The 144,179-nt window shown below is 42.3% G+C and overlaps 8 protein-coding genes across 14 annotated transcripts in view; 4 read left to right on the top strand and 4 right to left on the bottom strand.

Moving 5' to 3' along the window:
- Positions 1-38,249, top strand: part of cdh4 (cadherin 4, type 1, R-cadherin (retinal)) — a 107,868-nt gene extending 69,619 nt beyond the window's left edge. Inside the window, exons 6-14 of the mRNA XM_080422260.1 lie at positions 14,698-14,835; positions 20,375-20,560; positions 21,518-21,771; positions 26,296-26,438; positions 28,895-29,131; positions 31,939-32,172; positions 34,898-35,037; positions 35,720-35,884; positions 36,460-38,249. Of these exons, the coding sequence (XP_080278386.1) occupies positions 14,698-14,835; positions 20,375-20,560; positions 21,518-21,771; positions 26,296-26,438; positions 28,895-29,131; positions 31,939-32,172; positions 34,898-35,037; positions 35,720-35,884; positions 36,460-36,666 (1,704 nt within the window). The 3' untranslated portion in view covers positions 36,667-38,249. The remainder of the gene's footprint in view (positions 1-14,697; positions 14,836-20,374; positions 20,561-21,517; positions 21,772-26,295; positions 26,439-28,894; positions 29,132-31,938; positions 32,173-34,897; positions 35,038-35,719; positions 35,885-36,459) is intronic.
- An 8,129-nt stretch (positions 38,250-46,378) lies between these two features.
- On the bottom strand, positions 46,379-67,342 carry LOC308080390 (transcription initiation factor TFIID subunit 4-like). The gene is made up of 15 exons (XM_080422232.1): positions 65,972-67,342; positions 63,680-63,822; positions 63,311-63,430; positions 60,685-60,774; positions 60,364-60,486; positions 60,035-60,124; positions 57,682-57,936; positions 57,002-57,131; positions 56,572-56,677; positions 55,241-55,410; positions 55,007-55,137; positions 54,735-54,860; positions 50,165-50,221; positions 49,956-50,075; positions 46,379-47,411 (listed from the first exon to the last, which is right to left on the bottom strand). Exons 1-15 carry the CDS (start codon positions 66,882-66,884, stop codon positions 47,247-47,249), a joined length of 2,739 nt encoding a protein of 912 aa, XP_080278358.1. The 5' UTR covers positions 66,885-67,342; the 3' UTR covers positions 46,379-47,246.
- Positions 67,343-70,230: 2,888 nt separating this feature from the next.
- LOC308080456 (protein LSM14 homolog B-like) lies at positions 70,231-72,903 on the top strand. The gene is made up of 8 exons (XM_080422349.1): positions 70,231-70,507; positions 71,085-71,248; positions 71,349-71,478; positions 71,635-71,829; positions 72,030-72,113; positions 72,201-72,338; positions 72,470-72,608; positions 72,722-72,903. The coding sequence occupies exons 1-8, from the start codon at positions 70,381-70,383 to the stop codon at positions 72,879-72,881; spliced, it is 1,137 nt and encodes a 378-aa protein (XP_080278475.1). The 5' UTR covers positions 70,231-70,380; the 3' UTR covers positions 72,882-72,903.
- Positions 72,904-72,925: 22 nt separating this feature from the next.
- cdh27 (cadherin 27) lies at positions 72,926-84,593 on the bottom strand. 2 transcript variants are annotated; one of them, XM_080422243.1, is made up of 17 exons: positions 84,469-84,593; positions 83,589-83,705; positions 83,298-83,447; positions 82,835-82,976; positions 82,317-82,483; positions 81,392-81,523; positions 80,548-80,730; positions 78,035-78,360; positions 77,769-77,911; positions 77,440-77,664; positions 76,742-76,963; positions 76,159-76,283; positions 75,708-75,809; positions 75,542-75,622; positions 75,071-75,112; positions 74,894-74,983; positions 72,926-73,716 (listed from the first exon to the last, which is right to left on the bottom strand). In XM_080422243.1, exons 1-17 carry the CDS (start codon positions 84,487-84,489, stop codon positions 73,513-73,515), a joined length of 2,472 nt encoding a protein of 823 aa, XP_080278369.1. In that variant the 5' UTR covers positions 84,490-84,593; the 3' UTR covers positions 72,926-73,512. The 2 variants fall into 2 exon arrangements, with proteins under 2 accessions (XP_080278369.1, XP_080278370.1); XM_080422244.1 differs by lacking the exon at positions 75,071-75,112.
- Positions 84,594-86,701: 2,108 nt separating this feature from the next.
- LOC308080474 (dysbindin) lies at positions 86,702-106,234 on the bottom strand. 2 transcript variants are annotated; one of them, XM_080422371.1, is made up of 4 exons: positions 106,063-106,234; positions 90,599-90,754; positions 90,103-90,243; positions 86,702-87,948 (listed from the first exon to the last, which is right to left on the bottom strand). In XM_080422371.1, exons 1-4 carry the CDS (start codon positions 106,097-106,099, stop codon positions 87,683-87,685), a joined length of 600 nt encoding a protein of 199 aa, XP_080278497.1. In that variant the 5' UTR covers positions 106,100-106,234; the 3' UTR covers positions 86,702-87,682. The 2 variants fall into 2 exon arrangements, with proteins under 2 accessions (XP_080278497.1, XP_080278498.1); XM_080422372.1 differs by having other exon boundaries at positions 90,599-90,751.
- Positions 106,235-111,556: 5,322 nt separating this feature from the next.
- On the top strand, positions 111,557-116,825 carry LOC308080425 (uncharacterized protein). The gene is made up of 3 exons (XM_080422289.1): positions 111,557-111,678; positions 113,980-115,188; positions 116,032-116,825. The coding sequence occupies exons 2-3, from the start codon at positions 114,106-114,108 to the stop codon at positions 116,197-116,199; spliced, it is 1,251 nt and encodes a 416-aa protein (XP_080278415.1). The 5' UTR covers positions 111,557-111,678; positions 113,980-114,105; the 3' UTR covers positions 116,200-116,825.
- Positions 116,826-118,042: 1,217 nt separating this feature from the next.
- On the bottom strand, positions 118,043-132,585 carry LOC308080418 (bone morphogenetic protein 7-like). Its single transcript, XM_080422279.1, has 7 exons — positions 131,951-132,585; positions 123,635-123,824; positions 121,138-121,286; positions 120,272-120,478; positions 120,079-120,152; positions 119,867-119,977; positions 118,043-119,106 (listed from the first exon to the last, which is right to left on the bottom strand). The coding sequence occupies exons 1-7, from the start codon at positions 132,375-132,377 to the stop codon at positions 118,957-118,959; spliced, it is 1,308 nt and encodes a 435-aa protein (XP_080278405.1). The 5' UTR covers positions 132,378-132,585; the 3' UTR covers positions 118,043-118,956.
- An 8,091-nt stretch (positions 132,586-140,676) lies between these two features.
- Positions 140,677-144,179, top strand: part of rae1 (ribonucleic acid export 1) — a gene marked incomplete at its 3' end in the record, with an annotated part of 7,610 nt that continues 4,107 nt past the window's right edge. For 2 of the 5 annotated variants that reach the window (XM_080422307.1, XM_080422305.1), the window contains exons 1-7: positions 140,677-140,726; positions 141,632-141,694; positions 141,977-142,090; positions 142,258-142,362; positions 142,517-142,609; positions 142,717-142,803; positions 143,418-143,504. In XM_080422307.1, the coding sequence (XP_080278433.1) occupies positions 141,683-141,694; positions 141,977-142,090; positions 142,258-142,362; positions 142,517-142,609; positions 142,717-142,803; positions 143,418-143,504 (498 nt within the window). In that variant the 5' untranslated portion in view covers positions 140,677-140,726; positions 141,632-141,682. The other 3 variants (XM_080422306.1, XM_080422308.1, XM_080422309.1) reach the window with 3 other exon arrangements.

Genomic DNA, 144,179 nt, shown 5'->3' with positions numbered 1-144,179 from the left:
CTAGGGCTGCAGGCGATATGACAATATTATTTCAAATCAATACGATTATTCCAAACTTTTGTCTCGATAGCGACTTAAAAAACTTTTAAAAGTGAAAATATTTTTGTACCATTGTACAACAAAGTATAGAATCATGTAGATTCTTTGATATATAAGACATTTTAAAAACATTTTACCAAAAAAAACCTGCTTCTCGATTATTCGATTAACCGGTTATTGGTTCTAAATATGGCTTTAGAATATCTTAATGGTTGCCGAGCCCTATAATACAGACCTAACATTACCATTCTTAATATATACTATAGTTAAGACTTTGTTACTAGAGTCATTATGTCTCTCTTGTAACTGTCTATCCATCTATATTACTACTGCAGCTGTGAGTTTATGATTTAAAGAAAATGGTGGAATGGATGGTAAATCGAGCTAGATAAAATTATATGACACAAGATAATACTTTATTGTTATTCTTGGGAGTTGCTGTCATCCCTTGAGGGCTCTTTTTAAAACCTAGATTTCCCTTTCGGCAAGTACCCGTGTCCGGAACATCACCGTTTTCGTAATGCCTATTGCATGATTTTAATGTTTTTAATTAGTTTTGCATCACATGCTGCAACAACTATTAAAGAGACAAAGTGAGAGATAGTAACAGCTAACTCAACTAATTAATTTGCTGTTATTTATAACACAAGTAGCTCACCAAATAATTTCCTTCTATTGTGCGCTTTTTCATATGCTTTTTTTTAATATCGTTCATTGTTTGGTGCAGCGATGCCAATAACGAATCTAATTGAATTGAGTTGAACTGAAAAGTCACATGGAGAGACACACAGCGGCCTGTCCTCATGAGACCTTCGTATGTCACAGCTGGCATGGCCAATCTCCCTGTATGCCCGCTGTCCTTGGAACGGGATAGATTGGCATGCAGAGCTGTTGTCTTTGCTCTCCCCCAGGCCATCTCAACCCCCCCCCTCCCCTTCAACCCCACCCCCTGGGCACTGAATAGGCACGGTGTTGTGCAGTGCCTTGCTGTCTGCCAGCCTGATGCTTGTTTCCAGGCTGGAACATCTCAGCATGATTAGGACATTGCCATTGACAGCTCCGGGGACATGAGCGCCCACAGGCTGGGCCCTATTAGGAGACTGTAGGGCCTGGCTGGGGATTCAGGCACAGAGCTGGGCGCCTAAATGGCCCTGGGCCACTTTACGGCTTTCGGAGATGCTGAGTCAGTGTAACTCATAGCATAGAGGCGCCTATTACCTGCCTCTGTGAGGATTTAGCCCTCCTCATGCCAGACAGCGAAGCCCCGTGGAGGATTGTGTTTGTCATCCAATGGAGAGAGTTGGCAATTGTGGGTGGATGTTGACTGCTTGTTTTTTTTTTATGTCTGAGAGAAATCTTGGATGTACAGTACCATATCTGAATGCACAATAGATTTCCTGGAAAAGGCTTCGGAGAGCAGTGTGCCGTCTTTTCACAATCCACAGCGGGCTTGTGTTCTGAATGAACCGATTGTATTTTGCGTTGTTCTTTGTAGGCCTGCTTCGTGCTATAGTAATTCAAGGGAGATTGGAAGAGAGAATCAAACACAAGAGAGAAGCACAACAAAACGTGCTGTTAAGGAAGGCTAAAAAACAAAGTTCAGTCAGACAACTCTTAGATTGGATTAGAATATATATTTATTAGCAAGCTTGAGCATGGAATAGAAAGCATGAGGAAGCATGGTTTGGCGTCAGGCCTCTGAATCCATTCATTCCCTGTAAGGATAACATTTTAATGAATGTTACATGCCAAATAGCATTTACAGGGAATGAATTAAACCCCCATGGGGATCTAGAAACAGAGCCTACAGGTGGATGCCGGGGAGGCGGGTGGGATGACTTTCATGGGCAGCAGCAGGTAAGCAGCGAGCAGCGGTAGCAGATCTCAGCAAGCAGCAGTAGCAGCAGTAACGACGCACGTCGGCTCAGCAAGACAGGGCAGCCAGAGTGAGCAGGTAACAGCACAGTACCTATAACCACCCGATCAGGAGGAAAGAGCATGTGACCTAGTCACCTGATCGGTTGCCCCAATCCCTTGAGTTGCCTGGCCTGAACTAGCTCCATAAACTGCGCCTCATTTCAGTCAGACAACTCTTAGATTGGATTAGAATATATATTTATTAGCAAGCTTGAGCATGGAATAGAAAGCATGAGGAAGCATGGTTTGGCGTCAGGCCTCTGAATCCATTCATTCCCTGTAAGGATAACATTTTAATGAATGTTACATGCCAAATAGCATTTACAGGGAATGAATTAAACCCCCAAAACAGCAAGAACCCCCAAAACCGCCTGGGAGCACAGAGCCTGACGCCGGACCAACCATCTGTGAGAATGGTGGAGCTCCATAAATTAACATGATATAATGACTGAGTTCCTCATCATTTAATTTTTAAATTTAACTAAACAAATGCAGCATGCATCCATGTGTTCAACAAGCCTGATGAATCCAGGTACCTGCTGATCCCTGAATTCAGGAGTCCTAGACGATATCCTAATATGGAGTCCACAGCTGTGCCGCACCAAATCGGATTCGAAGAGGACATTCTATATTTATTTCTTTTTCAAAGAAATCTGCTATATATATACACATATATATATATAAATGAGTCATCCTATGATGAATGATAACTATTGTTTATCATCCATAATAAATAAAGTGTACTGACTATGTGTGTAAAGACGTGCTATCTTTACTTAACATCTGAATCAGTACTATATATATAATATATTAGCCTGACTGTATAGTCATAAATAGCCCAACATTTTTAAAACCCAACATATTAAATAGCCCAACATTTTAACGCCATGAAGTCACCAATAACTAAATCCCCAGCAATCCACCCGAGTTGTAATTAAAGCGAGCAGCATTTATTGAATTAGCGATAGAACAGCGAGAGCGCTCATACTCATGAGCTTTTAGCCTGCAGAATGTCATCCTTATTAACCAATATCTACGTAAGCTCCTGAGGACCATTGCCCCATAGATTTAAGAGAAGCGGAAGGACAAGCAGCGCTGCAGGTGTTGCTACACCAATACGGAGGATGGAGAAAGCCCACAGCTTGAGCAGATCTCTCGCAGCTTTGCAGTGAACCAGTTCAAGTTTAGGCCTACAGATGGAGAGACAAACACAATGTTATTGCAATTCTGGATTAGCCCGGCCATCCTATGACCAATTTAACCCATTTTGGGTTCATGTTGCCATTTACCGTATAGCAACATGCATTTTATATATTTTTTAACTATTTGAAGTTTCCAGAACTTAGTCAGATTTAGAAGGAGATTTTAGAATCGGCCTCGGTCTAAATTGGTTAAGCGCCATGTGGCGCATATTAGCAACATAGCAGTTGATGCAGAAAGAATACGGTATACAAGCTTAAATTATAGCTTGCAGAGCTTGACGCAGATTATTAGACATGTGAATAATATTAACTAACGCCGATATCCCTCTCCATCCATAGCCTAATATATTTAGCACGAAAACCATCTGTTGCAAGTCTGGATCGGCCCAACAGAGCCAGACGCCAGAGGGTTGGCAGAATTGATTTAGCAGAGTTTTAATAGCAAGCTAGGCAGCTCAGTAGATGATGCAGCATAGGTGCCGAGAAGACATTGAGAAGCCCACATCTCAAGCGCTCTCTCACGCTGCCTTGAGAGCCTTGTGCTAGCCCGCACAGTTGATGATGCAGCATAGTGCTGAGAACATTGAGAAGCCCACATCTCAAGCAGCTCTCTCACGCTGCCTTGAGAGCTCACAGTGCCGCCAAGAGCGTAGGTAGCTCAACCTGGAATCTAGAACCAGAAGCAGAATTATCCTTGCAATTACCATGGTAAGCCACCCTGGACGAGATGACGCCGTTATAAACCGCTGGGACAGGAATTTACTTCCTGAAGCCACTCACACATCCCCGGTGAAGCGTGCGTGCTTCACTTGTGGATGTGTGGGGACGCATGCTGTACGTCAATGTGTGAGAGTGGCCTCAAATCCTGACACAGTCAGTCGCACACCGCAAGCTGCTGGTTGCGCTGCAACACTCGACACCAGTGATGAACACACCGTGATGTGGTGCTAAATATGCCGTGAGCATCCCACTCTGGCGGATACAGCAGCGCCTTTTATACGGGGACAAATACTCCCAGTCACCCAGCTTTTGATAAGCATGAGACAAGCAAAGAGCCCATCAACATAGTGTAACTATTGATAACAGGAGCAGCCAGCATCGGAGTCCCTCTTTTATCCGTCCTGCGAGATATGTCGCGGCAAAATATTATATATTTTTTTTAATTTTATTTAATTGGTGCGCACCAGCCAACATGGACAAATGACTGATATCTTGACTCTACTGAAGCCCCACTATCTATCCTGTTGCAACTTTACTTCTGAAATCTTGATGCTCCTAACATGACAACATCACTTGGCAACCAACTTTTCTATATACCATGTACCTCCCATATGGAAGCAAGCATGCCGTGTTTAGCTTGTGCTACGACAATCCAGAGCTATCTACATAAGGCATGCTGAGTTAGCTTGTGCTACAACCAATTTGATAGCTTTACGCATGGGAAGCAAAACATGCTGTGTTTAGCTTGTGCTACCAACAATCCAAGCTTCCACATGAGAAGCAAACATGCTGAATTAGCTTGTGCTAAGACAATTCAAGCTTCCACGTGGGAAGCAAACCATGCTATGCTAGCCTGTGCTACAAACAATCCGGAGCTATCCATGTAGCAAGGCATGCTGAGATAGCTTTTGCTAACAATTCGGCCTCCACGTAGGCAAACATGCTGTGCTAGCCTGTGCTATAACAATCTAAAGCTTCCACATAAGAAGCAAACATGCTGACTAGCCTGTGCTACAACAATCTAAAGCTTCCACAAGAAGCAAACGTACTGTGTTAGCCTGTGCTACAACAACTCTACCATGCCATTTTTCCTACTCTGCAATTAGATACCAGTTATAGCTATACAAGAGGTAAATAACTATAGCCACCATCGGCACATGGAGATAAATCATCCCTACCCCTATTATCTGTCCATAAATAAATAACACGATATAATGCCAGTCTGCACAACTACAGACTACTTTAAGCATAGAATGATCTATGCACATCCTTACAACATACTCGCAGCCTTCTGATTAAAATACTGCTAAATGATGATTGAATCCGAACGGACCCGTAACCTATAATATTTTAACACCAACTAGACTTGCACATTTATTAATCCTACACTGTGATACTTGCATGCATTATTGCTGCTTTACTCACATTTGCAAATCGCAAGTAAGTTCATAACATTAATAATTTGATAAATATAATACTTTAATTGCTGTGGCTTACTATAATTACTTAACATCTTATGCCATTCAGCCTGATTGAAATGTATTTTACCACGCAGACTACATAAAATGATAAATATAGAGACTACAATTCCCAGTTTACACCAGAAAATCAACCAATCATAGAGTAGACAGCTGAATACGGAACAAAGCTTACCCTTTTATCCCATAACGTAATAGTTCATTCATTCCAGCCCAGCGCCGAAACAGAACATCCTATAGATTCATGGTAAATCATTTTCAATGAGTTCTAGCAGCTGAACATTAACATTTAAGCTGCAGTGCAAAAACCTACTCTTGAACACTATCTCACAAGTTAGTTTCTCATCTCTCATCCGCCTGGGCAGAGATGTGTTCGGTCATCAACTATAAGCCTCAAATACAACATCTGGTGGACAAGCTCTTCAGAATAAGAGTACCGTCTAAAGAAGCCACTGAACTATCCATAAATATATTAAACTATAAATTAAGCAAGATGCAGCCAACTGAGCACATCCGTGTTTTAACCAGTACATAAGATATTAATCTGAACATTAGAGCCAGAACGAGCAAAGCAACTCACAAAAGTGACGCCATGCCTTTTCTATCTCTCTCCCTCTCTCTCTCTCTCTCCCTCCCTGCACCGCGAACGCCATCCATTTCTCTGTGATCGACAGATTGGTGTTGCCATCTCTTGAGAGAGAAGCAAGCAGCCAGGTCTAGAAACCCAAATCTTGAGATAAAGTGAACTACATTGAACAAATACACGCTAAACTGGGGACCATAACAGAACCCCGAGCCCATCGTTACTTACGATAAGAAACATAGCAATTTAAGCAACACTGTTGGTGAACTACCGTTAACCCAGTGCCATAAAGAGAGTTCTGACACTAGCGTCGACTCCCATTGTAAGAATGGAATGCGGAAGTGCTCCGTCTAACTCAATGAGGCAGTCCCATTGTTTGGAACTATAACCGGAATGCGGAAGTGCTCCGTCTAACTCAATGTTTGGAACTATAGCCCAAGGAGCCCGTTTTGCGGCGGAATCAAGCGTGTCGTTACTCTATTTCTACACTCTAGTTGACCATACTGATATCGATCAATGACGAACGCTACTGCTTTTGAGCTGAGCGTTTAGCAAGAAATTTAGCCATAATTTAATTTAGTTTTTTTACTTAAGTAAAGAAAGTAATACCACGATTAGAACCAGTAGCACGCAGCTGAGTAGCTATGATTACAACCATCAACCAAGGAACAACGACGCCGTATGACCACCTACATGAACAATATGAGACTATTCATGGTCAGCAGCATACATATGTACCCAGCTGTTTTTGGACTACCAGCCGGGAACTAGGCGCCGCTGATCGGACGCAGAGTCGATCTCTTTGGCCGGGGGACCCGGGATGCCCCCAGGGGGAAGGGTCGCGATCCCGGTGTCCGGAATTTCCTCCGCACCCCGTTCGCTCCCCGTGTCCGTGGAGGAGGAGGACATGGCGAGGAGTACGAACGACCAGGAGATGATGAGTATATGACTTTCATGGGCAGCAGCAGGTAAGCAGCGAGCAGCGGTAGCAGATCTCAGCAAGCAGCAGTAGCAGCAGTAACGACGCACGTCGGCTCAGCAAGACAGGGCAGCCAGAGTGAGCAGGTAACAGCACAGTACCTATAACCACCCGATCAGGAGGAAAGAGCATGTGACCTAGTCACCTGATCGGTTGCCCCAATCCCTTGAGTTGCCTGGCCTGAACTAGCTCCATAAACTGCGCCTCATTACTACTAGATTGAGCAGTGCATTTTGTTATTGCTCATGTTTAACAAGCATGTAGGGGTGCATTCAGTTGTTTTTATTTCGGTGTGTCCTTCGCGTTCTCGAGAATCGTTAGACCGATCTACTTCCAAATCGGGGAGGACCGAGGGAGTGCAGTGCCCGGTGTTAAGTCCTGTGTCAAGTGAGAGACTTGACACAGGTTTAGCTGTCAGTGAATGGCCATGTGAGGTAGATTGTAAGCGACAGGCCAATGACTATGGTCAGTTGGAGACTGACAGACCAGAGCACAATTCCCTTCTTTCTATGCAATGCTGACGAAAGCAATTTGTATTTACTAATAATGTAATAATGAACACATTTCACAATATTCCGTGAAAAATATTTCTACCTGTTAATGTTAATTGTTTAAATTATATATGACTATGATCAAATTCAACAAATGTTCCATCTAATGAATCAATCGCACACACGTGATATACACTGAGAGCTGAGGATGGTTGGCAAGGCGAGCTATCAGTGGGGCACGTTAGCGCTGTGGCTATGCCATCAGCACAATAGCTGCTAGAGGTTACTGGCAGAAGTGGAAGAAGTACTCACATTTTGTACTGTGTAATAAGTAGAAATACCACGATGTAGAAATAGTTTGTTTCGAGTAAAAGTACCAGTATTCAAAATTAAAAGTACAAAAGTATTGTCATCAAAATATATTTAAGTACTAAAAGTAAAAGTACTCATTATGCACAATGTCCCATTTAACAAGTTTCCAAATGTATCAAATCCTTTGAAAATAGCAGATCTACAAGCTTACAACGCCTCTGAGATGTAATGGAGTAGAAGTTTAAGTATTGAAAGCTGGAAATACTCCAGTAAAGTAAAAAATACCTCAAAAGTGTACTTAAGTACAGTACTTGAGTAAATGTACTTTAAATGTACAGCAGGTGTGGAGGAATGCGGGATTGTTGTATCGCATACTAATTATTTGTAGGTTTATTTACTTGTTTGTTTCAGAACGCAGGATCGGGCAGGTCTGGGGGCACAGTCACTCATGCCACCCATGCCTCTTTTTTTTTTTTCAAAAGAAAAAAAGGCTGGGCGAACCATGCAGGAACGCTGGTCTTAGGACCTTGTTATCTCCTAACCAATCAGAGTGCAGAGGGGCGTCGCTCTAAATTTGGTGACGTCAGCGTGCTCCGTGCACAGGCCGGGGGGGGGGGGGGGGGGAGGCGGGGACATAGATTGGTGAAGCAATAGGAAGCGCCGCAGGAATCCCTGCGGCGCTTCCTATTCCCGGTTGGGTTTGGATCCGCCCTTCAAGACCATCGATTGGGCTCGTTCTTTCAGTCTACTCATGCGCTCCCTCAGAGGCCGCATCCCGTTCACTTCCATTCTCTGGGAACAAAGGGGTGGAGCGTTCCAATCCGGCGCATTGACAGCGTGGAGTCAACATTGGTGAACCGGGGGCCAACCAATATGGAAGACGCGCTGTTGTTGGCCCCACTTGGCAGCAGTGTAGTTTCCTCTCAGTGAGCCAACCACTCCCAACGTACTGTACTGTAAGTCAAACGAACTAAACTGGCAATCATGCCACGTACTGCCCACAATCCGCAAGACAACATGGGAAACGGACGCATCTGAAGCCTCAGCTTGCGTTGGCTACAACCCGTACTGTGTGAAGCGCATGTGTGGCCATGTCCTTTTATTTTGAGGCAAAGACGCTTGATACAGAAGATACATAGTACATAGTGCCTTTCCAAGCTGCACCATTGGTATGAAATCGTATATACTTCTGGTCTCCTAAGTGCGCGTGGTCAACCCACACGAACTTTGTTTGTTGTCAGATCTCACAAACGTCCTGTGATCTGTGTCTGTGTGATCTCGTGAGAGTGTTGCTGACACAGAGAGCAAGGTCTTGAACAAAGTACATTTTCTCCTGATTTGTCGATCTGAAAAATGCCGTTTTAGTGTCAGAATGTTTGGAAGATATGTGGTTTGTGAAGAATGGTTCCAGTATCTACTTAAATGATCATGGCCCGAAATAATCAGTCATAATCTGTGCTCACATCGCTTCTCCTTGGAATTACGGCAGTACGCTCAGGTTAGCCGCTGGTCTCCTAAAGGGTCAGTACACCCACGTAACACCGTCTCGGTTTCATCTACTGTCTCTGGTTGAGGAGAATGAAGTGAGGTGACAACGAATGTAGGGATTAATTTGATGGGGAACAGAGGGAAAGTCCGAGGGCATCTGTTAGATGAGTAAAGAATAGTGTGGAGTTGCGTGAAAAGTGGTTGCATTAGAAGAAACAGAGAGACATAGATAGTATAGAAAGAGATTGAAACAGAAACAGAGATAGAATAAATAGAAAGAAAATACCGAGATAGAAACAAACAGGGACAGAGATAGAAACAGACCGACAGACACAGAAGAGACAGATTGTGACAACATTCAAATTGTTTTGCATGACGGTTACTTCTGTGCAAGTAGTAATTCATTATTTAGTTATTTATAGATTGATTTTTTTTCAGTCCTGCTCAGGTTTAATTAGTTTTTAAACTGAAACATTTTGCCTGAAAAATCGGTTTAAAAAAAATCTGTCAGATGCCGCTTTAATCTGTTTATATTTTCACAGCTGTGCTCCTGCTAACAAAGAGACAATCTAACTGACACACACACACACACACACACACACACACACACACACACACACACACACACACACACACACACACACACACACACACACACACAGCCTATTTGCTTGCGCACCATGCTTAACTTATACTTGCATAGTGACGTGATGTGAGCTTTTAGATCTGCTATCTTTGGTGCGGGACACGGTTGTACGGCTAAGTATGAATCAGGCTGGAGTTAACTCCATGCTACACAGATATTTCCATCCTGTTCTGGCCCTTCTTGGCTCGAGTTGTTGATTAGCGGCCAACAAGTTGCTGATAGCCTGAAGCCCTTCTTCCTTTCGCCCTTTCTTCTGTCACCCGGGTGGTAAACTACCTAATTTAGTGCCAGTGAAAAGGCACGGTTTAGTGTCGGTAGAGCCCTGTGCAGAGGTGTTCTTATGGCCCCAGATGGCTTCCAACCCCCTGCAGTTTAACCCATTAAAACCGGAAAAGCATCTGTGTCATCATTTTAGATTTGAGCTAAAAAGCATTATTTTATACTTTGGCTATTCAAAAATATCAGATCGTAGTGTGGCACAAGCTTGTATATCTGCTTTTTAAGAAAAATCGTAAAAATTTGTGCAAATCTTTGAATATAAATGGTAAATTTATATAGCGCTATTATCCAAAGCGCTTTACATAGATTGTGCATTACATTCACCCGATGATGGAGGAAACCATGCAAGGCACCAACCTGCTCATCGGGAGCATTTAGGGGTTCAGCGTCTTGCTCAAGGACACTTCGACACTAACTCTTCTGGGGGAGCCCGGGATCGAACTGGAAACCTCACGGTTACCATCCGGCTGCTCTACCGGCCACTCTACCTCTGAGCCACCTGCCGCAAACATAGCGATTATTTCTTTACTCAGATCTTTGCTTCTGGGGGTCCCTGGAACATTTTCTTTTATTATAGGGGTCCACGGCCAAATATGTATAATTCTGGGGGTCCTTGACGTGAAAGAGTTTGAGAACCACTGATATAGCAACATACGTTTTTCAGAAAACTGTTAGGATTTAGACTGTATTTTTAGAATGGGGTCCTCAGGTCTTAACGGGTTAAAGTCTATGGGACGGACGTCTTGTGGGAGAGGCTGAGCTGTTGTTGTGGGTTGTGAGAGAAGAAGAAGGAGCTGTTGTTGTGGGTTGTGAGAGAAGAAGAAGAGCCTATTACCTCTCTCACCGCTGGACTCTAATCTAACAGAGAGAGCTTCTGTTCAGCACTTCTATAGGACTCATTAGAGACCCTTTATTGGCTTGTTAGGGCAGCCACTTTCTGACAGCAGAGATCCTGCTTGAGGGTGTGTGTGTGTGTGTGTGTGTGTGTGTGTGTGTGTGTGTGTGTGTGTGTGTGTGTGTGTGTGTGTGTGTGTGTGTGTGTGTGTGTGTGTGTGTGTGTGTGTGCGTGCGTGCGTGTGTGTGTGTGTGTTGTGTGTGTGTGTGTGTGTGTGTGTGTGTGTGTGTGTATTCCAACCAGTTCCCATTCAGTGGAGCATGAGCCGATCTGTACATGCACTCACAGGCCCATAAACACACAACTGCTCTCAGGTGAGCCATATAACCCCCCCCCCCCCCCACCACCACTACCAGTATGAGCTGTGTGTGTGTGTGTGTGTGTGTGTGTGTGTGTGTGTGTGTGTGTGTGTGTGTGTGTGTGTGTGTGTGTGTGTGTGTGTGTGTGTGTGTGTGTGTGTGTGTGTGTGTGTGTGTGTGTGTGTGTGTGTGGGTGGGTGGGCGGGCGGGCGGGCATGTGAGAGAGAGAGAGAGAGAGAGCTCTACTGGCTTGGCTTTGCTCACATGGTTACAGAAGCATTGTCACTGTAGGAAGAATAGCTCAATTTGTATGTACTGTACGTGCCTGGATCTCTCAGTGTGTGTCCAGACAGAGACGGATGCATCAAAGGTTCTATTTACTGGATTGCTCTGTAAGGGGAACCGCTATTGATATTTCATTATGAGTCTAATAAAGGTCAGCCTGTATAGAGTTTTCATTAATAAGGATGGTCTGGAGCAGATTAACATGTGTTTGAAGCGTCTCCAATGAATCAGGCTCTAAATGACTGTGGCAAGATTAAAGATGTATTTGCATGTTATGCTTAATTCCAGATAGGTCAGTACAGAGAGACAGGAAACCGGGGGTAGAGAGAGGAGCGACATGCCAGACAAGATGGGGTGGGATTTGAACCGGGGTCCTAGTGCTCACAAGGTGCATAATATGGTCTGTCTGTACACTAACTGGCTGAACCACCAGGGTACAAGTCTTTTAACTATCAGGTCTTTGTGATCTGACTGATATGACTGTCAAATGTAATGTCGTTTGACTGCGCCGCTCCCCAAAAGTAACTCATTGTCAGCAAGTGATGCGTATGAAAAAGTCTAATGTAGGCTTCAGACAGACAGACAGGCAGAGGGACAGACAGGCAGAGAAAGAGAGAGAATGAGACAAAGAAAGGACCAGGAAGACAGGGAGAGTAGCGGAGAAAGTAAGATAAAGGACTCGGACGGACGGACGGACGGACGGACGGACGGACAGACGAACAGACAGACAGACAGAGAAAGGATTGAGAGAGGAAGTGGTGGACGGAAAGAAAAACTTCTGAACAGGGGTAACGCCTAACAACGGAGGTGCAGTGAGAAAGATAACAAGATATGCAAGATATCAAAAGAGAGCGAACCCAGGGTACAGAATGTGAGCTATAACAGGAGAGAAGGCATACCAGAGAGGGGAAAAATGAAAGGAAACCAAGATACAAAGTAAGAAAGTCAAAGAAGCAAAGAATCAATAACTCGTCTGCACCCACAGCTGCACAACCTCTACTGAGCCTTATTTCCACTCCTCCAGGCACTCTCCGACATCAATGCTCCTCAGGTCATTAGATGTTATGACCCTAAGGTCAGCACGGCATTTCTAACCAGGTGATAGCCCCACATTAGCCCACTGATACAAGATGTAGCTGAGGCCAAACACAGTAGTAGCCTGAGTAGCTCACAGCATTGGCCTGTCATTGGCGCTTAGGTTCTCTGTCTCTGTGTCTCTCTGTGTGTCTCTCTCTCTCTCTCTCTCTCTCTCTCTCTCTCTCTCTCTCTCTCTCTCTCTCTCTCTCTCTCTCTCTCTCTCTCTCTCTCTCTCTCTCTCACACACACACACACACCCTCCCTCTGTGAGACTGGCGCAATGGAAGCTCGAGCCAAATGGATTAATTGGCGCAGAGAAAGGCCACATAGCAGACAAGCTTATACCGGGAGAAGAGGTTGAGAGAGAGAGAGAGAGAGAGAGAGAGAGAGAGAGAGACTTTTCTCCACCAAGCTGTGGCAGGGGACATAATGAACTTTCAGCACCATGGACAGGGCCACGGTTCAGCACTGTGGATGGATACAGCCTCTCTTCCCCTTTTTTTGTGTGTGCGTGCGTGCGTGCTTGGTACAGTATGTGATGTGCTTGTAACACTGTGCCTGGGGCTGGTCCCTCTCAATCTAAATGAGCTAAATACTGTCCAGTGCCACTGTATTATCTGCTGCATCGTGGTGCTTCTGAGAGTGGCGGCACCGCCATTAAAATGAGTGATGATCTGGGCCTGCTCCCACAGCTGAAAGAGGAGACTTTTAGGCTGTAATGGATAAGCCTTTCACCAATGCTCAATGCTCCCTCACTGCACTGCACTGCCTTGACTTCAACAGTGTGGGATAGAGATTTCAATTATTTTAAGCCTAGAATCAAGCCATCCAGGCTCCTGGCTAATCATGACCATAAAACGTTTGATTCTGTGAATACAAAATGTTTAAACCGCAAAACAAAGAGTATTTATTATATGGTATATCATATATTTAAATATAAAAAAGATTGTTCTTCACAAAATCTAATGTTTTATGGTCATGATTCACCAGGACGGATGGCTTGATTCTAGGCATAAAATTAATGGAGTGAATTTGAGTGGTACCACAAAATGACCGCCAATGCTATGCCCTATGGAACAGAGCATCACACAAAATAAATTATAAAACTGTGAAATTAGAAGAAGTTTGATTTTCTAAATGTCTTTATTGATATTTACTTTGAATATTGAATATTGTATTAGATAGATATGTAAAACAGCACGAGTACAGTCAAACACTTGGTCTAAAAGGATAACACTAAAAAAGTCCTTGCGGTCTTGTTTCCATTTGGGTCCTATATATTCAATTCATCAACAACATGAAAAAAAAAAGGGAGAAGTGAAAATTACCCCTTTTGGCCTCCTGAAAGGTGCATTTTCAGTTTTAAAGGAAGACAGTGAACCACATGTTTTAAAGGATGGGGTCAGGGCATTGTGCTGTAGAATGAGGATTTACCCATGTTTGTACTATAGGTGGGTGCTACCAGATCGTTGTTTACGCTCCCCCAAGTATTGTGGCTGTGGGTGTCGCTGACCTTTTGGAGGTACTTGCTCACAGGGGCGTAAACCAAGCAGCTATATTGCATCTCATTTGAAAAAACAAAACAAAAAGCCTGCCAAATGTTTTTACTTCATGAGTCACTTGTTTGTATTCTGACTGTATCACCATATCATTGGTATCCCAGAATGCATTTCTACTCATTCTCAGATTCAGATACCTGACATGAGTCATTGTGTGTCACAGCTCTCTCTCTCTCTCCCCCCCCTCTCTCTCTGAGTCTCTCATCTCGTTTACGCACTCTCTCTCTCCCTCTCTCCCTCTCTCCCTCTCTCCCTCTCTCCCTCTCTCCCTCTCTCCCCATGTCTGTCTGTCTGTCTGTCTGTCTGTCTGTCTGTCTGTCTGTCTGTCTGTCTGTCTGTCTGTCTGTCTGTCTGTCTGTCTGTCTGTCTGTCTGTCTGTCTGTCTGTCTGTCTGTCTGTCTGTCTATCTGTCTGTCTCTCTCTCACACACATTTTTTTCTACTTGCAGAAAGTGTCCCAGTACACTATCATCGTCCAGGCCACCGACATGGAGGGCAACTTGAACTTTGGCCTGTCCAACACAGCCACTGCCCTCATCTCCATCACTGATATCAACGACAACCCCCCAGAGCTCACTGTCAGGACGGTGAGTCCAACACACACACATGCACACCCACACACCCACACACACACACACACACACACACACACACACACACACACACACACACACACACACACACACACACACACACACACACACACACACACACACACACACACACACTTTCTCTTCCTATTGTATGATTTTTCATCTGCTGGTGAGTTTTGAAATAGTATCACCCATGACCCTCTTATATACAGAAAACCATTATCTTCTGTTTATGTAAAACAACACAAACAAGACATGATGACAGCTGTTGACATAGACAGAAATAGATGGAGATGAAAAACATGGCCCAGAGAGAATGACACCATGGCGGAAATAGAGGGGGCAAGGGCTGGAATGCCATATGGAAGGATATACAGAGACAGAGACAGAGAGACAGGGAGACAGAGAGAGCATAGGTGTACCTTTTTGGTGGGATAAGCCTCCCCCACTCTATGTATTTGTCTCTCTCCCTGCCAAAAGGGGGGCACTGGTGGCCAAGGTTTGTGCGCAGGCATCTGGCCCAGATCCCTGACACCTTCTTGCTGTGTTGACAGGCAGTCACACTACAGCTGGTCCACTTTACCGCGGCCAGGTGTAGGAGAAGTGTGTGGTGAGTGGTAGAGTTGTTGTTCGTCAGTTGAGAGTGGGGGCTGGTTATGATGGGCAAGGTTTCTGACAAACAACAGCATCTGTAGTAAATAATCAGAGACACATTTATGAGTGTGTTTATTTATTCTCTTCTTCTGTATGAGTGTTTTTCTCTTTATATCAGGTCATAACAATAATAGTGGAGTCAAATTACAATGATAGCTCCAGATTGACAACTTAATAAATGTTATATAGATGCATTCATTGTTTATAAGTAGTTCCTAAGTTCTTAAACATTGTAATAAATATGATGTAACAAGTTACAGTATGCGAAGATGAGCGAGCTATAATCAGATGTTTGACCAGGTTAGTTTAAATGTACAAGATGTGATTGCTAATTGATGGCACAGGGTGTTGTATGCTGATAGCATTTCATCTGTGGTCCTTAAGTTGTTTGCTTGAGACACGCCCACCGGCGAAGGCAGCAGAGACGAAACGTTGGACTGTTTTTGTTCTGTTTACTCATCTTGAATATATAAAATAAACATTGAGAGATTGAACTGAAGGGTCCTGAATGCAGTGCATGTTTATAGAGACAACTTGACAGCTTCCACAGACCAGCCCAGACCCACAAACACAGTACGTATACTGGACTGTTAGCGTTGACGCGAACGTCTCGAGTTTCCAGAGAGAGAGCGAGAGAGACAGACGGCGTCTTCTGCAGCAGCAGCAGCAGCAGCAGCAGAGCTCGGAGTGTGTCGGCGTCACACAACTCTGATCCCTGCCTCAACAGAGGGAGCGTAGTCAGCGTGTGTGCCAGTGCAGTTCTCGCCGTGCGTTCAGATAAGAGCTCCCTGCAGCTGTCAGGGGCTTGTGCTAGCCGAACACACGATTTGCCATTCTGCACAGCACAGCACAGTCCCTGTCTCTGGTTCTGTCACTCCTCTCCCACTGGGGAGCAGTTCTGGGCTATAGCTTCCATCGCAGCCAAGCGCTGGCCGTGCCCCTCCCCTCCGCACACGCAAGCATGCACGCACACACGCGCACACACACACGCGCACACACACGCACACGCACACGCACACGCACACGCACACACACACACAAGAGCACATGCACTTGACTTCCTTCACACAGATTCGCGCAAACATGATTGCACGCATGCATGGATACACACACAGTGACATGCAGCCTATCTGAAGTTTTACTATTGTTATAGTAGACAGACTCTCGCCTCTCCTGCATGCAGTATCAGTCGTGCCAATCGGAAATTCACTGCACGTTCCCAAAAGACTGTGTAATGCCTAATGTTTTGCAGTGGCTTCTGGGTAAAAAAAAAAGAAAAGAAAAAAAGAGAAACATGGACTGTTTTATGTTACATGAATCACTGAAAGTGTCTGAAGTTAGAAAAGATTATATTAGTTATAATGAGAAAAAAAACCTGTTTTTTTTCCCCCCTTCCCCTTATTGTCGTTTGTGTCGATTGTCTTTCACACTAACATGAATGCACGCACATCCTTGGCTAAGAAAGCCGCTCTGCAGCAGATGCTCTTGCCTCATCTTTGTCAATCTCTCTCAGTTTTTCTTCTTCTTCCCACACAAATAAACTAGACTTGGAGCGTTTCAGTAATTATTTGTGTATGACAGACAGAGAAAGAATTCATGGCTCTCCATGGGAGACAGCAAGAAAACATAAGCACGCTAATTAAGTGAAATTGCTCACGGGGGCGTAAACCAAGCAGCTATATTGCGTCTAATTTGAAAAAACAAAACAAAAAGCCTGCCAAATGTTTTATTCATTTCACCACACAGGCTTGAACGCAAGGGTGCAATGTTCGTCATTATGTGGTATGTGGTAAACAAAAAGGCAATGATACTTGCCACAATTCATTAAACTGTATCCAACAGATAACCAGCAGAATTATCTCTCACAGCTTTGTACTTTTTGCTATCTAATCAAGTGTATCACAACCTAGTTAAAGTGTACCCAGAGGTCTATCATTCACAAATTCAATGATGGGGAACAAGGGGTTTTGGTTGGGGGGTTATATTGCACAGCTCCCAGACAGACGAACTTCACCCCCTTCAATAAAGGGTCTGGTTGACCTGTGGAGCTCTGTCGCCCAACTGACTGAAAAGGTTGGAGTGTCTGAGCTCATCAGCCTTGAACACAAGATCACCACGTGATAATTGGATTCGTGCTAGAATCTACAATTCACTTCAAAAGAAAACATCAAAGCATCACAACAGCTGCTTGATAGGGCTTTAACATGACAAATGAGGACAATAGGCACACGTCTGTTGCTCATGATAGCTACTGTATATCTCCCACCACGCCATAATTAAGGCCCTAACAGCTCTCTTAAGCAGACCGAGCTTAGCGTTATGTCAGTCGGATTCTGTTTCGGGACATTTATTCCTACTTAGTGCTGTCATTACTGTGTACCTATGTTGCTTTCAACAACCCACATAGGAATGTAAGAGCTCATTTTGTCATGTTGAGTCGTGAGTGCACCATTGAAATGTAGTACTTTTCATTTGTAGACATGATTTTCAATAAACAAGTGAGATGCGTGTTGCCAGGGACCCAAGTGGGAAAACATATGTCATTCATTATCATTACTATAAAGTTGGTAGATCAACAAGCTCATTTATAGATAATGCTGCTAGCCTGACACGGCTTGCATTTTACTCACCTCGACATGCCTTTTACTAAAGCAATAAGCCACAAGAGGTCTCAGTCTCATTGTATTTTATAATGGCTGAGCGCGGAGTGCCTCTTCCATTATGAAATGAAAGTTAAATATAATGTATAATAACATGTATGAAAAAAGTGTGCACAAGAAATTTGGCATTGAACTGTCCAGCGGTTTGCAAGATTAGCTCCGGACACACAGACACACAAGACAGACCCTCTTCCTGACAGTGTACTGTGTAATAGTACATCATGCTGATAATTTAGACTTTTGAGAACTTGCTTGACCTAGCTGCAAAAAGTGCAAAGTTGTGTAACATGTTGAATGTTTTAACAGGCAGACCATGCTAAACCAACACAAATAAAAGTCGTATTACTTGTATTTCACCTCATATTGAATTTGTCTGTTGCCAAATATTGAATTGGTCCCTTCTGATGAATATTCCCTATGGCTGAAGCGTATTTACCCCATGTATCTTTTTCCATGTTTGGGAATGACAGAATCTCTTGCAAACCCTGAGACTCTGGTTGCTTATCAGTGGGGTCCACATTGTGTTTCAAGAGTGTGGCCATCTTGGAAGAGCTCTCTCCGACTGTCGGCGCCATTATGTATTCCTCTGAGAGCGCATATTTCATTTGGACTCTCTCAGCGTGGCCAAAGAAACTTGGAAGGGTTTCAGTATAAAGCCCACACAACACAGACAGAGAGAGAGAGCATATAAAAATTTCTCATTGCTTATTGGCGTGGGTTGTGTTGCAGGGGTGGGGAGGAGGTTGGAATGGAGGAGAGGAACGAGGTAGGGGGAGAGGGATGTAGGGACGAAGCAGCGGCATATTTTGAAAGTAGCTTCAATGATATGATGATGATGATGATGGTGATGATGATGAAGTTGTTGCAGTGAACAGCAGCTGGCAGACACGCTATAAACAACAAGTCACCACATCACAAGAGGAAACAGGGATTGTTTCCTGTGTGGACGTGGTGGTGTGTACATCATGTGTGAGCACACACTTGTCCATACTCAAATTGGGCACATTTATCTCCATTGATGCATTTAAGGGCAACATTAAGTTGCCCTGTTTTGAAAGAGGCATGCTTTCGTTTTTCTTGAGAGGCCAAATGAATTGCTTTCTTAATGTTTGTGTTGTGGATTTATATACATGTATTATGTTGTATTTCAGTGTGTTGTGATTATTGTTGTTTTTATATGGCTGCTATCTTGGCCAGGTCTCTCTTGTTAAAGAGATTTAAGAGATAGGGATTAAATGATTAAAACCAGGAAAATACATTATGCCATATCGTGATATCACAATATCCAAAATCCCCTACAATATCTAGTCTCATATTACAGTATCTCATACTGTAATGTGAAAATGTATATTGCCCAGCCCCAAGTAGATGTGCCTTTACATGTATTTATGTCTTTCCACAGCTACATATAGCTGGCCAGTGTATTACTGGCCATTACTACTATTAATAGTTGTTATAATAATAACAGTAATAGTAATACTATTACAATGTATTTCTGGCCAGTGAACTCAGTGTACTATTCACAGTACACTAAGTTCTTACACTACCACTGTAGCTGTCACAAGCTGTCCTCCAGGTAGTTTATAAGCTTTTTTTCCGATTGGAACATACTGTAATGAAGATCATTTGCTAAAGATTATTCTTACCGCCGCCTTAATTACAGTACAGTAGTGCTTATCTAATTGCTTATTAAGATTTAGATTTGGTGAACACAGAGTCTAAATTAAATGGGTAAACACTTAATTGAACAAATCCATTACTTAAAATATAGAGCAGACATACAGTATGAGTAGACACGGTGCAGAATAAGGGGCTGCATTAATGTGATGGAAACAATGATTCTCTATTTAAACCAATCCATTTCCAGCTTCTCCTATCTCCGTCATACTATCTTCCCCTTTTCTTCTTTCCTCTTTTAACTGAGCTTGCAATTCACTGGGTGCTTTTAGCATTGATATATGGATAAGACTCCCTTGAAAACAAGATGGTACATCTAAAGGGGCTTATCCTCAAAAACATTTTTTAAATAAAATATATGTTTCGCAAAAGAAAAATACTCAGGTCAACTAAAGATAGAAACTAACTGTAACCTAATCTGAAGCGTTATGAGTTTGTAGATTGGATTTTTTAGCTATTTTGAAAATGACATGCTCAAATTAGGGACGCCAGCTTGAAAGTGTTGAAAGCAACTCTGATGCCAATTCTCTCTCCTCTCCTAGTTCTCGGGGGAGGTGCCGGAGAACAAGGTGAACGTGGTGGTGACAAACCTGACAGTGGTGGACAGGGACCAGCCTCACAGCCCCAACTGGAACGCTGTCTACCGCATTGTGAGCGGAGATCCCACGGGTCACTTCACCATCCGTACCAACCCCATCACCAACGAGGGCATGGTCACCGTGGTCAAGGTACAGTAGACAGTCACAGGGAGCTTGATTGGCCGAAGTTTGCAGTGAGAAAGTAATATGCATGTCTTGAGGGATGAAAACTTGTGAATGAAAGATTTGTGAATGTTGCTTTGACAGTCGTCGTCATATTCTGGTTATTATTGCGTGGGTGAGTATGTTTTGTCTACTTTGAAGTGCAAGGTTGTTATCAACTGAGCACTCTCACGTTGTTTTTTTAAGTTGTTGTTTTTTATAATTTATTTTTTTCATGTGGACACCACAGTGATGCAGTCATGTCAACTACAGAGACACAACACAAAATTCAACATCGGGACAAAAACAAAATAGAGACAAAAACTAAAGACAAAATGAGACAAAAAGAATGGGCAAAAAACATTGACAGAACATTTTGTCATTAAAAAGGGGGAAAAAAGAAAAAACAGGAAAAGAGAGATACAGAGGCACAACAACTAACCCATGTTCAAGTTCATATTCTTTACCACTCTTTTTCTCCAACTAGAACGTCAGAGTAACAGATCATTAATAAGGTCAGTCCTTCGTCAAGTGCCTGATAATAAAACAGTACAGAGTTAAAAAATAAAAGTGCTCCCCCTATTTGGTGGTTGACTCTTCTTTATTCATTTCCAATAGTTGCTTCTGGTTAAGCTGAGGTGCTAAGTCGTTATAGCTTATATTATGGCCGTCGTCCCCATCCACACTTTCCATGTAGCTCTCCCATTTACACCACAGAGTACTACTCTTACAAAGATTTCCTCAGATTTTATATTGCTCCATTAGCTCCCTCCATTTCTCTACACTAGGTCACTACACTTAGTCTCACGTTGTTTTCACTGAGTGATATTTAAAAATGTCAAAGTAGAAAACGAGCAGAGAAATAATGCGGGTTATCAGTTGGGACTATTATTCTCACCACCGAACCCCCCCCCCCCCCCCCCCTTTTTGACACTGTGTTTCCAGCCGGTGGACTTCGAGATGAACCGAGCATTCATGCTGACAGTGGTGGTGTCCAATCAGGCCCACCTCGCCAGTGGCATCCAGTCCTCGCTCCAGTCCACGGCGGGCGTGACCATCTCCGTCCAGGACGTGAATGAGCCGCCCGTCTTCCCCGTCAACCCCAAGCTGATCCGATTCGAGGAAGGCGTGCCGGCAGGAACCACCCTCACCGTGTTCTCCGCCCAGGACCCGGACCACTTCATCCACCAGACTGTCAGGTACTGACCGGATCTTTAGCCTCGTGTCAAAACGTCATTCACTTGAATAGAGTGTTAATGCTTCTGCAGCCAGCAGGAGGGGAAAAGGTGACATCTGCTGGGCCATTAATGGGAACTGCAGGCTTAAAGGAGAAGTTCACCCCAAGAAATTACTTATTTTTGATCAGTTACACAACCCATGAATTCATGGATTAAAAAAAATATATATATCGCATTCCTGAGCCAATAATTTGATTACCGGCGGAAAGATGCTAATGTATCCGGTAGGAGACACAAAGTAGACTCTTTGTGTCTCCTACCCGAAATACACCCGGACATCAAATTATTGGTTTAGGAATGCAACAAAAACAATCCATGAATTCAAGGCTTCATGGGGTGTGTAATTGATAGAAAATAAGTCTTTTTTTGTGTGAACTACTCCTTTAAGAAATCACTTCCTGGGCTTCAAATCCAGCGTAGCTTCCTTGCCGCCTGGGAACACACCCCATACTGTGGGAAGTGGCTAAGTGGCACTGTTGAGTTCACAAACCATAGCAGGGACGTTCAAAGTTCAAAGGTGCACCATTTATTCCACGGTTCAGGATATAACTGGTTGGGCAGCGCTGTCTGGAACAGCTGTAGCTAAACAGAAAACAGATGCAGAACCAGGCCTACTCTTGACAACTTAAACATGAACATTAAACGTCAAGTAACCCATGGGGAGTGTGGCGCAAACTTCAACATTAAATAAAAAGTAACCCATGGGGAGTGTGGTGCTTAACGCTCAAATGCTTGGTATCCCACAGAGAACACCTTCTGTGGAGAGACACAGTTTATAAAGCTTGCAGGTGGTGCCACTTAACTATCTAGCACAGGTGTACCACATTTCCCAATTATGAAAAATGCTGACTGGACAGTATACTGACTCTCTATGAGCTTACCCATCCATAGGCTCATCCCCTATACCCATCCATTGGCGCCCACCCCCTCCCCCTGGTGTCCACTCGTTGGGACAGTACCAATAGAACAATACTCAAACATACACACACTGTGCACAGACACACATAAATAACATAGCAGAAATTCTATTACAGCAATGTAATAGCTTACTTAAAGATAAAGAATGCAACTTTGAAAGTTGCATTTGTCATCCATTTTCTATTGAAACCGACCTGCCAGCCCTCTTCTCTTTAAAGAGAAGAGGGTTCTCCACTTACCACTCTGTTGTCATGCGACCAGCATAGAGAGGTCATCCAGTAACGAGCTAGCCTTTGGTCTGTCTTTTCCCTGTCTTCCATCACATCGATCCCCCTCTCTGTCCACCCCTACTAGGGTGGCGCACGGCGGGCACGGTGCCATCTGGGCAATCGACCCAGTGTGACAGAAAGTCCCACGTGCGTGCTAAAACTGAGGGTACTGTCGCACTCCATCCCCGCTTCCAGCAGCACATTGATTTTTCTTAATGTCAGTGAGACTTACATCTACTGAGGAACCTCACTGGAAATGTTACTGAAGAGAGACAGACAGACAGACAGACAGACACACACACACACACACACACACACACACACACACACACACACACACACACACACACACACACACACACACACACACACACACACACACACACACACACACACACACACACACACACACACACACACACAGAGACAGAGAGAGACCCAGAGAGAGAGAGAGAGAGAGAAAGAAACCCTAGACACTCCTTCCTGAAAAGGAGTTTATCATGCTAGCTAAGAGTATGTTTGTGCCTTTTGAGAGTAAGTACAGTAACACTTCTTTTGTTAGTTCTCTCCGCACCTCACAGCCCTCCCTGACTGCAGGCTGTGTGTGTGTGTGTGTGTGTGTGTGTGTGTGTGTGTGTGTGTGTGTGTGTGTGTGTGTGTGTGTGTGTGTGTGTGTGTGTGTGTGTGTGTGTGTGTGTGTGTGTGTTATTGATGGGAGCTCAGGGCAGAGTGTCTTGGCAGCAGACAGACAGCTCATGTTCAGACAGCCTCAGCACCGTTGGCTTCTTTTAACTTTTTTTTGGGGTGACCTCACTTGAATACTTACATTGATGCACATACACATGCACACGCGCACACACACATCACACATCACATGCACACGCACACACACGCGCACACACACACACATTATAGTGCATGTACACACCCAATTTCAAAAGACAAGTGAAGTAGAAGAGCCAAGAGCCAGCTCTCTCTCTCTCTCTCTCTCTCTCTCTCTCTCTCTCTCTCTCTCTCTCTCTCTCTCTCTCTCTCTCTCTCTCTCTCTCTCTCTCTCTCTCTCTCTCTCACTTGCTCTTAGCGTTTCATTTTCTCTCAATAAACCTAGGCCTGTTTTCCAGCTGATTTTACTGTCAGTTGTGGGTAAAGTGATAGTGTGTGTTGTCTGTGTGTGTGTGTGTGTGTGTGTGTGTGTGTGTGTGTGTGTGTGTGTGTGTGTGTGTGTGTGTGTGTGTGTGTACTGTACGTGTGTGCGTGCATGCATTTGTGTGTGCGTGCGTGCGTGTGTGCGTGCGTGCGTGCGTGCGTGCGCATGCAAGCGTGTGGCGTGCACACGTCCGTGGCTGTGAATTTCACTCTGTCCTGCCACCAGCTGGGTGTTGTTCCCACCATGCAACACTGAGCCAGCTGAGTGGCAGATGAAGGTGGCAGTACCCCTGAGGTGGCACCTTGGCAGAAGGGATGAGGTGATGGTGCCAGGCAATGCCAAGCAAAGATCTCTGCCAATACCCGCCAGACGACAACAAAAACCCTTGCTGACGTGGGAATCATTTGCACTTCGCTCTCTCCAGAGAATCGGCCCTTTCAAGTGCAAATATAGTTATTTTCTGCTCTTAGCGCTGCCTTCATATCTCCATATATGGATTTGTCACAGAGGGTCCGTTGATAGATTTAAACGTGTCTATCTGTCAGCGGGTCTATTTCAATGCAGCAGTTTAGTGCAGTTTAGTGAGTGTTTACCAGTCCAGTGTGTGTGTGTGTGTGTGTGTGTGTGTGTGTGTGTGTGTGTGTGTGTGTGTGTGTGTGTGTGTGTGTGTGTGTGTGTGTGTGTGTGTGTGTGTGTGTGTGTGTGTGTGTGTGTGTGTGTGCGCGTGTGCGTGTGCGTGTGCGTGTGTGTGTGTGTGTGTGTGTCATTAGCCGTGACAGGATATGACTCCTATCCATTAGCTTCCCCCGCACACACCAGGCTCTGGCTAACCTGTGTCAGCCTCCAATGCGGTGTTATAATTACCCCCCTCCACTGCTCATTACACCCTCCGCCCACCTTTGTGCATACGCACACAAGCACACAGCTCTTTCCTCACCCCCTGTCTCTGTTCCATGTCTGTCCATCTCTACAGATATGCTAGTTATCTTTCTCTTGCACTCTTTCTCGATGTCGCTCTCTCGCTCTCGCTCTCTCACCTCCCACCAGCTGTCATAAAGCCTGATTGTTCCTTGTCCATTAACTCCTACACTTTTAAAATGATCAGTGATCATTATGGATCCTCTGCGATACTTACTGGTTCATTGTTATGCTCTCGGAGTTAAATTAGGACTGAGAATTTTACTGTGAATATATATATATATACTGTATCTATATTCTATCTACAGTATACCTGAGGGCAGTGTTCTTGTCTGCAATTAACCTTTGTTCATTAAGCACCCTGAGATGCTGTGGGAGTTGAAGTTGAAGCTTTGATCAATCAGCTGTTAAGTTGTGAACTCCCTCCATCGCTGCCCCCTTCAATCTGTAGGTTTTAGAAGGAGTTAATTGCAGCTCATCATTGGCAATGACAGTTGCACAATGTGGAGCACAGAGTCCAGTGTGTTAGTTAGGGGCCATGTTTTTCCTCTATTGAATCTATCTGAATGCTGCTTGTGGTTGTCAGATTCAAGCGGTTTTCATGCAAATGAGGCATGATAAACCCTGCTGAACATATGTTCTGCTCTCCGTCTCATCATAACATGTCAAAGGTGTTACTTGTGTTGTTATGGTGATGAACAGTGTAGCAGATAATGGATTCCTCATGAAAGTGTTACATTGGAAAATATCCTCTGCCCAATTCTCTAGATATACCGTATTATAACTCTATGATACATACCTACACACGAACACAACACACATCAGAATAGACTGCGCTCAGCGAGAGAGGGAGAGCGGGATAGGGAGAGGGGGAGGGAGAGTAAGAGGGGGAGGGAGGAAGAAAAGGGGGAGAGAAGGAAAGTTAGAGGGGGAGAGAGGGACTGCGAGAGAGAGGGAGAAACAAAGGGAGAGAGCCTATTTCACCCATACAATAACCTGGCCAATGCCGGGAACCGGAACCTGAACACACTGATCGGCGTGTGACTTTGTGATACGTTGTCAGCACAATAACTTGTTTGTATGTGTGTGTGTGTGTGTGTGTGTGTGTGTGTGTGTGTGTGTGTGTGTGTGTGTGTGTGTGTGTGTGTGTGTGTGTGTGTGTGTGTGTGTGTGTGTGTGTGTGTGTGTGTGTGTGTGTGTGTGTGTGTGTGTGTGTGTGTGTGTGTGGGGCAGGTACTCCAAGCTGTCAGACCCAGCTAACTGGCTGAGAATCAACAGAACCAATGGTCAAATCACCACCATGGCGCTGCTGGACAGAGAGTCCATGTACGTGAAAAACAACGTGTATGAGGCCACCTTCCTGGCCTTCGACAATGGTAAGTCTGGTAAGTCACCATGAATGTATGTGTGTGTGTGTGTGTGTGTGTGTGCGTGTGCGTGTGCGTGTGCGTGTGCGTGTGCGTGTGCGTGTGTGCGTGTGCGTGTGCGTGTGCGCGTGTGTGTGTGTGCGTGTGAGTGTCGCGTGTGCATCATGATGTGAAAACAAACATGTGGTGGAGTGAGTGCATGTGATTGCCTGCACATGTTTCACCTGTCTCCTCTGTGCATCTTGTGGAAAGCAGAGCTGTAGCAAAGTTGCATAGTAAAAGATTGCTTGCTCTGTGTAGGAAGTATTCTAGGTGTTTTTAGAGAAAAAAAAGAGAGATGTGTTTCCAGGGGAAGAGCTACTTCTATAATGTAGCCCTGAAGCACACCGATTTAAATCCAACAACGCGTTGACTACCTATTGATTCTTAAGCCTGGTCTCAACAAGGGGATATATTCTACTTTGATTGAAATTCCCTTTACTTATTCTGCTCAAGCGAAGCAAGAGGACCAACAGAGCACCGGGCCAATCATAACCGACATGTTGGTCGATGGGCCTTGAGGCTCTGTTCAGCAGACCTATACATACCAAATGCATCAACTTACTGCTGGATGGAAAAACCCAGTTGAACCCGCTTTGGTGAGCTGCTGGTTTAAGCTCCATCTATGCAGAACTGCATGGGAATGGGGGTGTGTGTATGTGAGAGATTTATTTTTAGTTCTTTAGTTATGAAAAGCCCTCTCCAGCTTTACAAGACCTCCCATCAAGTGAAATCAGAATTAGAATTATTATGTTCCATGTGTTATATATGTTACTATGATATCCAGGCCCAAAAACTTTTAGCTAAGTAAAATAGCTAAAATAGTTCTGATTTTATCTACATATCAATGAACACGCTCAATCAAAATGACAGATTTGTCTCTGTTTTTTCCTGATTGGTTTTGCACATCATGCATGATTTAATGTACATTTCTTTTTAAGAACCATACTAGCCTTTTGACGTGTGGGTACTTTGTCACACTTTGATAGGATTTCATTTCTCAAAACCTATATATTTTTTTAATATCTTTTTCAATTGGAGATATTTCGGCTTATTCATGATTGTTGTTAACATTGCTGAACCCTGTCCTCTACCTTTAGAATAAGGGTCAACCATAAAAATGTAATTCAACATGAAAAGGATTTTTCCATTTATCTTTTGCAGTTTCCTCTTGGCTCTGTTTTATCTGTCCACGTACTGTTAAATCCTAATCGCCTAAAATAACTGAGAATAATCAGACTGTGTCATTTTTATCTTTGACCACCTACACCTCCAAAGGTGCCATTTATGAATGTCCAAACTGTACATTGGCAAACCTCCCAAACCCTCAGAACATGCATAATAGAACACACACACAATGTTACTATCCACCTATCCACTTGCAGCCCTGTAGCAACTTATGATGTAATATTGGTTCATAATGTAATAACCTAAATGTAATAAAAGCTCATAATGTAGTAATAAGCTCATAATTGAATAAATAATAATGAAATCATGAGTGCATAACGTAATAACTTATTTTTGCATAATGTAATAATATGCTACATTAAGAACCTTACGTAGCTGTAAATAACAGTTCATAATGTAACTGCGCATATTGTTGAGAAAAGTGTTACGTCGTAATAATCACTATCAGTATCATGGTCAGTATCATGTCAGTTCCAATGTTATTTACAGCACAACAGAGCCCCTTTCTTGTTTTGCATGATTCTGCTGTTTTGCACTTTGGCTCATCACCAAAGACAGAGGATGTGCGTTATTTCTTTGACAGTATTATGTTCAGTATTATGTTCAGTATCATGGTCAGTATCATGGTCGGTATTATATATAGCAGTGGTTCTCAACCTTATCAGGCCACGACCCCCCCCCAAATAATCATATTTTAACTGTGGACCCCCACCCTGATAAGCACTTGGAATTGTAGGCATTACATTTAGTTTGACTCGGTTCCACAGATAAATGTTGTGAAAATAGCAGATCTAAAAGCGAGGCGTTGTGAGCTTGTAGATCAGCTATTTTCAAAATGCTTGCCTCTTTCTTATATTATTTGACAATTTGACCAATGTTTGACCAGTTTTTATAGTCATCTGGGGACCCCCGCAAGATCAACTTTGCTTGCCCACAATAAGCTACCTGGCCTGGCGGAGACCTGTGCTCCGAGGAGCACATGTTTTTGGTTTGAGCATCATGAATCATACTTCTGCATTTAAGTGGCTCCCATATACCTTTCCTTTTTTATCTAAAGTTGTAACCCTAACCCTAGATTTTTTTGTTGGAAATCAGTTGCTTTTGTTAATCGACACTGTCGCATTATAAGGGATAAGCTCCCCCTCTTCATTACTTTACCTCACTTCACTTCATTACTAACTTCCATCCTTCAATCTTCCTATTTCTCCCTGTCCCCTCCATCCCTTCCTCTCGCCCAGGCTCTCCTCAGGCCAGCGGGACAGGTACGCTACAGATCTACCTGATCGATGTCAACGATAACGCTCCTGTGCTGATGCCCAAGGGGGGCCAGGTGTGCGAGCGTGCGCGCCACAGCTCCAAGGTCAACATTACGGCCTCGGACGCTGATGCTGACCCCAACGTGGGGCCGTTCGTCTTTGAGCTGCCCTCCTTCCCCTCCAGCGTCCGCCGCAACTGGACCATCTCTCGACTCAACGGTAGGACATAGAGACCGACGACCTGACGCCATGCTTTTTTTTTTTGGCTGGGCACCAGCCATATACGAACATGGCAATGTCTATGACTGACCAACTGAGTGATCAAGTTGAATATAATATAGCATTGGTCAGTTGGCAGGCCTAGCAATGGACTACTAATCACATAGATATTAGAAACCTAGATACCTCATTGGCCTCTGCAGTTCATTGGGGCGACTGGTATCGCAATACACGGCGGCTCTTCCGTCTTCCGCAGGGAACCTGTCACTCAAAGTGACTACTGGCCAATCACAGCGCTCACAGTGCGTTGACTACTGGCCAATCACAGTGCGTCTTTTCCGGGACTTTTCAGTGCAATGGTTCTCAACCAGTGGTCCGGGAACCACCAGTGGTCCTTGAGGGGGTTCCAGGTGGTACCCAGCTAAATGATGGAGAGTTGATAACCAAATGGACCCTTATAGATCTTTAAATCTTGAGTATAACATTTCACTCTGTCAAGAGTCAAATTGTTAAACATCTGCATTACTTACTAAACAAGTACACAATTAGAGAACGTAAACAATTGTTATTTTGACAACATCTTATCGAACGATAACATATTCTACGTTTTGGGTGTGAGAGGCTAAAGCTTATCAAACGGTGTTCCGTGACTCAAATGCTGAATAAATAATGGACCTTGATATGAAAAAGGACCATGTCTCTTATTTGAATTTTACAAATAGATGTGGAGTTCGCCAAGTTCCAACTAACTAGATGCTGCGCACAGCTGCTGCCTCTCAAAGGGTTAAGAGCTGGGTTACAAAAAGACCCGCCCCCACCTGCCTCTGATTGGCCTACCGAACTTCCGCGTGTGTGACGCACACGGCAGCCCTGCGGAAGCAGGAAGCGCGCCCGAGATACAGACGCTTCAGAGCCGAATGAGGCGTCTACCTTTATATGTCTATGACTAATCACAGAACAGTCGTCCCTCCAGTCTATGGGATGTAGTCTATTCTCAAATTAAGTTACAGCATTGGTTGGCCTAGCAACGGACAAGCCAATCAACAGTCAGCACTCTATGGGATGTAGTTTTTGCTCATTAGTGTTCTACGATTCTCCAAAAGTACAGCCTATTATATTTCCCCATTGTTTTCAAGCATTCAGTTCAACTTAGTTACTTAGTTACACTATTGAGCAGCAGTGATGCATGTTCCATGTTGAAATATCTGCTACAAATACCATGTCACATAAGTGGTCACATTAAGATGTTGTGATGAATTGAAATGGCCCAACTGGTCTTGCACCGGTACTGGTATTATGTCCACTGAATTAAATGATGCACTTACCGTGATGGATGCTGAAATGCCCACTGCACAGTGTCCACAGACAGGGCCCTCGAGGGACATCAAGGGAAAACAAAGTATTGTTCTAAACTGCAAAGAGAAATCTAAAGCTTTCACAAAGTGTCCCACCAAGCTCAGCGAGGGAGAATGCTACCGTCCGGTGTTGACGTATGATCTGTCGTTTGTGACAAATGAGATCCATTCATCTCTCTGTCCCCTGACCAAGCGATCTGTCACCTAATCCACCCAGATGGATGTATCACAGCGGTTGTCTTGAGGACAAATCTGATCACATACGTGGGTTCTTCTCCCACAGAGGCTCTTGTCTTATCATGATAGATGCTCAAGGTTATATGCTCTGTTTATGTCTTAAGAGCCCCCATGGCATGCATTTATGAGTCTGAACAATTGTGGTATTTTTTGGTCATGTCATAGCTCCTTTTCCTTTAACCTGTCATTTGCTCCACACACACACATGTGATGACTGACACGTGCCTGAGAGGCTGCTTTGATTTTTGAGGCTGTTTTGATTTGTTTTGCATTTTTTATTATATTGCATTTATTTTATATTTTTTAACTTTGTTGCCAAATTTTAACATGTTCAAAATAAAGATTTCATTCATTCATTTAAATCAAGATCAATCAAAATAGGAGTATAATTAAGAGTACTGACGTCTCTGTCGGATGTCCAAAACTGTTACTTTTCAAAAATAGCAAAAGTAGCTGATCTACAAGCTCAAAGCGTGTTTCGAACTTGTGGATTTACTTTTGATCAAGTAGGGCATTCATTTACGAAAGAACACAAAAAGTTAGAATATGGAGATAAGAAGTTTCTGCTCGACAGCAACAAAATACATTCAGATACAGTAGCAACATATCGTGGCTGTCAGGCACAAACCTTGTATCTCAATGTTTCAACTTTTTGTGTTTTCAAAAGTAGTGAAATTACCATTGAACATGGTAGATCTGCTATTTTCGCTATTTGTGGAACATTTTGAAAGTGAACGTAATGTGTGTCAGTGGGATGTATAAATATTGAACCAATGAAAGGTAATTAACAAGAGCTTTGGCTAAGGGTTTTGGTCATGCAAGGTTTCTACCCGACAGCGACGATATACTGTACATTCACTCACTTATATATGTGTCTTTCTCTTTCTTCCTTAAAGGGATATTTCACTTTCAAAACAAATTTGGGTCACCAGAACCAAGAAAGGGTGTTCTTGATGAATCCATCATGGTTAAAATGGAGTTTGAAGTTACAATGGATTTGTATGGGAAGGGGGCGTGTCTGATAAAATAAATATCGAATATCTAAATACTGAATCAAGCAACTTAAAAACTGTCTGGGGTGTTCACAAAAGCCTGAGTAGACAATTTAAAGGTTAAAGGGGGACCTTTAACTCCCCATCCCTGACATGCACACCGTCCTCCACCCCTCGCTGACACGCCCTCTCCTTAACCCCACCCTCCATCTCCTTGTTGCAGGTGATTATGCCCAGTTGAGGCTGAAGATTCCTTACTTGGAGGGAGACGTGTATGAAATCCCCGTCATCGTCTCTGACTCTGGAAACCCTCCTTTGTCCAACCGCTCTGTGATCAGGGTCAAGGTGTGTCCCTGTGACGAGAACGGGGACTGTACCACGACGGGGGCCGTGGCAGCGGCCGGCCTGGGCACTGGAGCCATCATAGCCATACTCATCTGCATCATCATACTGCTCAGTGAGTATAGCTACAGTGTTTCCCAGATAGTGGGTCGGGATCCATGTTTGGGTCGCAGATCTTTTGGGTCGCGGATCTTTTTTCATGGGTCATAAGTAAATATCCCTTGTTTTCGTTTCCTAAAATCATTTTTATGTTGTTATTTCAAGATAAATTTTAAAAATCACAACATTTCATGAATTAAAAATGAATTCATCATAAAAAATATATTAAAAAAACATTCCATAACTTTCAAGAAGTAGTGAAAAAGATCTACAAGTTTGTAGATAGGCTTTTTTCACTAGTTTGGGTCACGGGGAGACATCAAATGTCTCTTTTTGGGAACCACTGGTATAGCAGATAACACAGACCTGTACAAGTCCCAGATTATTATTGACTATCTGCTAACACCAATACGATCCATCATTTAAAACCCATCGTCTTAGCCTGGAACCAGACGAATCTGCCAGTGGAAAATAAATGTGCTCTCGGTATTGTCTGGCCACGTGAGGCTAGTCCGACTGGAGTAGATGATTTTGGGGAAACTCTTTCAAAGCCATCGATAAAGAAGACCACGCAGTGATATTGTTTGGCCACGCGAGGCTATCATTGTCTATTGTGGGCTGTTGTCTGTTGGGCTTATTCCAGTCTCCAGTTTAAAGGGATACTACTGTACATGAAATTGTATTTATTAATTATCTTGTGTTGCCTTGAATACCTGCATACAACTGGATACCTGGATCTCGTATGCTCAGTACATCCCAAACACATATAGTGTTGCAATTTTTTTTTTTTTACATTCTGGAAAATACACTCTGCTGTTAGATTTAAAAAGACTATGACTGAACGATGCTATATCAGGATTGGAGGATTGGCTACCGATTATGCAATGTCTGTTCTCTGTAAAGGCACCCAAGAAAACTTTTTAAGACAGGTATTCCAGGCAACACCGTGTTGGTAATTGATACAAATATGATAATCTCCAGACGGCAGACATGATTTTGATTTGGTTTCAAAGCATGCCGTTAATGGAGGAACACCTTTGTTCACATCACATTCTTTGTTTTAGTTTTTTGATACATTTGTGTAAAAGTGGTGGGGGAGAGATGAATCAGACGACATGTAACAAATACTGTATCCTCAAAGTATGCCTTGATCAGGTCCAATTTTCATCTTGGATACCAGCTCCACAGCAGGGCACCACTACAAGGATAAAGAAAACACTCAGACACACACTCAGACACACACGCACACAATCACACACGCACACACACACACACACACACACACACACACACACACACACACACACACACACACACACACACACACACACACACACACACACTTTGAGGTTGTCCATCGAATCTGATGATGACATCCAGATGGCTCTCTCAGATGGCTGGAGAGTAGTGATGTGCGGGTCGGGTTTTTTCATGACCCGCCCCGCCCCGCCCCGCCACGGAACCCAACCCGCCTCAACCCGCCCCGCGAACCCATATATAAATCTATGGCTCAACCCGCCCCGCGACCCGCGGTAAAAAAAAAAGAAGTAAAATCATGAAGGAAAATAATCTTCAAGTATACACCCCAAGTGTATTCAAACTGTTTTATTCTTATTATTCTTATTCTTATTAGGAATAAAAACAAAACAAGAGCATGTGATTATTTTATTTTTTTGCGTGTGAGAGCGGCTGACCCGCTCACCCGTAGCCCGCATAATTGCCTCTGAAATCCTGACTCGACCCACCCGCGCCGCGGGTTGACCCGCGCCGCGGGTTGACCCGCGGGGTCCCGCGGGTTACGGGTCGGCCCGCTCATCACTACTGGAGAGTCCAATCCTGGAAGGAGATATTCTATCACTGGTGTGGCATATGTAGGTTGTAGTGGTGGCAGTAGTACTGGCAGTCATGGGTGTGTTCCTCTGTCCAAGCCAGAGCAGTTGGTGATGGGTGATCGTGGCCTCAATACCCCTGCAGTTGGTCTTTCCAAGTATTTCAGTACGAGGCACACAATCACACCAGGATGCGATGTGGGCATCCCATATGGAAGCGCTCCTGGGACTTGATGTGACAGCTGTATGTGGTCCATGCTTCACAGCTGTAGAGGAGGGTGGTGATGCAGACAGCCTCGTAGACAGCTACCTTGGTGTGTAGGTGGAGGTTATTATTCTCGAAGACCCGGTGTCGCAGTCTCCCAAAGGCAGCTGATGCTTGCCTGATGGTGAAGACAGGCAGAGTGTGTGGGGTACTTGAACTCCATTGGCACGGCAGGCTACTTCTGTCTTGGTGGTGTTAACAGACAGGCCCATAGCATCCTGCTGCAAGCCCTAAGGATGGACTGAGGATACTCTGGAGAGGGTGGCACAAGAGCACAGTCATCTAAATACTGGAGCTCGAGGACCCGTTGTCTGGAAAGTTTGCCTGATGTTAAAGAGGTTTATGTCCAGCCTGAAATCCACATGCCACTGCTATACTCCTCATGATGGAAACGCTCTCTCTCTCTCTCTCTCTCTCTCTCTCTCTCTCTCTCTCTCTCTCTCTCTCTCTCTCTCTCTCTCTCTCTCTCTCTCTCTCTCTCTCTCTCTCTCTCTCTCTCTCTCTCTCTCTCTCTCTCTCTCTCACCAAAATAAACTTAATTTATACTTTGTTGAATTGTCTGAAAACATCATTTTCGTCAAAGGAAAATACTTTGTTATCACAGCTGCGCTAAGCTGCGGTACATCTTACCTCTGTGTGTCTTGCAGCCATGGTGTTACTGTTCGTAGTGTGGATGAAACGCAGGGAGAAGGAGCGTCAGGCAAAGCCTCTGCTCATCGACCCTGAAGACGATGTCAGAGACAACATCCTCAAGTACGACGAGGAGGGAGGCGGAGAGGAGGACCAGGTATGCACACACGCACGCACAGATGCAGTATTTTAAATAAATATATTTGAAATGATACTGAAATGGTATCATGGTTTCATGGTCCTGGTGTCAATGTATTTTCAAAATACAAAATACATATTTGTATCTCAAATACATTTCTCTGACCTCGCCTGGAAACAAATTTGCCACACCCTTAGTCTGGCCATGACAGTCTATCTTCAGAACAGTATTTTGTATTAGTATTGGGGTTAAAGGTTTTCCCCAGTATTATAAAAAATACTTTTTTATGTATTTTCGGCCATCTCTGCGCACACGCACACGCATGCATGCACACACGCATGCACACTTACATAATTTGCACATGTAATATCAAGAGAAAGCCATGAAACATGTGTTTAACTGGCAACAGGTTAATTTATCCTTTGTGTTGAATTATCTGCTGAACGGTTCATGTCCTTAGAGTAGCAGCAGTCAAACTGCAGGATTTTGGTCCAAATCTGAGTCGGAGTAAATGGGCCACTTATTTTAGCCTTCAGATGAACTTTATTATCCCAATCACAATTCACTGATGCACATGTCACATGAAGACTACCGCTCATGGGTCACAACGAAATAATTCCTTCATTATAATTATTTATTCTTTTGTCAGGGACAGCAGAAGACCCAAACATTCTTTCACTGATCTTTGTCTCCAATGCAGGACTATGACCTGAGCCAGCTACAGCAACCTGAGTCTCTGGACCACATCATCAACAAACCGTCAGGAGTGCGGCGGGTGGATGAGAGACCTGTGATTTCTGAGTCCCAGTACCCTGTCAGACCCAGTCTGCCTCACCCTGGAGACATAGGAGACTTTATTAACGATGTATGTTTACTGATGGACAACAAATTGTGTGTGTGTGTGTGTGTGTGTGTGTGTGTGTGTGTGTGTGTGTGTGTGTGTGTGTGTGTGTGTGTGTGTGTGTGTGTGTGTGTGTGTGTGTGTGTGTGTGTGTGTGTGTGCACACGCGCGTGTGTCTGATTCAGCAAAAATGTCTCTTAATGGATTTTTCTTTTATTTAGTTTCTGCATGCGTTGGCTGTTTCCGAATGTAGCCTAGCTTGTGTGCACCCTTAAGGCCCCTGCATGCTACCAAATGAGGTGGTCACCCTACCACTTGGATACTAGGCGCTCATAGTCCGGTGATTTCGGTTAGTAAAAACAGAGAGATGTGTTGAGGTGAGCGGTGAATCGCTTATCACCGCGGCTCAGTGACGTCATGTTGTAGTTTTCAAACCACCGCGGTGAGAGGGTGATCACCGAAAATGGTAGCATGCATACCCCTTTAGAGTGATGATAAAAACGAATGTGTGACCCGCTGTTCATTTAAGCCCATGATGTGTCACTCATAGGAAAACAGATTACAGCCATTCACATCTTTCCCATCTTTTCTCCGGGCAGGGTCTGCGGGCGGCGGACAATGACCCCACAGCCCCTCCCTACGACTCCCTGCTGGTGTTCGACTACGAGGGCAGCGGCTCCACCGCCGGCTCCGTCAGCTCGCTCAACTCCACTAGCTCAGGGGACCAGGACTATGACTACCTCAACGACTGGGGCCCTCGCTTCAAGAAGCTGGCTGACCTCTACGGAGGAGGGGATGATGACTGAGGGAGGACGCGGTGTGGCGCCGGGGAAGGGGCCGGGGGAAGGCGGGGTTGGTCTCAGACGGATGCCCCTCGAAACCACGGCCAGGGCCCAAGAACATGACATTGTAGACATGTGAGGACTGGACCCTTACGTGTGCTGTGTTAGTTAGTACACAGCAACCAAGCTCTCTCACACACATGAGCTCCACTGCAATGCAACTGTATTCTGGCTTTGATTTGTTTTTAGTGGCAAGTTTTTAGTGTGATCTTTCGTTTCTCACCGTGCTGGACCTGGAACTCTCTGGGGACAAATCAAGGCAGTCATGAAAGTGATGCGAGTGTCAGTGATACACTCCGACTTGGTTACTGGGATGAAACCATCTTTCACTTTAGTCTCACACTGAAAAGAATGTTCCGGGAAGACTCTGACTCTCTCTTTCACTCTGTCAACTTGAATTTCCTTAGAACAGAAGCACTGTCGTTTTTTAAAGTGCCTTTTGTGGTGTGTTTTTGTATCAGACTCCTGCTATCTCAGGGTCGGTTGCCATTCGAGCGGTTTCGGGCGGCACGTTCCCTCCTGACCCCCCCACCCTCACCCCACAAGCCCCCATCGCAACCCGCCTATCTCTCCCTAGTCCCCTTCACAATGGTGCAAATGACCAACCCAAACAGCCAATCAAAATACAGAAGGACACAATGGGGACATGCTACAGGATAACTCAATGAATTCTGCACCCAATTGGCATTAAAAAAAGAAGAGAAAAAAAGAGAAAAAAAATAAACAAAAAAACAAGCCAATGGGAGTTGTTTTTGGAGGAATGAAGCCACCCTCTGCTGGAAGGACCTGCTGAGTGTCTTGTGTCATCTGGTGTGACTTTTTTTATACATACCTGACCTGTGGGGGTTTTCTAAATTAGTGGAGAATGCCTGCCTTTCCTCTGTGGACTTGTGAGTCTAGGAGCCTTTATGTTCAGACGCTTGCCTGCCCTGTACGGTTTTCTGTTGCTTTCTCCACAGTGTAAAGCTTATATAGGCATGATCTGCGTAGTAAGACAAAGTGTGAGAAGCAGCAGCTTGGAGAGAAGACACTGGAGAAGTATTGGAAGGATTTTACTCGCCTTGAACATTCCCTTTTTTTATAGGTCAATGAAACTATTAAAAGGTGCATGATTTTCTTTTTCCCAAAAATGTTTTACTCAACGCACTTGTTACTATGTGGTGAGAATGTGAACATAGTCAGCGGAAACTATATGAATATACTCTGTATAAAGACACTGAGAAAATAAAAAAAAATACTGTAAGATACCTATTTTTGAAGTATTAATAACATAAAAGTTGCTGCTCTCTTTCTCAAGTTCTTCAGTGGGCTTAAGGATAGTTCTTTTCGGTCTTTTATTTGTCTCCCCATTCATTTTCTGTATGTGTGTTATCTCCATTTCATTCCATCTTTAGGTTTAGCGTTTACTTCCTTACTTTGCACCAGATGCCTGCTTATGTATTTCCGTTTCCATTTGGCGGATCAATTTAGAAGAATTTTAAGAACGCTTTGTTATACTCCTGTTTTTTTATATATAAAAACAGCCTTTCCCTCTTGCTCTGTAATGTCTTTGACAACATGTTCTCTTCTGACAGCCTCTGGACGTGGGACAGTGAAAGATTCAATAGCCATGCCTGCTGATAGTTGTTCTATTATACGGTGTATCAGAATTCTTTTCTTAATTCATCTAGATACTGGATATGTGCTTTAGAAAATAAACAATACATTTTGAAAATGTGCCAGTAACGTTTTTGAAGATTCACCTTTGAGACATATTGTTCAGTACAATATACTATAGTACCAGCCGTTAGCTAAACATTGTGTGATGCAATCTTTAGCCAGCAGAGCAATGCCACCCTAATAAATTTAACTTCCATACCTTAACAGTGGTTCCCCATGATGACCCTGGATGTTAAAGATCATGGGGGAGGGTAACATTTAATGTAAACTATGTTGCACCAAATCATAGTACCTCCAGACCATTTCTAAAGGCATGAACTAAATCAATTTTCCCCCATCTCACTCAAATTAATCAAAAACACCTGCACACTGTATTCACAAGATAATTCAGCTTTTCTAAGATGTAAGAAGGAGCTCCAAGGACACTGCCTTATAATACTCCCACTTGTCCAGGGTTTGTGATTTTAGCTCATTGTCCCATTGTGCTACACGCTGGTGTTAATTCTGCTCTCAATGCCCAGTATTGAAGATCTCCAAGTTATCTCCAAGTTAAAGATGTATTGGCAGAAAACAACATCAATCTTTATCTCATTAGTCTGCATTTCTTTTGTGCCTTTTCTATGATGAAAACTTAACTACTAAATGAACCGAGGAAACACACTGAGAACCAATTTAGAGTCTAAATGCCAAACCAGCCACTAAAACACACAATTGGACTATGAGCATCTCTTTATAGCAGGTTGCTTTTAGTGTGTTGAAAAGTAAACACCTTCAAGTATTTCTTTTCAGGATAGAATGTGGGAAACATGGTTGCACCATCCTGTACTGGCTGGGTTGTACTGTATGCTTGTGTAATTTAACAGCTGCGTCTAGAGTATTTTAGTTGTAGTAGAAATTATGCATTTATGCTTTCTTCCCCAAGGCTATAAGTGTTGGATCATGGAGTGCAGGGGCCTGCCGTTGGAAATGAACAGTTTATCTTTAACCATTGTTCACATAATGCTGTCCGCTCCTCTGGAGACCACAAGTGAAAGATCCTTTCCTGCATCATCTCTCTCGGCCCAGACTGGGAATGCTCAAAGTCTGAGAAAGGGAGTGCATTTGTGTCCATTCCTGTGATTTCAATTAGTCAGCTAAGGCACCAAAAAACCCGCTGGGGATTTAAAGGGATTTAATCCTCCCCGGCTGTGTGTCTATCAATTAGCCACACCATTAATCCCCATGGCGTAATCTCATTAGATAGAGCGCCTTTAATGAGACACCCAGAGAGAGCAGCAAGGGAGACAGAGAGAGCAGCAAGGAGGGTGGGGGTGGGGGGTGTCAAGATGCAGGTGCAGGCCCAGTAGAGAAGTGATTGGATGGAGGTAATGGAGGGTCAACAGAGGGAGGAAAAAAGAGAAATAGAGATTCAGCCACAGCAGAGCCAATGCATAACATTTAGATGAGTATGGGGGGTGGAGGGAAACAGTAAATATAAGTAAAATGAGATGGAGTGATGCGTTTGTTTCTATTGCCTGGCCTGTCAATGGCCGTCTCTCTCTCCAGACAGGGAGCAGGAGAGCCAAGGGAGATGGCCAGAGCTGATGAACCGTGAGCGTACTGGGAAACATAATGAGAGGTGATCCGAGCCACTAATGTCCATTGGACTATCTCCCAAATGAGAACATCCAGCTATATAAGCTAATCCTCAATATTATAATAATGATGGCCTTTTTTTTCTTCTTTTTTTTTTTAACCATGTTAATGAGGAATGCCATCAGCTCTAGGTTCTCTGGAATAATAATGAAGATGTTGAAAAGTCATCTCGATCATGATAAGGAGATTAACTTCATGCTAGGTCTATTTGATGGGGTTAGTAGAAGTTCACTTATAGCTTCCCAGTGGCAGATAGCAAGAGAGTAAAGCGAGCTAGAGTCATCCTATTGATAAATGGCGCATACAGACTGAGCTTTGCCGCTGGCCTGAAGCCACTGCCTTGTGTGTTGTAAATAAAGTTCTCCTCTTCAAACGACTCCAAGCCCAGAGCTTTTCATTTCCCCTCCATAAATGTAGTGGGTCTCTTGGGCTGGCGGTGGGAACAATCCAATCTAGAAATGACTCGGACCACCGGGTTTTGGTTCTGGTGCCGGCTGGGTAATCGACTGTTTACAATTTACTGTAGTGTTGATGGGTTTGCTGCTGCACAGGCTAGGCTCTGGCCAGGACTGACTGAGCTTCCCCGGCATGGCTTTGCGCTGACACAGCACTGGGCCCTTCTGCTATTTCAATACCAAGTGGAAAATGAGATCAAAGCAGCAGAATCAATCTGATGTTATATTGCTGGGACTGAAGGAGTGAGTATCTGCTGTTTAACAGGTCTGGCAATTGACAATGTGGTTGATTGGTCCAGTGGAGAGGAAGAAGAGGACAGAGGGAGCCCCTGTAAGGAAGTGAAGAGCCAAGTCGTTAAATTGCTCATTAGTTTGACAATGTTCGCCCATGGCAAGTCAAGCGAAAGCCCGGCTGAATCTCCCTGTACAGACATACTTTGTATGATCACTTCCTTAGAGTGCAACGGTTAAACCGTGGAGCACACTTAACAGCAAGATCAGCCATCGCTCTAATCAACTAGAAGTAATCCTCAGCCTAACTCAGGGGTTAAATGCTTTCACTGGGAGCCAGCCATGGCTCTTAACGGTGTGAGATGGTTTCCTTCACAACCACGGGCGGTCTCTGGTGTCCATTATATAGCATGTTCTAACTACTGCCTTGACTTCTCTTTCCATCCAATCCCATTTCCATGTGTCAGCATCCCTCCAGGCATACAGACCAGCGCTCAGAAATGAATAATTGATCTATAGCAGGGTCATTAGTATAAATAAATAATTACACACCACACGTGTGTACTAGCATTAAGCTTGTAAGCGTAATGATGACATTACAATAACATGACGGAGAGGATTGCCAACATCTCTAGCCGTGTTCCCAATGGAAGCTTGTTTGTCTCCGCTTGCTGACTATTGTGTGTGAATGCGCAGGTACCCCCCCCCCCCCCCACACACACATGTGTGGGGGGTACCTGCATACTGTAACGTGCATGTGTGAACTTCTCATTACACTTCAACAGCACACATTTACATGTGCTTCATGGCATTTCTCCATCAAAGAAACGTTATGCATAATTCATTTGTTTTCTGCTGAAGCCTACACAAGGTAAAAGGCTTCAAGGCAGGTGAATGTAAAGGGCTAACGGTGTCTCTGAAATAGAACGAAAGCTGTATATAATTTGCTCTTTTTTTCTTTTTTCTTTTTCTTTTTTTAGTTTATGTGCTTCTGTTTTTGCATGTATTGTTGTAGCTGTGTTGTGTAATATTCTATTACCAGCATTTACTGATTATTAAAACGTGATTTGATGTACACGTACTAAAAAGTCCAGTCTGTTTCGGGTGACTGTGATTCATGGTTAGTTGTTATGTTAAAGATAAAGCATTTTTTTGTCATATATACACACATATGTGACACATCTCTGTGCACGTCCAACCCCATACGTTAGGTGACTTTGTAAACGAGAATGGCTTTTCCTTGATGAGAGGTCCTCTCCTGTGGGTTGACCTGCCGACATGGTGTCCTGCTGCCTGCCTGGGTTTGGCCTGAATCAGCTCCATTAAAGAGGCCAACAAGCTATTAACCCTCGCGTCAATACCTCACAGGTTCCGCCGGCACTTATGAACCCATTCCAACGCCAGTCATAAACACCAGCCTTATTATAGCATCTCTAGGCCTTTCAACCCCATAACAAAGGAGTCCTAAAGTCAGCATTAACCCCGTGGAACAAGGGCAGAGACGCACAGTAAATGGAATTGTGACAATGTGTAAACTAATGGATTGGTCCCATGTGTTATATTTCAGCGATCTGCTTCCTCTGGAAGATTGAGAAATATTCTATTTAAGCAGAGGATAAAAGTGGTTATGGGCTACTGAATCGGTGTGTCCTTAATACTGATGATAAAATGCCACAAGAGAATCAAAGAAAGCTCTGTTTATCCAGACTGTATTCTTTATTCATATGCTCAGACCTTAATCAGCAAAGAGGCGTTGGAAGGGGATCAAATTAACAAACTGACTTAGTATTGCATTTGTCTCACAGCATGCATATGATAACATTAAGAATAACATTTTGCATTCATTGGTTACAAACTAATCTTTTAATTCATTTTAAAACATCATCACTGTCTTAATTCATTTAGCTGTCGGGGTCCAGAAACAAAGAATTTAATATCATTTCATTTTGAGTATTTGAAAGCAAGCTAACAAACTGAAAGGGTGAACAAGCATGGCAATAACGCTGATCATAAAAGTGCAAGTTGTCCACACTGTTGGAGCCATGAGAGCACTCAAATGTCATTTTACTAGAAAGAAAAAAAACTAAAAGGGTGTGCTCATCGGAGCGCAGATTTCCGCCAGGCCTGGTTGACTACCCAGGACTGTGTCAGTCGTGGTGTGCAGCCATGAGGACACGAGAAAGCGGTGGGGGGGAAATTAAGTTTTTACGACAGACGGAGCAACTGTTCACGTTTGTGGCAGCCACTATGGGTAGAAGTGAAAGCGGTTTTCGAGGTGCGCTCTATAAAGGCCTCCTTACATACAATTCTAATTTGGGTATGACTGAATGTTGCATTCATGGTATATTGATGAAATCAGTTATGGCTCTGTGTTGTTTAGACGCCCCTCAATGTGTGATTCAATTTGGGGTAGATACATACTTTATGACACTGCGTTCATAATTTGTGGCATTTCTTTGCAAAACTGGCCCATCCAGCAAACTTAGGATGCCAATCGTAGCAAATCAAAATGGAATATGAAAAACTGACTGATACATCTTGATCACATGACTCAGAGAGAAGGTGTACCGATTTGTGTGAGTTTTGGACAAAATCTGTAGAAGTAGTAGCAATTTTGTTAGGGGGGGGGGGAACACGAAATGGAGGAAAATCTGGGGAATTTTTAGCGACCTACGGTTCAACCTCATAACAAAGGAGTCCTAAAGTCAGCATTAACCCCCGTGGAACAAGGGCAGAGACGCACAGTAAATGGAATTGTGACAATGTGTAAACTAATGGATTGGTCCCATGAGTTATATTTCAGCATCTGCTTCCTCTGGAAGATTGAGAAATATTCGATTTAAGCGGACGAAATGGAGGGAAATCTTGTCAGGTGTAAATGGTCGTGACCTATATGGGGATTTGTGTCATGATTCAAGAAAATAGGTGAATTCTTTACGACCTACGGTTCAAGAGTTGTCGTTTAAAATGTGAAGCAGTCTGTTGTAGCGCAACCATGAAACCGATGTGGGGACGAGGTTCTTCCTTGGCCTATTGGGATTGTGCTTGCAAGGATTCACCCCGATCGGTCCAACGGTGCCCGAGATTAGCTGCTCACAGTCAGACAGACACATGGACGAAGGGACAGGGTCAAAAACATCAATCCCGACCCCAGCCAGAATCAAACTGTTGTACACATACCGACTACACACATAGTGAAGGTAAGTGTGCTTACATTTGCACGCACGCTGCACACTCGCGCACGCGCACGCACGCGCACGCACACGCACACACACACACACACACGTGTATGAACCTATTATCTTGCCCAAAGGTATTGTTTATTACTTAATTTCACCCAGGGGTGAGAAGGGAGATGGCTACATTGAATCTAACACATTAATAACAAGCCCTTCAGACCCAACTAATGAGCGCAGTGACAGGACGCAGAGTAATGTCACTTGCACTCTCTCCTGGCAGGCTTGGGGTGTTTACCCAACGTCCTCAGGTGCAGTGAGTGAGACGTCGCTAGGCAACCACAACATCCTGTTGTCGCTCCGTCTCTGGCACTCATGTGGGAGCTTATGTGGACTTACCTCTGAAAGAGAAGTGCTGTTGAGGAGTAGAAGGGGGGGATTACCAGGGGAAATATTGGTTTGGGCCAAGGGGCAGGTGCATCCCCCCCGATTCATCAGACAGAGATGCTGTGAGTGACTGTCAAATAACTATAACTTCCAGGTTATATCTGTGTTTATCCCAGCTTTGATCAGGCTCAAGCCTTCTCTCAGCGGCACTCCGCTGTGAATTTACAACAAGCTGCACTGTTTATAAAGAAATGCAGGTCTATCTATGTTATGTGCTGTAAAGTTACCTTTACCAGCGAAAATATGATTAGAACCGCAGGACACAGATGCCTTATGGACAGGGCTTAAACTGGCATTGTTCTTATGATTTCGCTAGACAAACAATGAGGAATGTGGTGTTTACCAGCCATAGCTTTGCCTTTTGCGACTGCATTTTCACCGTGGGACCAATAAAGGTCTTATCTTATCTCTTATAGCTCAAGTGATTTCTATTGTTAAAAAGGGCCTTTCAAATTGGATGGTGAAAATCATAATGTGATGATAAAACATCAGAGGATGAGCTATTGCCACCCAATGGACAACAGATGTACCTCCACTGTGGAACGGGGAAATGTGATGCATCACCATTGACAATCGCAAATGTCCTCTCATAGTTTCTCATTGTTTGGCAAGGAAATGAAAGCCGCTTCAATCAGTGTGACATCACACTACTTGTCCCAGTGGCAGAACAGGCTGATTATTCCCACCCAAAAGTTGCGATGAATGTCAGCAGATTGTCAGCATCTGATGTGGCAGCTGTTGCCAAAGCTCCATTTGCATGTTAGGATGACAATGTAGACAGGCTCGGAGCAAGATAACCCAGCATAGAATAGAACAGCACAGACCAGAACAGCTGCTATGAACTACACAGATGTGTGTAGATTTATGTACATCATCTAAATTATGTATAGACAGGGTTTATGAGGTGGTACACAAGCAATTGCGCTCTAGAACTTTAGATCACAGCATTCCCTTTTCTTCTTCAAGCCTTTCTTTGATAGAGGCAGTTGAGAGAGACAGGAAACACAGCGAGTAGGGGAACTGGTCCGGCCGGCTAGGAATCGAACTGGGCACCTGCTGTCAGGCATTTGAGCCCATGTGGTTCGCACCCTAACCACTCAGCTTTTGAGTCCCCAGACCACAGCGTTCCTAATGCTGCATGTACCTAATGCTGGTAGAGTGACACTGCCCTCTAGTGCATTACTATGAGTATCACACTTTGTTCGCCAGAACTTTCAAATCTCAACAACCAACAAAAACAGTTATTGCAAAATCACAGTTTATTCCAAACTTTTCAATACAGAAAAATTGCGTTTTTGCTATCGACGTATGGGTAAATTCTCTCAAAACTATACAAAACCATTGCTTTGTCAAACTTTAGGTATAACATTTACAAATGTACAAGAAATGTACAAGAAGATGAACTCTCCAGAATTCTGAAGTTATGGATATGGATGCCAGGAAGCTACAAGACTGTCCAACAGCACACTACAAGGTAAGCGTGTCCAGTCATGATTGGAGAACACAGTCAGTCTAATATCAAAAGAGTAAGAATGCATGTTGTTGGTTATTAGAAAAATAGTTTCTCAGGTTGATTGACTTTTGGTATAGCAGTATGTTAAGAAAAAGATGAAGCTTATTAAAATTCTATAAACCAGCACATACCATGTAACCACTAAGAAATAATTAGTCCTGCCTTAATAAACACGCTCCTAATAATTATGTATTCAACTGAAGCAACATAAAACAGATGCGGTCCCACACATTGTTTAAATAAATAACTTGAGTTTGGTAAATAAATATGATGAATGTTGAAAGCCAAAGAAAGAAAAAAGACAGAAAGAAAGAAAAAAAAGCTACTAATCATGTCAAGTGAAACAGTTGGGTTAAAGGGATATTTCACTTTCAAAAAAACTTTTGGTCATTTTATCGTCTACTCAGGCTTTTGTGAGCCCCCCAGACCGTTTTTAATACGCGAGGGGGCCGGGTTTTTTCGATCATTTATTTTGAAAAAAATTTAATGCAATAAAAAAATTTTATAAAATAAATGAAAAAAGTAATCGAAAAAACACGGCCCCCTCACGTATTAGGAGGGCAGGGTGAGTCACCAGAACCAAGAACGGGTGTTTTTGATGAATCTAACAGGTTAAAAATGGAGTTTGAAGTTATAATGGGTTTGTATAGGAAGGGGGAGTGTCTGATAAAATTATTATCAAATATCTAAATACTAAATCAAGCAACTTAAAAACGGTCTGGGGGGTTCACAAAGGCCTGAGTAGACGATAAAATGACCCAAAGTTTTTTTGAAAGTGAAAATCCCTTTAATTGCTATGTTACTCAATATCAGTTAATGGTTATATGGCTTATTTTGAAGTTAGGAAGGCATCTCAGTAGATTACACAGTTCAGAGTTAATTCAGAAATCAGTTAAAGGGGAGAAACCCATAAAATTAATTTAGAAAAGAAATGTCCATTTTATTTAAAACCTCTTTTCACATAATAGATAAAATCAAAAAATAAAATCAATTGTATTATTACAGTGTATAATTGTACAGTAAATCTTTTTTGTTGTGTAATTCTTACATAAAAAAAGATCCTTCTTCATAAAAACATAGAATCTATTCTTTACAGTTTCAGGAAAGTGATTCTAAAGGGAGTGGAGTTTCTGACTTTGTGAAGGAAAATAGTTAGGCTTTGTTTGAGGGAGGTAGAGAGCGTAGGATGAGAAGCAGAGGGTGACTGCACAACCAAAGTCCATTTTGTAAGCCAGAGTCAAAGAACGTGCTCATCCATTGAGGCTGCCATATCAAGCATACCTGGAAATCTCTGATACCTGTCCAGTCACTGACATAGCCCTCGTTACATGTCAGAGTCTTTCGAAGAGTTCGCTCTACTGTGGGAGTGATCGTCCTCTCCACACGCTACATTTTTCTGTCACTCTTTACCTCTTTTCCGTTGCCAGCCTATTTTAGGAAGCCCTTGTAGAGGAAGTGGGAGTGACCGGTAAATTTCTCATTTTCCAAACAGAAAAGCAGGTCCCTGAGGTTGACACGTGTGATTCGCTGCCTGGTGGGTCTGGAACCAGATGGACCAGCGCCCCCCGAAACAGAGGGACTAGACTCCGAGCCCTGGCCATAGAAAAACAGAGGGACATGAGAACAATGCTGAGAGAGTTAGAGAGAGATTGAATGCAAAACACATTTTGAGATAAGCCATCTGGTAACATGAGTAAGTAAGCTGCTCAGGGGTAATGAACAGTTTGAACACCTAACACTCGCAAGATTTACAGGTAGACATGCTCCATTCTCTGTCCTATGCATTACTGGAAGCATCTGGGTCCACCATTGGACTACTGAAAAAGCCTTTTAATTACAGTAGTCTTATTACAACATTAAATGTCAATCAAAACAACTGTAATAAAGGCAGAGTACACTATTGTGTAGCAGCAGATATGAAATATGTATGAAGTGGGAGGTCCCAACCTGGTATTCTCAATGAACTTTTGGGCGTGCCCACAAAAAAAAATGCATTTAACAGTTACTCTGCACACTTTCTTTCTTCCTCCATGTATAATAATAATACCCAATGATCATTACTTAAGTTAGGAGTGTTACATATATATTTATGTTATGCAAGGGTTCCATTTTATTATTCGATTTAGCCTTGGACAGGCTCTGACTTCATTCATTCAGCTCACAGGTGCCGCCTTCCCAGAGAACTCGTCGCCCTGATTGATTCCTCACCTTCAGAGTTGGCTGGACCAATCACAGAAGAAGGCCTCTTATTTAAGATCTGTCATCAGCTGTGTACTTTGGCAGTGTGTTAGACGATGCCCACGGAGGCGTTCATTGTGTGTGGTCTGATCGTTTTCTAAAAGTTAAGTAACACTCCAGAGGTTTGTGTCCACCCTTTGATATTGAACCCGCTAAGGCTAATGTGATGTTGAGTCCACAGAGCAGCCTTAGGCTGATTGATTGATTGTTTGGTTTGCTTCTAAAATGATGTATTCAAAACAATTCATTGTAAAATCACGCAAACCTAAAAAGAAAAGAAAAAATCACACCCTGTGTGAAGTGGGCGGTGTCTTGCTAGCTAATCACAATACTGAATGGAGTCAACCAATCATGTACAAAAGATAAATACATTTATTGAAACACTCTTTATGATGGACGAAACCATAACTTGAAAAAAACAAATTTTTGGTTTTTTTCAAGTTATGCTTTCTTATATAGGGCTATGCACATGTGTCATGTGACACTGGCCAATCACAGTCCTGAATAGACTGTGATTGGCCAATCACAGCGCAGGATAATTGTACAAATTTCCTGGGCCCAGATCACAGCGCAGGAAAATGTACATTTTTCCAAATCTCACTTATAGGGGCGGTTTCACCGCCCAAAAAATCACACCCAGTGTGAAGTGGGCGGTGTGGTCACAGTGGTCATCACAGTGATGGAAGTTCACTTAAAGAAAAGTAATATTGTGGACCAACCATTGTACACCCCTAACTAAAAAAAAACCATAAATGTGTTTTTTTTTAAGTGCATAGTCCTATTTATAGGGCTATGCACATGTGTCATGTTTCACTAGCCAATCACAGTCCTGAATAGACTGTGATTGGCCAATCACGGTGCAGGGTTAGGGGGGTACACTGGTGGCCAATCACAGTGCAGGGTTGGGGGGGGTGCAAAATGTCCAAACCTCACATATAGGGGCGGTTTCACCGCCCAAAAAGAAACAGTCTCAATAAAAAATGGACTTCACTTTCCAACCCTTATGTCGCAATCCATTATTCCCTAGACTATAGGTCTGTAACAAGGAGTACTTTAAGCACATAACAAACACCACCATGGCAAATAACGTTTTCTCCAGCCTCATTCAAGCCCTGGACAGACTGGGGGTTAACGAGTCATGCACAATGGATGGTTAACTACAGTCTATATTGTTTCCCAAGTACACACGCAGCAGGCTACAGACCGTGGTAGAGAGGAATAGTGGCAAGTGAGCAGCAAGCGAGCAGCATGAGAGCGGCTGCTGTACAGATACATACATGGGAATAAAAAATAAAAATAAAATCTTTTGAGCCCCCAAAATCCTCCTGCGGGCCACCAATTTGACACCCTTATCCTGGGCAGACAGTGTCCGCTATAAAGTATGTCAGCAGTAAGTCCATCCGAGTGGGTTCTTTGGAGACTATGAATTGGAATGTATTAACTGAGCTTTATACTGAGAAAAGCTTCTCTTTGGACCAATACCAGACGTATAAAATGCATTTGTTATTTCCTCCCAAGATTATTTTACATCATCTGCTCTTGGCGGTCTGTGTTGTAGATTTGTTGTTTATGACTCTGCACCTCCCGCGTAAGGACATCAGTTTGCTCTGGGGAGAAATTACATTTCCGAGCACTTTTTTGATTAGTTATAATTGAATCCAACACACCCACTGACAATATATCCAGCCTAATTCGACTCATCTCACCACAGCACTGCAGGTACTTTATCCGGGTTGATGAATATCAAAAGACTGTCAAATTCTTCTATCGGGAAATTGCATTAAATAACTGACAATAACGGGTGTGTCAGCTGCTTTAACCAGCCACTGGCAGGCAAGGGATGGCAATTGAGAGGTAATGATGGTAAACCAGGGAGATGTGGGTGTTTAGTTAGTATACCTCAGCTCCGGCAGCAGAAGATCCAGAACCCATTTTCCTCTTCTTCCTGGGGCCGATGGCAGCCAGAGCTGTCTGGTTGGCCTCCTTCTGTCTTATCTGAGCCAACTCCTGCTGCTGCATCTGGACAAAACAGCCATAACCAGTGTGAGGATCAGACACACACACAAACACACTGCAATACATCTCACCACAACCAATTTGACCTGTACCTCTTTGGCCTTCTGTTTCAGACGCAGCTGTTCTGGGTCTTCTTGACGAGCTCGAGACTGCAGGGCCAAAACAGTTCAGGTTAATACACAAGACAATTGTTAATACAGGATACAATTCCTGATGCCCTTTTCAATAAACGATTTAATTTGCCAAAGAATCAGTGTTTCCATCCAAAACTTTTGGTGACACTTTAGAATAAATATCTGTTATAACTAGTTAATAGATCATTCACAAACGTTAATGAGTTATAAATGTATGTTAATGATTTATAACGATGCCTTATATAAATATTTAAAACACAAACAACAGACAGGGCAACAGCTCCAACTCAAATGGAATTTTCTTTCAAAGAATTACCATAACGCAATTTTAGGACATTATCTATTTCACATTTCAAAAGAAAATTCAACGGTCAGCATTTTAAATTGACGTTGCTTGTTGATATTGATACAAAAACGGATATGTGTATAATGTAAGACATGTCTAATGTTTGTGTCATTACTCATTTCCAAATCAACGAGCAAATAGTAAACTTGAGTCACTCGGCAAAGATGCAGGGACCTTCCTAAGCATCACAATGTCAATGAACTGATATTTCATTCATTAAAGTGTAAGTGATATTTCTTTGTCAAAATGTTTTCAGTAACAAGGATCTCCCCGTCTCTCCAGCTCTTTAGTAGACAGAAAATACACTAAGGTCAGGATACCAATCTAATCCAATCAGGAGAGAGAACTCACACAAACTACACGAACAAGTGAAAGTGGAAGTGATGAAACCAAAACATGAGCAGCCAGAATTGGAACTGGAACACTATAAAATTGAAGCTGATAAATTGTCTTTGTGGGTTTCGGATAAAATTGGTATCCCGACCTGAAAATGTATTCCGTTTACTGAAGATTTGGCGATAACAATGATAACTAGACGCGTCGCAATTCAGGGCAATTGCAGAGTGTGGTTGCACCGACGCTAGTCGCGGGTCGCTGCCGCCGGGACTCGAGGAATACGCTGGGAGGAATACCGTCGGAGGCTGTGCCAATTACATTGTCACGTAACTCCTGAGATCACTTGCGTTTCATTTTGAGAGGATTGATCCCCCCAAAATATGGTTTTTGCATCAAACGGTTACATTTTGAGCATTTGTGGCGCCCCCTATGGATCAAAGTTGAAATTATTTTGGGAATTTGTTGAGTAAACCACACTTGACATGTGATTCAAATTTGGGATTGACTGGACGTTTTGTTCGGGATTTGTGGGCTTTTTTGTAAAACGGGCCCCTCCCGCTAACTTTGGAAGCCATTTACGGACGAACAGTATGGACTATCAAAATTCTGTTTCGGTCCAGATTATCGCATGGGTCCAGAGATCATGTGTACCGATTTTTGTGAAATTTGGACAAAATATATGGGAGGAGGAGCTAAAAGTGTGTTTTGAAGAAAATTTAAAATGGCGGAAAATCTATCCTGACGCAAATGGGCGTGGCCTATATGGGGAGTTGCGTAATGACCCAAGGAATCTAGGGGAAAAGAAATTTGATTTTACGACCTACGGTTCAAGAGTTATAGGCCAAAACGTAAAGGGCGCTTTTATAGCACCACCATGTGGCCGATTAGTGTAATTATTTTTTCAATAATTTCGGACTAAATTATGAACCTCCCTTCAAAGTCTTTTAACTCTAGCACTTACGGTTTCCGAGAAACAAATACTTTGTGATTTCTGGCATTTTTGGTAAAACGGTTCCCTCCCACTAACTTTGGAAGCCATTTACGGACGAACGGTAAGGACTATCAAAATGCCGTTTGGATATGTTTATCGCATGGGCCCAGAGATCATGTGTACCGATTTTTGACATAGGAAATTTGGACACAATTTGTGGGAGGAGGAGCTAAAAGTGTGTTTTGAACAAAATTCAAAATGGCGGAAAATCTATCCTGACACAAATGCGTCATGACCCAAGGAATCTAGGGTAAAAAAGATTTTTATTTTACAACCTACGGTTCAAGAGTTATAGGCCAAAACGTAAAGTGGGCTGTTATAGCGCCACCATGAGGCCGACTGGTGTAATTATTTTTAAAATAATTTTGGACTAAATCATGAACCACCCCTCCAAGTCTTGAAACTCTAGCCCTTACGGTTTCTGAGAAATAAATACTTGAATGGGAGTTTTTTCATTTTCCCATGAAAGTGGATGGGGAAATTTAATGCACTAATAAATCAATATCAATTAAACTATGGAACCAATCTCTTAGCAAAATACAAGCGCACGATTCCCGGTCAAGACGGTCATTTTGACATATGGCACGACATTGGGGGATAAAAACTGTGGGAGGAGAGACGGTCTAAACTAAACCGCTAGGGCCTCTGGAGGATAACAATAGTCTGGTTGCCCTGTTAGGGCAACCACACTAACTATCAAATTGTGGAGCTTTAACATTTTAACTATTTTTTCTCTCTTTTTTTTCTTCTTTTTTTTATTACAAAAAATACACATTTAAACTAAAGTATATTGTCCTATAAAACACAGAGTAATTGCGCTGAAACATAATGTAGAAGTATTGTAAACACGGACAATGGCAGAAAGGATCAACACCTAATGAGGTGCTGGCTAGAGAACTAGTGGACGACTACACACACATTAGAACTAGTCAAACAAATAGCTGCACAGCACACTCCTCATAGTTATTCAAGCTGTGCACCCAATGTTACAGCTATACTCTTCATAGCCAGAGCCTTGGTGCGTTAATAACTAAGTATATGAGGAGGAGTGGGCAGCTACTGTATTGTTTTGGCTAATTAAACTCTATAAAAATAGCAACCCTCATAAGCACTGCAACGTCAACTTCATATTTCATGAATGATACTTCATTCACTAACTATATTTCCCTACAAAACTCATGGGATACTACAGTGTGACTGTGAACTAAATAACTAACAAACAGATGGGATGAGGGAGAAAAAGCACAGAAGTCACTTGAGAGTGAACAAACTCAGGAACTGAGGAAACTGGTGAACGCAGAAGCTGTGGCATAAATTATCATAAGCTTTCTCATTATGGCCCAGTGAGTGTTGTTTCCACAAGCTAAAGGACTCGAGTGGGACCAGACCTGACTAGATTAGGTTTTGCAACACATAAAGTAATAACATATCAAACATACTTTATAACCTCAAAGCCTCCTATAATAATACAGTTACACCGAGGATTGTAATATCAACCTACAAGTAACACTGTTATTATGTCATCAATCAAACAATCCATAAATCCAGCTATTATACGGTAGGATACTGTGTGGCAATTATTAAATCCTTGATGATTCATATAATGTCTTCTATACAGGCTACACAGCATCTGCACTGACTGTACTTAAAGGCTGTAATGTGTCTCCCTTTGCACTAGAGGTCCACATAGTACCAAGCTGAACAGGCTAAACAATGACATTAATACTATGCTTAAAGCAACCAACCTTGTTTATATTTTTGGCCTCAAGATTATTTTTTAAAGGGGATGCGCCAATAGCTGACTGCATAGTACCACATCAACCACATGATAAAAAAAAAGAAAAAGATAACTTCAGAAAACCAGGAGAAACAAATGGGCTAAGGTCGACTAACGGGTCAAAGCATGCGTCTTTAATTTTAAAGGGGGATACACAATAGCTGACTGGATAGTACATCAACCCCATGATACATTTTAAAAATCTGAAAAACTGGAGAAACCCTGCGGCATATGGATATCAGGCAATAAAAGTATTGAACTACAGTAGACTTAACAGTAAAATGGGTACATCTTCAGGGTCAAAAACTGTTTAAAACTGATTAAAACATTAGTCTAGCTCAATAAATGATTATTTCCTGATATCCATGTGCCGAGTCTTCCTTCAGATAAAGATTTACTGGAGTTGTTTGTCCTCTACTCAAGATTGGCATACTCCAAGGCTTGTCTGTACTCAAACAGCTCTGCTATCTGGGCAGAAAACAGCTGGCGTGCCGTTTGGACAGGCGGCAGCCAGAACTGTCCTGGTTGTTTATGCATGTTGTTTAGTTGTTGATCTAGAACTGCTGGTTTAAAACTTGATTATTTGCCACGTGCACACAGCAGTTCATTTCTGTCAATTGCAAGTGATATGGAGTGAGTGTGTTTCTAGTCCACGGCCAGCGAGAGCCCCGGTGCTCAGCGGATCAGTGGCCAGCTGCACCCAGCAACAAAGCACAGAGACGGGCAGGATGAAGCGTCTGCGCGCTTCATAAAAGCAAACAGTACAGTATTTCCAGGTTTTAATTTAGTTCGGTCCGTTCTCTGACTGACAGGGAGAATAAATGGGGGAAGAGGGGGGCTATGATTGGTTGGATGCTGGTGCGCTCTCAGCAAAGCTGAGGTTTTCTCAGGTTTGACGCTCCACTTATTGCTGTCGAGCATCGAGACGCTCCGAAAAAGCATGGAGATGATCGTGTCCATAGACTTTGCATTGAAACTCACTGCTCCATCAGAACGTGCCAGTGTCGTGCTGCTGGTGAGAATTGGCTGTGACACATCTGTAAGGTATACATATATAATCATATCTGTCTGTTGGTACCTTAGCTGCCTTCAGGAGAATCTCCCTCTCCTGCTCCTCCTTCCTCTGTTTCTCCATCTGGTCCAGCTGCTCAAAGAACTTAAGCTCAGCCCGAACGTCACTGCTCTGCTCGTAGCAACCTTCCTCCTGCCAACAGAACATCAAGAACAATAAGTAAGTAGGTCAGAGACGCTTATTGAGGGTATCATATTAATTGCCATACGAAAAAGAAACAATAATAATAATAATATGTTTGACATTTGTGTCTAACAGCCTGGCAAGATTTTTCAAACCTTGAAATTGACGTTCTTCTGCTGGGCCACCTGAGTGACCTTCTCCAGAAGGTTCCGGAGCCGCTGTTGAGTGGCGTGGGAGACATAGGTCACCACCTCACCATCAAACTCAGTGACCCCAAACCTCTTGCCTGGAGCACAGAGACAGAGCACAGTGAGGGGCTTTAGAGAGAGACAGACAGATGAATGGATGGATAGATGGAAAGAAAACATTAGTGTGTGTGTGTATCTCACCTATGTCCAGCATCCTTCTGTGCAGCAGGGATGAGCTGAGGAAAGCCTCGTCTTTACATGAGCGTGTCACTGCTCCCACCAGTTCAGAATTGGTTGCTAGGATGCGGGCACTTTCCTCTGATAGGTTAACTCCAGCCATGGATGCCACATCGTTAATATCATCATCATCCCTGGTCACAAAGACAACATCAGTAAAAAGCCTCAATCATAAACACATGATGATGGTTTTAATTTGCCAGGTATCTAATTTTCTTCTATTTTCAACCGAGGTGCACCCTTTACATCTCATCTGTGATGTTAGTAGATCAAGAGGTCTTGTTTCCACACTATATGCATTTTTATTAGAATCTAATTATGGGTCCCTAGCTGTGGATACTTAATGGAGGAATGACATACCGAATTTGGATCCTGATTTGTGCTGGGACACAGTTTGGTCTAATATTTTGCCGTCTTCTAGAAATCCAGATCATCAACAGATTCATTTACATTTTGTTCACCGAACAGAACACATTTGACTCCCCGCAGATTTTATGCCATGAGAATTTTAAGTATTCTTGGTACCTTCTTTCATATGGTTTTGGAATGTCCCTATGTTTCCTCATTTTGGAATATGATTGCAGCTAAACTTTCATTACTTTAATTACTTTATTTTAAATGATGTGTCCCTAACTTGTGGCCTCTAACTTTTTTAGATATAGTATATCTAGAACTGTCAACGGCAAGATTACATGGAGTGAGCGAGAAAAACGTTAAGCATTTCAGATAAGCTTAAGGAAATGATTTCCTTACAATGTGGTAGGAACTTTGTACAGGTATGCATTGTGTTTGGCCCTGCTTTTCGTGGCATCGTTGGTCCTGGGAGGGAGGGGTGGGTGGGTTTGCTTATTTTCTTTTCTTGATCTTTCTGTTGTGTTAGTTGAAGTTGTGTATGTGTTGTATGTATATGTATCTTGTTTAGTTTTTTCTATTCATGATGCATCTATGTATATACTATGCTATGCTGGCATAATTGTATTGTTTTTGTGATGAATAAAAACTATTGATAACAAAAAAAAATCCCTATTTTGGGCATGTGCAAACATAAAAAAGAATTAAAAAAACGAAACATAAAAATGATAATAATCTGATAATAAAAACAATAGTTTTGTTCTATTATGACAATGACATTTGAGAATCTGACATAAAACACATGTCCTCCTCACAATAGAATGGTTTAGAAAGGTTTCAGACTTCAAAAAAGTGTTTCCCGTCTACAAGCAAAACACTCCAAGACCATTTGTGAACTGAAGACCCCAAAATGAAAATATACAGTATGTTTTAGCAGCTCTTACTTGAAAGTGCCACCGGCCTCTTTAAGTTTGTTCTTTTGAGCAAGCGACAGGGCTGTAGCAGGAACTTGTTTAGTAGCTGGCACCAAACCAGGTCTCACCATAGGAACTGGAGAGAAAGACAGTTACAGGCAGATAGGTTAATCACCTGAATTACCCACCACATAATGCACAGGTGCACTATACCACCTCACAGCAGTGCAGGAAAACTACACTAAAAATGATGACAGGTAGATCTTGTATATATTATATTAACTGAATATAATCCCACACAAACTTCTACTAATGTATTAATGTTTTAACAGTAGTTGCCTCTCAAAGTATAGCATCACAACATTATTAAACTGAACTAGTTTAATTTAGACAGAAACTCAGAGGCATTTTGAGATTTCAGGGATATTTTTTGCCCAGTATATATAGTAGTTCTGATCACCTGAATTGAGCACCTGTGGCTGACCCACCATGATGCGTCCTGGGGCCTGATTCCTGAGGGTCACCATGGGCGTTGTTGCCACGGTAACTTGAGGTCTCCGTATTGCCCCCTGCTGCTGAGGTTGGAATACCTGAAAATGAACATGATGTTGTAGCGACTAGCGACAGAGTAGGCTTAACTATATATATATATATATATATATATATATATATATATATATATATATATATATATATATATATATATATATATATATATACAGACAGACAGAGAGAGATCTGCAACCAGTCGATAGTGAAGTACCCGGACTGCCAGCCTGCAGATGGATATACATATTCAAAACAAAAATAAGCTGAAATGTTTCATGCTTCATTCACACTTTACTAAAATGCTCCTAATTAGGCGTATGTTAACGCTGTTTCAAAAAACAAGAAAAAACTAAACAAAGCTTTGTGCAACATTTCCAATGTAGCTTCGAAGTGTAATAAAGGGTATTGAAGCCATCCCTACTGGCAACCCACTGTGAATAAATTAAGGCAAGGGGAATGCCATCCTGATGGAGACGAAAGGAAGTTTGCTTAATGGATGATTTTGACTTTAAACACCTTTCAGATGGCTCTTCGGACAAAAATCTAAGTTATATATTACATATTCTCTGTGAAAGCAAATGTGCCATTTACCAGTGGGGCCGTCTGCCCTGGTTTGCTGATAGCAGGCTGGAGCTGAGGCAGCTGTGGTCTTGAGACCGGGGCAGTGAGGCGAGGACCTGCGCTACTCAGAACGACTGTAGTGGTGGTGGCTGGGGTGGTGGCTGGGGTGGTGGTGGCGGTGGCTGGGGTGGTGGAGGCTGGTCCAGATGCCAGCTGGGGGAGTTGACTTTGCTGAATGAAGGCTGTATAATCTGGGGTCAGCTGCCTCACTGCTGGGAGGCTTCTCTGGAAGACATACAGAAAGGTAGATCATAGATATTTTAATGTCCTTTCCCATACTGGGGAATTTGATGTATATTTTAGCTTTTCATCAGAAAATTCAAACGTCTTTTGTGACTGTGACCTGACACAAACAGAGTTCTTCGTGTGTCCTTATAGAAGAACCACCTGGGTATTGGGCAAAAGAGGGAAAAAAAGAGTTGAACATGAAGACGTTTGGGGTACCAGGCCACTTCCTAAGGGCCAGGGGATTCAGGAGTTATCATGAATGCAGAGGACACAGCAACACTGTCCATTAATCCATGACTAAAATTGGTAGTGGGAGGATGTGAATTTGATTTTAAAAAGAAAAAATAATATCCTGATTTTAATAATAGTATAGAAAATATTCAAGGTAAAAGCAAAAGACTAGCAGCATAAAATGATTAATTATACAAATCACAGCTTCCATTTAGTTCATTTGTATTAACAGGGGGTCCGTTACCCCTTGGGGGTCCTCAGAGTCGTTACAGGGGGGCCACCAATAACACACATAACATGAATCCAATCATTAGCAAAGATAAAGTCTAGAGAAAAAATCTAACATTTTATTTACACAACACTAGCACTTGTAAAGGCTGTGGCTCCAGAAGTGCTGAATTAATGCTGAACTGTCAGATGTTATGGACTCGTTCATGGAAGATGTCAATTTTATCAAGAAGAGTGCTTTGCAAAGGCGTCTCACACAATGCTGTTTTTTAAAAAGGAGCACTTTGTAACTCTGTTTTGAAAATTGCTTTTCAACTTTTAAAAGCCATCAGTCGTAGCAAACATACCTCTATATCTTTGTCTCAAGCATGTGGGTTCCTCACAGGAAGAAACCACTCACAGTACCCACTTTCAACAGTGGATGTATTAAAAGCTCTCAACTTAATGATTAACCTTGCAGTCGGTGGTAATAGTGACGGAGGTACAGTATGATGGACGTGTGGACATTGTTACTGTTACTGACATTGTTGTTGATCAAGTTACTGTATATACCTGCCTCTGCTGCCTGTGAAAGGCTTTTAGTGCATCTGGATTGATTCAGCTCAAGAAGGCAAAAAATGATGGCACTCTGGTGGCACAGGGGTGATGTGCCTGTCCACCACCAGTGGTTTGAATCCACCGTGGTGCATCCGGTTTGGCTGAATGTCAATACAAACACAATTGGCCATGGTCGGGGAGGGAAGCTGGACAGGGAGGGTGATCTTTGTCGCTGTACGTACTCCTACGGGCTGGGGGAACCTCATTTGAGATAAGACAGTGCTTTCATTAGGTGGTTTCAGAGAGTTACAGGCTTCTGTAAATGCATTGCAATAACAATACAGCAATGCATTACTCTAGTACTGTAACTCAAGTAAAAATCTGCAACTTTCACTTGCAGTGGAGTAATATTTGACCAGGAGTATCTATACTTTGACCCAAGTAATGGGATTGTGTACTTTGTCCACCACTGCCGGCAGTCCAATCATGTCCACACCTGTAAATCTCTGCTGTCCGGCAGAAACCAACTCCAAAATGTTCATTTTTCAGGAAATGAAATAAAGTGGAGTTAGGAGGTTTTGTTCATCATTGATAAGAACAGCTGAATGGACCCCCAAGCTCACAATGAGGTTGGATGTCAAAAGGGGGTGGAGCCTGGAATCAGCAGTTAGCTGGTTTAGCAGAAAGTTTGAGGATCCAATGGAGTTAGCTGGTTTTGTCAGAAGCGCTTTTTAATGCTTTTCATTGGTTCAATATTTTTTTTACCAACACACAGATGTAAAGGGTGTTCAATGACCATGATTTATGGAAAAAATGCAAAAGCGTCAAAATGGAGTTAGCTGGTTTCTGCCGGACAGCAACGATATACTGCATATACTGTCAAATTCCAGTGATGATGTCTGGGTCACAAAATGTGCATATCTGGCGGAAATAGTTTGAGCTCAAAAGACTTAACAGTTCTATGCAAAGAAAATGGAGTGACTAGATTAATATGCAACACAACCCTGCTTCGTCTCTCTATCAGCTAAGGGGTCCTTAGCCTGAAAAACTTTGAAGACCCCTGCATTAGTCTATCTACCAATACAAGTTGCTTCCTTACCTTGAGGAAAGGCACAAGATAAGGCTGTGGTGAGGAGTTGAGCTCACTGTACAATCTGCTGGTAAAGTCCTCGGCTTCCAGCTTACTTTCCTAGAATAACCAAAGCAGCATAAATAATGAGGATTAAGAACAATTATATTTCATAAAACTCTTGCCTAACAGTGTTCATTATAAAGAGCGGTGACACAATTATGTTATTGTCAAATGTAAATCAAGACCATTTGAAGCATTTCATTTAACTTAGTCATTATCAATGACCCTGACAGATGTGAAAGAAAGAATACAGTCACGACTTTAAGAAACGTGCTAGATCTGTGATGCTTGCTTACCAGCAGGTCCTTCACCAGCCCTCTAACATTGGCTGCTGTCTCTGAAGACTGTCTCCCACTTGACGCCAGCTTGATCAATGTAGACAAGAAGTTCTTGCACTTCTTTACGTTCTCCATTGTCTCCTACCAGAAACACATAACAAATTCAGACTGAGAAAGACAAAGTTCAGTCTTACATGTACATGTAGATGTGTTATTAGGTATAACATTGTTAACATACCTGTGTGTGCATGTGTCTACAATGGTAACAGTGATATAAATACTACAATCAACACTTCCTGCAGAGGCCAAGCCCTGTGTGCTCCATGAGACTTAACTCACATTGCTCACTGTTGCTGAGGTAACAGTGGTCCCAGCTGTTTGGGGGACAGTCCTGGAGGTCATGCCTGGCAGCGCAGGCCCTGGGGAGGTCTGGGTAAAGAAAGTAAATTCCTACTTATATATAGGTTATATCTGTCATAATGTTTTACGTTTAAGTACCTCAGGGCTTTCGCTAAAGCATCCATGTGTGTTTGGGAGGGTTTAAAGAATGAATAGAATTGTGTGGATACAGATAGCTGGATACACCTGAAATGACCATGTTTATCTTTTATTCTTTTAAGAATTTTTATATTTCAGCTAGAGATTGCTGTAGAACTTGAATATCGCTATCAACTTGTCAACCCCAGACTACTCTGTTCAGTTCTCTTCCTGGCCTAGCCAACATCTACCATACACCAACAACCAAAAGTCATCATCAAATACCCACGTTCCAACACATATGGCTTATCACAATCACATCTGACAATCCACCCAGGTTTACTGCTCATGCAAGATGTGTCGTCAACCTGCAATGTTACGTTATGCACTGTGGAAATTGGACTTTAACTTTGCAGTCACACTAAATGTTATGTTGTGTTATAGCTCTCTGCTCTTGTCTGCACAGTGCACTCACATGAACAACTTTTGTTTAATTTCAAATAATGATTTATTCTATAGTGTCTAGCAACATGGCAGATAATAAAAGCTGGCTTTCAGGGTATGGACCACATTATTTTATGCACAAACAAATACTTTGTGTGACTGTGTGAAGTTATACTGAGCAGCTGCATGCAGAGATGGCATCTCCTCTTGAAATTCTCCATCACTACTTCAATAAACAGCTGCATATACATCAATGCAAGCTCATTTAAGAAATATAGTCTAGCCTCACCTGATCTGTTATATCAAACAAAAACAACTGTAAAATAAGTATGGCTGTTACATACAATATAGCTGGAAAACGTCATGGGAAAAGACGTTACTAGTGTTAGACTACAGAACAAGTACACATTTATTAAGACTCTATTTAACACAGCAGTCATACACTTGCATTGTCTACATGCCCCACTCACTCCTACAAGATGATATGAGACAACCCGGATGCCTAAAAGTCTGATTTGTGGGACTCCAGCTAAATTACACTGCCTTATACTTACGGTACAGTAGCCCAGTTCTCCCAATTATATAACTCTTTATTAAAAACAAGACATAGAGTCTAATAACAGCGAGGCCTTCCTGTCCACTCTTTGGCTATCCATAGTAAGTTACTATGCACTGCAGTTTATCAATTAAAACGCACAAACCACAATGCAATGACCAGTTGCAAAGCTACACTGACTATACAGGCTGTCTGCTTGAGACGATGTCAGCTAGTGTGGTGATGGTCTACATCTCCTTTTGACATAAAGCGAAGAGCGACCTTTGCAAATACTTCAAATAAGTATTAAAGTGCTTCAAAAGATAAATGTTGGCAAGGTTCGATGTTAAAGGAGAATTTTGGACTAAGGTTTTCTTACCTTTTCAATGATGTTATGATATTTTAGGATGAATGGTACAATAGAAAAATTTCACAACTCCATCCAGGGTCCGCCACAGCTTAAAACGTGCGCGGATAGGCCTTGCGCTAGATCGCATATTTTAATAGCTTTTTTTGTTTTTTTTTTGTTGTGAGATCTGACGTTCATAGTGACAGAACACTATGCAACACCAAAAAAAAATCCTCGCTAGACGATATTGAAATCTCGAGATTTTTTTTTTTTTACAGTGTTCTGTCACTATGAATGTCAGATCTCACAATTTTTTTAAAATAAAAATCTATTAAAATATGCGATCTAACGCAAGGCCTATGGGGCAAGTAAAAAAAGAAATGCAGGCAAGTGAAACTGTCTAGATTAGCTCTATTAGGCAAGTAGCAATTGAGAGTGATGTTTTGTTTGTTTTTATCATTTGAATTATTTTATCAGTTGTGGGATTACATCATTAATCTGTGAAATGGAGTTGTTGAAGAAGTCTGCTTCAAACTAATGGCATAATAATGGTACTACAGAAAGTGATGGCCCAGAAATTATGTTTTGCCTACAGCCTAATTAGTAGAGCTAGGCCTAGGTGTTGAAGGCAGTCAATCCATCCTATGTTGAAATATAGTGTCAAATAATATACAAGAGGTTAACACTTAGAACAGGGGGTCTTCAACGTTTTTCAGGCCAAGGACCCCTTAGCTATGAGAGAGATGAAGCATGTGTTGCAGATTCAACTTTTTCATAAGATAGCTTCATAGACTTGTTTGACAGCACTGAAAATATCTACGTACAAGCTCACAACGCATCATGCTGCGACGCTATTTTCGGCTTATGTTCCCCCCAGAATAAGGATGCTAGGGTTCAAGTGGTTAATGTAAAAAAGGTTCCTATCACACAAAGATTTGGCTGCCCTCTGTACTAACTCTGGGGACCTCCTAGAGGTCCCGAAACCCCTGTTGAAGACCTTTGATTTAGAACATAAATTTGATTTTTTTATTTTTTTTTACACCCCTGGCTGCGGGTTGTCTACTATATACTTGATAAGATCCCAGAGTATAACTCTATCATATAAGACAAACAGAGGTCAAAACAAGGTGAGATATATACTCACAAAGGGCTTGACTTACCTGGAGGACAGGCGGTCTGTGGAGAGTCGTGGTGGTAGAGATGGGCGTGGGGGATGGAGCGGTCTGTCTGATGATGGTACTGGGAGCCACTTGCCTGCTAATTATGGAGGTCCCAGGGGTCTTAAAAGGACCCACATAGCATGTTAGTGATGTTACAATACAATACACCCATTTTACGCAGAGAGGACACATGTGCTACTTAAAAATGAAATTTGATATTTCAGCTAATGTTTTGAAATATAGCTGGCAGCTGCTTGCCTGAGCTGGAGGCAGTAAAGCGAGATGGGGTTGCACAAGGGCTGTGTATGTTGCAGTCAAACGAGGTTGCTCTGGGCCAAGGGGTCATGTTAGCAGGTTTAGCTGTCTTACCTGGCCAGCGGGCATGTTTGTTGGTGTGCCAGGTCGAGGGGCCATTGCTCCCTGCTGGGCCTGGGCCTGGGCCTGCATCTGGGCCAGGGCCTGGTGGTGGATCATCAGCAACTGCCCACTCTCACTGCGCACCAGCACCATCCCTGAGGCAAATAAACACAACTCAGGTTTACGATTATATTAGATTTGACGAGTGACTGATATTGTTCATTGAAGCTGCAGTCAAGGATTATGCCCTGTATGAAAACCCAATACAGTGCTGAAATAGGGTCACTAAACAAAACAAAAAAGACAAACAGGCAATATCAGTGCGGAAGTCAACAATGTGAAGGCTCCACTGAGAGTGGTCCTTAAACAAATGCTGCAAATGCTGACTCACAAGGATCTAAATACTGATGTGGTGGGGATACTTTGACTGTGACCCCCAATTTTGTTAAACATGAAACAACTGTTTTAGAACAAGTAAAAGTTATAGTAAAGCAGATGTGAGGAGAAATGTACAAGACAGCGTTTGCCCTTCCAGCCCACTATACCCCCCCCCCCCCACACACACACACAAATTTCATATGAAGCAGGTCTACACCGTACTCTTTAATTACAGAAACAGAATATGTTAATGTGTCTAATTGCCGTGCTTTCAGACCACTGAGACTGAAATGAAAGAAGCATCATAGATACAGATATTGTCAAATCAGGCTGTCTCTCCAATCTGTGCACCTGGTCAAGAAGCAAACTGGTAAGAGATAAAAATCTGAGACAAAAAAACAACTTCAGTTGTTCAAAAGTTCATTGGCTGCAATAAGAGAAAGAGTGTATGAGTCACATTTTCTGAATATACAAATACAGCTTATATGGCATGGTGGCTAAAAAGAAACATGACCTTTTCTAGAAACAAGACCGGGTCTAATAACAGCGTTGGTTCCATGTGGATCTCTCGGACGTCATGTTGGCGAGATTATAATGACACTGTGACTTCATATCGACTTCCAAATATGGAGTTATTTGCCTCTCCAGTCTCCACTGACATCCAGTATAACATTTTAGTTTGAATTATTTCAGGGTTATTTGGGGGATTTACTTCCTTGACTTACTGGCACCATGCATACAGAATGTGGCCTTGATTGGTCTAGTCAGTGGTTTGCAAGATTAAAGCGCCGTTCACACTAAGCACTATAACTATAACGATAACTATATCGTTCACCATTGTATTTTGTTTATAGTTGATGTGAATTCTGCCATCCACTTGACTAAGAACGATTTTAAACCTATATATTTATAGTATAGTATACTATGTGGTCTTGTCTACCAGTCCACTTTCTCACCTTTCTTGCTCTCTCTCTCTGCCTTGACTCAATCCTGCACTCTCTCCCTCTCTATCCTCCTCTCTCCCTGTTTGTGCTGTCAACCAAGAGGCAAACATCCATTTATGATACTGGGGTGGTTATAGATTATTAAGTTATTATTATCATATATTATGCACTGGGGGCAGTCTATGTCAGAACTATAACTATAACTATAATGATTTGTGGATAAATAAATAGATATTTCTGGATCCGACCGCCTTCCCACTCAGCACAACACTCTCAGGTCCTCTGCCATAGACAAGCCAGGTTTTGAAGGCGATCGGTCAGATGGTTCTCGAGATATGTGGGGGACATTTTGTGCATTTATAGATAGTGAGGTGCATCAGCTGTATTAATAACAGCCAACTGGCATACTAGGGATGGGCATGAGAGGTAATGATGGAAAACCAGGGGAAGGGGTGTTGCAGTTCATACATCCTGCTGATTTAGTGTTGATTGTGTGAGGCGACTGTAAAGGCACAGCTCAGTCCGTAGAACACAGCTGGCCTTCAATCTGTCTCTCTGTGAGATTTAAAGATCTTATAACAATCCGTACACAATATGTATTTTCTGTAATGACTATTGGTTATAGTGTTCTCACTTGTTCCCGTCTTTAGAGAGTGCAAGTTCTGGGAACTCATTATGGTTAGCTATAATAAATGGGCTATAATGTGTAGGCTAGTTACTGTTAGTAGAGCAGTGGTTCTCTAAGTGGATTCCAGGGACCCTCTGGGTTCCTTTAGAGGTCCTAAATTGACCCTTACAAGTGTGTAACGGGCCCATTTGGTTCCATTTGTATACTGTCAGAGTTAAGGGAAGACCTTGAAATTTAAGTTTAAGTTTGAGAACCACTGCTGTAGAGTAAATGCCAATTTGTTATAAAAATTTCGTAATTGGTCTGACTTTGAATAAGACAAAATTGTGTAAAAAAAAAAAAAATCCAACTTACCTGGGGGGAGCTGTAAGTTGTGTATATTAGGCTGTCCCGGCGACGTCTGCAGTGGGGGCCTGGGGGCCAACATCTGCGGCGCTAGGGCTCGGTTGTTCCCTCCTGGACTGGCAGCAGCAACAGTTGCCGGTGCTGAAGTCCTGATGGGAGAGCTGACAACTCCAGGAGTGTTCGTCTGTTGTTGTTGTTGTTGTTGTTGTTGTTGTTGTTGTTGTTGTTGTTGCGGTCCTAGTGTGTGTATGATCGCTTTGGGTGCCTCTGCCTTCATTATGTTCGAGCCCGCACTGACAGACAGCGTGGCGGTGGACGGCTGACCATTGTTGGTCAGCTGAGTTGGGATGCCAGCAGCGGGCTGAGTCGCAGCATTATTAGCCAAATGGGTTCCCCCAGTATTGTTGTTCCCGTTCAAAGTTATTATACCCGAGCCAGCGGTTTGCATAGACGGTCTCAACTGTGTCAATGCGTGTGCCCCTGCTGTGTGGTGGCTCGCTGCTGGCTGCGGTGAATAAGTGACACTCAGTGAGTTCATGAACGGCGTCTGAATGACACTGTTCGACATGGTGGGGGTCATTATCATGGTCGGGGGCAATGGGGGCATAATCGCACCGACGAGCCCCTTTGACAGCCCCGCTGTTCCACTGTTTACAGCCGTAGTGACAGCAGCCATCGAGGCACCAGCACCGCCGCTGCTGTCACTCCGAACACATGTCACCGTCGTCCCCGACGTGAGACGACCCGCAGCGCTTCCTCCTGAACCGTGAGAGTTCATCATGGTCTGGCTTCCATTCAGAGTTTGAACTGGGGATTGAACTGGGCCATTTCCATCGTGATTGGGGAGAGAAGTTGCACTAGTGGCAACAAGTGCCTTTCCTTGGTCGTTAGCCGAGTCCGAACTGGTCGATGATGCATCCATATCTGAACCATGGGGACCTCGTTCTAATGACACTGTCTCCTGTACTGTCTTCAACTTATTTTAATAGGAGGAGCAGGAACAATCTTGAATGTGATGATGGGGGGCAAACTCTCTAACACCTCAACTGTTGTGTTCTCTGTCTGCTCGGGTGCTTTATTTTCGTGTAACACTTGTGGGAGACAAAGAACAAAAACAAACGTTAGTAACTAGTTACAGCAGCGTACCTGGCTTTTAGCAACGTCTTGACCACCAAGTCCCAGCTGGACATTCAGAGCTCGTCCCGAGAACAACTAGCCATGTGATTTAACGGCCGCCTGGCTCCTAACTAACACCAGGCTTCCTGTCATTATTTAACCCCGAAGGCACTAATTCCAGAGACGGCGAAACAACGTGACAAACCACTCTTTTATTCACCGCTGTTGTCAAGAGAAGCTCGTCCAGCAGCGGATCAACCGCCATCTTCGCAAACCTGCGAGCTTGTGAGAAGTGAGCTACTTAGCCAACTGACGTGCGCATGCGCACAGCGAACCGAACGTCACCGCACGGGGATTCCGGAGCGCTGTGATTGGTTGCTTTCCAGATTTTAGAGGGCGGTACCTAATGGTTCTCGCTTCAGCTGCAGTGTTGCCATGTCCGCTTATTTTAAGCGACTTTGGGCTTATTTTTCTGTAAAGTTGCTTGTAAAATAATATTGGTAGTTAAAGGTAGGGTAAGTGATATTTTTTGGTTAAAACAAAAAGTATTTTTTTTAAAGGTTAAAATACTATATTCTGATCGTAATCATTGCTATAGAGTGTTTGTTCAGTAACAGGAGTCTCCCCGTCTCTCCAGCTCTTTAATAAACAGAAAATACATTTTTCGGTAGGTGTCAAAATCTCAGCCAATCAGGAGAAAGTACCAATGTTTAAGCTTAATTTGTATAGTTTTCAGTTCCAATTTTGCATGCTCATTTCTTAGTGTCATCACTTCCAATTTCACTTGTTTAATCTGTATCCTGATTGAGTTCTCTGTCCTGGTTGGATAAAATTGGAAATGAAACTACAAAAAAAAAAAAAAAAACTACAAAATACATTTTCTGTTTTATAAAGAGCTGGAGAGACATGGAGACTCTTTATATGGACAGGACACTCTATAGTAACGAGCACTATCAGAACATAGACCCATTTTGCAATTATTTGAAACTTTGCAAATCACTTACACTACCTTTAACAGGATAGGTGGGCATTAGGGAGGGACATCTGGGCACCTCGATGTATAATTGGCTATTTTGTCCAAAATGTAAAACAAAAACAAAAAAATTGAAAAAGGTGAAAAAAGTAAAGTATACATGATTTGAACATGTAAACATTTTCATGTCAAGGACCCCCCCAAATTATTGTCTCCGCCAGGCTGTAAGGCATGGCGAGAGAGTATGTTTTACCCCCTGTCCGTGTGTCCGTGTGTCCGTCCGTCCGTCCGTCTGTCACCAGCTAATCTCTGGCACCGTTGGCCCGGTCGCTGCGAAACTGTGCACACACACTCCCTGGATGCCAATTCAGAACATTTGCCCCAAATTTTTCACATGGGCCTGTTATAGCGCCACCAGGAGGCCGATTTGTGCAAAACCAATTTCTTTATATTACTCCTACAGATTTTATCCAAAGGTCATGCAAATCGGTATACAGTGTCTCTATGTGATCAACACGGATTGTGTCCGATTTCCCATATTCCATCCTCATTGGCTAAGGCTGGCTTCCAAAGTTTGCAGGATTGCTCCGTTTTTAACTAAATGCCTCAAATTATGCACTCAGCTTGCGATTTCCGTGAAATTTTACACGCACATTCCCACTAGGCTGAGGAAGAAATGCCACCCCTTTCACATTGGCCTGTTATAGCGCCACCAGCAGGTCTAATTTAGCTAAACACATTTTTGGAACAAAATGCCTCAAATCATGAATGCAGTGTCCGATTGTCGTGAAAGGCCTAAGAAGAAACGGGCACCCTTTTCACAATGGCCTATTATAGCGCCACCAGGAGGCCACAATAACCTACCTGACCTGGCGGAGACCTGTGCTCCGAGGAGCACTTTTTCTAGTTGTGTATGTGTCCCCCGCTACAAGATTTGTGTTGTTAAAATGTTTAAAAAATGTTCCAAAATGACCTCTTTTTTTTTTTGCAAGATTGTTTTTATCTTTTTGTGAAAATAGCACACCTACAAGCTCACAACGGGTCGCGTTGCGACGCCTTGTGAGCTTGTAGATCGGCTATTTTCAAATTGCCTTAGCCTAGTAGTCGCTTCTTTTGGGCTTGTTTTCATAGACCAGTTGCTTATTTCTCTCGCAGAATGTGGCAACAATGTTCAGCTGTCAGTTGAGTTCAGTGGATGTATGGCACGGAATCACATCGGTCTGCAGATGTCACGGCAAATGTTTCACACGAGACGTTAACATTGTAAACTAACACGTTTACACTCATACTCTCGCTTGTCTATTTGAAAGTCGTACCACGTGACTTTAAATACTCCAAAAAATTGGTTTTCAGCACGACTATGACGTGAATTTGAGAGTTTTGTCATCCTCGACGTGCTGCGCAAGATGGCTGCAGTGTTTTTGCCCATAGCAAGTGGAGGGACTTCCTCTTTCTTTGGTGTTTCGCCCAGGTGGGCGTCTTTATATGCCTAAACCTGACCTTAACCTCAGAAAAACTTTGCCTCAAAACCACGCCCACCTGGTCGAAAGACCAAAGAAAGAGGCTCTCCCAGCAAGTGGAGTTGCTGCTGTAAAAAGGCGTTTGAGGGGGCGCCACACCCTCAGTTTTAAGAGGAAACATTGTATCATCCTCCTCAAGTGTCTGAGCATTGAGTGCACACGCAAACAGTGGTGTAAAGTAACTAAGTACATTTACTCAAGTACTGTAATTAAGTACAATTTTGAGGTATTTTTACTTTACTGTAGTATTTCCAATTTTCAGTACTTTTAGTTTTACTTCTAATCCATCTCCAAGGCAAATATTGTACTTTTACTCCACTACAAGTATTCGAAAACTTCAGCCCTATGTATACTTTAGGCCATTTGAAATTAGACGAACTACAAGCTCACAGTGCATCTCTGCCTTGTGAGCTTGTAGATCTGCTATTTTCAAAGTATTTTTATACATTTGGAAACATGTGAAATGGGACATTCTGCATAATGAGTACTTTTACTTTCAGTACTAAAGTATATTTAGTACTGAATATAGTATATTTTAACTTTACTCAAGTAAAGTTTGAGTACTTTTTCCACCGCTGCACATAGGTCCAAGAGGTGATTACAAGAACAGGTGTAACTAATGAGCGGAAGTAAGTAGCCCAATTAAGCGACCACACGCACCAAGGGCCACACAAAGGAGGTGCGTCACCGCATTATTATAAAGGCCACAGCTGATGGTGATTTGGGCCTCTACAGTTGATTAGTTGTAGGTGTGAAAACTCGGCGTCCGTCTGAGGAGCCCGTATCCCGTAGCTTAAACATTAACAAACATGAGTACTGGAGGAGGAACTCCTTACATTGGGAGCAAGATAAGTTTGATTTCCAAGGCCCAGATTCGTTATGAGGGAATCTTGTCTTCTGTCGACACAGAAAAGTCCACTGTTGCTTTGGCCAAAGGTAAGCTGGTATTTTTCAGACTGTTTTGTTCTCCCCCCTTCATTAAATCTTCATCGGCTCTGGACCGACGAAGATTAAGAACAGTTTTTGTGTTTGAAAAAACATGTTGCTAATCAGTGCCAGTGGTTCTCAAACTTTTTCATGTCAAGGACCCCCAAAACTATATGTATTTGGCCTTGGACTCCCATTTCGAAATATTTTGTTCCAGGGACCCCCCAGACTTGTTCACTTTAAAAATATATATTGCATGTTTTCAAAGATTTGCACCAACTATTGACGATTTTTCAAAAATGGCAGATCTACCGAGCTTGTATATCTGCTATTTTTGAATAGCCAAAGAAATCTGAAATGGCACGGATGCTTTCCTGGGCTTAGGGGTTAAGTACAATCTTGTTTTATTCCCTTATTATTCACACACAGCACTTGTCTTTATATTTTCACTTTCAGATCATTTTCTTCAGTTTAATGTAAAGCACTTATGCTATAGGCCTATAAATGTACCGTATCTGTGTAAAGTCCCACCATGAGTTAGGTTGCTGAGGCACAATTTATGAGTTATTTTCACCTTCTCCAACAGTTAAATCATATGGGACTGAGGGCCGACCATCAGATAGACCAGTCCCACCCAAAGATGAAATCTATGAATACATAATCTTCAGAGGGAGTGATATCAAGGATATCACGGTGTCTGAGCCACCAAAAACGCATCATGGATTGCCTCATGACCCTGCCATTGTACAGGTAACTGATTCCAAAAACCTGCTAGATGCTGAGGGTATAAAGTAATGATAATCACAACCAATATATGCATTAGTTAACTACAGTATGTATTATTTTGCAGTCCTCCATCGGCGGTGCACCCAACCCATACCACCAACGCTGGAGTCCATATAGAGATCCAATGCCCTCCTATGACCAGCTGGCTGCTAGTTCTCTACTCAACCAGCGGTACGCAGCAGCGCTGGGTCTTGGTAAGCACTGCTCTTTGATAAGTGGTTGATATGTTGAGGTTGATATGTTGAAGCCTAATTTGGAATGCTTGCCAACTACACCACATTCCATCTTGAGTCTTAACTGCCTACATCTAGGCCTATTGAAACCGTCTAGTCCTTATTCATGTCTTTTAGGAGCAGGACTCCATGGCATTCCGGTACAAAGAAGCCCCATGGTAGAGCAGGCTGTCCAGACGGTTCCAATGGCCAATAATACCGGCCAGAAACGGGGCCAAACTGCATCCCAGCAGCAGAACAGGGGGCCTGCTCGTCCATCCCAGCGCTCTGGACAAGATGGCTTCCAGACTCCGAAGAAGAATTTACCGCAGAGTAAGCAGACTGGTTTTAAGTTTAAAAAAAAGAGCTGTCGTACACTCGACAAACACAAATTTATTTAGATGAAAAAAAAACATGTTTGTGCAATCGGGGTTCAATAGAGCATTTGGGCCTAGACATGTCACTGATGCTGAGGTATATAATTGTGCTTACATTGTCCGTTTCCTTTTGACATTCAAATGATTCATGTTTAGGTCAGGTAAAATCTCAGAATGCCGCCGCACCCAAGGTCCCTGGACAAAGTAATGAGGAAAACAAGAGGCCAAGACGAAGACAAAGTATAAAACATTTAAATACTTTATTTTTTAACACATGGGTATAGTAGTTTGTTCTTGCGTGGTTTGATTGTGGTACTTGGCATGCAGGCAGTCGCAGGACCAGGAACCGAGGCAGAGGCCAGCTTCTTGTGGAAAACTCAAATGCTACCTTGCAATTTGAGTCCGATTTTGATTTTGAAACCGCAAACGCTCAGTTCAAAGATGATCTCACAAAGGAGTCTCAAGGTCAGCTGATCCATTAAAGTGACATATTTTTGTTTCAGATTTGTGCATTCATGTACTTAGTTAAAGTCCTCAAAACTTCAGTTTCTGTAAAGGTGGTTGTAAACGGATGTGAGTTTTTGATTTTCTTGCAGCAGAGGGAGAAGCCAAAGTGGATTCTGGGTTGGAAACGCAGAACAGCCAGGATATGGAGGAGATGGAGTTTCCTGGAGACAAATTCTATGACAAAACCAAATGCTTCTTTGACAACATCTCATCAGACTTGAAGCCCAGGTGAATGTTCATTTCATCACTTGGATGCGTTTCTACCAATCCATATTTTCACTTTGTCTTTAACACTGTTAAGGTATGTTCTGTAACTAACAGGTTTATTTGTGTCCTCATAGGAGAACTACCTGGGCAGAAGAGAAAAAGTTGAACATGGAGACGTTTGGGGTACCAGGCCGCTTCCTGAGGGCCAGGGGATTCAGGGGTTATCGTGGACGCAGAGGACAAGGAAACTCTGACCAGCGATCCCTGCCTAAAATTGGTAGTGGGAGGGTGTGAATTTGCTTGAAAAAAAATGCCCTTTTTTCTTTTGGGGGAAATTTGAAGCCAAGATTTGTTTTCTTTTTTTTCTTAATTCATCCCAATGTCTCCTTGGGAATATTGTACTTTGTACTTGCGAAATTATTGAAATTATATCTCATGATCGGGAGTGGCATTGTCTAAGGAAGAGTTGGCACTCAATTCAGAGGCATGAAACTTGGTTTCTACCTCTTGATTAAACCATATTTGTTTAACTGTTTAACTATTTAAATATGAACTGTTTCAACTTTCACTTGAGGTTTGACCAGCAATGGTACTTTTTCTTTGTAAATATTTTAGAGGCATGTTTGACTGCCCAGATGTGAGCCCTTCCGAATGCTATTTATTTTCTACAACTGAGATGGACATGAATTACTATAGATCTTTTCTTTTCCATCAATACTGTGGGGTAAGCTTGGTTCTTAAACAACCAATAATAAATAAATGAGTGACATGATTCAAGGGCTTCTTTTATTTATTGTACATTTGGGTAAAGAGGGATTCTAAATGTGCAGTAACGATGTGGAGTATATGCAAACCTTAGCCTACATTAATATAAATTATCTGTAGTTTCACTGCAAATGATCAGCTCAGGTATAGCCTCCGCAGATTATACATGCAGTGGTTTGCAAATGGCAGCCAATTTGTCAAACTTGGGGTCTAGGTCATCCAGCTTGCTTAAAGTAAAATCGTCTTCAGGGATGTCTATGTCCTCCAGGTCTGAGATGGCGTCAAAAGAGTTTCCCTCATCAGCATAGATGTGAGGCTCGTCGTCCACCAGATCAAACTCGGTGGCCTTGACAGAAAGCAGCCTCTGGGAGGGCAGAGAGAAGTCAAACCTTACAGTAGTTCTCTTTGACCACATAGTGGCCATTTTGCTCTTGCATCCATAAATTCATCCTGGGGGGTTCAAGAATTTTAATGAAGGATAAGTCAGGTGTACTACGTCAGGCGTACTACATGCACTGTCTGGGAGGCAAACTGCTGCCGGAAGTTCAGTGGAATGCATTGCAGTCAATGAGCGACTGGACCCGCTTATGAATAAACACCATTTCTAATCATTGCAACCTTTGTTGGATAATCGGTTCAGGAAAATAAAACATTATTTCTGATCTCTTTGTTTCTTGATGTGCACGCTATTTTGACAGATTTGTCAGGTTTCCAGGCTAGACAGCCCAGTCGGAGACATACTCTGTGTGCAGCCCAAATCCCAACCCAGTCGCTTGCAAATCCAGACCCAATTTGATTTCCGATCCAGATTGGCATCGAATTGGTTTTATGCAGTCTGAACAATGCTAAGGAATGTGATTAAAGCAAAAAAAAAAGTTTGTGGATTTTTCTGTTCAGACTAGATAAAATGGGATTTCAATCTGGATAAGCCAGAAATGTGATATGTCTTTTATTTTCCTGAACCAATAATTTAATGCAGGTGGAAATCATTAAAAGATTGAGTTTATTCATATGCTTGTCCTCTTGGCTCTCATTATCTTAATCATCTTAGGTGCGGCCATAGCTGAGTGGTTAGTGAGCCCGCCTAGGGAGCCAGAGGCCCTGGTTGCCCCAGGTACGATTCCAGGCCACGCCAGCATATGTGTCGATGAAATTAAATTTGTCCCTGAGCAAGACTTTTAACCCCTAATTGCTCACAGGCCCTCATTGGAAACAAGCCCGCAAGGACTTTCATGAACGTCCTGTTAAAAGGAATTATCCTTATCCTTAATAGCATTCAGTGGAACTTCAGGCTCCAGTTTGCCTCACAGAGCCTGGCGAAGCTGCCAGCTGGAATTGCTGTACCAAGTTAAGTGACGTTTCTGTCTTATCCTTATTTTAAAATCCTTGGGGGGGTTCCCAGTCCTAGAGTATGACAACATGACCACTGTGGGAATATGATCAATATATACATGTACTTGCAGCTGATAGTGACATGATAAACTAGATGATTGAAAGTCACAAGACGATGAGAGGTCCTACAATATGTGTACACTACCAACCTGATGAAGAATGGAGATGAAAGATCTGTCTGAGATATCGCCATAGCTTTTGCCCAAATTGTATAAGGACTGTGTCATGTATTTCCTGTCCTGCAACACAGCCAAGCAGAGGACAAATCAGTCGTTTTTCTCCAACAGATACTTATATGAGCACAAGCTATACAGCTCTTACTGTACCTGGTGGCGATGATGGTAGCCATAGTCCACAACAGTAGAAGTCTTGTAAATTATGGGGAAGAATATATTATTTCAAGAAAATAAATATTTGAAATTAGGAAAAAATATATCTTTTGTGTGATATTCTGGTAATTGTTATTGGCCAGATTTATACCCATTCTTGAGAATTGGGACAAGCTCATTATTTTCTTATAATAAATACTTCTTTTGATTGGTCTTTTGTAATATTTGAATATTTTTGAGCCACTGGATAAAACAAAAAAGGCTTGAAATATTTCACTTTATGTGAATTGAATGTAGAATATATTTTGTTTCCACTTTTTTAATAACATTACGATTTGTTTAAACCTTTCCACGATATTGAAATGTTTTGAGATGAATGTGTGTGTGTGTGTGTGTGTGTGTGTGTGTGTGTGTGTGTGTGTGTGTGTGTGTGTGTGTGTGTTATATAAAATTAAGAGATGCAAATACCTGTTTCGTTGAGTGGCCATTAAGATAATAAAGGAATTGATTTCCTGTGACATCTTGGGAAATGTTAGATTGATCAGTAACCTGTAAGAATGAATGACAGAGGTTATAGCTTCATTTTGGGCTATACTATTATCAAAGTATGGAAACTGTTAATAATTAATGCTACCTTTATGAAACAATGTGTTTGGTGTTTTCCTTTACCCCCTTTGTGGCAATGGGGTTGGTGGTTTTGCTCATTATTGTCTTCTTTTGGTATCATATTTGGTACCTGGAATTCAAAGAGGAAAAGTAAATATATAACTAATAATACACACACACACACACGGGCACACGGACGGACGGACAGGGGGTAAAACATACTCTCGCCATGCATTTCGGCCTGGCGGAGACAATAAATACATACATACATATATATATAATATATATATACATATATATATATATAGAGAGAGAGAGAGCGAGATATATATATATATATATAGAGAGAGAGAGAGAGAGAGAGAGAGAGAGAGAGAGAGAGAGAGAGAGAGAGAGAGAGAGAGAGAGAGAGAGAGAGAGAGAGAGAGAGAGAATATTGTTTTTAGTGATTTTGCTGAGGGATGTACTGTATGTATGACCTGGCAGTCTGTTCCTGGCTTCTCAATGTTTGATGAAAGCAGAGTTTCTGCGCAAGAATTGTCAATCTGCTCAGGGGAGGAGAACTCCTCTTTACATGAGATGAAGATCGATAGCAGCAGGCAACCTGTCAATATAGGGACATGCATTTTAGTCTATATGCATTTTAGGGTTATATGAATATATTGTACCATACTGTTGTCATTTTTCCTGATTCCTCCATTCTATTGTAATGGGTAATGGCTAGATACACTTTAACTACTAACCCAATACAGCTGTCATGCCAGGAGTTCCCCAGGCCGTTATTGTAAAAAATATTTTGCACTTAATAATCTGCCTGGTAAAATAAAGGCTGAATACAAATGTTATAAATATAATATTTCCTTTTTTCCCCGCTAGCTAGTGCCCCTTGCTTGGCCAACCTGCCCGGATAAACAAGAATGTGATGTAAGGCATCTCCCATTAACAAAATGTGACTGGGGTCAGGGGACCCCCAGCAAAACGATTGATATGAAATGAAAACTGGGGGTCCTCGAAATTACGAAGTTTGAGAACCACCTAAACCAATGAAGCAGATGTTCTTACCCATGAGTAGACATAAGGTAACAAACACAGCCAAGATGGCACCATGGCTGACATTGGAGCCTGTGGCCCTCCTGATGTGGCAGTTGGGCGTCACGGAGCAGTCGCACACCATCACAGAGAGGTTGTAAATGCCACTCTGGCCTTGCAGGTCGGATATCTTCAGCTCAACGGTATGTGGACCAGCATATACCTTTTGCTCTCTCACCAGGTTCACCGTGTAGCCTGAGAGAATTAATGGTTAAAACACACATGTAAATTATTATATATATATATATGTATGTACAATTATGTATTAGTTTTAAATATTTGTGATATTTGATTGGGGAATTGTGGTTCTCTGGTCATACAGTAATCAATATTGAACTTTGGATTGAACCTTGAAGGGTAATTATGACAAATACAGCCATTTCACCATACCCAATACCAGTATGTATTAAAAATGTGCCCGGTACTTAACGCAAACAAAGCTCCTCTTTGTTTGCATTTGTTTACGTCCTAAAAGTGTGATTCTGAGACCTGTTTTGTCATGCAGTGAGAGTTAATGGAATCACTATTTCTGGTACCTCCATCCAGGATTACAGAAGCGACAGATAAAGACGATGGACAATATTTACACTTATTCCATGCCAGGGAGCCATACAAGCCAAGGTTCTAACAAGGTTCAACAGCGCTTTAAACAAAAATAATAATAATTATACCATGTAAAGGATCTAATCTCCATTTTCCCATCACGTCCCCCAGCAGTTCAAATGCAAAGGGTCCTCCAAAAGGATCACTGTCCAGGTCAACGGCTGTGATTGCGCTGGTGGAGGGGCCTTCAGACACACACATGTTCACACGGTTCTCGGTCAGCTGGGGCACATTGTCATTCTGATCCATCACATGGATAAGCAGAGTGGCTGTACCGGTCATAGGCGGGTCACCTGTCAAACACAACTTGTGTTACAAGTGCAGTGAAAAGCGCAGTTGTGAAAATATGAAATAAAAAAATATTTTGTCCATATCATGACATTGCATGTGAATTAACCATTGTCAACCGCATGCAGTATGACGGAATAGGTGCCATTGTCCACATGAGGAGATTCTCTGTCCAATATCTTGGCTGTAGTGATGATGCCTGTGTGAGGATCCACTGTCACCCAACCACCAGGATCATCTGCTATCACATACCTGTTGATACATGGAAGATATTTGATGTCCTACTAAATCTGAGCACATCATTCTGAATGTCAACAGTTCCAAATCGATTATCAAGTTGTATAAAAGAAAGAACGTTTTTTTTGGTTTACTTACACAAAATCTCTAGCATGACTGGAGTCAGGATCAACAGCTGTTACATCCGCCACATGGGTTCCAATGTCTGCATTCTCTTCCACCGCAGCCTCTCTGACAGCCACGGTAAACATTGGTGGGTCATTGGTGTCCTCGACTTGAATGATGACTGTCACAGATTGCGACTTTGACACCGTCTGATCTGAACTAGTTGCACCTCCACCACTGGTCTCAACCTTCCAGAGGCCAGAGGAAGTCCTCTCCTTCACTTTACATGAGAAATATGGCACCTCATTTTCCACTGAGATGGACAGCTCTCTCTCTGCACCCTCTTCAAAGTCCAAAGGCTGAAATTACACAGTGGACCCAAATGTAAGGAGCCAAATTATTAGTTAAAATATTTTTCAAAACTGCATGATTGTATGATATGCTGCCCCTACCAATAAACAAGGGGAATTATGCCGTTTCAAAACAAGCCAGGTCTCTCTTTCTCTCTTCCCTGTGACCCCCACCCTACCCTACCCTATCCCTAGTCTATCAAAACCTTCACACACACCCAACAGACTATGGCAGCCAAAGCGATACAAACATAGCTACCACCAGCTGGCAGGCTGTTTTGTTATTAAAGAGATACTTTTTTTGTTTAGGAAATAATGATTAGGACTGTCTCATTAAAGTAGGAAGCATAGGATACATCCTAGTTAGTTAGGTACTTTGAATTGGCAAATCATCAGTGGTTCCTTGGCTGTGTAGGATTATGCCATAACTCTTACACATCTAGAGTTCGGGTCGCTACGCGGACCTCACACCTACGTCGCACCACCGATCCGACCAATATGCCCTTATATGGAGATCTAGATTTTTATCTAGATTTTTTGGACAATCGCCGATCCAACCACACGTTGTGCAATGCAATACTCTCCAAATTACACACGTCAGTTTTATTCATCGATTACGCAGGAAATAATTAACTGATTTCAAAAATATAAAATTCTCTCTAATCAGTAACATGTAGGTGATACGTATATGTCTATCAAATGTGGTTTTATTGAAAGGCAATCAAAAGCTAGAGCTTAGAAAGCAAACGTTGGGTGTATGGTTTCCATGTTAAATCCCCACAGTGCCCAAAAGAAGCGACTATAATAGGCCACATGAGCACTTCAAACCTATATATGTCGGCCATTAAACGATGTGCATATTTATATATGTTGGCTTTACAAGCAACGTTACAGAAAAACAAGCCCAATGTGGCTTATAATAAGCAATTGGTTTTATTATTGTAACGCCCAAACCACACCTATGCATAACGTAATGGGTAATACAGGTGTTTTGTGGGTAAGGCAGGTGTCCCAAAATAGCAACTTTTGCGGGGGAACCCCCCTTGCCCAGTCCTAAATACCAAATTAGTGGCTTTAGCCAGTTCGGCCCTTTATAGAGCCCCATGCATACCATGTATAAACCATGTGGACCAGAGGCTGCAACCTGTTGGACAAAACTAACTAGGTGGGGTCAAAGGTCAAGGTCAATCAAATGTATTATTGATCAGCACATTGTCACAACTTCTGATCTATTGATTGTGGGATGAGGCTGGATGCATTTCCCTTTTCACCTCCCTGCATTAAGTTTCCTAGATGATGTTAAGATAATAAATAAATAATTGTTAATGGATGACTCTACAACAATGAGCACTGAATAAAGCATGTAACTGAAACCTGCTGTGTTGTTTTAATTCAACTGCACTTTGCACATATAATTGTTTTGCACAATGGATGGATTCAAGATATTTGTTGCTGATATCCTGGTGCAGTCTGAGGTTCACTTCCCTGACCTTACCTGACCTGACCTGACCTACCGGTACATAAATCCATTGACCCCATTCGCCTGCACCAACCTGTTTTACTGAGAGTGCAGTGATCAACCCACTCTAGCAGCTCAACTATGCATACCTTAAGGTTGCCCTTGTTACTTTTTGGATGGATCTGTGGATATACTAATCAATGTTGGCCATTTAGCCGAGGTGCGGTTAGATGTAAACTTGTGCTGGAAAATCTGCCATAATACAGCAACGGGAATCGTGGTCAGATTTTAAAAAGCTTTGGAGGTCCTCAGGTGTTTCAACAAATCTGGCAAGAGTTCAGGGAGCGGAGGCTGAAGTATTTTGAGTCAAAATGTTCACAACATACTTTAGAAAGCATGGAGAGGTGTGCAAATATTGATTGTTAGGTTCAATGAAACCTTAATACAACACATAGTATTTTCAGGCCTTGTTAATCATCAATCATATAGCACACTGCATCTTTCATTCTTCGTCTATTGTGATGATGCTTTGAATGTAACCAGCCATATTGATTTGATACATAATTAGTTTTAATAGCGTTTATTATTGCCATTATTATTATTATTCTTGATGAGTCGAGCACACAGGAGGTCGTAAGTTCCCACAGCAAACATATTGTACGGTAATTACAGTACAGTGTCTAAGACTGGAGGGGGTTGCCAATAAAATGCAAAGTATGCAGTCAAACACAACTCACTTTTACAATGGTCAGGATTCCATCATTGGTGTCTCTTTCAGTTTGTATCATGAAATGCCCGCCCTCGTCACCACTGATGCTGTATTTGGCCCTCCATGCTGGGCTGCCCTTGCTGTCCCGATCAGTGACGTGTAGTCTGAGAGGAGATGACCCGGTCTCCCCTTCTGTCACGTTTCCAGTGCCCTGCCATATGCATCAAAGGCAGAGAGGTCAAAAGAGCGTAGCCAAGAATGAACAAACAATCCAAGTTATAAGCCTATATACATTATTTCACTGTGGTAGAGTTAATCATGTCTTCTTTCATGAATGGAAGGTGTCTAGTGATTTCCATGGCCCTATAGCATTGGTTCTCAAAGTGGGGTCCGGGGACCCCCAGGGGTACTTGAGGGTGTTCCAGGGGATACCCAGATAAATGTGTAAATATAGCATCAGAATAATTATGACCTTTTATACTTTGGCTATTCAAAAATAGCAGATCTACAAGCTCATAGCGCGGCACCGAGTGCCGCGCTATGAGCTTGTAGATCTGCTATTTTTGAAAAATCGTGAAAATGTGTGCAAATCTTTGAATATAATATTTTTTAAAGCGAACATTTGTAACTCAAATCTTTGCTTCTGGGGGGTCCCTGGAACAAACTATTTTGAGATGGGGGTCCGCGGCCAAATACATATCATTTTGGGGGTCCTTGGCATGAGAAATTTTGAGAACCACTGCCCTATAGCACAGTGTCCATCAAAGTCTACTGCAAAACCTCTAAACTACATCAATCAATGCATGAATATCTGACATTTTTTATTTGTTCCTAGATTTGTAGAGTGTTGATAACATAACATGAATACGTACATCTCTTCCGCTGATACTCGGCAGATGGTTGTTGCCATCCTGGATATGAATTAGTACGGTGGTTGAACTTGACAGTTGGACCACTTCTCCATGGTCTATGGCCTCCACAAGCACCGTGTAATTGTTGCTCACCTGAATACAGACATAAACAAACAGGTCATTCTTTAATCTGTATATTCTTTAGACAGGTGCTGGGTTCTTCATGGTGTAGCCTACCTGGGATCCTAGTTTCTGTCTCTGCATTCTATGCATGTGATTACCTTGCTTATTGTAAGTTGCTCTGGATAAATTGTGAATTGTAATCTGTAAATCTGTCTTTAACGAGCTAGTATGGATTGTGTTGAATTTATCTGTCGTACATGACATTATACACTGAGGTTTCATGCCTATATTGCACAATGAATGCATGATTTTTCAGTTGGTTTTAATTGTTTAGAATCCCATTTCACGTTTTATTTTTGGATAAATAAATCCAACTTCCCATGGCCTTTTAGATGCATTAAACGTAATGAAAAGTATTCCCAAAAGGAAATTCCCTAATTTGCAGTAGCACCCTTCTGTCCCAATAACAGTTACGGTGAGGTATGGGGGAGGAGAAGTTGTCACTAATGTTCAGAAGAAAACTGGAACAACCACATTGTTTTTGTGAATGTTTTAGCACTGGGGGGGACATGTTATTTAAAAGCAGGAGCATCAATTGTTTTCTTTTTTCTATATTCAAGAAAAGGGGTCTTTACGTATTTCTTGCATTAACAATATTTTCTCCATAAAAAAGTAAGCCTTTACGGTTATGTTCTGTAAGTAAGTCGGGGCATTAAAATAATGTACCTGTGTTTAATCCAGAAGACAATGGTGAACCATACTGGACTTGTAAAACAAAGTCTAGGCTACAAACTGACATTTAAGGGGAAAATATGTCACCTGCCTCATAATCCAAACATCCTTTAAATGAGATCCCGCCAACATCATTATTAAAGAAGAACTCAGCATCTGGTGGTGTTGGAGACACAGATTTGATTTCATAGTGGAAGGTTGAGTTTGGTGTTCCGTGCTTGTCTTTGTCACGGGCAAACACAGATAGGACGAAGGAGCCTATTGAGGGAAAAATAACTATGATAAATGCAGTGTCATTTCACAAATGTTTTATATCTATATTCTTTAGAAAGGGAACTATGATAACGAATCAAAGAAAACTGTCTGGAACTTGCAAAAAGCAAGATGTTTGTCCTGATGAAGGTCTAATGACCAAAATGTCGATTTAATAAATAGCATCCTTTTTGCAAGTTCCAGACAGTGTGTGGGACCCTTTTCTTTGATTTGATATCATAATGTAGATCCCTTTCTGAACATTTGGACCTTCCTGGTTGTCCTACGCACCTGTCAACAACCTTTGAGGTGTGCATCAGCCTTTAAAAAAAGTATATATAAATCTGTATTCTTTACCTTGTGCCGCTTCTTCACTGATGGTTAACTCATATAAATCTCTCTGAAAGCGTGGTGGGTTATCGTTGATGTCTCGTATGGTTATTTCAACCCCTAAGTTGGTGTCCAATGATGTGTCTTCCATTCTTGTCTCAAGTCTCAGCTGCAGAATATAAGACAGCACCCATGCATTGGAAATCATTGTGAAATCAGTGTGTATATCTGTCTGTCTCTTATATGTCATCATGATTTGTGTGCATGGGGATCTCATCTTAAACAAGCTCAGTGCTTAATGAGTCTCCCAGTTTAGTAGACCTTGTATTGTGAATTTGTACTTCCATGTACTTCTTCTCATGTTCTCATGTCTTACTAAATAAAGTATATCAATCAATCAATTGAAATGTACAAATTGCTTGTTAGGAAAGCAGATATGGGGTAAAAGAACTTGTGTCATGTTATGTACGTAATATGTGCATGTCCAAACCTTGAGGACTTGGATCTCCTCATAATCAACAGCCTTATGGACGTACACAATGCCAGATTCTCGATCTATGGAGAGGACTCCCTTAGGCTCCTCATCCACTCCTGCTCCATAGAGACCAAAATATACACGGTACTTGCGCTCGATATCGATCTACAATATGAGAGCAAACACTTTATAACATAAAAACATTTTAATTACGTTTGAAAAGAACACATCAAATGCGTTTGAATGGAAATAACATCTATAATTTTAAAGAATACTCAAATGTTCTCTCTTCAATTGCTTGCTTACTTTTCCCAGCATGTATGGAAAGGGGCCAGGGTGCTCCTCATCAATACTAAAGGCGTCAATGATCCAAGCCCTTTTTTCACGTCTTAGCTGCTCTGAACAGGCAGCACTACAGAAGATCTATAAGCCATAAAGGACACAAAAAAAACAACATTGTGTAAAATAATAATAATAACAATAATGAAGTGTGCAGTAGTACTAGTAGTAGTACTAACAGCAATCTCATGTTTTACAGTAATTAGCAGTACATGATTTATGTCTGAGTATTTCTACATGTGGGTTAACTGAGTTGTTTAACTGGTTCTTGAGTTGAAGAGTAGTATTTAAAATGCTCCGCATGTTTGACCATAGTCCTAAAGACCCAGTTCTCATCAGGAATGAGAACAGGTTTGTGCACTTTACAAGGTGATCCCTGACTGTAGGTTTTGAGATGTCAAACTGTTTTGAGACATTTTGCATTGTAAAATGGCAAATTTAAATCCATTACATATTAGACTGACTGCTTGCTTACAAATATTTCACAATAGGTAATACAATGACATAAATGTGCTCACAACAGTATGCTACCTACAGTAGCTCAACAACCTGGTCTACAATGGAAAACAACATTGTTTCACAGTAGGCTAAAAGCCTCATTTATACTTGGTTGCGTGCCGGTGTCGTGCTCAGTAAATAGCAGATCTACAAAATCACCACATGACGAATGTGACACACAACCAAGAATAAATAAGGCTTCAACTGTCATACAAAACACAAAGTAAATATTGACATTTAAGAAAACATTGTTTAAGAAAATTAGGTTTAAATAAACTATGATCTCGTAAAAGAACAAAACATAAATATACACAACAACAAAGGTAATTTTACCGCTCTCTTCACTTACCAATAGGCAGAGCAGAAGCATTGTGGTGTTGATCTCACTCTATGACCTTCCCTTCTGTCAGCTATGAGCAAGTGACAAGAGACTCTACACCTTTATCACTTTCTCCAGCACACACACACCCACCCCCACCCGCCCCCACAACCCCCCCCCCACACACACACACACACACACACACGCACACACACACACACACCCCCCCCACACACACACACACACACACACACACACACACACACACACACACACACACACACACACACACACACACACACACACACCAACCCAGTCTCCAGCCTGGATCGTTATCATAGAATGTTTACACACACACACACACACACACACACACACACACACACACACACACACACACACACACACACACACACACACACACACACACACACACACACACACACACACACACACACACACACACACACACACACACACAGGTGATGGGCTCACTCACTTCCAACATTCAACAACAGCACATTATTCTGCTCATTGCATTTTGATGTATTGAATGGAGTTGAGCTGCATTCTTGAGTATGCTTTGTTCACAGCAGTATCAGTGGTTGAGGAGAATTTTTCGTTATGCTGTGTAGACTAAAGACACATAATGAAATAATCACACAAAATGAGTGCTGACTTTGATGTGGATTTAGGAAGAGATGATGCGAATGCCCATCTTCCTTTTCTAACACAATTTAATGATTCTACATGCAATGTTTGAGCTGAAAGGTCAAAGGCGCACCTTTGTATTTTGGCTGCTTTAGGAGCACATATAATCTTGCTTGAGAGCAGTGTCCTAAAAATGTTATCTGGGACACTGAAGCCAACTCGTGCTGAAAACACTTAAACCCTAACCCTAACCCTAACCCGGTAGGGTATAAGTGATATTGTTTTTGAAAAAAATAAGTGTAAAATAGCTTTATTTCTGATAGTAATCATTGCTATGAAGCAGGGGTTTTCAACTGATTATGAACCAGGGACCACCACCCTGACTGAGAATCAATCTGGGGACCACTGTTGTGTTGGGAACTTGGGAGGGGGTATATGGGCGTGGTGTGGGGGAAAAAGATATTAAATCAAGCCCTTAACAGTCATTATTTAACTGAGATATGCTAGTGGTCCAGAGCTCAAAAAAGATTGAGAACTGATCTATTCCTTTCCCATGGTTTCCCTTATTCTGTTCTCTTAACCTTCCATATTAAACTCATGTTAACTGATTCATTGCAACTTAGGTATGAGCAAGCAGACACATGCGATTGATTATGGGCACATCAACCAGGCAAGCCGGTACAGTTTCCCTTGAGACCTGATCGAATCTTTCCATTTCTGTGGAAGTTGACATCCGACTTCCCAGTAAGTGACAACATTGACGCGTCATCATACGTCACCAGGTAATTTACTGCATTGTTTCTAGTGGACGACAAAATAAAATTCACTTCACTTCACTTTTCTACATTACTAAATGCATGGTCAGGGGCCACATGCAATACCTTCACGGACCACCCATGCTATTAAGTGTTTGTTCAGTAACAGGTCTCCCTGTCTCTCCAGCTCGTCTTTAGCAAACAGAACATTTTCAGGCCAGGATACCAATGTTATCCTATCAGAAGAGAGAACTCATACAGGCTACATGATAAACAGGTGAAACTGGAATTGATGACACAAAGAAGAGAGCAGACATACATTGAAACACTATAAAATTGAAGCTGATAAATGGGTAATCTCTCCTGATCTGAATTTGGCAACCCACCTGAAAATGTATTGAATGTTTATTAAAAATGTGGAGAGACACTCGTTACTGAACAAACATTCTATAGCAATGATTACTATCACACAAGCTTTAACCTTTTAACAAAACAAAAGTTTTGCTTTAACCATAAAATATCACTTAACCTTTTCATATTTCATATTTTTAAATCTCTGTGTTGTTATCCATGTCCTCACTGTATTGCCTGATTCACTGCCTTTCTGCTATTATTTTAATGTTGTTTTATGCTTTTGCTTTTCTTTTTTGCTTTATTGTTAAATTAGTTGTAACTGTAATTGTATTCTTGCTCTGTAAAGCACTTTGAGCTGCATTTCATGTCATGAAAGGTGCTATACAAATAAATTTTATTATTATTATTATTATATCTCTTGCCCCGCACAAGTACAAATTTACAAATGTAAAAGTACAAATGTAAAAGTACAGTCATAGGCTTGGAGCAAGTCATTAGTCAAACAATATGGTTTACCAATGTAAAGTAGATATTTTCTTATTTTTTAACAATATTAGACCAATTAATCCCCGTCAGCACAGCATGTTGAAATAAAACACAAAAGAGAAAAGTGAAACTTCATTTGTTGGTGTAATTATGTAATAATAATGCAATTATGGTATATTTTCATTTACAATTTATTATGATTCATTCACCGATACATTTTCCAGATGTTTTTTTTATTTATCCTCCTGGGCCATGTTTACACTGTACAAAGCTCAGTAAATGTCACAACTTCAATAATTATCTTGCAACTTTCAACTCCTATAAAGCAGTAAACAGGGAAAATATGACACTCTTTAAAACATGCCAAAAACACAAAGAAGAAATATGAATGCTTTGTGTAAATATCTCTTTATATACAGTTCAAACATGTCACCACCTCCAAAATACACACAGCGCCCCTCCTGGAGCGTAAATCAAAAGGAGAAGTTGAGAAGGTGAATGATAGGAGCCAGTCTATGGAACACGTTTTTGCATTGGACAGTCCACATACAATAACACCCATTCTAATGTCCTCTCCCCTGTCTATTCCCACTGATGCTGAAGATGTTGGGGAGTGCAGGCCAGGGTGCTCTACGACATTGGTTCTCAAAGTGGGTCCCGGGGACCCCCGGGGGTCCTTGGGGAATCCTTGCAAAATGTGTTAATACAGCGTCACAATCATCTCAACCTCTTTAAACCATATTTTATACTTTGGCTATTCAAAAATAGCAGATCTACAAGCTCATAGCGCGGCACCGAGTGCCACGCTACGAGCTTGTAGATCTGCTATTTCTGAAAAATCGTGAAAAGTTTGTGCAAATCTTTGAATATGAATATTTTTGTTAAACTCAAAACTTTCTGGGGGTTCCTCGAACAAAGTATTTTGAGATGGGGGTCCGCGGGCCAAATACATATCATTTTGGGGGTCCTTGACATGAAAAGGTTTGAGAACCACTGCTCTACGATGACGATGGAGACAACTTCCCCTTCTCTCGCTCTGTGGACGAGGCAGCACTGTGTAGGCCTGCACCGGCGTGTGCTTCCTCGTCGTCTTCATCCGACTGGATGACCGGCGTGTCTCCTCCCTCCTCGTTGGTGTTCTCGCTGTTGGAGGAAGAGTTTGAGGAAGTGGAGGACATGCGGTACTTGGCGTCCCAGCCCTCCAGGACATGTCGGAGGAGTCCATTGCCGATGACTTCCTCGTTGTTGTTGTTGTTTCCTTGCACTGTAGGGTAAGATTACAGCAGTCAGAACAGACTCCCCAGTTACACTGCATTCTCATAATTATTTTAGTTTATTGTTTATGATCAAGTTTTTATTTTATTTTATATGAGCCTTGCTGGAGGATCAGCCAGGCATTTCTAAAATAGACTATATGACATGTAGAAGTAAATACGCTGCATTCTCATCATGAGTGTGCGTGCCCCCATTTAATGTAGCTGAATGAATTTATTTGGAAAATAACGCCTTTCCCTGGGTAAATTAAAGGCACTGTCTATGGTGCTGAAACACTATTAAGTGTTTTCTTAAGCCTGGTTGTAGCCCCAGGGCCTACAAAGTTGTAATCCCTGCTTCAACCTGTAAATTACGCTTGCTCACCACACACACACACACACACACACACACACACACACACACACACACACACACACACACACACACACACACACACACACACACACACACACACACACACACACACACACACACACACACACACACACACACACACACACACACACACACACACACACACACACACATTTCCGTGCAAATGTAGAATCTAGATATTGTATACTATATCCCGGTTGCTAAATTATTCTCCCATCAAATTCTGTACATTCTCTATACAGTATGCTGTAGGTTTTGCAGTAACCTTTTTTTTACCATTTAAAGTTTTCGTAACTTGTACTATACCCTGTTATTAGTTTGTCTGTTAACATTATATATTGTTAGCACAGTCTGTGGAGCATGTCAGGACTCCAAACCCACATAGTTATGGGACTTGAACCCACATGGTATTAAAAATGATTCCAATCTAAACTTGTGAGGAATTGTTGTTATTAAAAAATGTTACTAACTCTCTTACTGCCAAGAACGACTTATAACGAGACATTGTCATAACGCCCTGGCTGCCAAGAACGACTTATGATGACTTTTTTGGAAAAAGAACGTTCAGAACCCAAGATATCATGATCTGAAGATGTTCTGCTCCATTCACTTCTTGGTTAACTTATTACTTAACTCTTTCAGTGCCAAGAGTATTTTCATAAAGTACTCCCCCAGTGCCAGCAATTTGCGTTTTTTTTTTTTTTTTTTTTCCATTCAAATAAATGATCTGATTGGGTTTTTAAACCCATAATACAGTTCTACCAGTAGAGAGCAACAAATCGACACATTGATGACCTCGCTGGCTCACACGCCCCCTCCCAAACAGGCTCACGTCACATCCGGTCATAACCGGATGTTGACATTTTTGACAATCGTTGATCGGGCTAAATTATTTAATTATATTATGTGATACACGACTACGATGACTGATCGTCACCCAGACCAAAGAGAGTAGACGTGGACCTCTGTTTGTTTTTTATACCGTGTGAAAAACCGTGACTTTCCCTATTCTGGCCAAAAATGATCGCGGGAAAAAAAATTGAACCGGAAACGGAATCTGCGTCATGAAACCGGAACCCAAGAGTCTGAAGGAGTCAGGAAGCGAAAGTGATCATGAAAAATAAACAGTATAGCGCGACCACAGTCAAAAGTAAAAACTCTGGATTTCTCGTGCTGGCACGGAGGGTACTCGGGAAAAACTCGGGATATCTCGGGGCGTGGCACTGAGAGTTAAAAAGGCTGTATCTCGGCTCCTGTGTACTTTTTTTTTACTATGTATTTTTGGCCCAGACATGTTATTTTCAAAGGCAGACAATTAATGTCAACGAGGTCGCGATGACCTCGTCGACATTTGTGAAACCACACAGTGAAACCCTCAGTGATTAGCAACCATCAGGGGATCGATCATACTGGAGATAAATATTCTGTGACTACTTGAAAAAGGTAAGAAAATTGAAAAATGGCTGGCAGTGGGCGCACGCAGTCAGAAATAAGTCTGGTAGTAAGAGAATTCATATGTTAATTATAGGACCTGAAACCACAACACAGCATCAATGGTTCTCACAGTGCTGTCCAGGGACCCTCAGGGTTCCTTACTGGAGTTCCAAATGGACCCTTATAGTATAGGTCTGTAACTCAGAGTGTACAGGTTCATTTGGTTCCGTTTGTACACTCTCAGAGTTATGGGGGAACTCGAAATTAAAAGGTTTGAGAACCACTGCTATACATCAACGCCCTCCATTGTCCTGTACCATTAACTTCCATGTACCTGGCACTGGGGAGGCCATCCCTTCCTCTGCCCCGGAACTGAAGAAAACATCCAGAGTTTCGTGATCGGGAATGTCGAACAGCTCCATCTGTTCCAGCATGTCCACGTTCACCTCCATGGACGAGATGCTGCCAATGGGAGCTGCCATGGGCATGAAAGGCAAAGTGAAACGATAGTCATGGGGGGGGTGTGTGTGTGTGTGTGTGTGTGTGTGTGTGTGTGTGTGTGTGTGTGTGTGTGTGTGTGTGTGTGTGTGTGTGTGTGTGTGTGTGTGTGTGTGTGTGTGTGTGTGTGTGCATTCAGTGTGCAATGCATGTTTGGGGGGTGTATCTATTTAGCTTTTTTTGTCTAAATAGATAAACTCCTCAAAAGCTTCAGGTAAATGAACAATTCATGCATCAACAATACACAGCAGCAAGCCTACAGTACAAACATGGGGAAACAGTAACACTATACATACAGATGCAATAATACAAAATAAAGATGTTTAACTCACGTCTCCTGTAGTCTCTGATAGTGAGGTGAGATGAGGAGTGATACAGATGATCCACATCGTGCTGGAAGACTTCTTCAAAGAAGCGCTGCCTCTCCTTCAGTTTAATCTGCTGCGCAGAGTCCACGTCTGGAACCCTCTGACTGTGCTCTGCCTCTGCTGGGGAACACAAAACACTGGAGTTGAGCTAGATGTAGGTCCAGTTGCTTTTGTAAACAAAAGGGGGCGCCATTGGGCTATAAATCAGGAATGATTGTATTTCTTTTTTATATACATTTTATTTTATTTTATTTTATTATATTTATATATATTTTATTTTATTTTATGGGAGAAGGAACAGGTACACACAAAGAGAAATAATACATTGATTGATCCTCGAAATCAACACAAATACATATCTGCTGCTAGCTGCCACTGGCTGAGGTGCAAGAAGGCAAATTGAACAAAAAGAAAACAATTGTTTCTTAAAGATCAGTGAGTAAATAGACATTGACCAATACACATAGCCACATGTTTGCCATGTCCTCCTATCTCTGCCGGCCGAGCGGCTGCACCCCTCCTTGCCTAGTTCCAACAACCCTGACCCCGCACCCCAGCGCCAACCACCATTGAGGAAAAAATGGAGAAACAATACATAACTAAACAACAGTAACAATAACAGAATATAATCAAAACCAACTTCATAAATCAACAAATAAATTATATTAATAAATTAATGAATGATTGTATTTCTTAGCTAATTTTTATTTTTATTTTCTTGTCTGTATTGAACTCTATTTCCGCCACTGTCTGCTATCTTCAACAACCATGGCCTCTAATTTGAACTTTTTTTCTTGGTTTACATCGGTGCAATTAGCATACGGTACAGTAATGACATTAATTGTCACACATTGCCTTGCTTAAAGCTGCTGCAGCTGCACAGTAGGCTATAAATGGCCTCACTATTACTGGGGCTGTTATGTCCAAATACCCATGCAGTCCGCAGGTGAGTCATCAATTCTCTGGGTTAATCTTGTTTACCTTAACATGCAATCCCCTTTTCTGTGTAGTCAGCATCATTGCAATAAAGCGAAGTGCACATGCTAGAGCAGTGTGTGGGTGTGAAAAAGAAGGATGAGTAGAAGGAAGAAGGGAAAAGGCTGCTCGTATTCTCACCAACCAGGCTCCTGTCTCAATAGCTACACATTCGGGCTGCTCTCGGGTTAAGTACCACATTGTAAACATCAGGCTGTGGTCACCATAGAGAGGAGACAATGTTTGACTGTTTCAGCACGTGCGCCATCTAGCATCCATCAAACCGACAGAAGTAGCTAAAACAAACAGACAAAAGTGTCTGGGTTGACTAGAGGTGATCCTAGTTTCATCAGTTCCCACGGCACCTTTCCATTGCCTTTTATGGAGTTCTCCAAGAACATCAGACACACCTTGTTGTCTTTTCTATAAAGTGCAGACATACACACTATAAATCCAGAGAGGTATTTTTCATTTAGGAAGTCTAAGATTGCCTTTTAGCTACAAATATAAATCAATGTGCACTCAGAAACAGCCTTTAAACTTTCTGAAATGAACATAAAAATCATATCAAATGAACCATGGACACTTCATTTTGCTGTTGGCAAGAATCATGGCCTTCATGAAACACACTGAGGATTAACTGGCAAAAGATATTTTTTTGCCTTTTAACACACAACTACTAAAGTGCATCCCCCCTTTTGTTTTCCCCTCTACCTAAAATCTATATATTGAATGTTCCCTCAGACACAAGTCTGTAGCGTGAAGCATAATTCGAAGCCAAAGGCAGGGCCTGAACTAATTGGATGAGGCTTTTAAGCCCTGCCTGAATTGGGATTATTGTACAAATGATCTGGCCTGTTTCATAAGGGTCTATAAACAGAACAGAGTAATGGATAATGGAGTTGGAGTGTTTATAACACCATGAAGGGAAGATAGGTGAGAAAAAAATAATAAAATAAACTAGAACACCTTAAAAATAGCTACAATACCAGGGAAGACTAAAAATATCAGGGCTATCCATTTTCTCACAGGTTATGCATATGCATGCGTCTAATAACTCCTCTTTATCCATCTCACAATAACAAGAATTTGCAAGAAAAGTTCAACATTATAGTTCAACATAATATATATTTTTTTTTCTTAAATTTTTATCCCACAATTTTGTAACCCTATTTTTTACACCCAGTGCCAATTGTCTATGCAATCCTGGGCACTACCTTCCCTCTGCCAACCTAGGGAGGCCAGGGCCGAGCTCATGCCTCCTTCAATGCATGAGAGCCAACTGACCTTCTTGTCACCTGACAGGGGAGAGTTTCCCTGGTTGGACGTAGCGCGTGGAAGGAACACGTTATTCCAACCAGTTCCCTTCCCCTCCATCAGGCGCCCTGGCTGGCCAGGGGGAGGCAGTATAGTGACCAGGATTACTGCATGTTTTTGTGAGGGTACCTACCCTAGGGAACACGGGGAGAACATGCAAACTCCACACAGAGAGGCCCTTTCGCCAACCCCACCTAGGGTATGGGCACTGATGATGCGGAGGAGAGAACACGCCACCAGTGCCCACAGCGTCCCCTGCGGGAATCGAACCCAGGACCTTCTAGCTGTGAGGCGACAGCGCTACCGACTGCGCCACCGTGCCCCCAGTTCTTGAGATAGTTCAACATAATATTAATATTGACAGTATCAATAATAGCCATACTTTAGTTACCACTGCAGCTGCACTTAAAAACTACCATCATTATGAAGGTTCAGAAACATGTTGAGACGCATCTTGGCTGCGGGATTTAATGTCATTTTTGAAACTTAAAAAACGGACAGCAAATTAAATTTGCTGTCCGTGGCTCAGCTGAAAACTTTTATTAACACTGGCAGCCTCTCATCTCTCACTTTGATGCACTACAGAACATTTCACTTGACTAGATAGACCACCCGAAATTTGGGGGTGTGGATTGTGAGGTACTCGCAACACATGAGGCGCACGCACCATTCGAGGATGAGTAAATATGCTGTTCTCACTCTTTTCCTCTTTTCTCTCTCTCTTAATTTTTTTTTCTCTGTTCTTAATGTTTTCTTTTGTTTTCTTTTTTTCTCTTCTAGTTTTAAGGGGTGGACAGGTGGGTGGGAAGGTAGGGAGAGGGTACTTAGAAGCAGGGGGATAGCAGAAGGGGACGTTTAAAAAAATCGAAAACCCACAAGAAAGCACTGACCTTGAAACCGCTGGTAAAGATACCGGCAAATGTAACTATGCGATGTCATGTACTATGTATTCATATATAGTCATGTGATGTATCACTGCAAAATTGTGGAATAAAATTTAAATATATTAAAAAAAAAAGAAACATGTTGAGACCTAAAAAAGGGCAACAGGTTGCCTTTTCTTCTACATTGCTCGGTCAGCGCCGGGCCATCGCCCACGCCCATGAGTCTTGCCCGGGCACTCGCCTGCGTTGACGGCTGGACACCGAGCTGTCACAGTAGCTCTGCTCTCTCTTACTTTGACAGCCTGCCTCCAAGGCACCGGGTACTGGCTGTCTCTGGGACAAGATAGAGGGACATGGTTCTGTCCCTCAGGGCATATTTGGCGGGCGTAACACAACACCACCCAAAAGAACAAATTCTCAAAGATGTGAGTGTAACATTAGTTGTAGCCTATTTAATTGAAACAGGAACGTTTTTTTGGTCTTTTTATGCCTTTATTGATAGGACAGTAGGCTGACAGGAAATGGGGAGAGAGATTGGGAGTGACACGCAGCAAAGGCCGTCGGGACCGGGAGTCGAACCCGAGACGCGCTGTCAGGCTACATTGAGCCTAGGTGCCCGGACCGGTATGCCAGCGGTCCGGGACGAAATGGGAACTTTTATTTAGAAATGGCTTGGTGTGAGCAACCAGGAAGTCTTGAGAGGGAAGATCATTTTGTGTTGTATGCATGACCTGTCTGTCGTGTTTAATCAAATTAATCCTGGATTCAATCCAGCCCTGTTAAGTGGTGTCTTTAATACCTACTGTAACTTGCACACAGAGGAGGTGGACAAACAAGAGACCAGTGCAGGGACAGTAGCTATTTGCATCCTCTCATGCATGTCACCCCTACTCACTCACCCCAGGTGCTCAGATACACTTCTCTATCCTTTTGAGTCCTTAGAAATTGTTTCCATCGTCATGTCTACCTTGGCTTTTCTAAGAGATTAAGTAATTTGAAGCAGGTGCCACTTTGAGTTTGCACTGCAGCAATTGTGATGTGAGCAATGGGGAGGAGATGAGATTATGTAACAAAGGAGCTGAACAGAGTTCACTCAGACACAGCTAGGGGAATACTCCTATTTTTACCATCTGGACCCTGGGAGAATGCCATTGTTTATTTGTTGCCATGGCACTATAGGCACGATAGTGATGTCAGAATGTCTACTGTCACTGTACCGCATGGCCTTAAAGGGATAGTTCACCCCCAAAATGACTTTTTTCACCCCATGGAGACTTGCGTTCATGGATTATAATTTTTTTGTCGCGTAAGACAATAATTTGATGACCAGCAGCGGTTCCGGTAGGAGACACAAAGAGTCACCTTTGTGTCTCCTACCGGAACCGCTGCCTACGGGTCCGCTGGTCATCAAATCATTGGCTTAGGAAATGCGGAAAAAACAAAACAATATCCATGAATTCAAGCCTCCATGGGGTGAAAAAGTTAAAGTAATTTTTCGGGTGAACTATCCCTTTAAGGTATAGAGGGCACTTCCTATTGGACTGTCTATGTGCTTGGAGCAGATTGTGTGCTTTTTGGAAGTGTGTGTGTGTGTGTGTGTGTGTGTTTCCTCTCCTCATTCTCTTACACAATCAGAGATGCCATTGTCCATAGACTCATAAGGAACTATGGGAGCTGCGCTGACAAAGAGGGATGTCAGTAGAAATTGGGGTTGACTAATTTGATGAGTGCGTTTGTTCGTAAACAGTTCTTTGTTTAGATAATAAGGCATTACAACATGTTAAAGATGTCGGTGGTCAGGTTATATATATACACAGTCTCAATCAGATGTCAGCTTGTTCTTTTTCTAATGTTTATGAAGTGAATTTTCTATACGATTGAACACAGATCGATGGTGGTATTGATTGTTTTTTACCTAGAGGCCCGGGACCACTGAGACCTGAAAGTTAAAGATGCATGTGCTCCGATTGATTTTGTTGCCCTATCCAATTCGCTTACCATCGGAATCATCCCGATCAATAAGGCTTCCCTAAGCCGCAAGTGACCCCGGTGACCTCTGATTAGTGCAGCTGGTCACAGGGGAAAATGCTCAGACACACCAAAATAGGGTCACAATGTCCTGCGCTGATGAGATCACATCATCTCCGGTCAGTCATGCCTCAGACCTAAAAACCCATAGTTTCGCACCACAGGGCATCCAGTGTGCCTGCCAACCCGTCTGTACAGAGTGGCTATTCAAGACTGGGGGGAAGAGGAGGGAGGCATTTTTAAATGATGAGCATAAACAAGCTAAAAGAAAGCACATGACGTGTCCAGTTCTGACCCAACATCCTGCAGGACAGGGGTCACTCGTTTTAATGCATCTACCCTTTGTTTCTCTTACCCTTATCTCTGTCACTCCTGTCAGTTTTTCTTTCTTTCTTTCTTTCTTTCTTTCATCACTGCCATTACTTAGTGCTGTAAGTGTTATGGCTAAATTTATACTTCATCACGTGACGTGTCACTTGCCAAAATGTATTTTCGGTGAGCAGGACGAAAGATAAATTAGGCTTCATCAAACAACATCAGGGCTCTCTGCCCCAGTTGATGGTGTAGATTAGAATGACTGGAACAGACGGAAGACTTGACACAAAGAGGGGGCTGGAAGTGCCTGTCCCGCCCTCTCCACTCGCACACACGCATGCACGCACGCACGCACACACACACATAGAGACAAACCCAAATCCTCTGTTCTGAGGGGAGAAACAGAAAGGGTCCATTCAGTGGCAGACAAAAGCAGGGATGTACTGTAGAGGAGAGAGACTGGCCTGCCCTGGACGCCTTAAGACATGATGCCAGTGACAGGAAGTCATTTTAGTGTTGAGGAGGGTAAACCCAATGTCCATCCGTCCATCAAAACACTTTGGTCCGAAACAAGATATCTTGACAACTACTGGCTGGATTGCCATGGAATTCTGCTGTGGACGTTCATGCTCCCCACAGCATGAACCCTCCTGATATTACGTCACTTTAGTCACTTTGCTGTTGTTATGTTTAATCATTCAGTGAATGTTAAATGTATGGCAATGTGGTCAGTTCAAACCGCTTTGGTCCGGCTGGGTCACCTAGAGGCAGACCAGCCTCTAGGGGTTTTTAAACATGTTATTGGAGAAATACTGAAGAAGTGCTGAACTTTAGAAAACAAACAACAAAAGCAACAAAACAGTCTCTTTACCTTATTTTAATGCAACCCAATTCTATAAACTGGCATTAAGTTGATAACCTGTCTTTGCATTAGTAGTAATAAAAAAAAGCTGTGGTATTTATGGGGGTATTAGTACTTAAAGTCATAGTAAGTAGTAATATTAGTACTATAAAGTATAGCTCATAGTGTGCATGAGATATATACATTAAGTACAATCAGCTGTGAATGATAGAAGAAAATCTGTATAAACCATGACGATGAGTTATATGTAGTAATATGCCTTTAGGTGATAGACCTAATGTGAACAACCAAGACTTTATTTATTCACACATATATGACGAAGTGTGAAAAACACATTCATCTTGACATGGTGATAATTTCAACAGTGTACCACTGTATCTCACACTTTCCAAAGTGCAACAAATAGAGTAAAGAGACTGATCATATTTTATGTAGTAAATCTGAAATACACTGCATTGTGTTAGCAGTATTGCGGTGGGAATATTGCCTAACCATGTCCAATAGTCTCCTTTTTGCTCTTGTCATTGTCACGTTTGCTCAGACAGAGCATTATATTATAATTGGTGCATGTGCAGAAGTAGTGATGAATTGCTCTGGGGACCATCATTCAAGGATACCAGGTCTGGATGTGGATATTATAGCCCATCACTATGATAAATGAAAATCGGAGCTTGGTACACAGTAAAATTGTCAGAGTTAAATGAACACAGAGGACTTTGTTTTATAGCAAATGTGACAGGAAGAGAGAGACTTCAGGTCAGGCGCTTTGGGAGCGCAGAGCAGACAAGATGGTCTTTCCAGAAGATCCAGTTGTTTATAGATGTGCTGCTTAGCTAGCCTACAGTCTGTTGGTACACAGCAGTCGAACAGAAACCCCCTAAGGAACCATCCCTCACCTAGACTGATTGTAGATTACTTTGCCAGAGCCTCATTTTGAATGTTTCTGCACAACCACGTTGAGGTGGTTCCGAAAATGAAAGTTTCCAAGAAGGAACTGATGAGGTAATCAATCACTGTTAGAGCCTCCCAGGTGGTGAAGATTACGGTACACGCATTTCCACCAAACTCTCATCATGCAAATAAATAGACCATATAGATAGAATATTGCCAATACCATTAACTCATAATTGTCAAATAATGGTGTTGATACTGAAGATAAACCACATGAATCTTCATCTTGCACTGGACCAGCCAGCCAGCGGCTTCGACTCCCCATCACCGAGACCCATAACATTGACATAACTTTGTTTGGGCTGGAGGGCGAGATAGCTCGGCTCCCTCCCTGTCCTTTCTATCCATTCCAGGCACAATGGCTGGTCAGAGAGGAGAGATTCTGTTTCACATGGGCCAGCTCCCAGCTGTGACAACTAAGACAGGGGAGTGGTGCAGCATGAAAGTAGTGAGGACTCGAGTGTAGGAGGAAAGGTCAGGGAGGAAAGGAACTCTGGTGAGAGCAGAGAATGATGAGTATGATGAGAGCAATTTGTCTAATAATGCTTGAGATAGAGAGAGGGAGAGACAATGTGGAAACAGACACGTGGACAGTGGAGAGGGAGAGGCTAGAGGAAAAGAATTCTGGAAATGTTGATTAGCAAAAGAAGATGTCTTGTTTTTACTGACTGACTCTTCCATGCTTTGCAGCATAGGTTATTATAACTGTATAAGGGCGTGGTCACACCAAAACATGGTTGGCCGCTGTTAAGCTCAGGTTGTGCGTGTTTTTTGCAGTCAGAGCATTCTAAATAAACGGAGAGACCCACCCGTCACTCACTTTCAGGACCCTCCCATGCAACAGCTACTACCAGTTGCTCTATCGCAAGCATAGATATAGAAACCTAGATACCTCATTGGCCTCTGCAGTTCATTGTAGCGACTGGTATCTCAATACAAGGCTCTTCCGCAGGGCTGTTTGACTACTGACCAATCACATCGCGTTAACTACTGGCCAATTACAGCACGTCTAACTGACTAGTTGCTGTGCGGCTGCCTCTTAAGAAAAGACCCGCCCCACCTGCCTCTGATTGGCCTACCGAACGCCCCCTTCTGTGACGCACATGGAAGTTTCCAGCTTGCCCTGCTGAAGCGGAAGGAAGTGGAAGGCTAGCCCTGCGGAACAAGGAAGCGTGCCGAGATACTAACGCTTCAGAGCCGAAGGAGGCGTCTACCTTTATATGTCTATGATCGCAAGCACCATGTACTTCCTGAGTCTTGGGACGGTCCGCATTCGACTCACCCGATTGGACAGAGGGGGAAAAGCAGCATACTGTAGAGCGCATAAACGCAAGATGTGCGTGGCAAGCGGAAAGATGCGCAAGACCATGAATCCACGCATTTTGCATTGACAAAGCATTGGCAGATTCCGCCCCATAGGTCAAATAAACGTGCGGCGTGACCGTGCCCTAAGACTACTACTGACAGGTTGCAGAAAACTACTGACAGGCTGCAGCTACCAATACCAAACAGGTCAATCTGAGGGCCTGGGATTTTCTATGCTGCTAGTGTCTAGTAGGTCACTGATATAACAGTGTCTAACTCTAGTAGGTCACTGACATAACAGTGTCTAGTGTCTAGTAGGTCACTAGATACTGGTCAAAATGTTGTTGTACAGGAAGAAGAAACATCCTGCTATAAAATACAGGAGTAAGAGGTGCAACCTCTAGTGAAACACATGCTCTGTTAGAATGAAGTTTCTGAAACATATTAGAACGAAAGAAAGAAAGAAAGACAGACAGACAGGGAAAAGATAGAGGAAAAAACAATGTTATAAGTTAATTGTTCATCAGACCCTGGGTGGCTAGCGAGATGACAGCGTTGTTTTTTTTACAACATCTAGAATTACTTGCAGAGCTATCACGAATCTATCATCAATCAATATGGCAATAAATCAATAATCAATCATCTGCACCTATGACCTATGATCTATTAGACATTAACAGGGTTGACAGAAAATACATCTAGGCTATTAGCATGAACACTGTGTGGAACAGACAGAGAGCAGCTTTACTCTTGTGATGAATAAAACTATCTCTGGGAGGGAGCTGTGCTCAGTGTGCTGTCACTTTTGGTTTAGGTGTCTCTCTGTTTTTGTCTTAAACCCCGTCTAGACCAAAGCTCCAGTTGCAAGTTGGGTGAATTATTAATGGTAAACGTTGACTGTGTGTGTGTGTGTGTGTGTGTGTGTGTGTGTGTGTGTGTGTGTGTGTGTGTGTGTGTGTGTGTGTGTGTGTGTGTGTGTGTGTGTGTGTGTGACCGACCGTTATAAAAATGTATAATTTAACCCATTCAATCCGGGAACGCATCTCTGTCATTTTAGATTTCTTTGGCTATTCAAAAATAGCAGATCTACAAGCTCATAGCGCGGCGCTATGAGCTCTTAGATCTGCTATTTTAGAAAAATCAGGAAACTTTGAGCAAATATGTTTTTTTTTGTTTTTTAAGCAGACATTTGTAACTCAAATCTTTGCTTCTGGGGGTCCCTAGAACTATATATTTTATTCGCTGATTTTTCAAAAATAGCAGATCTACAAGCTCATAGCGCGACACGCTATGAGCTTGTAGATCTGCTATTTTTGAATAGCCAAACAAATCTTAAAATGACACAAATGATGCTTCACAGGTCTTAAAGGGTTAAGCATTTAGCAGTCACTCTTATCCAGAGTGACTTACAAAGTGCAAGATGGGAGACGGCGTAGCGTACATGTAGCGTACATGTTTTTTCAGTGGGGTGAAGCAGAGCCCAGCACCATCATCGCTAAGCTCAACAACACGTGAGTGACATCATCGTTAACTCTCTCTCCCCTTCCTGCCCAGATTTGACCACAGACTGGTAATAATATGATTGTATGCACGTCAATGGCCTGTGCCCCTGCCCTCTGAAATGGTCCACCACAAGCAGACTAGACCAGGGGTCTTCAACAGGGGGTCCGGGACCCCTAGGGGGTCCTCAGAGTTAGTACAGGGGGTCCGCCAAATCTTTGTGTGATATGATTATTGTTTTTTACCTCAACCACTTGAACCCTAGCATCCCTTTTCTGAGGAGAACTTTAGCCAAGAATAGCAGATCAACAAGCTCAAAACGCCTCGTGCTGCGAGGCATTGTGAGCTTGTAGATCGGCTATTTTTGGCAAAGAGGTATAGGTGTAGAGGGAGAAAAGAGCAGACCAAGTAAACAAAAAAAGTTAAATCTGAAACACAATTGTATACAATATCGAGGGGGTCCCTGCTTCATCTCTCTCTCAGCTAGGGGGTCCTTAGCCTGAAAACGTTGAAGACCCCTGGACTAGACTATTTGAAAATTTCAAATTCAGATTGTAAACAAACTACTGGATTCTGTTCCACACAATAGATATCTTCGGCTATTTTATACGTTTACATGTTACAACTTACAAATGTATTTGTTTTGTCCAGAGAAACTTGAATCAAAAGTAAAAGTAGAATCAAAAGTAAAAGTAGAATGAGATGAACTTCTTATAATGAGAATACTGTATTTCAAGCAGCCTGTAAAAAAAAGTAAGTACAGTAAGTATAGTGGATTATTCCCAATCAATGGGACAGATAACCCAGAACTATTAGGAGGAGAAACTGAAGCAAAATTAAAGGATTTTGCTCTGGGTTTGTTCACCTCAAGGAAGAGAGAACGTCATAGGGTACAGTCATAGGGTACGATAGCTGAACAGGGAACGCCCTTCACATTTCTCACAGATTATTAACGTTTACAATCCTAGTCTAGTACTCACATGATGACATGACATGACATGACATGACATGACATGACATGAAAAGAAACACCATGTTGTGTTGCTCTCTGGTGTTTCTGGAAACACTTTAGTGACTCTCCTCATATCTGGGAGGGAAGATGAAGGCTATTTTCAGTTCAGCAGGGACAGCCACTGGAATGCTGGTCAAACTAAACGAAATGCCTCTGGCATTGCTCACGCTTTTTGTTGAGTCTAAAGGCTAATTTATATTTGCACAACGCTTTCGCCTGACCGTAATACAGAATAAATGCTGCTGGTGGTGGGCTGTGAGACAGATACAGTAAAAAAAAAAGATTGGGATCAAAAACTATGTTTACCATGGAGTTGCTGCTATGAACACTTGGATTGTGGAGTTGTGGAGGTGTGATTTACTCTCCCACCAAATGAGCCTATGAATGATTGATTGTATAACAAACTGAATGATTCATGAACAAAAAATGTTTGGGGGTGTGACTGCGATTGTACAAAATAAATCAACACTGCTTTCCTCTGATATGACCCTTTAATGGTTAACGTTTAGCTGGAGGCATTAACTCTGTCTATATGTAATTATCATTATTATTATTATTATTATTATTATTATTGTTAACAGCAAAGACATTTGACTTGTTAGGGAACTAAAGAAAGGTCCTGGTCTGTGCTTAGGGTCTTCACAGCTTCTTAGAACATTTAGACAAGACTAGATGGAAACCATGACTGAGAAGTCAAGGCCAGCATTTAATATGCTCCCTCACTCTCAAAATAAAATAATAATAAAACACCCTGTGACATGGGACATTGATTGTAATACAGTTTCTATCGCATTGGTCTTTTGTTAAAAGTCATCATCATTCCTTCCTATTGCGTCTTACATCTTCCCAAGCCATGGAAACAGCATTCCTAAATAGCGCAATGCACAATATATTTCAGCTGGTCATGCTGTACTGTAATACACTCTTTTTACGATGGGTATATACAGTATCAAGTAGGATCATAGTTCTATCCAGACATGTGTATGCAACAGTTCCTTCTGTCTCAGAGCTTTAATACAGTAGGTGGGTGGCTCTGCCTAGACAGAACAAACAGGCAAACCTCACCTATCACCCACAAGGGTATATGTTACAACTGTATGTATTTACGGTTATGTTATTATTATTTTTATTTTTTCTACTTATTTATTTTTACTTAGTCCTTGTAATAATTCAATGTTTGTCTTGTTGACAGTATGGACATAGTCCTCTGTGGTGGGGGGGATATGGGGAGAAAAAAGAAAGGAGTAAAGGGGGGGGTAAGGAAAATAAATATTTCAGTTTGTCTTCCTATTCTGTATACAAACCCTTTTCTGTAATAAAAAGGAAAAAAAACACGCAAATGTATTCATTTTATAAACCTCTATTTTCCCAGCAATATTCTGGGGGTCGAAATCGAAGTAATTAAAGGAGGCCCATGTGACTTCATTAGGCATCATAAGGCTCATGAATAAAGAGTTATCCAACAGGGGCCGATAAATGAGCAACATTCATGTACTCAGCAAAATCTCTTTATTTAAATTAATTAAATCAACATTCAGGATTTTACAGTGTAGCGTCTGACTTAAGCTCTTTGCGCCTCTGGGGAGCATAGTGCACTGAATTAAATATACAGACTGTAATTAATTTCACTTGTTAAATCGTATCGATCGCCTTCCTCTTATCTGGGTCGTCCTTCCAAGTGAGCTGAGCAGACAACACAGTGAATACAAAGAGCCCCTTCACATCCCCACTTCCTGCCCTCCATCTAACTTTATATACTGACAACAGCTGGTCCAATCCTTCATGCCACAGACACACCAGTGTGTCGTTCCTTGGCACAAGTCCCCATGCAATCAAACCCTCACATGCGTGACGTAGCCGTCGGTGGAAACCTCATATGTCCAAAACTGTATTCAAGTATCAGTATTCAAACAAAAGAAAATAGCAAACATAGCCGATCCACAAGCTCAGATCTGAGCTTGTATATCTGCTATTTTTGCTACTTGTGTGTGACAGTAATGAGGTAGGACCAGTGGTGTAAAGTAACTACCGGTAAGTACATGTACTTAAGTAACATTTTGAGGTATTTTTACTTTACTGGAGTAGTTCAAATTTTCAGTACTTTTACTTCTACTCCTCTACATCTCAAAGGCAAATATTGTACTTTTACTCGACTACAATTATTTGAAAACGTTAGTTACTAGTTACTTTGCAATTATAAATTATTATATAATAAAACATACATTAACCACTTTAGCCCTATTTTATAAATAGGCTATTTGAAAATAGCCGATCTGCAAGCTCACAACGCGTCGCGATGCGACGCGTTGTGAGCTTGTAGATCTGCTATTTTCAAACATTTTAGTACTTTTACTTTTGGTACTTTTGCTCAAGTAAATGTTTAATTCCGGACTTTTACTTGTAACAGAGTATTTCTATATTGCAGTATTGATACTTTTACTTAAGTAAAATATCTGAGTACTTTTTCCACCACTGAGTAGGACATTCATTCATGAAGAAACATAAAAACTTTAAATATGGAGATAAGAGGTTTCTGCCTCGACGATGAGTATGTTGGCATTGGAGGCAGGTATATAGGGTCTGCATGGGGCAGAGCAACAGATGGGAGACGTCTTCTCACAACCCAGGGTCTGATCCTGCTTTGCCATTGGAGAAGAATTATTCATTATACTATAGTTATTATGGTCGCTTATAGTATATAATACATTATATTTGGTAGCTTGTAAGAGCCTAGATGTGTTAATGTTACAGCCTAGCCTATCTTGTTATGGTTCTGCTCATCCTTGAAGCAGCTATAGTATAACTATGATCTGAACCCTGTGCCTCTTGGCAGAACTACCGTACCACTGACCTGAGTGTTATTGTACTTCTCCCCATGATATCATGTACATTAAAGCTTAACCCTCACCACCTACTGTAGCATATTGTCTCGACTCCTATTTCCTCATCAATTGTTGATTGATCCAGAATTCCACGACAACATACAAAATCGAACACTGCTCTCGCTTGGCCTAACTCAATTTCCAGGTGGTATATATATATATATATGGGTCGTGGTGTCTGTAGGACAGCCTCCAGACCGCCATTCACAGTCAATGCAGTCAATCTGTCCCAATGAGATCAGCAGGCACAATTAAAAGCTTTAAGTAAAACAATCTGAACTAACCCTTTAAGAGATCTTTCCCTGGCACTCTGTGGTTCCCCTAGTCCCCACATAATTGTGTATATTTAGTGTGTGTGTGTGTGTGTGTGCATGCATGCATTCATTCATTGCTTTTGTTTATGTATCCATCTGCTCGTGCATTTGTGTGTGTGTGTGTGTGTGTGTGTGTGTGTGTGTGTGTGTGTGTGTGTGTGTGTGTGTGTGTGTGTGTGTGTGTGTGTGTGTGTGTGTGTGTGTGTGTGTGTGTGTGTGTGTGTGTGTGTGTGTGTGTGTGTGTCCAATTCAGCATTCAGTTTAGTATTAGCGAACATTACTCATGGTGATGATTCAACATTCCTGTCTGAATTTGGCTTGCACAGCACTTCCAGCACCACATGTCACTCAGGGCAACATCCACAACGGCAGAAGCTATTTAACACATTGGCTGAGCTGTCAGCGCTGCCAAAGCAGGTCTCTCTATCCTATGAACAGAATATTGCATTGTTGCACAATTTCTATGGACAGTGAGGCATGCCTGTAAGGCAATACGTATCAGATGAGATGAATGTGATGAATACATGTCTGTGTGACGACCTCAACTCGCCTAGTGTCTTTTTGTATGTTGTATCTATCTACACAAATGTCTCCAATGGGAGACAAATAAAAGTGAACCTTGAACGATCACACAGTCACACGTACATGTACTGTACATGCTGTGAGACACACATTCACTGGTCACACACACACAAACACTAAGAGCCAGTCTGAAAGGGAATGAATCACCAGTAATCACTTCAATAGTATCTCATTGTGGTTTGGGTTTTGTTCCCATTAAATATTTAATGCCTGGGTCTGTATCTGCAATTAACTTCTGACAGCTGGGGATGAAAATTGTGCAGGACACACACACACACACACACACACACACACACACACACACACACACACACACACACACACACACACACACACACACACACACACACACACACACACACACACACACACACACACACACACACACTCTATATAGTTTGTTCCATAATTTAAAATAAATAAATAATAATTTAAACAAAATGTATATCTGCATAAAGCATTTTAAAGTGGTGAAGCAGGGAGATTTTGAGCTTTACTCACCACGTTGGTTGTGGAGGCTGGCTGCTGAGGAACTCATAGCTGCTTCAAGCCCAGAGTCACACTAGAAGATGAGCTTTATACACAAACACAGATGCAGAGGTGATGATATATATCACACAGTGCCTAAAGGTCAGTTAACTCTTCCTGCAGAGACCAGCAGAGATCATCTCCCTCCTCCTCTCCTCAAATGGACTCAAGTTTGTATCAGTCCAAAAACTGCTTGTCGTTGACTCTGTCCCTCCTCCAGTGTCCTGGTTCCCACAGTGGACTCCCACAGCGAGCTCTCTTTCCCACAGTGGACTGACTCACTGGACTCTACTGAGAGCTATTAGGAAAGGGCTAGGGCAAGTTTAGGATTTGTGGACAGTGTTGCCAGATTCTGTGAGAGAAATAAGCAACCCGGTCTATGAAAACAAGCCCAAAAGAAGGCGACATGAACACTTCAAACCTATATACATTAAACATTACATTGGCTAATGGCTATTTGAAAATAGACGATCCACAAGCTCTACAATCTAAGCTCCGCGACGCGTTGTGAGCTTGTAGATCTGCTATTTTGAAAAGAAATGGAAAAATATTATGGAATATTTAATATACACAAATTTGGTACACGGGTCCCGCGCTGTTCGCCATGGTGGCACAATAGCTGTAGTATACAACCCTCGTAGACGTATTTATGATTCTGACGTCTTCAATCTACGAGAGTTGTAGGGTTCACGTCCCATGGAGACCTGGACTTTCTGCACTATGCCCCGTAGACACTCCAAACATGTACAAATGTGAAAATAAAGGTGCTTAACCCCAAGCCCCAAATGTTAACTGGCTCTACGGGGTAGTAGTTTAATGTAATAATCCATATCTTTCAATAAAGAAGTGTTTTAATGCCGTCTGTGGCCGATTCTGTCGGAAGTTCCCAATGGGCGGTAGTGACGGGTAGTGACGGTGCGCATCCGCTGGAACCCGGAATTACACTAAATGTAAACAGGAAGTAAACGAGGGTGAAAAAATGGCGTTCGGCCACAGACGGCATTAAAACACTTCTTCATTGAAAGATATGGATTATTACATTAAACTACTACCCCGTAGAGCCAGTTAACATTTGGGGCTTGGGGTTAAGCACCTTTATTTTCACATTTGTACATGTTTGGAGTGTCTACGGGGCATAGTGCAGAAAGTCCAGGTCTCCATGGGGGGTGAACCCTACAACTCTCGTAGATTGAAGACGTCAGAATCATAAATACGTCTACGAGGGTTGTATTCTACAGCTAGTGGCACAACATATTTTCAGTCCGCAGGCGCAGACAAGACAAATATATACAATTTGGGAGTCCTTGATTTGAACATTTTTGAAAACCACTGGCTTAAATAAAAATTAGGAAGCAAGCACAAATAAAGCAACTACACTTTAGAAACAAGCCCCAAAAACCATAAACTCGCAAGCCGCCCCGCAACTACCAATATTTACAAGCAACTTTACAGTAAAACAAGCCCAAAGTTGCTTATAATAAGCCGACATGGCAACGCTATTTGTGGAGCATACCATCTGGCCACGGACAGGGGGAGGAGCATGGGGGATTGGGAAAATGAAAAGGAGGATTTGACGTAATTAAGTAGATTAGTAGAAGATACCAAGTGAAGAGAGAGATTCGTTTTTATCCGTCTTTTATTTTATAATATCTCCCTTTCTTTCTTTCTGTCTTTGTGTAAATGTTGGGTTTTTTTTCATACACAATGACTGTTGTTGTGTAAATAATGGAACATATTGCTTGAGTGAGGTTCATCAGGATGAGATGAGTTATAAAACATAGACATAAATTTACGTTTATATTTATGGTTTTTGAAGAGAAGTGATGATGTACATTCAGTAGCTACAGCCACAGCAACTTGAACCAGCCACATTATCCTGTTGTTGTGCGCTACAACATAATAACGTGTACTTAACACCACCTAGTGGTGAATAGGCATACTCTTTGAAAATAGACTCGCAGACCGCACAATATTTGAGACAAGCCTCAAAGGTGTAAAGTAACTAACTACATTTACTCAAGTACTGTATTTAAGTACAATTTTGAGGTATGTTTACTTTACTGGAGTATTTCCAATGTTCTGTACTTTTACTTCTACCCACTACATCTCAGAGACAAATATTGTACTTTTACTCCACTACAATCATTTGAAAACTTTAGTTAGCCTACTAGTTACTTAGATTTGGATTATTATTACAAAACAGACATTAACCACTTCATACCCTTCATACAAACTTAGATCTGCTATTTTCAAAAGATTTATACTTGTAGTATTTCTACATTGCAGTATTGATACTTTTACTTAAGTAAAACATTTTAGTACTTTTTCCACCACTTCTGAAAACCACATTGAGAGGATGTGTGTGGGGTTGCTTTCCCTCTATTTGTATTTGAGTGCATTCATGTTCATGTGCGTGAAGTGTAGGATCCTTATGAAAACAAAGCTAAAGAAAGCTAAGATTGTGGCATGTGTAAAACCCCTCTTTGTATGCTACAATGTGTCTCAGCAGTATTGGCTAGTGATGCAGTAGAAGAGTAATTATGTATTATTATGATTTTGATGATTATGGTGATGATTGATCATGATCATAATCATCAAATGAAATGAATACACAGGACCCCAATGGAAACAAGCCATAGTGCTTTCTTGGGTTTATCCTTTTAGCATCCTTTTGTATGGAACTTTACCTCTGTGCTGTTTTTGCAAACTGTTACTAAAGTATTCAATCAATCAATGATGATGATGATGATGATTGTTGTTGTTGTTATTATGTGAAGTAATGCATACTTTCAGAAACTGTTATTTATAAGTTATTAAGCTCCTTATTAATTCAAGCACAATGACAATGCAGCATGTCAACCATTTCCTATTTAGAAATGTATTAGATAATTGTGTGTATTTCAGCATGACATTTAGCATGCAGTTTTGCTGCTAAACTGCATTTTAACAACAATAACATTGTGACATTCTTCTCTATTCCATTTAGCCCAACCTCTTCCATTTAATATTACTGGAGCGGTGCACAGGTTGGAAATGCATGTCCCACACGGTTATGCAATACCCATTGTACCTGTCTGTCTTTCTGTGTCTCTTTTATGCCCATAGATGTGGAGTCTAGGCTAGTCTAGGATACACACACGCACACGCACACGCACACGCACACGCACACGCACACGCACGCACGCACACACACACACACACACACACACACACACACACACACACACACACACACACACACACACACACACACACACACACACACACACACACAAATAACCTAAATGTGTCATCATGACATCAGGCGCAAACAAATCAGTCAGCTCCATATATGGGCACAAAAGGGACATGCCCATATATGGCATATACTGATGACATCAAGGATCTCCAAAAATGGGCATAAAAGGGACACGGACTGACAGATACAGAGATCTCCATATATGGGCATAAAAGGGACAAGGACTGACGGATAAAGAGATCTCCATATATGGGCATATCAGTCAGATCGCAGTGCAGCGTAGGTGTGAGGGCCGCGTAGTGGCCCGAACCTCACGTACATATATAATATATACATACTGCAAAAGAAGAGTGAAAGGACACTGCTGCCTCTTTGTCTTCATGCATGAAGGTATGAAACCTATGTATCAATATATTAAAACTCACATGTGTCATCTGGGCCAGGGTGCACTGCAGACTGAAACTGTTTACAACCTAATGGCAGCATGGAAGTGGGAGTATGGGATGAGTGAGTTCAATGCAAACAAATGAAATGGTTTAGTTTTTTTTAAATGTCATGTGGTGGTGGATGTGGTGGTGTAAAGGTTGCTGGTTGCAGTGAAGATCTTCTTTGCTTCTATGTCTAGCCCTGCTCCGCTGCTGTCTGCCAGTGCGTGTGTCTGTCTGTGTGGGCAGAGGAAGCATGATGTGACTCAAAATGAGAAGTCCTCTCACCTCTGTCTAATGTGTGCGTGGGCTACATTGTGACGCTTTCACCTGCTGAGGCCTGCAGAATCAATCAATAGAGGACAGGCTGCCGGGGCAGCCGCTAGATAGAAGCCAGGATCTCTGTATATACGTTAAACTGAGGTAAAGGGCAATGTGTGGAAAATATAGGCTAAAGGTGAAACACAATGAAGCTCAGGTGCAGACAACGGACGTCGTGACCTTTTAACCCTTCAGTTGGAAGTAATTCAATAAATTACATAGGCCCATTTCAAAGCAATGTTGCACTTTCTGTAAAGTGATGCAAAATCTGTTATTTCGGGCAAGCAACGCCATTGTACGATTGACGCATACATTAGGTTTTAAAGCTGGGCTTTAATGCTCATCTTATGTGAGATTATTTAAACAGTACTGCATACAATATCACAGTTGTGGAGAACAGACAAAGTACTGTTCTCTGTATAAGTCAGTGGTTCTCAAACTTTTTCATGTCAAGTACACCAAAATTAATATGTAAATTGTTTTGGCCACGAATCCCCATCTGAAAGTATTTTTTTGCCAGGGACCACCATAGAAGATTTGAGTTCATAAAATGTTTCAAGAATATTCCAAATGTTTCACACAATTTCAGGATGTTTTGAAAATAGCGGATCTACAAGCTCACAACGCGTTGCATTGCGAAGCGTTGTATGTGTTGTTAGCAACCTGACAGCCAATGTATAGAGTTAAAGTGGTTAAACTGATTTTGATGCTATATTGACTAATTTTGCTGGGGACCCCTTGAAAGCTCCTTAAGAACCCCTGGGGGCCCCTGGACCCCACTTTGAGAACCACCGTAAGTAACAACATAGAGTCATAAAAGAGACTCAGCAACAACCAAGGCCTGTACTGAAGGACTGTTGTGTTGTGATCGTCAGGCTTGTCCTCTATTATATGCACCTGGATAGGTGTGTGTGTGTGTGTGTGTGTGTGTGTGTGTGTGTGTGTGTGTGTGTGTGTGTGTGTGTGTGTGTGTGTGTGTGTGCGTGTGCGTGTGCGTGTGCGTGTGCGTGTGCGTGTGCGTGCCTATGTGTGTGTGTAACACGCACACACGTAATCAAGCAAGTGTGGCCATACTGGTGCATAGCATTCCCGCCCTCACTACAGTACATGCAGGCAAAGAGCCATAGTGTCATACGCCTACTATCAGCTGAGGAGTCGCACAGCAGAGCATCATGTCTAATTATACACCCAGCAAAAGAGAGGGAGAGAGAGCCAGGGAGATAGAGAGAGGAAGAGGAGGGTGATTACAAGTGGAAAAGAGGATGTAACTCTGCTGATGGTGATAAGAGCTAACATATAGGAGTGAAGAGGATGAGCTGTGACAGATTGAAAGACAGTGAGAAAGAGGAGAGAAACTGAAAATGAAATCAGTTTGAGACAGTTTAAGAGGACTGGGTGAGCAGAGAGGGGGTGTAAAATATAAAAGCAAGTAGGAGGGAGCAGAGAGAGAGAGGAGAGGGGAGGAGAGGAGAGGAGAGTGAATGTGACTGACTAGACAGTCTATTGAGCTTGGATGCTTCCATTGACTCTGCTATGTTGTGTCATGTCCTGCTGAGGAACCCTGCATCATCTACCAGCCCTGGGGAGGACATACAGGCTAGACAGGTGGGTAGGACTACCACACATTCTTAGCCACTATTTCACGAATAGCGAAAATAGCCGATCATTGGGAGCTTGCCTTGTAGACTTGGCAATTATTGCTATTTTTGAATGGATGGATGTATGGATGACAGGGTTTGGGTGAGTGGGCTGGCGGTGGATGTACAGACAAGGATCATGCAAGTCCAGAATGGTGGAAATTCCAGTTTGTTAGTCTTTGTTCATCTACCATGCAGTTCAGTGCTCAGCATTCAAACATTTTCTCTGTTTCCAGGAAAAGTGTAATGTCCATGATTGTGTTTTGTTTAGTGAATGTCTAATGATTAGAATGCATTATATGTAACAGTCTGTGTAGGAAGAACGCAATGTGATAATAGTGCAACACCTTTACTCTACCAAAATGTAAAAAAGAAAGAAAGAAAAAGACACAAAATATTATTCATACAAGAACAATTTGCAAGTCTGCAAGACTGTATTTGACGTTAACTTTTGTGTTTTCACATAAAAGTGCTATATATAGAATTAGTAGTGCGCCGTGAGTGCTGTGGCTGTGGGTTCGTATATATGCAAAAAAGAAAAAAAGAAACTTGACCTCAGTGAATATTGTAATTGCATTTTATTGTACTATATCATGATGAGACCAAAAACACTTAGCAGTGTTGTGTGTATGCCTCATTTCCATAGATTAGAGGCATGTCATGATCACCACATAAGGTCATTCAGCATCAATACTTGAAACGAGCTCTGTGTTCCTATTATTAATCTGTCTATCAACATATTCTCTTGTCTGCCTGTGTTTGCCTGTAATCATCTCTGTGTGTCATGTCCCAGTAATCACAGAGTTCTGTCTGTCTCCTTGTGCATGCGCGCAAATACACAGACACACACACAGTTATAAAAATAGTTGTATTATGTACCTATTCAAATGTCTCCACAGTCATTATTTAAACCAACTGGTTGAGGCTGCGGGGCCGGGAAGGTAACAGCAGTAGCTTTTATGGCCATTCAATGCAAAGATAATCTCCAGCACTGACATTATGTCATCACCGTGCCAGTGCACTCAGCACTGCCATTGAACGAAGCTCTTTCACCTCCCCAGACAGTCATTTCTCAGATATGTGCTTGGCAGGATCACACCCACCTCTTTCTCTGTTTGTGTGTGTGTGTGTGTGTGTGTGTGTGTATGTGTGTGTGTGTGTGTGTGTGTGTGTGTGTGTGTGTGTGTGTGTGTGTGTGTGTGTGTGTGTGTGTGTGTGTGTGTGTGTGTGTGTGTGTGTGTGTGTGTGTGTGTGTGTGTGTGTGTGTGTGTGTGTGTGTGTGTGTGTGTGTGTGTGTGTGTGTGTGTGTGTGTGTGTGTGTGCGCATGTGCGTGTGTGTGTGTGTGTGTGCGTGTGTGTGTAAGAGAATATAATAGGCCTGCTGGTTTGCTGAGGGGTTTATAATCTGAGAGTTCGTGAGCCAAAATGTATTAGTCCATTCGTAGACTTTGAGCAAGTAATTAGTCAATCATTCAATTATCCGTCTGTCTGTCTGTCTGTCTGTCTGTCTGTCTGTCTGTCTGTCTGGATGTCTGTCTGTCTGGATGTCTGTCTGGATGTTAGCAGGATATCTCAAGTAGTTATCTACAGATTTGCACAAAACTTGGTGGAAAGGTTGGTCCTGGGCTAAGGAAGAACTGAACATTTCCTGGTGATTGGCATGACACATGCACATAACATAAAATAGCAGATAAAAAATGTACACGTATCATGATGAATGGCTGCTTCTGTGCTCTGTGAACGAGAAGTAGCGATCTCAGAAGTCACACTCACTGTACGGTGAAACAAGTCACAAAATCACACTCACACAGTGAGTGCCGTGCTACAGTATGTTAAATAGGCAAAGAAATTATAATTACGAATCGTAATTTGTTAGTTTTTTTGTATATCTTGACAGAATATGCTTTGTTTGCATTTGTTTGTGCTGTGTAATGTCTAGACACCTTTCTCCATGCAACAAGAGATAATCAGTCACTATACTATACTATAATCTTGTGGCTCACAGAGCACAGACACAACAGATAGAGATGATGGACAGTATTTGTACTCATATGAAGTCATATGAACACATGGCAGATACGAAGGGGAGAGAAAGGCTCTATATATATTCTTAAGATTATATAAACAGAGAGGGAGGGAGAGAGCTGAGAGAAATAGACTGAGAAAAGGCTTGTTTGGATACTCAGTCTGGGTAGAAACTAGAACAATGTTCCAAAGTTATGAAATACTATACATACTGTATAACCTTTTTCATTTTGTTACTTTTCAGACTGTGACAACCGATGAACCATAATGTTTGTCGAGAGAATGACGGGATCTGAGTCATGTGATAAAAACCCCACAAAGCTCCACAGTAGCAAATGAAGTGTCAGTGTGAGTGACAGATAGTGAACCAATGAGCATCCCAACTGACCTAATGCTGGACCCAGACAGGGACTGCCACCTGCCCACAAGCAGGGACCCAAAGCCGGAGCAGTCACCTGAGGCCACGTTCAAGGTACCATACCCTTGCAAGAGCCATAAAGCTTTGAAGGCCACGCACACTGGCCTCTTCCAGCCCATACCTAGACGAGTGCCGGCCCTCTACCAGCCCTGGCTCCAGACCCAAACGTCCAACTGGACCAAGCCTCAAACACTTTCTACCTTCAGAGAACACCGTGCCTGGGAAGAACAGAGAGAACGGAACCCCCTGTACTTTGGATGGGACAGTCCCCACCACCACAGTCCGTTCTCTGGGAACCGCAGGACCAATTATCCCCCTGGCATCCACCCGGACCATTTCCAACACCTGTTGAAGTTGAAGCCTGTCCCCCCAGAGACTGAGGGTGACTATGGGGCGGGTATAAGACACAGGTGGGAAGTACCAATGTTAAGGGAACAGTTGAGTTTGAACACAGAGAGACTGAGCATTGGGAGACACAGAGGACCGTATATGAAGAGGAGAGACAAGCAGGTCAACTATTCCCATACAGGCCCAATAAGCCGTGCTTCCTTCAACACGCACAGGCGATCTCATTTGTACACAGAGGACCGTGGGCGCCACGGTGAACTGATGTACAAACACTCGACCACAGGGGTTGCCGAGCATCCATTTTCCAGACGCAGTTCTCTACTGCGCTCCCCACCATCCTCAGGAGATTCCTTGAATGATGAATTCAACTCCACGGGAGTGCCAGAGGATGAAGCAGAACCTCCTGTTCTGCTCTCCCAGCACCCCCCTGCGCCTTCCTCCAACACCTCCTCCTCTCCTGTCACTGTTCCCTGGCTGCTCCCTCACTTTGCGGCAGGATCTCTGATTGAGCTGAGAGACGGGCGTCTGAGGAGGGTGGAGGACCTGAAGACGGAGGACTTCCTGCTCGGCTCGCTGGCCTGTCCGCAACTCCGTCTGAGTTGCTGCACAGTGCAGAACATCTCCCCTTCTGCCGCCTCCGCATCGTTCTCACACTTGCTGATTCTGCTTCATGACCAGCACTCCCAGGTGAAACAACGGATGAGAGAGAGAATAGTATGCATGTGCGCAGCTCATATCCATAGTACGTTATGTAAACCCTCCAGAAGACCTTTGCACATACAGTACCCCTCTGCTTTTATCATTGTACTAGTGAGTCACTCACTCACTCACTCACTCTCACACACACACACACACACACACACACACACTCTCCAAATGAATCGTCTGAGTAAGAGCCTGGTGACACACACACACACACACACACACACACACACACACACACACACACACACACACACACACACACACACACACACACACACACACAGCATTTAGTAAAGCATTACTTAATGAATTAAGTAATTATTACTTAAAGCAGCACTATGCAACTTTCCTCTTCTACCCCGGATTTGAACCTGGTTTCCTGCTTAAGTGCTGACATTTTTACCATTGAGCTAATAGAGCATGCCTGCTTGCTCAAGGGGATAAATTTAATCTTGACCATCAGGTAAAAATTTGTGTCAGATCCTGTATCTAGGTGAGACATGACCTTTGACACGATCTAAATGTCTCAATAGAAGAGCAGGGAGACAAAATACAACCACCCCAATTGTAAATAAATTATATTCTGTTAACATACCATACAGATTGGACAAAATTACATTTTATTCATAAAAAAAAGTTACATTGTGAGGCTTCAAGCATAACATAATAACTGTAATATTAAAGTAATATTTACTATTACTCTATACCATTACTACTAAATAACTACTCATAAAAGTTACATTATTGTCTTAATGTTTTACGCTCAACATTGATTATTGTTTTTGTGGCCCTAATCTACATTATCCTGCGTTTCCATTCATACAGGAATCGGTGGATGTGTACGCGGAGTACCCATTCTTCGTGCGCGGTCAAGGCTGGTCGTCCTGTCGTCCTCAGGGGACAACCCGGCTGTGTGGCCTGCAGTGCCGTCAGCTCAGTGTGGGGGACGTCTGCTTGGCTCTCACCCCTGTGCCACCAAATGGATTTCCTTAACCCCAGCCACTGTCACAAGGTGCCCCAAAGCCCCGACACCACACTCAAAGCACTAGACTGAGTGGTGATTCTAAGTGGGGTATGTATGGGGGGGATGATGGGGATCCAAATGAATCGTCTGAGGAAGAGCCTGGTGGCTCCAAACGTTACACAAGTAAACTTGCATTTGGGAGCAGCAATACTAGTGTGCATATTTTTTATTCTTAAATACTGTTACTGTTTTTGATCCAGCACCCAGCCGAGTAGGTCTGGGATGTGCGTGTCTTTTGGCTGTTTATCAGCTTCTCTCTCAAGGGGATCCAAATGGACCCATATGGGTCTGTAACTCTGAGAGTTATGGAGATCCTTGAAGTTTGAGACCCACTGCACAAGAGGGAGTGTGTTGGGAATCTCTAAACTAAAGCCACAATGCCCTCATATACAGAACTTTTCAGCCAGCTCCACCCGACTCCATCTGCCCACTGGGGGGCAGAAAAGGGCGGTGGTCAACCCCTGAGCTGAAAACACCAGGTTACTGTTCCACAGACATGGACCAAGCAACATTATATTAAAGCTAGAGCTGTTGTACTGTACTTCTACCTCGTAAAGCCTGTCTTTTTCTGTGCTTGATAGTCTGTTTCTTTCTCTGTTGCTGTTGTTTTCTCTTGTATTAAAGGAATTACATCTAGGAAACTGGCACTGGCACTGGCTCTCAGGAGAAACTTTTGTATCATTTACATAATGCACAGCCATTGATGTACGTTTTTGTCAGGCAATATCAACTATTAGAGACTCAGTATGTTTGGTAAAAAGGGGAGAAACGTGGATCTTTAAACAGAAAGATAAAAGATTACCCACGACCTGCATTGATAATATGTCATGATTTAATCATATCTATCTTCTCTCCAGCTTCGTGTGAGAGTATTTATTATTATATATATCTCTTTAATGAAGGGGTTCAGGCGTCTGGGAGCCATAACAAAAACTTGCCCACCACAGTAGAGACCGGGGCAGCGGTGCCGGGCAAAGGATCATCTGCTTGTCGATAGCTTGTTGCTTGATGGTTGTTAAGGGAACTTGTTCAGCAGGGAAGGGATCTGGGGGAGATAGCATTAACCCCCACGTGCATTATGCTCTCCCGATGAAACTCCACACAATCAGCTGAAAAGAAGCGGCTGGCAACTCGGTAACGACAGGGGTACGTAGGGAATTGGCATCGACAACTACATTGGGGATAAAAAGGGGGGAACTGAAAGGGGAGAAAATAGTTTCTTTCCAAAAAAGATGTATCTGGAAATACACATATATATGTATATGTTTATATATATATTGTATAAGCAATATCCACTAACTGCAATAAAGTCTTAGTCTAAGTCATAGTCAACATGATTTTAAACTTAGTTTTCAAAGCTAGAGGGAACTGTAAATGATTATTTAAGGGTAACATTTGTAGGATGTACTATCAGACCTCTTCTACCTCTGTTTAAGACAGCCTGTCACTGAATGTCGGTTTGAATGTCCCTATATGCCCCTATGTGCTGTATAAAGTAGCAGAATGCTGCTTTGCCTTTTATAGTGTCTATAAATATCTTTTCTACTGTTGTAGGATACAAAGTGTGGCAGCGCCCGCTTGTGAAATTCAGACAACCATGGGACACATTTGAGTTGGTTGATAAATAAAGGCATTTAAACTTGGTATCATGCACATGATTTACTTCTTAGTGCGTAGAAGAAAAACATTTTTACACACAGTAAAATATTAACAGTATCATTTTCAACAGTATCAGTTTCATTATTATTATTCATTTATTGTGACGCTCATATTTGTTTTTGACACACACAAAACATATGTCCTTTGCCTACCTGCAGGTTTGGTCTGATTTCTGACATCAAGAATGAGCTCGCAGGTGCACAACCTGCCACCTGCTGTGGACAGAATTACTGATATATAACACAGGCCTCTCACAGCTATATAGTATGTCTGTAACACCTCAAGGAAACTAGACCCAACAACCACTCCTATCACTGCCACACATTCTAGACGGTCATACCCCATCGATATCCAAGGCAGCCAGATGTCTTATAACAGATGTGATGTTCCTGGGCTTCTCAGGGTAACAGTGAAGTTGATAGGAGAATAGAGAACAAGTTGTTTTTTCTTGTTGGGTCCTGAGTTGATCCAACTGCGCAGTGAAAGGTTCAAGTGTTTCAACAGGAAGATGAATGTATAAAGTTATATGTGCCATGAAATCCATTGTCAAATGCACACTTCCACCCGGACCCATATGTTACTCAAAGTGCTGGATGCACATGCAAATTCAAGCTAAAATATTTTTGTCAATTGAACAGGCATATTACACATTTGTGGCAAGGAGAAGGTTGATATTGTCTTCTCACTGTACAATTCTAGTGTCGAAGGCATGCTTTCTTGCACTGGGGGTTGTCCTGTGCCCAGTTGATCTCTATGTCCAATGTATAAGGAGACTTGACATTATAGAATAGCTTGTGATAGTAGTAAATACTGTACTTTATGAACAGTATACAGTGCATAGTTTATCCATAGCTCACAAGATTCCTGAAAGTCCATGTACCCTTTATGTAGTTCGGCGTCAACCACATACTTGGCAATAAAGTAATCCTGATTCCTGTTTCACAGTTCACTACCTTAAAGCTGGTGCTGTGGCAACAGCTTTTTCTAGACAAGGCAGGAAGTCCTCTTCTCTCAGGTTTCCCCACTTCTAGTCTCTCAACCCCAACGCATTGGAGACAAAATGTCAATCAGTGGCAACCGCAGGCTCTCACTACCATGTTGCGGTATTTCTTGAGAATCACATTGGAGCTGTCATCAAAGTAGAGCACTGAGATTCCGTGGAGCTGGGTAGGGGCGCAGCATGGCTTAGGCACCGTCTCTGGGTTGATGAAGTGCACCTGTGGGGCAGGAGAAGGTCATGGCATAGATAAATGCAACCATATTCAGACTGTAACTTATTCCATACCATAATACAGTTAGGTTACGATTATCACACAATCGCCTAATGGCAATTATTTGAGATAATCAATCGTCATAATCGTTTCCATGTTGACATTTTCTAAATATACATTTATTTTCCGAAAGTATAGTTATTAAATATGTCATAATTTATTTGTATATTAAAGTTATTTGTCATATCTGCCCTGTGAATTTTTTGTTTTCGAAGGCTAAAAGCCAAACAGAAATGCATTTTTTTTTTGTTCTAAAGTTCAATGCCAAAAACACAGTTAAACCGTTAATCGCAATTCATCTTCTAGTAAAATGTCATGATAGCCCTAAATACAGTGCTACTGTTGTCTTTCGTTAGGCCAAGCAGAAGTTACTTCCTCCATGGTTTTCCACTGCAAAATTTCAATGGAGGTTTTGCTTTGTGTTTTGAATACTTTAAGAAATATTAAGCTCAGCAGCAAACTAAGGCTCATAATATTCACGTTTTGTTCAAGATAATCTACACAAATCAACCCTTTTTGTTTAGTTTTTTACCACATACGCAATTCATATAAGTTAAAACAAAAAGCATAAAAATCTGAAAATCAGCATCAAGATTCACAGTTGAGACATAAACGGGTGTAATTTATGTCATAGAACAAAAGAAAAAACGATATTAAAAATACATTGGATATCTGACCAGGGAACAAATCAGAGACATTCACTTACTAGAGTCTGTACAATAGCATGATTGGTGGCGTTCATGTAGGAGTTGAGAGGGAAGGCACACTCTCCTTCGCAGTAGTAAGCAGCATATCCCTCTGGTGCTATGATCCAGTCCTGACAGAAGGAAGAGCATAACAGCACATCATGGACTGTTTCTCATTTAAATTAAATGAAACTATGACTCTATAAATGTAATTATATTGAATTCTATATACCTGCCATCCCAAATCTCTGAAACTGACATAGAGCTCATGCTTTTTACACCCCTGTTTGGAGTTGCTGAGGTTATCTGGAATTGAAAAACATGCAAACATGACTGTAATGCAAATGGATCTCCGTAAGGGCACGTGAAATAAATTCACTTGAAATTAATTAATTAAAATAAAAAATAAAATGGTATTAGCCTACCTGTTGCAGCCTCAACTGCCTTCAGTACGTCTTGAGCAGTCTTCTGAGTTCTGGAGCGGTTGGAGTGTCGGCCCTTGTGGCCATGGGCTGAGCGAACGCTGCGAAAGCGCACCTCGGTGGCTTTGAAAAAGGCAACCATGAAGGGCTGCTTGTCCTGGGGCCCACCGCCACCCCCCAGCCCTACTAGCCTGGGGTTCACACTTTGGCCTGCAGGGGGAGACATGAGACAAGAGAGGGTGGAACAAGAGTTTCTGTCAACCAACCCTTAGAAATGACAATGAATGCATCCTCAGGGTTTGTCACGGTTCTATTCATCCTAATGGGACCACCATAACCACAATCATAACGAAAGCTCTGTTACAAACCCCTTTAAAGAATTGCTCAATATGTGAAATTCATTGTGACCACAGGATGTGAGGGGTATTAAGCCATTAAGACCTGAGGCCGATTCTACGAATGTCTTCTAAATCTTAACGGTTTTCTGAAAAACACATGTTGCTATATCAGTGGTGCTCAAAGGACCCCAAAAATGATATGCATTTGGCCGCGGACCCCCATCTCAAAATATTTTGTTCCAGGGACCCCCAGAAGCAAAGATTTGCACACATTTTCACGCAACATTTTTTGCAGATCTACAAGCTCATAGCGCGGCACAAAGTGATGCGCTATGTGCTTGTATATCTGCTATTTTTGAATAGCCGAAGTATAAAATAATGGTTAAAGTGGTTCAAATCTAAAATGACACAGATGCTTTCCCGGTTTTAATGGGTTGAACCACTGTTGTGGTCAAACACTGTGGCCATTGGACTTTCTGCATTTGGTTATAACAACTGGCCCGTGTCGATTGGTCCATGACAGTGACTCACCCTCGTTGTTCTCCAGCACGAGGCGCAGGCCCAGGTTCTGGTCGGGGTTGACCAGCCAGTGGTTACTGGTGGCAGTCAGGTCAAAAACCAGCCAGTCCTCCTCAGTGGCCCAAACGGTCCGCTGGTCCAACAGGAACAGTGCCACTTCACTGGGGAGGGACAGGTAAGAGAACTAAATCAAACTCTACATCAGTGGTTGTCAAACTGTTGCCTGTAATCAACAAACTATACTAAACAAACTGGTCAAACATTGGCCAAATCGTCAAATAATATAAGAAAGAGGCAAAAGTTCTGAAAATAGCTGATCTACAAGCGTTGCGAGGCGTTGTGAGCTTGTAGATCGGCTATTTTCACAATATTTATCTGTGGAACCGAGTCAAACTACATGTAATGCCTCAACTCCTACAATTCCAAGTGCTTGTCAGGGTGGGGGGGGTCCCCAGTTCAAATATGATTATTTTAGGGGGTCGTGGACTGAAAAGGTTGAGAACCACTGCTCTACATGAGGTTGTTGGGACGTCTGGTCACCCTGCCCTTGATGTCAGTCAGTGCTGACATCAAGGGCAGGGTGACCAGACGTCCCGGTTTTCCCGGGATTGTCCCGATTTCCAGCTGTGCGTCCAGAGTCCCAAGATGTCCCGGTTTTAAACATTCACAACAAAATTGTCCTGATTTCCGCCACAATTAAAACAATAATAGTTGTTTTCAGCGGTTGCATAGACATTTAGCGCGTTCTGTTCATTTAGGCCTACATGCTCACTATTACCTAACCAATCAGAAAACATGAACAATGCATATTTTTTAATGTGTGCGCACCACTGAATTCAACTGGAAACGGTAATGCCTACGGTGCACATAGATGTGCACGTGCATTGGTCGTGGGTGGTATGGGTGTGCACTGCAGTGCGAGTGCATGAATGTGCACATTCATTTAAGGGTCCCGGTTTGTGGGTTTGAAAATATGGTCACCCTAATCAAGGGGGGGGTTTGGCTTTGCAACTCTGGATGATAAACTCGGTACAACTTCCTTTAGGGTTACCCTGCACTAACTGGAGACAAAGCAAGTTGATTCAGCAGAGAAGCATAATAATCCAGTCATCAACTGGTTCCGATGTGGTGAAAAATAAGCTCTGACAGTTGAGGAAACCCATACATCACAAGTACTTTATGTTCTTTATGTGTAGTTGAAAACAATTAGACCCTGGAGGCCAAGGGAAATCCCTAAGTAGAGATATGACGCCAATCTCAAACAGCAATACACTTATTAAAACCCCTCTTATCATCTCAGATGAAAATTCCAACACTGATAGGATTCCTAGACTGGTGGTATATGCTTTAGGGCAGCTCTCCCAGACAATGGCTTCATTTACAGATTGAGTTGCAGACCCTGGGGGTGGCGGATGGGGGTGGGGGGAGTGAGCTTTGTTCAGCCGTCTGCTCGTCTGCATGGAGGAGCATGTTTGTAAATGACAATGGCATTGCCCTTAACACCATCGTCACAGAAGGAACACATCCTCAACTGTTTCACCCCACCCCATCCCTGAATCTGCTTTCTAGAACAGACTCAAGCAAACTGTTGACAGCAGGAGGTAAGGAGAAAGACCAGATACTTGTATAATGCACTTTGGTATTCAGCAGATGCTAAATGTAAAAATGTACCATTAACTAGGATAACGAGTAGACATTAAACCTGGCATCTATCTAAATAATACGATTAGCAACCATCTACATAATATAATATATGTATAATACATAATATTACTAGAATCTATTGAAATAACTGTATCATTTGTCAATACAGGAGCGTTCCACTAGAGATGGTAGGTCGAGGTGGAGGTCTATGCAATGAGGAGGTGTTGCGGAATAAAATTACTCTTAAGTCTTTAAATGTGGTGTGCTAATCCTTGAAGTGGTTTGGAGCAACAGAGCAACAGACAGAGACATTGAGAGTGGCGGGCAGATTGACATTTAAAGAAGAATTACACAGATAGGCAGACAGATAGACAAGCACATATAATAGTATGTACGAGAAAGCCGTCATAAGCATCCAGAGTGTCATTAGTGGTTGGAGAGTTCCATGTGATACACGCAAGCCCCTGGGTGAATGTTTTCTGTTCCATTACAATTGACGGTGTAAAGGGTTACTGGAGACTGGGTGTCTGCCACTGACACTAATGTCTATGTAAACACCCTTTGCTGCTATAGAGCTGTGAGAAGCTGACCTGGAAATAACATCAGCAGAAGTAACCCTGTGTAGACAAACTCAGCTAAAGCATACAGGTCAGTGTATAAACAGCAGTCTAAGTAGCATTTTACATAGGTGTACACACATAGACAAGCTTATGTCAGCACACAGGGTGCCTATTTAAATCCTTTGGCTTATCCAGACCATTTCTTTCACTAACATAAGATCATCATGTATCAAAAACATATTTAATCCATGCATTTATCCACTAGGATATTTGACCACAGCCTGCATATAATCATCTGGCCTCACCTGTTCGAGGGCTCCTGCACGACCTGGTAGACAGCCACTCTGAACGTCTCGTTCTCATAGCGTTCCTGGATGTGGTGCTTGTAAATCCGGAACTCTGCAGCCGTAATGGCCTCTCCTTCTGGGATACGAGCTAAGTCAAAGCGGAACTCCCTTCGATGCTGTTGATGTATGAGGTCAGGATCCTGATCAACTAAGAGACATGAAAGAGAGAGAGAGGTGGAGTAGTGGGAAGAGTGTGATATGAACCCAAGATGAAGGATTAGTTGATTTCAGAGGGTTTTATTCTTATAACAGATATATAAAAAATATATGTTCAGGTATATGCATTTTTGTCAATAAAAACGTCAATCAATCACTCAATCAGTTCTAATAGAGATGGAGGTGAGATGCTCTTCGTTGGTTTGAGGCTTTGGTTTATTTTGTCAAAACAAGAATCCAGCCAAAACGTTTGTGATTCATAAATGGTTCATTGCCTTCTGAGTGGACACACACACTGAAAAATAATACTACTGCTCCTGATTGATAGGGAGGATATCAGTACAGTATATGTGCGCCAACATTGAGGCTGCTTATCAGATGGCCTGCTGCTGGTCAGTGGTTTATAATGTGCTGAATGAATGAAACAGTTCACTGATCCACGTTGCTCTGCCCACATCTCGGAAGCACCCTGTCGAAAATAGGAAACTCCAGCTTCCAGCACACACGCACGCACGCACGCACGCACGCACGCACGCACGCACGCACGCACGCACGCACGCACGCACGCACGCACGCACGCACGCACGCACGCACGCACGCACACACACACACACACACACACACACACAAAGGGTAGAGAGCCTCACTAATGCATGACTTAACTACCACGGGTATATATGGTCATCAATTCCACAACCCCACGCCCCCTGAGATCATTTAGCTATCTGTCCACTCATTTCACTGTCTCCTCCCGTCTGGTGATTATAATAAAATCACCAACTGTGGCCTTTCGGATTTCCACGCTGCCTGAAGCAACTCTCAAACTTTCCAGAAGAATGGTGGTCAGGCAGACCCCATGATGGTTTCCTGGAGCTTTCCAGTATTGTGTTTTGACAGCGTTGCCCAAAGTGTTTGTCCTTGGAAACAGCCGAGGAGGTCTCCGCAAACGGTGTGCGGAGCGGAGCAGCGATTAGCCACCTTAAACACATCCTGCCCACTGGCACAGACCATGACATCAGCATGACATCACCCCGCCTTCTCAATGTTGGCCCACTATTGTTTTAGTTAGTGGCTCATTGAGCACAGACACTCACACACACACACACACACACACACACACACACACACACACACACACACACACACACACACACACACACACACACACACACACACACACACACACACACAGATTTATGCACAGGCACACATGTGCATATCGTTGCTGTCGGGCAAAAACCTTGTATCTCCATATTTCAACTTTTTGAGTTTTGGGGGAAATTATAGGCCCTACTTTGTCATACAAACATGTCACAGAAAAGCGAAAATAGCTGATCTACAAGCTCACAACGTGTCACATCGCGACACGTTGTGAACTTCTAGGTCGGTAAGTGTGTCTGTTTTATAAATATCGTACCAAGAAAAGTATTAGCAAAAGTATTGTGACAAAATTATACACTGGATCCATTGGAACACGGGTTATTTTTTCAATTTCCTGAAAAGTAACGGTTTTACATACAAGGTTTTAGTCCCGACACTACAGCGACGACATACAGCACACAAATCAATTTAACACGGCAATCCCACAACTTTCTCACACTTAATTTATGCTTTGACAAAAGGTATGGATTATAAGTTGAAAATATATCATTTTTGTCCAAGTATACATTTGCTTGGAGAAACAAAAGAGTACACACATTCTTCCAAATTCTCTCCTAACCGCACACAAACACACAGCCCACTCATCGTAAAGAAGAGTGCATTCTGAACCCTGCAAGTCATTTGTTTAACCGCAATTAAATGCTGGAAGTGAACGGGGGGCGTTTTATGAAAGAAATAATTGCTTGTAAGGACTTGGTGTGTTTACGTTAGGGACCATTAGCTCCAGAGATCAGACCTCAGATATGCAAACTTCCCTCAGGGAGGCATTTCAACACTTCAGAGTACTCCTGAGCACTGCTGGGACACACATCGTGATCCACGGCACTATCATTAACCTACTGTACGTTTACAATCAGAGTCAATGTGGGTGTTTTTTTTGTCATCTACATTTTCTTATTTAAAAAAACAAAAACGACTATTCTGTCTATTTAACCCATTAAGACCTGAGGCCGATTCTACGAATGCCTTCTAAATCAGTAGTTCTCACTCTTTCAAGATTTTTTAAAAATGTTCAAAAATGGCAGATGTACAAGCTCGCAGTGCGCCACGAAGTGACGCGCTGTGAGCTTGTATATCTGCTATTTTTTAATAGCCAACGCAAAAATCTAAAATGACACAGATGCTTTCCCGGTTTTAATGGGATGAAGTTACACTCCGTAGGTTTTATATCAATTGTGTGTCTCTCTCCCAAAGGAAAGAGGAAATTGCAACAATGTTCGAACTACAATAAAGATGGAAGGCCATAGTGTCCAACCCAAAGTGTGCCATCTGCTTCAAATAACTTTACTGACATTGTCAATGGAAGGCTAGACTTCCTCCAACCACTGCTGATGTGCTAGTTGTATTATGTATTAACACACTCGATCATACAGATTGGTTCTATTCATTAAAATAAGTAAGCAAGACAGTAGTTTTAAAGATTTAAAAGTTTTAAACATTCAGCTGTTTTTTCCTTTTTTCCACTTTTTTGTAAAACATGCTGAAACTAGTTGTTTCACGTCAGTTGGTGGGGATTTTCCAGTGCCTCTCAACACACAAAACACATCGGGAAGTCATATTTTCACACATCCTCACAATAGAATGATAGGATTCTGGTTAAAATTTGACTCTCCCCGTCTCTCCAGCTTTTTAGTAAACAGAAAATACATTTTCGGTTCAGGATACCATTTGGAAGTGATGAACCAAAAATGTGAGCAGACAAAATTGGAACTGTCTGGAACACTATAAAATTTAAGCGGATGCGTGTACTCTTTCCTGATTGGATGAAATACGCACGCCACCTAAAAAAATATTTTCTCTTTACTAAAGAGCTGGAGAGATGGGGAGACTCCTGTTACTGAACAACAAACACTCTACACAGCAATGATTACTATCTGAATACAGAGCTTCTAATTTAAGAGAAAAAGTCATAGAGCCAGTAACTGGGTGACAGTATTTCATAAGAGGCTTTAACAGGGAAAAGAAAGACATCTTTTCACATGGGGATGTAAAAATAATTGGAAGGATAATGAGATTTTCTGGAGGAAGTAAAAAAAAAAAAACCTTAATGTGATCTCCTTATGCTGCCTACAGATCAGCTTTGTAGGAAGAAAACGGTGAGATTTCAACCTGTTTCTTCTCAGAATGACAATACTAGCCCTGTTCCTGAGTGTCCACACTGCAAAATCCAATTTCAAAGTATCAGTTTAACTCTTACACCACCTTACAGGTCCATTCTTTAAACTCAGAGTTAAATTGACACTGAGGATTTTGCAATGCAGCTTGAACTTCAGACTCAAGTAGGCTCAATATGCACAGTGAACGCAAACCTTCCATAAACAATAACCACTGAAGAGATACATTATCCAATGAAAAGCAACGAGAGATAGGAAGGTACTGAGCCTGAAGCCTGATTTAGGCTCAATATAGTACAAAACTAAAAAGTAAGAAAATAGCAGAACGCTCTATTGGTGTGTTCCCGAAGGCAAGACCTTGTGCTGTATAACTACAGCAGGTCCAAACAGAGTTTAGCTCACTTGCCGGACAGCCACAGAACAAAGATTGATAGATCTGTAAAGTCAGTGTATGTTTTAAAGTCAGAAATGGACAACAAAAAAAGTGTCACTTTAACTCTGAGATCGTAAAAGGACCCGGATTACAGACTAAATTGAGCCTGTGGGTTTTACATTATGGGGACTACATTCACTCTATGAATTTATTATCAAAAGTTTAAAGCTACATAATGTGGGATAGTCCAAGTCACATAATAATAGTTGGTAATTTATTCATTTATATATTATGCATCATTTTTGTCACACTGCACTTATTCACCAAGCCATGAATTAGGCGTGAGAAGAACATATCACAATGGGAATAGAACTTATGGTTTGAGATTCAGACATACTGGGTGCGTTCGGATATATAGCACTGATACAAACTAATGTGTGAGTGCGCTCCCGGTGCTCATTTCCGAACGCACCCAATGTCAGCATAATGTGGGTGTGTACATGTGTGTGTAGACTTTATACCTCCAAGCAACCAATGACTGATGAAAAACTCCCAAGAAACTCCATTTGCAAAAAAATAAAAATAAAAGACTACATGACGGGAACCATGCATGACATAAAACGCCAATTGTCCCTTTAATGCTTAAGTGAATGTGAAATGAGGAAAGCTAGGAAAGCAAGTCTAATGAAAAATTACTATCACTTCTAATGCATACAAATGTAGGCTATATATACATATATATATATATATATATATATATATATATATATATATATATATATATATATATATATATATATATATATATATATATATATATATATATATATATATATATATATATATATATATATATATATGTGTATATATATATATATATATATATATATATATATATATATATATATATATATATATATATATATATATATATATATATATATATATATATATATATATATATACACATATATACTGTGTGTGTGTGTGTGTGTGTGTGTGTGTGTGTGTGTGTGTGTGTGTGTGTGTGTGTGTGTGTGTGTGTGTGTGTGTGTGTGTGCGTGCGCGCGTGTGTGTGTGTGTGTGCGTGCGAGCGTGCGTGTGTGTGCGGGCACTGGGGTTGAAAGAAGTTGAGCAGTGCTCTCCCTCACAGTGGAAGCTGTGGTCTATGAAGAGGAAATACCATTATCCATTTTGGTCTTGAAGCCCTCACTCTGGAGACCACCAAGTTAGACTGACTCCAACACGATGGTGAGAGACCCCCACTTGACGGGGGAACAATATCCTCTCAGGGTGTCTCCCTTCATAACCTCCCCCCCCCCCTTTCCATATTGAACCTTTCAGACGCAGAACCACATAAGCCTATTAAGGATTTTCACAAGTGACTATTCCAAACCTCAACCTTAAAAGTTTAAGTTAAAATGCTGTCTATTTAAAGTTGTTACTTTTATGTATACGTATATATAATAATAACTACAAAAGATTTGGATTTATACCACACTCATTATGGTATTACTTTTTTCCTTAAATGGTCTATCGTGTTTTTTAATTTTAATTATGGTCTTCAATTGCACTCCCATAAACACACACAGAGAGTAAGGTGAAAGGTCAAATTGAGACACATCTCTGGGATGAACAGCCTTCATATTGAAAATGACCTGTAACCTTCCTCCAAGCCTGAAGGCAGGAGGAGGAGGAGGCCGGTACGGAAGAGAGGAGGGTTGCTTTTGGATAAAACCCCACATCCGGATCAGAGCTGCAGGCACCAGGCCGTCTACTGTTTCACCATAGTGATATCAGAGCCACAGCAACATCTCCAAAGGAAACAAAAGCAGGATTTGCCCTTTTTAAATGCAGAAGACCCCTGAATCCCACCTATGAGTATGACGCTTTGATTCACACCCTCCATAACACACACACACATACATGTGCACGCACGCACGCGCGCACACACACACACATGCGCCCGCTCTCGCGCGCACACACACACACACACACACACACACACACACACACACACACACACACACACACACACACACACACACACGCACACACACACACACACAGGGATTCATTCAGCAATTAAATGTGTTTGGATGTTTGTCTGAGAGTCCCAATCTTAGTCAAAACTTGTCATCCACTCCCTAGGGGTTCAAAAATGTCCATCCAAATCCTAGCCATGCGAAACAAAGCCATACTAAAGCCTCTCTCCCAGGGCTTTGAAGGGATTCTGGGGAAATCGGATATAGGCATGTTGTCATAACATTTATAACTCGGAATGCAGGACAGCTCGATTTCAAGGAAAAGAGAAAGTGACCTGAAAGCCTCTTGTGTCTGAAAGCTCCAACATCACAGAGACACAAACACTTCATCTGATGCACTTTGTTAGCATTAGTGCTGTAGACCCCGGCAACAAACAAGGAGACACTAAAAACGTTGACACTGAAACTTAATACAGGTAGCCTAACTCACTACATAGTTAAATCCTCAGTGTTAATTGACAATTTTTTACAATCGATGGCAAGACAAGAATTAAATTAAAACTGAGGAATGTATTAGTGTTATTAGCCCTGTTTAGCACTGGGATGAGGTCCTGCTGCGTAAAGCTCCAGCGGAGGGCAGGACTGGCAAGAAATGCCCAATTATTACCTTTTTTCTGAACATGTTTCAGTAGTCCAGCAATCCTACAGATGTCTGTAGTTTTTCCCGGAAAACTTTTTTTATAGACAGGTTGAAACAAACTTTTAAACTGATGTTTCCCCAGCATGCTGCAAATTGTACAAAATAATAATAAAAACCTCATGCTGGGAAAAAAACACTTGGGAATTTCTCAGAATTGTCAAGTTTGAATGAGCCTCCTTTCATAAACTGACTGATCCGCTGGATGTCATGTTTTGGCCTGATCTGCACTAAATACTTTATATTGTAATGTCCATTTGGACAGGCATGGGGGCCGCTGTCATTTACATTCCAGCCCTGATTTGTGTTCTCATTCTGACCCTGTGCAAACATAATTGACAAAAAGCAACAACATTCACCATCCTATCATAGCCTTTCCTCCCATTTTCATACACACACACACACACACACACACACACACACACACACACACACATACACAACGGCAAAACAATGTCACCACATGCACCCCACAGACACAATGATGGAGGGTTGGTCCCTGACCACCCCTTAGTAGCAAATGTTATGTTTACTGCCAGTAAACATATTAAGAAGTTGTATGGTTCAGAACCTAACTTGTAATGAGCATTTATCTTCATTTTATGGTCTAAATAAATTGCACATTTTAATCGAATAATCTGGAAATCAGTCGGCAGATTTTTTTTTCTATTATTTTACATATTTTATATTGCAGTCACTTTAAAGCATTGGTTCTCAAAGTGGGGTCCGGGGACCCCCAGGGGTAGGCCTACTTGAGGGGGGTCCAGGGGGTACCCAGCAAAATGTGTTAATATAGCATCACAATAATTATGACCTTTTATACTTTGGCTATTCAAAAATAGCAGATATACAAGCTCATAGCGCGGCACCAAGTGCCACGCTATGAGCTTGTAGATCTGCTATTTTTGAAAAATCGTGAACATTTGTGCAAACCTTTGAAAATACATATTTATAAGCTCAAATCTTTGCTTCTGGGGGTCCCTGGAACAAAATATTTGAGATGGGGGTCCGCAGCCAGATACATATCATTTTGGGGGTCCTTGACATGAAAAAGTTTGAGAACCACTGCTTTAGAGTTGCCTGAGTTCCCTGCAGGTTGGGTCCAGAGGGAGGGGAATAGGCTGCCTCACCTTGTCTGACCTCTTTGCAGCATAGAGGATGTTGTGTGTCACTTAATATTCTCATCTCTTGCTAAACACACTTTTTTGTTTAAGTTTAAGGGGAGTCCTAATGCATTTTGCATGACTAATTTGTGCACCTTCTGTCTGATATGAAAATATTAACAAAAATGTTTGTAATTATCATAAACATTTGGTCTTACACAAGCCACACAGTAGGTTATAGTGTTTGAACCATCAAGCATTCGAGTGATTTAGGCTAGGACATTGGTTCTCAAAGTGGGATCTGGGGACCCCCAGGGGTCCTTGGGGAGTTTCCAGGGGGTCCCCGGCGAAATTAGTTAATATAGCCTCACAATCATTTTAACCACTTTAACTTTCATTTTAACCACTTAAACTTTTATTTTATACTTTGGCTATTCAAAAATAGCAGATCTACAAGCTCATTGCATGTCACGCTATTTTTGAAAAATCCTGAAAATTTGCACAAATCTTTCTATATATATTTTTTAAAGCAAACATTTTTAACTCAAATCTTTGCTTCTGAGGGTCCCTGGCAAAAACATATTTTCTGATGGGCCAGAAATACATCATAATTTTGGGGGTCCTTAATTGGCACGAAAAAGTTTGAGAAACCACTGATTTAGGAAATAACTGGAGAGAGACATACCGAGATTGACGAAGCTCATCACCATATCTGCGTCCTGGAGGAAGCGGCTATCCTGGGGGGTGAGGGCCGCCACCATCGGTGCTGGCGCCTGGGTCGTAGTAATGAGAGGCTTGTAATAAGAATATCCCAGCGGCTCTCCGTGCGTGTTGATCGTGTTGTACAGGTCCAACATGAACATGGGCGCCGCGTTGTTCTTGGTGTGATGGTCGTGCGTCGGCCTGGGCCGGTGCGGCAGCCCCAGGATGGACAGGATCTCCCGCTGCATCTCCCGGCGCTCCTGGCTCCGCAGCCGCCGCTGGATGAAGCTGGACTGGACCTCGTTGTCCAGAGAGACGTTGGAGGAGAAGGAGAGCTCGGCCACTGTGCAGTGACACCATGTTAAAACGCAGAGCACCACCGCCGACGACGCGCACGCACTGGTCACCATGTTTTTTGTTGCGACTTTACGCGCGGTTGTTTTATTGATTGCCTAAACCTGTAGCCTACAACAGAAACTCCTTCTTTCTTTTTTTACTAGGCTACTACCTCCAAACAACTTCCAAACAAGTCAAAAGGACAAATGACGGGAGGAGGAAATAGAAAAGAGGAAGATGCTAGAACTCTTTTCGTTATTCTGGGAAACAGGGCGACCCCAATTCCCCTCTTGCGTAGAGTAGTACTGCTGTGCGCGCGCTCGTGTCTTAGGAAAGTTGTGAATGTATTTTATTGAGGTGCTGCTGACTGTGCCAGGGGAGGGAGGGGCGGGGGGGGGGGGGGGGATTAGGATGGGATAGCCCATGCAGTGGTTCCCAAACTTTTTAGCTCAAGACCCAAAAGAGAAATTAGACGTTTGCCCAGTAATCAAACTGGTGAAATAGTAGATCTACAAGCTTACAAGGCGAAGCTTCACACTGCCGTGAGCTTGTAGATCTGCTATTTTCACTACTTCTTAAATGTTTTTTTTTTTTTTTTTATGGAAATGTTTAGATTTTTATTTATGAAATACTTTTGAAAAACGTTGGAAATGTTTTTGATTGATGAAAAGTTGTATTTTTTTTTGTTTAAACTTTTTAAAATCTTTTGAAATAATTTATTTTTTTAAATGTAGGAAACGGAAAAATTGGTGCGCAACCCAAAGATGGGTCCCGACCCACTGTTTGTGAAACAGTGGGACAGCCCATATCAGTGGTTGAGTGAGTCGGAAGGAGAGAGGGGTGACTCAGTCGATGAAAGTAGGGTGAGAGTGGATCAATGTCCCCGTAATGACGTTTTCTCCTCTATCTTGGTAATGAGATAGGTGGGGTGGTCTTTCCCTGCGATAACACTTCGAACCATAAGTATCCTATCAGAGCTGTCTTTGTTTGGAAGATGACTGTGCAGAGTCCAAAGCAATGATGCAAGTGGGCTCTAATGGATAATGTAGGGGTTGGCTGATCACTATTCAGGCATATAGATAGGCCCATTTATTTTATCTCCCAGTATTGGTTCTTTTTCACACACACACGTGCACGAACACACACACACACACACACACACACACACACACACACACACACACACACACACACACACACACACACACACACACACACACACACACACACACACACACACACACACACACACACACACACACACACACACACACACACACACACACACACGCACACACACACACACACACACACACCGATACAGGTCCTAACAATGTACAACAGGCTATAACTTGCAACCTACAGGCAAAAGCAGAAGTCCATGAGGCTATAGGATTTTTAACTAAACCGTGTGTGTGTGTGTGTGTGTGTGTGTGTGTGTGTGTGTGTGTGTGTGTGTGTGTGTGTGTGTGAGAGACAGAGAGAGAGAGATAGAGAGAGAGAGAGAGAGAGAGAGAGAGAGACAGACATGTGCCTAGTGGGACAAGATGCAAGCAAGCCTTCCGTCTATCTCCCACTGTGCCTGTGTCTCGCTTCCTATTGTGGGTGCCAGGTTTCCCACCCTGTGCCCTCCTCTGCTGTGACCACCCCAGGGAATTCCTCTGCCCTCACTCCCCAGCTCAAAGGTCAAAGGAGTCCAACATACTCATTTACTGACAGGCTCTCGTTTTCTGGATAGAAATGGAGATCTGTATCATTGTTTGTCAGTGTACCTTCTGAAAAGTTCAGTTCACTCAGACAATATTATAAGAGCACTGCAGTGCTCTTATAATATTGTTTCAGTGAACTGGTCTTTCTCAGCTCTGCAGGACATGGTCCAGTTTGAAGACCCTGTTGTATGTGAATATTGTGACTGCTTGTGTGTGTAACATGCTGCCAAATGTGTCTGCATTATGCGCAAACCTGGAATGTTTTCATGTGATCTCCTGAACCAGGATAGGCATGTGATGTGATGTGTTTACATATCACACATGCTCACATGAAGGACTCCGGCTCTTCCTTTGTGGTCAATCAATAGGTAATGAGGGATAATCCCCTAATCCCTCGTTCAAGACAGACACCTTGGAACACGAACAATGGACTTGGGCCCACCCTTGTTGTTAGTGAGGGGTTTAGGAATGATCAACAGCAGTGGTGGAGACACATGAAGGAACATGCCAATGTCTTGAATTAATTACACTAGGAGGAAAGCACTCCACAGAAAGCATTTGAATGGAAATAGGGGGAAGGTTTAGGGGGTGGTAATAAGTGTGGGTGTGTACAGCCTCTACACAGTATAAACAATGTGTATATTTGTATGTATTTAATGCATACTGAATACAAATAGGAGATCTCTCTTTTTTTATTGTTATATAATCATGTTTCACCCATGGCATCTGAATTCACTATTAGATGTCAGAGCTCTACTAGAGAAACAACACAAGCTTCCAACAATGGTGATTGTCATTCTGTCTGTCTTTTCGAAACACTCTGGCACTCTACCCACTGATCTAAAACTAGAGACCAATGGCAATATTTTTAAGGACTCAAATTATGGCTAAAATCAAAACAACAGTGCGCACATGATGAATATATTATGACGGGTTTATTGTCTTGATCCTTACTTTGTGTTTTGCTTTGTGCGTGTGCGTGTGCGTGTGCGTGTGTGTGTGTGTGTGTGTGTGTGTGTGTGTGTGTGTGTGCGTGCGTGCGTGCGTGCGTGCGTGCGTGTGTGTGTGTGTGTGTGTGCGTGCGTGCGTGCTTGTGTGTGTGTGTTTGTGATTCTGCAGATAATCTCGCCAACTACATGTGTCCACAAGGCTATCTAGTGGAACTAGCCAATCGGGTACAAGTCCGTCCAATGTATGGGATCTACTACAAGTGAGAGAGAGTGTGCGTAATCCAACATCACTGTTTCACAATTTGTCAGAGAGACAGAGAGAGACTGTGGCACCTATGATGTGCGTGTATGCGTGCCCAAGACCACCGACAAGAGTGACCAACAGGCAGGGACAAATTTGCATTGGGATTCACACTGCCAACTCCTGGGCTCTGCAGTAGCTGTCATATAAGCCTTGCTGCTGGGGAAACTGTATTTCTCAAGTATTTCTTTACTGGTTGGCCAGCCATCCCTGCGCCTGGGTGCTCACTGCTCAGTCTCACTGGTGATGTGTCATTGCTGATAGCTGTGCCAGGGGTCCACTCCATGATGACAGACACCGCTCTCCGCCGCTCGGTACAACAGAGATGGGCCTATATCCGCATCTACTGCATCCAGGATGGAAAAGCCAAAACTCAATGGCTGGTCCGGCAGCGGAATGGTTGTTTACTTTGCGTTGGCATCGGAAGGATGGCCACTACAGGAGTTGGCGAGTCCAATTCAATTGTGATGTCCATGTCAAATGAAATTAACATATTGATGGGTTGATAACCATTAGGAACACATGCCCTTCCGGTTATGCAGTACCCATTGTATGCATTGTCAGAGTACAGTAACCATTACCATATAAATGGAGGCCAAACTAAGATGTCAGTACTATGATGCCATATTGATGACATTATCGATCTCCATATGGGCATAAAAGGACACAAGTGCACAGACGGACAGATACAGAGGTTGATGGATTTATAGATACCGTCACTAGTTCTGTTCTTGACAACGCATCACTTCACAACCCATCAATCAGCATGTTCAGGTTTCAGTACCCAGCAATGTCCAGCTTTATTGTCACATCAAGTTTACAAGTGTAAAATAGTGGGTGAAATTCTTTCTTGTGCAAGCTCCATCATTTCGTTTTCAGGAAAAGGGGGACAGGAAGAGGAAGAGCAAGGAGAAAACATAGGAAAGAATCAGGTCAAAAGCTAAATAAATCGATGTGCCGATTTGAGCTGACATCTGGCATGTCCAGTCCATATATGTGCAATTGGGCATATCTGCACACCTGCCACAGACAGACAAGACACCGGCCACCACTAAGTGCCCTTAGTGGTCTACAGTAGGTGTACTACTACTCACAGTGGGCTAGCATCGCTGTATTGCAGGTGGCAGACCCCCGTAGAGGGGGACAAGATACAGCAGCTCGTAAGTACCACGGATGGCACGGTGACGCAGTGGTAAGCATTGTTCCCTCACAGCAAGAAGGTCTTGGGTTTGATCCCCGGCTGAGGCGGCCTTTCTGTGTGGAGTTTGCATTTTCTCCCCGTGTTCGTGTTGAGTTTCCTCCCACACTAAAAAACATGCATGTTACATATTCGTGCCAATGCCCTTGACCAAAGCAATGGCATTACAACTTGAGTTGGTCCCTGGGCGCTGCACAGTGGGTGCTCACTGCTCCTACGTAGTTAGGATGGGTCAAATGCAGGACAAATTTCCCCAAAGGGATACGTAGCCTACGCCTTCACCTCTCTGTCTACTGTGCTCCAGTCAAGATGGTCCATGGCTCGTGGGGGTCTATGTCTCAAATACCCTATGACATAGGGTATTTGAGACATAGACCCCCACCGAGTCTATGTCTGAAGTTGTCAAAGGACCTTTGACAACTTCAGGCCTTCTTCTATTTGCCTGAACTGCAAGCAAGATGTGGAGTTACACATCTACAAGAGTGACAACTGTCACAGGGGCTGGAATGTGGAGGTCGACATTCTGGGCCCTTTCCCCGTTACCGACATAGTACACACAGGGAACCGCTATGTTATAGCGATGGACTATTTTATTGGCACGCACAGTCGCACACAGTTCCAAACCAGAGCACGGCTACCACAGTAGTAAAACTGGTGGACGGGATGTTTTACATCGCGTCACGTTGTGAGCTTGTAGATCGTGGTGAGCGACACCAGAACACAACGAAGTGTAGGCCTAACTCAGGCCAAACAAACAAAAACAAACAAACAAACGTGTGGGATATGAATTTTGGGGTTGGACCTGTGTTATAGCTGTGTGTCTAAAGGCAAGTAGGTTTGGTGTTTGTGTGCTCAACAGCCTCAAAAGAGAAGAGTATAGGGCTAGTGATTCTCAACCTGTGGGCCGGGGCCCACTGGTGGGCCTGAGGATACAACAAGTGGCAAAAGATTTAAATGAAAATATAACATTAATATAAAAAAAAATATTCGTTCATTCAAAAAGGTGTGTTCATTGTTATACGGATGAATAGGAATTTTAAGTAGGCCTATACTACCTAACACAATTCGATTGATTGATGTGTGGGCCGCTAACGCTTTCGATATTTTCAAGTGGCCCCGCCCCTGACCCAGAAAAGATTGAGAACCAAGTGATTATATTCATATAGGCCTACAGGAGAGAGAAGTTTCCAGTCAGTATTCTGAAACTGTCATTAAGTACATTACATTACAGTCATTTAGCAGACGCTTTTATCCAAAGCGACTTACAATAAGTGCATTCAACATAGGTAGGGAACGAAAACTACTAATCACCAGAAGTCTTTAGTGCATTATCTGCAAAAACAAGCAACCAAGAGTATACCTAGCGCTAAGGTAAAAGTGCAATATATCAGCTACCTATTTCCTTAAACAGATGAGACAAAATAGCTAAATCAAATGAGCATGAGCTAAAACAAATAAGTGAATCGACTAAACAAGATCCAATAAACAATCCAATAATCCAATAAACAATACAGCAATAGAAAACAAGCGTTCGTACAACTAGTTAACAACAAGTAGGTCAGGCAGAGAGGAAGGGTAGTGTTTCCTGAAGAGGTGAGTTTTCAGCCTGCGGCGAAATATGGGCAGTGACTCTGCTGTCCTAACATCAGTGGGAAGTTCATTCCACCACTGTGGGGCCAGAACAGAAAAGAGTCGTGACCGTGTGGATCGGCCAGAAGGACCCTTGAGTGATGAGGCAATCAGTCGCCCGAGGTGGCAGACCGAAGTGGTCGGGCAGGGGTGTAGGCATCGACCATAGCCCGGAGGTAGGAAGGAGCTGTTCCTTTCACTGCCCTATAGGCTAGCACCAGGGTTTTGAACTGGATGCGAGCCGCTACGGGGAGCCAGTGTAGAGAGCGGAGAAGGATGGTTGTGTGGGAGAACTTGGGGCGGTTGAACACCAGACGAGCCGCAGCTTTCTGAACAAGCTCCAGGGGTTTGATGGCAGATGCCGGAGCACCAGCAAGGAGGGAGTTGCAGTAGTCCAGGCGGGAGATGACGAGAGCCTGGATGAGCACCTGGGCTGCCTTCTCCGTGAGGAAGGGGCGAATCCTCCTGATGTTGTAGAGCAGGAATCTGCAGGACCTCGTCACTGATGCGATGTTTGCCGAGAACGTCAGTTGATCGTCCAGGGTCACACCCAGATTCTTCGCAGTCCGAGTTGAGGTCACCACAGCATTATCAATGGTGATGGCCATGTCTCGGTGCGGACAGCCCTTCCCCGGGAGGAACATCAGCTCGGTCTTGTCCAGGTTGAGCTTCTGGTTTGTCGACATCCACTCCGAGATGTCAGCCAGACAAGCAGCAATGCGTATCTCCACCTGGGTATCAGAGGGGGGGAATGAGAGGATTAGCTGGGTGTCATCGGCATAGCAGTGGTAGGAAAAGCCATGGGAGTGGATGACAGCACCCAGAGATGTAGTGTAGAGAGAGAAAAGAAGAGGACCCAGAACCGAGCCTTGGGGAACCCCAGTTGTGAGTACTCTCTCTTCCCAAACAAATGCTGTAGGCCTACATGTCAGTAAAATCACTTTTCTTTTTTGTGATACGTCTGTCTGTGTGAAAAGATTGCACACAAAAGATGACTTCAAACTACTTTTTATACAGTCAGGTAGCTGGTTTGCGCTGGCTTGATTATCAGCCTGAAGCTGCGTGGAGCTTCAGTCAGTCTGACATTGGCGGCAGTGTCCGCGATTACCAGGGGGAGGGGATTCAAATTTCCCTAAACCAATCACAAGAGATCCACGGATCCGCCTACATCTGACGTCATCGCACAGCTTGTTTTAGCAGATATTCACTGATTGGCTTATCGTTAGACCACCCCCACCTCCGACTCTGATTTGACAGGTTTTTCTTCGACCGTGAAAAGCCATAGGCTCACATTATGACACCAGACCAAGAGTAGCAGTCCACTCAGAGAGTGGGCGGGGTCTATGGTCTGGAACCAGGCTAGGTTTGCGCCACTCTAAAGAATGATATGGCAAGGCTGTATAAAAATAAAATAAAACGTTAAAAAATTAAAAAGCTGTCATTACCATAGTTCAGCTAGCTAGACTATGACGGTGTCTCCTTGGTAGTTTCACTTGAATTTAAACAAGAGTAAATTGCAGTGGTGGAAAGTAAGAAAGTGAATTTACTCAAGTAGGCCTACTGTACTTAAAGGTAGGGTAAGTGATATTTTTGGGTTAAAACAAAAAGTATTTTGTTAAAAGGTTAAAGCACTATATTCTGATAGTAATCATTGATATAGAGTGTTTGTTCAGTAACAGATGTCTCCCTGTCTCTCCAGCTCTTTAATAAACAGAAAATACATTTTCCGGTAGGTGTCAAAATCTCAGCCAATCAGGAGAAAGTACCCCTTTTTAAGCTTAATTTGTATAGTGTTCCAGTTCCAATTTTGTCTGCTCATTTCTTAGTGTCATCACTTCCAATTTCACTTGTTTAATCTATATCCTGATTGAGTTCTCTATCCTGATTGGATAAAATTGGAAATTAAACTGAAACTGAAACAAAAATGCATTTTCTGTTTCAAACACTCTATAGCAATGAGTACTATCAAAATATAGAGCTATTTAACACTTATTTTAACCAAAGCAAATCACTTACCATACCTTTAAGTACAAATTTGATTATTTTTTTACTTTACTGGAGTATTTACCAATTTTCAGTAGGCTAATTTTACTTCCAGCCTACTCCACTACATCTCAGAGGCAAATATTATACTTTTACTCCACTACAATTATTTGAAAACTTTAGTTACTAGATACTTTGTAGATTTGGATTATTATTAGAAAACATAGAACCACTTCAGCCCTACACATTTCAGCCATTTGAAAATAGCCGATTTACAAGCTCACAATGCGTTGCAATGCAAGGCATTGTGAGCTTGTAGATCGGCTATTTTTAAAAGATGTTTATACATTTGAAAACGTGTGAAATGGGACATTCGGCAGAATTTGACTTATGGTACTTTAAGTACATTTTGATACCGATACTTTTGTACTTTTACTCAAGTCAATTTAGAATTCTGGACGTTTACTTGTAACAGAGTATTTCTACATTGCATTGATGGTGAAAATTAAACAATAAAAGATTCCATACCTTGGTCATGCACTGCCTCCTTGTGGCCATTTGTATTATTATATATATGGGCAACGGAACGTCATCCATTCGCGACAGCATAGGACGCATGCGCCACATGTTTGTTGCGCCGGCGGAGAATTGAGGTATTTATCCTGTTTTGTTGAAATTACTGAGACTTAACGCACACATTTTGGGGGTATGTATATTTTATCTAATTAGTATGCTGTGTTATAGAATGATGTTTAACTGCATAATAATGAACGTTGTGTGATAACCGCCTTTACAAGTAAACCAATCAAATGTGAGCACTGGTTCAGTGGCTTGTAGAAAAGATACATCAATACCAACAACAACAACAGTTCAAATAAATAACCACAACAACCCAGCACTGGCTGTGATGTAAGGATTCATGTGTCACTCCACTTCATCGTTAAGATGAACTTTAGCTTTAGCTTGCTTGTTAAATCGCTGTTGTGAAGTATTATTTGTGGCTTTCTAACGCTAGTCCAGTTGGCTTACAATGCTAGCTTGTCAACAGCACAGCCAGGCCCCAAGGATAACTTGAGTCCAGTGAAAGCATGTTATTGTGCCTTGATATATGGTGTGACAGAACCTTACCAAATCATTGTGAGATACCTTTGATTGATTGATTGATTGATTGAATACTTTATTAGACAGAAATGTGTACAGTCATACACTTGGTCTAAAAGGATAACACCAAAAAACGTCCTGAGGAGTGAGGACTTGTTTCCATTTAGGTCCTGTGTATTCAATTCATAGAGACATTTAAAGACGTACAATAATATACAATGCTATCCTAGACATCACCAGCACTAGTAGCAATAAAACACTATTATCAAAAGAAATGTGTACAGTAAACAGTTGGGCTTTGGGTGTTTTTGGTGTTAACTGCATTCAACAATAACCTTACCACCTTTATTTTGAGATTCCAATCCAATTTTTATGGAGACCTAACTTTTTAGAACTGGGCGAAACAACCGCTTAAATCGCTTATTTAGTCAGCCTGTGGCCATGTTTTCCATTGTAGCCGAACCGGGAGCAGTACTGGCACCAGACGTAGGGGGTTCTTCCGGGTTGAATGGAGGGAGAGGTTCGTAATGGGGCTAACCCTACCCTAGATGACAGTAATCACTGATAATTAGTTTTGTGTTATACATTGGAGTAAAACAGACCTATATATTTTTTATTTACGTTGTGGCAAGAATGTTTACATCCTCAAATCAAATGTAACACTTGAATATATGAATGAACACAAAGACAGATGGAACAAACAATGTGTACCTCAACTAGTAATGTGTGTAACTTGGCCACCTAACGTTTAGACTACCTTTACCCAGCAGATGTGGTTTATAAGCGTCTTCCCTTGCTCTAGGTTACTGGTAACAATTCGTCCATCATGAGTTTATTTGGGGCAAGTACTGGGTTCGGAACAGGAGGAACCGGTGTCTTTGGAAGTACGACAACAGACAGCCATAATCCTATGAAGGTAAGTTATGTGACATACTCTAGTCCAAAATGACACACTTGCTCTTCCCAAGAAGTAGACCTGCCTCATCATCACCACACCCTTTTGTAGAAATGAAAACCAACAGCAGTATGGTTAGCTTGCAGTTCTCATTTATGTTTCTAACTTCTTTTTTTTTTGTGCTGCAGGATGTTGAAGTGACTTCTCCACCAGATGACAGCATCAGCTGCCTGGCTTTCAGCCCCCCGACCATGCCAGGAAATTTCCTCATTGGAGGTTCATGGGCCAATGATGTGAGTGCAATGAGCTTTGAGAATTGCTCACAGTCTTGAAGTAGGGGCAAGACTTACACTCCACTGTTGTCTACAGCCGGACTACATATTACAATGTTGTATTGTGCATTTACAAATGCACAAAATGTTTTACTAGTATGCCATCTCACCTTAGGTGCGGTGCTGGGAGGTGCAGGACAATGGACAGACCGTCCCCAAGGCACAGCAGATGCACACTGGGCCAGTGCTGGACTGCTGTTGGAGCGATGTGAGACTTGTAGTTCATCACCTGTCAAACGTAGCATCAAAGAAACATGAATGAGCCATCCATTGCACTGTATGAAGTCTCAATATTATGTTTTTCTGTTTGAGCAGGATGGGAGTAAAGTTTTCACCGCTTCCTGTGACAAGACAGCCAAGATGTGGGACCTGAACAGCAACCAGTCGATGCAGATTGCACAGGTTAGAACTTAGATGGCAGCTCAAAATAAGTGACTGCTATTTGCACAGGATAATTGACGGCGCGGCCGCGGCGGTCATTGTTGAGAAATAAACAGGATGAAGGGGTTTATTTCTAAACGATGACCGCTTCCCGTCAATTATCTCGCTTATTACACGGCTAGTCGGCTACTTAATACATAAATGTATAAATTGACCCAAAAGTAACAACAAAACGAAGTATTTCCTTTCTTACGGTAATTAAAGTATTCCATACATTTATGGCAGGTGCGGTCAGCGCAACACAAGGAACAATGAACAACAAAGAAGTGTTGATCAAATAGAATCAATTTTCGGTTACTGCGTTGACTATTTCTTGCTTCAAATGTTTTCAAAAACATTCTTGAGAGCAATGTTTAGCTGTAAATGACATTGTGTGTTTGTTTACATGGCTTGGATACGGCATAATATCAAGCAGCGCAGCAGGTGCTCTGAGCCTTTGATTATTGAGTTCATCGGTCATTATCCAGAAATAACACACCGGTGAATTCAGTGATTGACCAATCAGAATCACGCATTCAACCAAGCTGTGTAATAAAAAATATTATGAACCTGTTTATCTGTCTTTCTCATTTTAGCATGAAGGCCCAATCAAATCAATCCACTGGATTAAAGCCCCCAACTACAGCTGTATCATGACTGGCAGCTGGGACAAAACACTGAAGGTACAACCTTCTCTCTAGTTATTGCCCTGCCTACAGGATACACTGTATTATAATCACTGTCTGTGTGTCTCTGTGCATCTGTAAACAAAATATCTTAAAGCCCTTGGAAAACCAAATCCACAATAACCCAACTATGTAATGTAGGGTCTTGTGTACTAAGCAAGTAAGCATTTAAATGCATTAGAAATGGATCAGACCACCTGGGAGACTTACCAGAGGAAATTTCAGGAAGTGACAGATATCTTATGAAAATATTCATGGCTGCAGGGAAAAAAGCCATTACACGTAAATGGCTACAGACGGAATCTCCATCTGCGGAAGATTGGCTTCAGGTAGTCTCTGAGATTTATGACATGGAGAGGATGACTGCTAACTTGAGGATGAAGAAAGAGATATTTGAGAACAAATGGGGGAAATGGATTGACTATGAGCGACAAGAGGTCTAGGGAATAGGATAGTTATTTCAAATAAATATATGTATTTGGTCTTGATACAGTACTTAACCCATGACATACATATTCATGTACTGTATATACACAACGCATGACTTCTTAAATATATATATATTCATATATGTGTATACTGGTTTTTGGTTTTTTTCTGACGATCGAGGGAGAAGTTACTATGTGTGAGATGATATAAATGAAAATGGTTGTTGTAAGAATTGAACGAGCT

This window comes from Gymnoscopelus braueri, assembly GCF_963280865.1.
Source record: "Gymnoscopelus braueri genome assembly, chromosome: 3".
NCBI lineage: Eukaryota > Metazoa > Chordata > Actinopteri > Myctophiformes > Myctophidae > Gymnoscopelus > Gymnoscopelus braueri.
The sequence above is the reverse complement of the archived record's forward strand: the minus strand, read 5'-3'. Positions and strand labels throughout refer to the sequence as shown.

What these genes read in the sequence shown, in the direction of transcription:
- LOC308080390 (XM_080422232.1), bottom strand. Translation starts at nt 66,884, where the DNA reads ATGGATGCATCATCGACCAGTTCGGACTCGGCTAACGACCAAGGAAAG. An exon ending in ACAGACCGCCTGTCCTCCAG is followed by an intron (nt 60,775 to 63,310) that starts GTAAGTCAAGCC and finishes TTCTTTACCCAG; the next exon opens with ACCTCCCCAGGGCCTGCGCT. An exon ending in GGCTGGTGAAGGACCTGCTG is followed by an intron (nt 60,125 to 60,363) that starts GTAAGCAAGCAT and finishes TGGTTATTCTAG; the next exon opens with GAAAGTAAGCTGGAAGCCGA.
- LOC308080456 (XM_080422349.1), top strand. Translation starts at nt 70,381, where the DNA reads ATGAGTACTGGAGGAGGAACTCCTTACATTGGGAGCAAGATAAGTTTG. An exon ending in ATGACCCTGCCATTGTACAG is followed by an intron (nt 71,249 to 71,348) that starts GTAACTGATTCC and finishes ATTATTTTGCAG; the next exon opens with TCCTCCATCGGCGGTGCACC. An exon ending in CGCAGCAGCGCTGGGTCTTG is followed by an intron (nt 71,479 to 71,634) that starts GTAAGCACTGCT and finishes CATGTCTTTTAG; the next exon opens with GAGCAGGACTCCATGGCATT.
- cdh27 (XM_080422243.1), bottom strand. Translation starts at nt 84,489, where the DNA reads ATGCTTCTGCTCTGCCTATTG. An exon ending in GCTACCATCATCGCCACCAG is followed by an intron (nt 74,984 to 75,070) that starts GTACAGTAAGAG and finishes GCTGTGTTGCAG; the next exon opens with GACAGGAAATACATGACACA. An exon ending in TCATCTCCATTCTTCATCAG is followed by an intron (nt 73,717 to 74,893) that starts GTTGGTAGTGTA and finishes CTGCCCTCCCAG; the next exon opens with AGGCTGCTTTCTGTCAAGGC.
- LOC308080474 (XM_080422371.1), bottom strand. Translation starts at nt 106,099, where the DNA reads ATGAGTTCCTCAGCAGCCAGCCTCCACAACCAACGTG. An exon ending in CAGCCTCCACAACCAACGTG is followed by an intron (nt 90,755 to 106,062) that starts GTGAGTAAAGCT and finishes TGTGTTCCCCAG; the next exon opens with CAGAGGCAGAGCACAGTCAG. An exon ending in TATCAGAGACTACAGGAGAC is followed by an intron (nt 90,244 to 90,598) that starts GTGAGTTAAACA and finishes TGCCCATGGCAG; the next exon opens with CTCCCATTGGCAGCATCTCG.
- LOC308080425 (XM_080422289.1), top strand. Translation starts at nt 114,106, where the DNA reads ATGAGCATCCCAACTGACCTAATGCTGGACCCAGACAGGGACTGCCAC. An exon ending in TTCATGACCAGCACTCCCAG is followed by an intron (nt 115,189 to 116,031) that starts GTGAAACAACGG and finishes CCATTCATACAG; the next exon opens with GAATCGGTGGATGTGTACGC.
- LOC308080418 (XM_080422279.1), bottom strand. Translation starts at nt 132,377, where the DNA reads ATGGTGACCAGTGCGTGCGCGTCGTCGGCGGTGGTGCTCTGCGTTTTA. An exon ending in CGTGCTGGAGAACAACGAGG is followed by an intron (nt 120,479 to 121,137) that starts GTGAGTCACTGT and finishes CTCCCCCTGCAG; the next exon opens with GCCAAAGTGTGAACCCCAGG. An exon ending in GGCAGTTGAGGCTGCAACAG is followed by an intron (nt 120,153 to 120,271) that starts GTAGGCTAATAC and finishes TTTCAATTCCAG; the next exon opens with ATAACCTCAGCAACTCCAAA.